This window comes from Antechinus flavipes, chromosome 5 (assembly GCF_016432865.1).
Source record: "Antechinus flavipes isolate AdamAnt ecotype Samford, QLD, Australia chromosome 5, AdamAnt_v2, whole genome shotgun sequence".
Classification (NCBI taxonomy): Eukaryota; Metazoa; Chordata; class Mammalia; order Dasyuromorphia; family Dasyuridae; genus Antechinus; species Antechinus flavipes.
Genome location: NC_067402.1, coordinates 212,268,869 through 212,413,047, shown reverse-complemented (window position 1 = coordinate 212,413,047; position 144,179 = coordinate 212,268,869). Strand labels below are relative to the sequence as shown.

General features: G+C 34.2%; 1 protein-coding gene across 1 annotated transcript; it reads right to left on the bottom strand.

The window, feature by feature from the left end:
• Positions 1-76,102: 76,102 nt before the first annotated feature.
• On the bottom strand, positions 76,103-143,961 carry LOC127538684 (uncharacterized). The gene is given in 6 exon segments (XM_051962445.1): positions 76,103-76,371; positions 76,374-77,059; positions 102,423-102,495; positions 110,006-110,431; positions 143,496-143,681; positions 143,805-143,961. Coding segments are annotated over 6 exon segments (1,713 nt in total). The 3' UTR covers positions 76,103-76,186.
• Positions 143,962-144,179: the final 218 nt, after the last annotated feature.

Genomic DNA, 144,179 nt, shown 5'->3' with positions numbered 1-144,179 from the left:
ATAAACAGGATTGAATAGTAAATAGAAAGATGGCCTTAGAGACAAGAAGACTGAGTTCAAATTACCCTTATGCATAAAACTGACTACATGACTATGAATAAGTCTTTTAACCTAGAAGTGCCTGAGTAATGCTCTAAGGTAATAAAATAATAACTATCTTTGTTAATAGTGATATAATATTAACAAAGGGGCCAATTTATAATGGTAGAGGCAAGGTCATGAACAGGAACTCCTCATTCAAATAAAATCAGAGTATCAACAAGGAGTAAACAAAAAAACAATATCCTATATTAAAATATTTAAAATATATCTATCCATAGCTATGGTATAGTCTTAAATTATATATTATTAGATCTCAGTGCTAAACATTTAGTTCTGAATTATCTTTGCAAAGGAGATTTGGACACTGTGGGGGAAAAACTTCTTCAAGGTTCAGTTAGAGACCTCAATGAGCTTTTTTCTTTTCCTTGGAGAGCTATTATGATTTGTGATTGTCCTGGGACAGATAGTGCCTTACATAGAAACCACAAAGAGAATCATGCACACAAGAAATGTGGGGTGGGCAAGAGATAAGGTATTGTACCCCAAGGAAGCATAATAGACAAGAGAGTCAGAGACAGAGAGACAAAGATAGATATGGACAAAGACAGAAACAGAAAGGCAGAAAAAGACAAGTATAAAGAGAGAGATACAGAAACAGACAGACACAGAGAGAGAGAGAGATGCAATTGTTTTCCTTCTTTTTTATATTCAGTTTAAATCTTTTTGATCATTTTTCAAGAGATTCAAGATAAATGCATTTTACCAGCTCAAATTACAATCCTATTGAAGAATCCATAATTAGACTTTAGACTATGGTCCAGAAATTAAATCAAAATCTTTATACAACTCTATCTCCCAAATCATTCTCTTTGGAAGTCTTTACTTTTAATTGACAAAAAGAATGGAAACCTCTCCTGTTCTCCCTAAGATCCTAGATTCCATATCTAGGACTCCATAATCCCAGTATTTTTTGACTTTTAATTTGCTAGATGATATCTCACTTTGGCAAACTTTAATTGGCAAATCCAATTATGGATTTCCATAATCATTGCTAGAAACTTATCAATATGCTATTTACTAAGAAGATCCAGTACACATTATGAAGAGAGGCTAAGAAAGATACATATCAAGAGATTTGTTGACCCTTTTCCTTCTAATTCTTCCCTGTATCACTTTATTTATTCCTACAATATTCTGACACAGATTAGGATTTTAATGTCTCCTAACATAACTCATAGTTTTCAGATTATATTTTCTCCTTTATTTCTCCTTTCAAGTGCTTTTTTTTTCATTCTCTAAAGGAAAACATAATCTCTGATAAACTGAAGATTAATATATTCCTCTAATCTTTTCAGTTCCTCCTGAGTGAGAACTTGTACAAAAAGTTTTGATTGGATCTTTTATTTTGAAATATTCCCATAATGTTTTATATGCATTGTAATTAGTATTTTCATTTTGCTGTCATTCATGTAACAAGCTTCTGTGACTGACACAGGAAACTATTTGTTGAACTTATTTGCTTTAAGAAAGAAAAATGGATTAAAAATGTTCATTATTTCCTAAGTTAGACCATACCTACCTGTGTCAGTCTTTCCTTTCTTTTTCTGTGACTTTCTCAACTTTGTTAAAAGAGAGTAAGATTTCTTACTGCCTTTGATCTGTGTTACTAGATTCTCACCAAATTCTAGATATAAACAAAAATTGCCCTCATTTTTTGTCTGTTAAGAATTCTGAAGAAGAAATCTAATACACAGCTATTTCCTCCTCCTTGTTTTTCTCTTTTCTCTATGCTGATCGAATATTACATACTTTTTCTTCTTTCTTTCAAATCTTTTGTGGTTTATTTAAAAGAAATAGCAGATCTCTGCTAATTTAGGAACATCACATTTATTTAAGATCAATTTAACAAACAGAATTAAATATTTAAAATATGCAAAGTCCTTTACATATGTTGAAGTAGGTCTGGTGTTAGAAAAAGACTTGCTACTGATACATTTCTTAGCTAATCAGTTAAATGCAAAATCATCATATTTGTTTCCTTTTCCCACAAATTTTAATTTTTATAAGAGTAGCAGTGATTATGTGTAACCTGGAAAAAATTTTCAAAATGCTTCTTTTTGGATGGAGACAAGATGGCAGAGAGGATACATGCTTCTTTCTGAACTCCCCTACTACCCTCAAAATATTTACAAAATTCAGCCTCTGAATTAGTGCTGGACTGTCAGAACCACGAATTTTGGAAGTACAACACATTACCAATAGAAGAAAATCTCGAAGATCACCAGAAAAGGTCTGTTTTGATTGCACAGGCACAGGAGGAGGCTGTACCAGGCACAGGCCTAAGCACAGGCAGGCAGAGCACAGAGACCAGCGTAGGCTGAGCAGACCAGGGGTGGGGTGTGGTCTCCATGGTTAGAAAATCTTCAGGGAGGGCTCTACCATTACTACTCTGATCTTCTTACAAGCCAGTAGATCTGCAGAGAAGTTATAAAACTTCCAATATAAACACAGTGTAAAGAGTGTACCCCAAAGCTCTGGAGTCTCACAGAACCTGGCCACACCCAACCAGTACAGGGATTTCAAACCCTGAGGAGACTAAAAGTAGATTGTCTCTAAATAAAGACACAAAAGGGGATATGACATGGTCGCCATCACACAAAGCTCTAATAGAAGAAATGAAATAAGATCTTAAAAGAGAGCTAGAAGAAGAATGGGGAAAGTGTAATGGGCCAGAACTCTGAAAGGATGTACTTGGATCTAAGACAGCAGAATGCTTGTAGTTAAGTAGCTCCTTGGTGGGAGATGGTGGTTCTCTAAGCACATGCTTGATGTAATGTAATGATGTGCTCAATCTATCTGGCTTATACTTAGAGTAATGTGGTGATGTGATGTTCTACAGCTGCACTTGCCCAGTGGTGATGTAGTCATCCTGGGGGATTTAAGGGAGGCTTAGAAACAGAGGGCTCTCTCACTGAGGTGATCTCAGCCACAGAGAAGACTTCAGGCTCTAGACTCCAGAGTCCAGACTCAATCTTTGACCAGTCACATGACGGCTGATCTCCTGTCCTCCTTCACTCACTCCCCCACTAAGCCCAAACCCTCAGGCTGATCCCAAGACCCACCAGAGAGCTAGCCCAGACATTACAGAAAGAAAAGGAAAACCTTGCAAGAGGGTCTAGATAAGGCATATAATTCATTAAAAGATAAATTGGGTAAAGAAAACAACTCCCTGAAAAACAGAATTTGCGAATTGTAAAAGATAAATTACTTCCAGGAAAACAGAATTTGTGGACTGGAAAAAGAAAATAATTCCTTTAAAAAATTTGGTGAAATGGGAAAAAAAATTCCATAGAACAACAACAAAAAAAAAAAAAAAAAAAACTTTTTTAAAAATTCAATTGGACAAATAAAAAAAGAAATAAAAAAATAAATGAAGAAAATAATTCATCAAAAATCAGAACTGAATAAATGGAAATGAATGACTCCAGGAGACATCAAGAATCAGTCAAGCAAAATCAAAAAAAATGAAAAAGATAGGAAAAATATCAAATACCTACTTGGGAAAACAACAGACCTGGAAAATAGATTTAGGAAAGATTATCTAAGGATTATTGGACTCCCTGAACATCATGATGAAAAAAAGAGCCTAGATACTATTTTTCAGGAAATCATCAGAGAACTGCCCAGATGTCATAGAATCAGAAGTTAAATTGGCCATTGAAAGAATTCATCAAACACCTGCTGAGATAGATCCCAAAATGAAAACTCCAAGGAACATTATAGCTAAAATTCAGAATTATCAAATCAAGGAGAAAATATTGCAAGAAACCAGAAGGAAACAATTCAAATATTGAGGATCCACAATCAGGATTACCCAGGACCTAGCAGCTTCCACTTTAAAAGACTGAAGAGCATGGAATATGGTATTCTGATAGGCAAAGGAACTTGGAATGCAGCCTTGAATCAATTATCCAGCAAAACTGAGCATTGTCTCTCAGAGGAAAAAGGTGGAAATTCAATGAAACAAGTGAATCTCATTTATTTCTGATGGAAAGACCAGAGCTGAATAGAAAAATGTGATCTTCAATTGCAGAACTTGAGAAAAGCATAAAAAGATAAAAATGAAAGAAAAAATATATTTTTTAAAAAGTTAAAAATCTTATATCCCTGTATGAGGAGGTGATGTGTTTTATTCTTTTATCTGTATTTCTATTATGGGTATACTTAGGGGGTGCAAGTATAATTTGATTTTATTGTGATGATATAAAAAAGAAGCTAGAGGAGGAACAATGATTCTACTAAAAACCAAGGAAGTCGTAGTTAAAATGGTACAAATTACATCTCTCTTTTTTTTTTTTTCCAGGAAATTATCTTTTTTTTTACAAATTACATCTCTCATAAAGAAGCAAAAAGACCTATTACAATTGAGGGGAAGGGGTGGGGAGGAGGATAGTGCAAATCTTATTTTCATCAGAGTTGGTTCAAAAGGAGAATATCAGACACATATAGCTTTATAAAGAAGTTTGTGTCACACTATAGGGAAGTAGGACAGGAAGGGGGAAATGAATGGGGAGGCTAATAGAAGGGAGCACAGAAATAGAAGGGGAAAGGTATAAGAATAAGGGACAGGCTGCCAAAAGGGCGGGCTATTTGAGAGAGTGGGTGAGCAATAAGAAAATACTGGAGAGAAGGGAAAGGGGGAAAGGAAAGTGAAAAGTATAACTGGGGGTAAACAAGATAGCAAGAAATGCAGAATTAGTCATTTTACCTATGAATGGGAAAGGGATGAACTCTCCCATAAAATGGAAGTGGATAGCAGACTTGATTAAAAGGCAAAATCCTACAATATGTTGTTTACAAAATACATATTTAAAGCAGCATGATACATACAGAATAAAGATAAGAGAATGGAGCAGAATCTATTGTGCTTTATATGAAGTAAAAAAGAAAAATCAGCAGGGTTAGTAATCCTGATCTCAGATCAAGCAAAAGCAAAAGTAGACCTAATTTAAGGAGATAATGAAAGAAATTACATCCTACTTAAAGGTACTATAGATAATGAAGTAATATTAATACTAAAGGTATATGCACTATGTGGTATAGCATCCAAATTACTAGAGGGGAAGTTAAGAGAGCTACAAGAACTAGAGAGCAAAACTATAATAGTGGGGATCTCAAACTTACTATCTCAGAACTAGATAAATCCAACCACAAAATAAATAAGAAAAAAAAGAAGTTAAGGAGGTAAATAGAATTCTAGAAAAGTTATGAATAATAGACCTTTGTAGAAAATTGAATGAAGACAGGAAGAAATATACTTTTTTCTCAGAAGTACATAGAACCTATCTAAAAATTGAATGTTGCAGGAAGGAGATGTGGGAAAACTGGGATGCTAACATATTGTTGGTGTAGTTCTAAACTGACCCAATCATTCTGGAGAGCAATTTGGAACTATGCTCAAAGGGCTATCAAACTGTGCATACCCTTTGATCCAGCAGTGTATACACTGGGGTTATACCACAAAGAGATATTTTTATAGCTTCTTATATAACAAAACATATGCATGGGTAATTTTTCAACATTGATCCTTGCAAAACCTTCTGTTCCAATGTTTGCCCTCATTCCCCCCACCCTTCCCCTAGATGGCAGGTAGTCCCATACATGTTAAATATGTTAAAGTATATGTTAAATAAAATATAAGTATACATATTTATACAGTAATCTTGTTGCACAGGAAAGATCAGATTTAGAAAGAAGGTAAAAATAACTTAAGGAAAAAATGCAAACAAGCATTAACAGAAAGAATGGAAATGTTATGTTGTGGTTCACACTCATTTCCAAAAGTTCTTCTTTGGATGTAGGTAGTTCTATTTATTAGAGATCAATTGAGACAGATTTGGATCCTCTCATTGTTGAAGAGAGGCACGTCCATCAGAATTGATCATCATGTAGTATTGTTGTTGAAGTGTATAATGATTTCCTGCTTCTGTGCATTTCACTTAGCATCAGTTCATGTATATCTCTCCAACCCTCTCTGTATTCATCTTGCTGATCATTTCTTATAGAACAATAATATTCCATAACATTCATAGACTGTGATGACCGTGTATTTAAAATCAGCCAGAGTCAGGAATTCAGGTTAAGGGAAAAATCTTCAATCTTTATTGAAGTGAAGAGGTGAAAAAGGATTGCGATAGCAATATGGGCAAGAAAGATTACAATAGCAATATGGGCAGCTGCGACAGGAAGCCAGCTAGCAGAAGGGGATTCGAGATGAAGGGCCGCCGTGATAGCAATGCAAACAGCTGGGACAAGACACCAGCCAGCAGTCTCTCCTTCCACTTCCCTTCCCACTCCCTTGCCTCCACCCACCAAAAATGTCATTTCCTATACAACACATCAGGACTTGCACAAAGAGTGGGTGGGGGCCATTCTTTTTTCCAAGTATTTATATAAATAGAGTATGGTCCAATTACTATTTAGCCTCACGTGCTAGGGACCTCAGTGCATCAACTCAAGCCTCAGCCCATTATAATAGACCACAATTTATTCAGCCATTCTCCAATTGGTGGGCATCCCTTCAATTTCCAGTTTCTAACCACTATAAAAAAAGGCTGCCACAAACATTTTTGCACATAAGGATCATTTTCCCTTTTTTAATATCTCTTTGGCATATAAGCGCAGGAGTAACACTGCTGGATCAAAACGTATGCCCAGTTTGATAACTTTTTTGAATATAGTTCCAAATTGCTCTCCAGAATGTTTGGATACATTCACAATTCCACCAACAATGCATCAGTGTCCCAGTTTTTCCACATTCCCTCCAACATTTATTATTATCTTTTCCTGTCATCTTAGCCAATCTGACAGATCTGTCAGATATCTAACTGATATTTCAGTTATTTCAGATAGTTCAGAGTTGTCTTAATTTGCATTTCTCTGATCAACAATGATTTGAAACTCCTTTTTATATGACTAGAAATAGTTTTAATTTCATCTGAAAATTGTCTGTTCATATCCTTTGACCATTTATCAACTGGAGAATGGTTTGATTTCTTATAGAGTCAATTCTGTATATATTTTGGAAATGAGGCCTTTATCAGAACCTTTAGGTGTAAAAATGTTTTCCCAGTTTATTGCTTCCTTCTAATCCTGTCTATATTAGTTTTATTCATACAAAAGTTTTTTAACTTAGTATAATCGAAAACGTTTTTTTTTTTAATTTTGTGATTAATAATGACCTCTAGTTCTTCTTTGGTCACAAATTCCTTCTTCCTCCACAAGTCTGAGACGTACAGGATCTTATGTTCATCTAATTTATTTATAATCTCATTATGCTTAGATCATGAACCCATTTTGATCTTATCTTGATGTGTGGTGTTAAGTATAAATCAATGCTTAGTTTCTGTCATACTAATTTCCAATTTTCCCAGCAATTTTTGTCAAATAATGAATTCTAATTACAAAGGCTGGGGTCTTTGGGTTTGTCAAACACTAGATTGCAATGGTTATTGACTATTTTGTCCTGTGAACTTAACCTATTTCACTGATCAACTAGGCTATTTCTTAGTCAATACCAAATGGTTTTGGTGACTGCTGCTTTATAATATACTTTTAGATCAGGTACAGCTAGGCCACCTACATTCCACAAAGAGGGAGGGAAAGGGATCCACATGTGCAAAAATGTTTGTGGCAGCCCTTTTTTGTAGTGTCAAGAAACTGGAAAGTGAGCGGATGCACATCAACTGGAGAATGATTGAATATGTTTTGATTGTTGAATGTTATGGAATATAATTGTTCTTTAAGAAACAATCACCAGCATTTAAAGAACAATTAGTCCCAATGTTATATAAACTATTAGAAAGAATAGGGAATGAAGGAGTCCTACCAAATTCCTTTTATGACACAGACATGGTACTGATACCTAAACCAAGTAGATTGAAAACAGAGAAAGAAAATTATAGACAAATCTCCTTAATGAATATTAATGCTAAAATCTTAAAAAAGATATTAGCAAAAAGACAACAGAAAACCATCCCCAGGATAATACACCAGGATCAAGTAAGATTTATACCAGTAATACAAGGCTGGTTCAATATTAAGAAAACTATTAGTATACTTGACCATATTAATACAAAATTAACAAAAACTATATTATCATCTCAATAGATGCAGAAAAATCATTTGATAAAATCCAACATTCATTCCTATTAAAAACACTTGAGAGTATAGGAATAAATGGACTTTTTCTTAAAATCATCAGTAGCATTCTATTTAAAACCATCAGTAAGCATCATATGTAATGGGGATTAAACTGGAACTATTCTCATTAAAATCAGGAGTGAAACAAGGTTGCCCACTATCACCATTACTATTTAATATTGTATTAGAATTATTAGCTTCAACAATAAGAGTTGAGAAAGAGATTAAAGGAATTAGAGTAGGTAATGGGGAAACCAAATTATGACTCTTTGCTGATGATAAGATGGTATACTTAGAGAGCCCCAGAGATTCTACTAAAAAGCTATTAGAAACAACCCACACTTTTAGCAAAGTTGAAGGATACAAAATAAATGCACATAAGTTATCAGCATTCTTATATATCACTAACAAAATCCAACACTTAGAGTTACAAAAAGAAAGTAACTATCACTAGTATAAAATATTTGGGAATCTATCTGCCAAGGGAAAACCAGGAACTATATGAGCAAAACTACAAAATACTTTCCCCACAAATAAAGTCAGATGTAACCAATTGGAAAAATATCAAATACTCTTGGATAGGGTGAGCAAATATAATAAAGATGACAATACTACCTAAACTAATCTATTTATTTAACCCTATACCAGACTCCCAAAAAATTATTTTAATGACCTAGAAAAAATAACAACAAAGTTCATATGGAAAAACAAAAGGTCAAGAATTTCAAGGGAATTAATGAAAAAAAAAAAAAAAAACTCAAATGAAAGTGGCCTAGCTGTACCTGATTTAAAATTATATTGCAAAGTAGCAGTTACCAAAAGATCATTACTGATCACAAAATAGAAAATTTTGCTTATATCAAACTGAAAAATTTTTGTACAAACAAAACTAATGCAGACAAGATTAGAAGGAAAGCAATAAATTGGGAAAAACATTTTTACAGTCAAAGGTTCGGGTAAAGGCCTCATTTCCAAAATATAGAGAGAATTGACTCTAATTTATATAAAATCAAGCCATTTTCCAATTGATAAATGGTCAAAGGATATGAAAGACAAGTCTCAGATGAAGAAATTGAAATTATTTCTAGCCATATGAAAAGATGCTCCAAGTCATTATTAATCAGAGAAATGCAAATTAAGACAACTCTGAGATACCTATGAGGTTGGCTAGAATGTCAGGGAAAGATAATGCTGAATGTTGGAGATGATGTGGGAAAACTGGGACATTGATACATTTTTGGTGGAATTGTGAATACATCCCGCCATTCTGGAGAGCGATTTGGAACTATGCTCAAAAAGTTATCAAATTGTGTATACCCTTTGATCCAGCAGTGTTACTACTGGGCTTATATCCCAAAGAGATTTTAAAGAAGGGAAAGGGACCTGCATGTGCAAGAATGTTTGTAGCAGCCCTCTTTGTAGTGGCCAGAAACTGGAAACTGAGTAGGTGCCCATCAATTGGAGAATGGCTGAAGAAATTGTGGTATATGAATATTATGAATATTATTGCTCTGTAAGAAATGACCAGCAGGATGATTTCAGAATGGCCTGGAGAGACTTACATGAACTGATCCTGAGTGAAATGAGCAGGACCAATAGATCATTACATACTTCAACAACAATACTATATGATGATCAATTCTGATGGACATGGCCCTCTTCAACAATGAGATGAACTAAATCAGTTCTATTAGAGCAGTAATGAATTGAACTAGCTACACCCAGCGAAAAAACTCTGGGAGATGATTATGAACCATTACATAGAATTCCCAATCCCTCTATTTTTGTCTGCCTGCATTTTTTATTTCCTTCACAGGCTAATTGTACACTATTTCAAAATTTGATTCTTTTTGTACAGCAAAATAAATGTATGGGCATATATACATATATTGTATTTAATTTATACTTTAACATATTTAACATGTATTGGTCAACCTGCCATCTGGGGGAGGGAATAGGAGGAAGAAGGGGAAAAGTTGGAATAAAAGGTTTTGTAACTGTCAATGCTGAAAAATTACCCATGAATATATCTTGTAAATAAAAAAGCTATAAAAATTTAAAAAAAAAAGAAAGAAACAATCACCAGAAAGATTTCAGAGAAGCCTTGAAAGACTTACATGAACTTATGCTAAGTGAAATGAGCAGAACCGAGAGATCATTATGCATGGAAACAACAAGATTATATGATGATCAATTCTGATGGATGCAGCCCTTTTCAACAATGAGATGATTCAGACTAGTTCCAATGATCTTGTGATGAAGTGAGCCATCTACATCCAGAGTGAGGACTATGAGAATTTAGTGTGGATCACAACATAGCATTTTCCCTCTTTATGTTGTTGTTTGCTTGCATTTTATTTTCTGTCTCTTTTTTCTGCTTTGATATGATTTTTCTTGTGCAGCAAGATAATTGTATACATATGCATGCACATACTGCATTTAACATATATTTTCTACTATGTTTAATATATATTGGATTACTTGTCATCTAGAGGTGAAGTGGAGGAATGAGGGGAAATTGGAAAACAAGGTTTTGCAAGGGTCAATGTTGAAAAATTGTCCATGCATATATTTTAAAAATAAAAAGCTTTAATAAAAAAGAAAGAAAAAAAAAAAAGGCCTGTCTCACTGGGGTGAGAAGGGTGTTCAGCCCAATCAGATAGACTCTGGCAAAGACAGCCTTAATCACAGCAAATCAGCAATTAAGACCCTCAACCCTGTTCAATAGAGAAGCAAATCAGTGGGACATATTATAATTCCAGCTCAGAAGGCAAATTCTGAGGAATCAGACTATTTCCTAAAAAGAGCAGACAAAAGATCTGAAAATACAAATGACCCCCATGCTCAAAGTCAAGGCTCAGAGCTTCACAGGAAGCTTGAGATAGTGCTACCTTTTCTCCAGGAGCAGAGCTCAACCATAAAAGTAAAAAAGAGGAAATACCATAAGGAAAGGAAAGAAAATGAGCAAGAAACAGAAAAGAACCTTGATCATGGAAAGCTACAATGGTGACAAAGCACACCAAAACACAAACTCAGATGAGGACAGAATGTCCACAGAGGGAATATTAAAGAGTTAGATAATTGGTTTCAAACCCAAAGAGGCTGCTTGGAAGTGCTCATAATAGACTTTAAAATGCAAGTAAAAGAAGTCAAAGAAAAAATGAGAGAAGAAATGAGAGGTACGCATGAGAGCTTGGAAAAGGAAGAAAAATAATTGACTGAAGACAACAGCTCCTTAAAAAATACAATCGACCAGATATAAGATACCAGAAATACAATGTTGTGTATTTAAATTCTGATATTTTATTGAGAATGTGAATGCCAAGAAATATGTGTGTACATATGTGTGTGTGTATGTATATATGTATAACACAAATATCTAATTATCCTTATGGTTAATATGATGAAGTGGTAGCTTCATGTCACAATATATAAAAAACTAAGTTTGAAATTAAGAAAACTTATCTTCATGAATTCAAATCTGGTCTTAGAAATGTATTTGCTGTATGTGAGCCTGGGCAAGTCATTTAATCCTGTTTGCCTCAGTTCTTCAATGTACTGTTTGAGCTAGCTTTCTGGAGGTGCTTCAGACAGGCTTGGGTCTCAGCAGGATAGACACCATGAGAATGGGCAAGAATAGAGTTTAGATTCTTTATTCTGGCCCAGTCTTGATCTTAATGGAAGAGTGCAGGAGGCAGGAGAGCCACCAGGAGGATGGTCAAAAATGGAATGTCTCATTTCCAGTCCTTCTTAGCTCTTATATACCTTATTGTAATTACATCATTATAGGATAGTGATATGTGTGAATTAGAGAACCATTACATCACCATGCTAAGTACTAAGTATATATGTGAACTAGAGAACCATTATCTCATCAATTCCACTGAGTTAACAAACACCTTGTTTCAAGCATACTTCTGCAGAATCCCGGCCCTCTACACTTCAACTGTAAATTGAGCTGGACAAATGAGTGGCAAATAATGCTAGTGTCTTTGTCAAAAAAAAACAATTTGAGTGACAAAGTATTGAACATTTCTGAAATGAATAAGCAGCTGAAAAGATTTTCAGCTTTTAAATTTTTTCAGGGGAGAAACATGATTTATACCATTAAAGAAAAGAAGAGAGAATAAATATTTAATTATGGACAAAGCTATGATAGCTAGCAAATGAATTTGTATAATTGATGTTTTGTTAAACGTTGACAATGTAGTCAACTCTAAATTGTCCAAAGTAATAGAAATCATTTGGTTAGAAAACTGTGAAGTAGTGATAAATAAAATAAACCCAAAAAGATCATCAGTATTTTTGTATATTACCAATAAAACCCAGTAAATGGAAATATGAAGAGAAATCAAAAAAAAATTATTTAACAGGTGTCTCAAAACTCATTTGTATAAGGCTTTCCTTATTGATGGAGATACTACATAACTTTTTGAATAGTGGCATTGGGAAGAATATAGAGAAGTTAGAAGTTAGTTCCTTTAAAAGAGAGAGAGAGAAGTTAAGTGGTTTTAGACTCTCCTCTCTTCCTCCAAGTGAAATGAAAAGCCAGTATATTACTATGGCTCTATCAGCAGTTTATCATAATACACATTTTGAAGAATATCTTCATGAATGACAAATAGCATCCTCCCTCTTATTTGAGTTAAGATTTCTAATTGCAAGTGGGAAAGTTCATTTTCTCTGTATATTTTCTGGTTTATGTTCTCATCTGTATGCTTTAATTTCTCTTTGTTATCAACCTGACTTCATATATATGCCTTCATGTGTTTATTTACCTATTACTATGTATGTTCATTTTGGAACTGGTATTTGGTAGAGAGATAAGAAAATATAGATAGATAGATAGATAGACAGACAGATAGATGTAGATGTAAATAGATACACACATATCTACACCTTTATCTATCTATCTATCTATCTATCTGTCTGTTTATATTTATGACTATTTCTATATCTATCTATTGATCTATCGACCTATATATACTTATAGAGAGATATAGATATATAGATTCCTTGGGGCATTTCTGGACTATTAATCAGGAGCTCAGCTGAACCTAAACATTATTTCCCCTAGTTTAATAATGTGTGTTGGGGGAGGAGGATTGTAGAGGCAACTCTAGATTATTATCCCCTCTTTCTGAGAAAACAAAATAAGCCTTTTTCCTCAACTTGCTGTTTTCCTACTGGAAAGAACCAATATTCCTTAGAGACGTTCCTTGCGCGCACACACACACACACACACACACACACACAAACTAATCATAACTAACATTTACATAGAATTCTAAGTTTCATTAAGCACTTTACAAGTATTGTCTCATTTTATCTCCATTATTGTCCTTTGAAATAGGTGCTATTACTGTCTTCATTTTACAGATGAGGAAACTGAGGTTTTACAGATGAGGAAACAGGTTATAGTCCAAATCACACAACTAGTAAATGTTTGAAGCTGGATTTGAACTCAGATTTTCTGATTCCAGGCCTGGCATTCTATCCACTACACCTCCTAGCTCAAATGTACATTTTTTAAATATTGTATCATATCCCTAAATGTACTATCCTTCCTGACCAAGACCTCAAGGCCTTCAATTTCTCACACCTCACCTTCACCAATTCCTGTTTTCACTATATTTCTCCACCTTAGTTAACAAACTCAGCTGCTCTAATTCTGACTTATTACCTGAAAGGTCACCCCATGTTCTTGATTTCCTGATGGATCTGCAAATCTGTGTCATCCCTAATAGTAATTTTATCCATTGATACTCTGAGGATACCAAGTAATATCAGAGGGAAAAATATAATTGCAGATTGTTCTGTCATATTTTTCAAGTTTATTCAGCTTCAATCTGTCCTGTTTGGCACTTTTGGGGCACTTTTATAATTAAAGTTTTGTGACCTTCCAGGTGATTTTCAGAAAACAGATAATTTTTTTTGCAATTATGAAACAATGAAGAATTCTTATTAAACAGAAATTAGAAATAATCATAAAGGATCAAGGGTAGAATTATGATTTTTTAATTGAAAAAAATTTTGTATAAGCAAGTTAAATGAAGAATTAGGAAGGCAATCATTAATTCAGGAAGAGGGGAAATCTTCATAATAAATTTCTCAGGTAAAAGTCATTAGACTTTAGATATTAATCTAAGTCATATAAAGAATTTATTAAAATAATAAGGATAATATAAATTGTTAAAAGATATGAATATCTAAAAAGCCAAAACTATAAGTGACTTATGAAAAAATGCTTCAAATAACTAATTATAAGATCAACCCAAAATAAAATAACTTCACAACCATCAGATTGACAAAGATGATAAAAAGGGAAAACAACAATTCTGGAAACTATCATTGTTTTATTTTTAAAAACCACTAAACTGTGCATATCTCCTAAACTGGCAAGTAACAAAAAAAATCTAAAAAGTAAATACATTTCAACTGGAACAAGACAGAACAAACTACACTACATCAATATACTGGAACATTATTGGGTCATCAGAATTGACAGAAGGAACTACTTCAACGAAAACAATGAAAATGGGATTCATCTGACACAGAATTAATTGAACAGGAGGAGGAGAATAATTTATTCAATAATTATAACAACAACATGAAGACAATTTAGGAAAAACCTCAGACTTCTGAAAAAAAAGCAGGAAACTAAGTTTTAGAGGACAGATGAGGAAATGATTCAAAAATTCTCCTACCCACTCACCACTCACCTTATATGTTGTTGGAAAAGTAAAGCACTTGATATGCAAAAAAATACACATGTATTTTTAGATACATATATATACATATATGTATGTGTGTGTGTGTGTGTGTGTGTGTATAAATAAACATGTGGATTTTTTTTCCTGGATATAAATGTTTGCTGCAAAAAAGGACTTATATTTGGGAAAAGGAAAGATAAAACTGATAAAGTAGATCATGATGATGAACACAACAAAAAAATCATTTTTAATGCATAGAAGGAAAATGCAGAGAAGAACAAGAATAATAAAATATTTAGTCAGTCAATGAACATTTACTAAGCTTATAATTATATGTCAATTACTGCCTTAAGTATTCAGGATAAAAAACAAATAAATAAACAAACAAATAAAGATTAAAGACACTTCCTAGTCTGAAGGTGCTCACAATCTTATGGTAAAGACAACCAAAAAATGTGCAAACAAGTCATAAATAAGAAAAATATGAAATAATTAGTAGGGGCAAGGCATTAGAATTAAGAGGCATTAGAAAAGGCTTCTGGTAGAAAACAGCATTTTAATTGTGACTTGAAGAAATCCAGGAAATCAGTAGGCAAAGATGAAGAGGAGTAGCATTACCGGCATGGGTAACAAACAGAGAAAATGCTCAGAGGAGAAAAGGCAACACATGTCAATGGAACAGACTTTTTTAAAAAATAAAATACAAGGATCTTTGTTGAGCAGTCTGGCAGAGAAAGAACTGTGGGAAGCTTGAAGAGAGATGACACGGTGTTTAAGAATTGCTATGGATAATGGGATAGTGAGTTGATAAGAAAAGTATAAGAGAAATGTCTAGCAAGAGTAAGGCCCAAATGGGGTTATGTAACATAAACTTGTAATAGACTCAGGGAAAACAGTTTCATGATTTCCCCCACTTTCATTCAGCAGCATATATATAGGCAGATGATATTTAAGTCTCTCTTTTACCTTACCTTTTACCAGAAATGCTGATGTATATTTAACTAGACCTCTTGATAACAATTTCACTCAATTTCCCTGTTTCAATAGTCTCTCCCATAGAGGTTATAGGTTATAGGTTGCTTTAAGAACCAAATGGAATATTGTAGAAATGGCAATTTTAACTATAAGAGCAAATAAAGAATATTGGGTTAGAGCTTGACAAAAAACTAAAGACTTTCTGTTGTTCCTGGAGAGAATTTGGAGAAGAGAAGAGGAAAGAGAATACACAGGTTTTCTTTCTTAATGAAACTAAAACTTGTTCTTACAAAAACATGAAGAGAATACTTGGGAAAAGACTATGAAACCAAATTATCACCCCAATTGAGATGTGATTTGAACTAATAAACTGAAGAGCATGAAACTGTTCTCAGAAGTGAAGTCATATAAAACTACAATGAGGGTTTGAGATGATCCTAGTTGTAAACATTTTCATAGCTAAATATTGTAAATAATTTTCTGTTTTCTTGATTTTGTTCTGAACAAATTGCATATTCAATAATTTTAATTCTGCAACTTGGAGATTTTTTTTATTTAAACCTTGAAAATTAAAAGATTTAACCTGATATAACTATATGTAATTATAAATAAATGTTATTTCTCCTTTTATAGAAGAAATCCTTTATGTACATACATATATATCTAGAGAGAGAGAGAGTAAAGAGAAAGAGAGAACGAACAATTTTCTACTTGATTAAATAAATAAGAGTTCACTAGTAATGGTTCTAAACAACCTGAACATAGTTAATTTCCAAATATATTGAATTTTTGGTAATTAATTAAGAAGTATATAAAAAAGGTCCTGCATTTCTCTAGAGCTTGGAATCAGATCAAATATGTAAACAAGTTAAATAGGAAGATGAGGAGGGATCTACTAATTATTTTAACATTCACTGCTTTATTATGCTAAGAAAGGAAATATTTCTTAATGAATTTTCTTCTCCTTTATTCCACACATATAAAATTCTTCTTTTGTCATTTTCCCATTTTGTCTCTTATTCCATTCTCTGAACACAATGTGGCCCTCTTCCCTTCCAATTCTAAATTCTTGACTTTGCTTTTAATCTCTTTGTTTCTCATTTCCTCCATAAATATGTTCATTCCTCTGGTTTTAGCATGTTCAACCTCTTCTTAGGTAAGAAATAAGACTTCTTACTTTTGAAAATCCTCATGATCTTGTCTAATCTATTCTTTAAAAATAAAACCAACCAATCAACCAACAACAAAAACCTTTTCATTGTACCTTATCATCCTCTTAAGCTTTCTTCCTGTTGTTTTTCTCCTTTCTATAGCCAAAACCTTTAAAAGGGTTGGCAATATCCATTGCTTTTAATTCCTTACTCTTACTCATTTATCAACTTCTAGCAATCTGGTTTCAAATCACCACTAGTTTTAAATTACTCTCAATGTCTCAGGACATTTACAGTTTAATAAATCTTATTTTCATTGGTCAGTTAATATCTCTATTCAGATGGTTCTAAAATCTAAACATATACCTGCAATTTCACTGGAACTATAATATTTCATCATTAATCTCTCAATGGACATCTTCACTTAAATAAACAGTAGGCATCTCAAATTCTATTTGTCCAAAAAGAATTTATTTTCTCATCATTACTTATCCTTCCCAAAAACTTCCCTTTGTAATTGAGGTAATGGTACAAGACCTATTAAACTGTAAATGTCCTGAATCATTCCATCATAGTTTGTGATTTCTAAAGCGTTAGTACAGTATTAAGCTATTCAATCAAAGCTATAGAAAACTTTCAGTAAACATTGTACTAGATAATACTTTCCCCCCTCTTCCCAATCATCATCCTTGAAAACAGGGGGCATTTATTATTTTTTTCTTTACATTATCAATATCTAGTGTTTGAAATGGATTTCTTATTCTATTGACTTAGGAAATCCATCTACATTTGAAGAGAAGTAAATTTTTTTTCAATTTAGAGACCAAAAGAATAGCTTTGGCTTAAAGAGGCTAAGTGACTAACTCAGCATCACATGGTCAGTATATATTAGGGATGAGATTTTAAAGTAAGTCATTTCAATCCCATGGTTGACACTCCATAAAGGCAGTCATCTAGAATTACATTAACCATTAAAGATTAAATAAATGTTTGTTGAATTCTTTGACATACAACATTCTAACTCTTATTAATTTATTTATTCACTCATCCATTCATTTATTTATTTATTATCATTCATTCATTTATTTACTTATTCATTCATTTATTTATCTATTTATTTACTTGTTTGTTTGTTTGTTTATTATGGCTTTTTATTTGCAAGATATAGGCATGGATAATTTTCAGCATTGACCCTTGCAAAACTTTCTGTTCCAACTTTTCCCCTCCTTCCCCCCCCCCACCTCCTCTCCTAGATTGGCAGGTAGACCAATATATGTTAAATATGTTAAAGTATATGTTAAACACAATATATGTATGAATATCCACACAGTTATTTTGCTGCACACGTAAAATCAGACTTAGAAATAAGGTAAAAATAACATAAGAAGGAAATCAAAAATGCAAGCAGACAAAAACAGAAGGAGAAATGCCATGTTGTAGTTCACATTCATTTCCCAGAGTTCTTTTGTTGGGTGTAGCTGGTTCTCTTCATTATTGAACAAATGGAACTAATTTGGTTCATCTCATAGTTGAATAGAGCCATGTCCATCAGAATTGATCATCATATAGTATTGTTGAAATGTATAATGATCTCTTTGTCCTGCTCATTTCACTCAGCATCAATTCATGTAAGTCTCCCCAGTTCTTTCTGAAATCATCCTGGTGGTCATTTCTTACAGAACAATAATATTCCTTAACATTCATATACCACAACTTATTCAGCCATTCTCCAATTGATGGGCATCCATTCAATTTCCAGTTTCTAGCCACTACAAAAAGGGCTGCCACAAACATTTTTGCACATACAGGTACCTTTCCCTTCTTTAAAATCTCTTTGGGATCTAAACCCAGTACTAACACTGCTGGATCAAGGGGTATGAACAGTTTGATAACTTTTTGAGCATAGTTCCAAATTGCTCTCCAGAATGACTGGATGCATTCACAATTCCACCAATAACATTCTAACTTTTGAAGGAGGCTTTTCCTATTATTCTCATCTATCATTACAAATATATTCCTGAGGGGCAGAACCAAGATGGCAGAGAAGACACACCTGTCATTCTAAGTCCTTTTCTACCCTCAGTATTAATTACCAAATTCAACCTCAGAAATAGTAATTAACTGGTAAAATCCACAAATACTGGGAGTACAACAAATTACCTGCCAAAGATAAACTGGAAGATTGCCAGAAAAGGTTTGCCATGATCAGCAGGAGCAGGCCACCACAGGAAGGGCAGTAGACTGCAGAGGCTAGCAAACTGAGCAGATGGGGAGAGCGGTGGTCTCTGCAGTTGGAGATTTTGTAGGAAGGACTCTACCACTGGTTGGCTGCTCTGCTTTGGTTGCAAAGCAGTAAATTAACAGAAAAGTTACAAAAAAAGGCCAAAGGTAGAGTCTACTCCAAAAAAATGCCACAATCTAAGAGGTTCTGGCTACACCCACTTAGCACCAGAAGTGACTCAGCACAGACCACAGTACAGCTGTACAGCCCCATTCTGTAGCTTGGGGATCTGCCCAGGGCAACCACAAATTTGCACAGCAAGGAGGCTCTGTCCCGGCAATAGAATTTCCCTAGCCTCACTGTGCTTTCCAGCACAGAGTCACTTCCACTGTGTGGGGCTCTTAACAGGGTATTTCCTCAGCTCAGCCACTCTTAGCAGCCCATTTGCAGGACAGCTTCTATTCATATATCTATACCTGCTCTGCAGAGGAAGCTGGTAACCTCCTTCCCTGAAGGCAGACCCTAATTGCTTTTTTTAAAAAATGAGTTAAAAAGCTGAGCATATGCTAACAATCAATAGGTTCTATATAGAAAGAGAGCAGTTTTTCATCCCCAAGGAGACTTATAGCAGATAGTTTCCAGACAAAACACCAAAGGGGAACATAATCCGGTTCCCATTACACAATGGTCTCCTAAAAGAAATTATAAGAGGTCTTAAAAGAGAGCTAGAAGAAAAATGGAGAAAGGAAAGAGAAACTGGGCAAGAGAGTACAGTGAAGGCATATAATTCACTTAAAGAAAAATGTAATAAAGTGGAAAAAGAAAACAACTTCCTGAAATGTGAATTGGAAAAGATAAAGAACTTCCAGGGAAACAGGATTTGTGAATTGGAAAAGATTAAAAAAAAAAAAAAAAAAACCTCCCAGGAAAGTAGGATTTGTGAATCAGTAAAAGAAAAAAAAAATCAGTGAAATAGAAAAAAAAAAAATCCATAGAGCAAAACAACTCATTTAAAAACTCAATTGGACACATACAAAAAGAAGTAAAAGAAGCTAATTAAGAAATTAACTCATTAAAAATCAGAACTAAACAAATAGAAATGAATGATTCATTGAGACATCAAGAATCAATCAAGCAAAACCAAAAAAAAAAAAAAAAAATAGGGAAAAAATGTTAAACATCTACTTGGAAAAGAACAGACCTGGAAAATAGATATAGTAGAGGACTATTGGACTTCATGAAAATTATGATGAAAAAAGAGCTTAAACATTTATTTTTTAGGAAATCATCAAAGAGAACTGCCAAAATGTAATAAAATCAGAAGGCAAAATAGGCATTGAAAAAAATTATCGAACACCTTCTGAAAAAAAGACCCTAAAATAAAAACCTCAAGGAATATTGTGGCTAGATTTCAGAACTATCAGACTAAGCAAAAAATATTACAAGAAACCAGAAAAAAAAATTCAAATAACAAGAATCCAAAATAAGGATCACTTAGGATCTAGCTGCTTCCATATTAAAGGATCAAAAGGCCTGGAATCTGATATTCAGAAAGGCAAAAGAACTTGGGATGCAGTAAAGAATAAACTACCCAGCTAAGCTGAGCATTTTCTTCCAGGGAAAAAGATGGACATTTAATAAAACAGGTGAATTCCATTTGTTTCCAATGAAAAAAACAGAAGTAAAGGAAAAATTTGACTTCCAACTACAGGATTCAAGAGAAGCAGAAAAAGGTAAAAATAATTCTTGAGAACTGTATTTCTGTTAAGGAAAGAGTGCATGTTTAATTTTTCTTTATTGATATAATATAAAAAAGAGAAGTAGAAAAGGAAATGGGATAGTATCAGAAAAAGGGAAAAGGAAAGATAAAAAGATTGAAACTACATCCTATGAAGAGGCAAAGGAAGCCTATCATATCTGAGGGAATTTAGGGAGGGGAAGAAACATTGTGTGAATTTCACTCTCATCAGATTTGGCTAAAAGAGAAAATAATTAACATATTTAGTCTACAGAGAAAATTCTCATACCTCATTAAAAAGTGGAAGAGGAAAAGGGAAAAGGAAAAGAGTAATAAAGGAAAGGGATAAGAAAGGGGAGGGAATTTAAAGGGGGTGGGAGGGACTTTAAAGAGGGAGAGGTACATGAAAAAAGTGGTGCCCATAAGTTTAACAATGGGGAGGGAAGTAAGGGAGGCAAGAAAAAGAAAAACATAATCTGGGGATAATAAGATGGCAGGAAATATAGATTTAGCAATTTTAACCATAAATGTAAATGGGAAAAACTCTTCCATACAGCGGAGTCGGATAGCAGACTGGATCAAAAGCCAGAACCCTACAATAAGTTATTTACAGGAAACACATTTAAAGCAGAGTGATACTACAGAGTAAAGTAAAAGGCTGGAGCAGAAACCATTATGCTTCAGGTGAAGTCAAAAAAGCAGGGGTAGCCATCCTTATTTCAGATCAAGCAAAAGCAAAAAAAAATGATCTAATTAAAATAAATAAGGAAGGAAATTATATCTTGCTAAAGGGTAGCATAGACAATGAAGCAATATCAATACTAAACATATATGTATCAAGTGATATAGCATCTAACTTCCTAAAGGAGAAGTTAATAAAGTTGCAAGAAGAAAATATAAATAAAATAAATATAAATAAAACTACAATAGTGGAAGATCTCAAACTTTCATGCTCAGAATTTGATAAATCAAACCACAAAATAAATAAGAAAGAAGTTAAAGAGATAAATAGAAAATTAGAAAAGTTAGGGTATGATAGATCTTTGGAGAAAACTGAATGAAGACAGAAAGGAGTACTTTCTTCTCAGCAGTTCATGAAACCTATACAAAAAATGATCACATATTAGGACATAAAACCTCAAAATTAAATGCAGGAAGGCAGAAATAGTAAATGCATTCTTTTCAGATCACAATGCAATAAAAACTATATTCAGCAAAAAATACTTGGGGTAAATAGACCAAAAAGTAACTAGAAACCAAATAATCTCATTCTAAAGAATGATTGGGTGAAATAGCAAATCATAGACACAATTAATAATTTCCACCAAGAAAATGACAACAATGAGACAACATATCAAAATTTGTGGGATGCAACCAAAGCAGTAATAGGGGGAAATTTTTTATCTTTAGGGGCTTACTTGAATAAAATGGAGAAAGAAAAGATCAATGAATTGGGCTTGCCACTTAGAAAGCTATAAAAAGATCAAATTAAAACCCCCCAATTATATTAATTGTGAAATTCTAAAATTAAAAGAAATTGATAAAATTGAAAGTAAAAAAAAAACTATTTAATTAATAAATAAAACTAAGAATTATTTTTATTTAAAAAATCAATAAAATAGATAAATCTTTGGTAAATCTGATTAGAAAAAGGAAAGAGAAAAATAAAATTGTTAGTCTTAAAAATGAAAAGGGAGAACTTTCCACCAATGAAGGGGAAATTAGAGCAATAATTTGAAGTTACTTTGCTCAACTTTATGCCGATAAATTTGATAACCTAAATGAAATGGATGACTATCTTTAAAAATATAGGTTTAGCAGATTAACAGAAAAGGAAGTAAATTGTTTAAATAGTCTTATTCTAGAAAAAGAAATAGAACAAGCTATTATTCAACTCCCTAAGGAAAAATCCCCAGGACCAGATGGAATTACATGTGAATTCTATGAAACATTTAAAGAACAATTGGCCCTAATGCTATATAAATTATTTGATAAAATAGGGAATGAAGGATTCCTATCAAATTCCTTTTATGACACAGACATGGTAGTAATACCTAAACCAGGTAGGCTGAAAACAGAGAAAGAAAGTTATAGATCAATCTCCCTAATGAATAGTTATGCTAAAATCTTAAATAAGATATTAGCAAAAAGACTACAGAAAATCATCCCCAGGATAATACACCACGATCAAGTAGGATTTATACCAGGCATGCAGGAATGGTTCAATATTAGGGAAACTATTAGCATAATTGGCTACATCAATAACCAAATTAACAAAAACAATATGATCTCAATAGATGCGGAAAAAGCATTTGATAAAATCCAACATCCATTCCTATTAAAAACACTGAAGAGTACAGGAATAAATGGACTTTTCCTTAAAATAATCAATAGCATATATTTAAAACCACCAGTAAGCATCATATGTAATGGGGATAAGCTGGAACCATTCCCAGTAAAATCAAAAGTGAAACAAGGTTGCCCACTATCACTGTTATTATTCAAGATTGTATTAGAAATCTTCTGCAATAAGAGTTGAGAAAGAGATTAAAGGAATTAGAGTAAGCAATGAGGAAAGCAAATTATCACTTTTTGCAGATGATATGATGGTATACTTAGAGAACCCCAGAGATTCTACTAAAAAGCAATTAGAAATAATCCACACCTTTAACAAAGTTGCAGGATACAAAATAAACCCACATATACCATCAACATTCTTATATTTTACTAACAAAATCCAACAGTTACAAAGAAAAATTCCACTTAAAGTTACTGCTGATAGTATAAAATATTTGGGAATCAATCTGCTTAGGGAAAGTCAGGAACTATATGAGCAAAACTGCAAAACACTTTCCACACAAATAAAGTTAGATCTAACCAACTGGAAAAATATTAAGTGCTCTTGGATAGGTTGAGCAAATATAATAAAGATGACAATACGACCTAAACTAATCCATTTATTTACTGGTATACCAATCAGACCCTGAAAAAAACCTTTTTAATGACCTAGAAAAAATAACAACAAAATTCATCTGGAAGAACAAAATGTCAAGACTTTCAAAGGAACTAATGAAAAAAAAAAATCAAATGAAGGTGGCCTAGCTGTACCAGATCTAAAACTATATTATAAAGCAGCAATTACCAAAACCATTTGGTATTGGCTAAGAAATAGACTAGTTGATAAATGGAATAGGTTAGATTCAAAGGACAAAATAGTCAATAACTTTAATAATCTAGTGTTTGACAAACCCAAAGACCCCAACTTTTGGAATAAGAACTCACTGTTTGAGAAAAATTTCTGGGAAATTTGGAAATCAGCATGGCAGAAACTAGGCATTGACCCACATTTAACACCGTACATCAAGAAAAAGTCAAAATGGGTTCATGATCTAGGCATAAATAATGATGTTATAAATAAATTAGAAGAACATAGGATAGTTTATCTCTCAGACCTGTGGAGGAGGAGGGAATTTGTGACGAGAGAAGAACTAGAGATCATTATTGATCACAAAATAGAAAATTATATCAAATTGAAAAGCTTTTGTACAAACAAAACTAATGCAGACAAGATTAGAAGGAAAACAATAAACTGGGGAAACATTTTTACAGTCAGAGGTTCTGATAAAGGACTCATTTCCAAAATATATAGAGAATTGACTTCAATTTATAAGAAATCAAGCCATTCTCCAATTGATAAATGGTCAAAGTGTAATGGGCTGAGGCTTGAGTTGATGCACTGAGGTCCCAAGCACATGAGGCAAAATAGTAATTGGACCATACTCTATTAATATATAAGCTTGGAGAAAGAATGGCCCCCACCCACTCTTTGTGCAAGTCCTGATGTGTTGTATAGGAAATGACGATTTTGGTGGGTGGAGGCAAGGGAGTGGAAAAGGAAGGGGAGGAGAGGCTTTTGGGATTGCCATTGCCACGGTTGGCTCGGCTCGCGTCGCTCTCTCTCTTAGCTGGCTTCCTGTCTCAACTGCCTATATTTGCTATCGCAATCTTTCTTGCCTATATTTGCTATTGCAATCTTTGTTCACCTCTTCACTAAAATAAATATTGAAAATTTTTCCCTTAACCTGAATTCCTGACTCCGGCTGATTTTAAATACGCGGTCATTACATCAAAGGATATGAACAATTTTCAGATGAAGAAATTGAAACTATTTTAGCCATATGAAAAGATGCTCCAAATCACTATTAATCAGAGAAATGCAAATTAAGACAACTCTGAGATACCACTACACACATGTCAGATTGGCTAGGATGACAGGAAAGGATAATGCTGAATGTTGGAGGGAATGTGGAAAAACTGGGACACTGATACATTGTCGGTGGAATTGTGAATACACCCAGCCATTCTGGAGAGCAATTTGGAACTATGCTCAAAAAGTTATCGAACTGTTCATACCCCTTGATCCAGTAGTGTTACTACTGGGCTTATATCCCAAAGAGCTCTTAAAGGAGGGAAAGGGACCCACATGTGCAAAAATATTTGTGGCAGCCCTTTTTGTAGTGGCCAGAAACTGGAAATTGAATGAATGCCCATCAACTGGAGAATGGCTGAATAAATTGTGCTGTATGAATGTTATGGAACATTATTGTTCTGTAAGAAATGACAGGCAGGATGATTTCAGAGAGACCTGGGGAAACTTACATGAACTGATGCTGAGTGAAATGAGCAGGACCAAGAAATCATTATATACTTTAATAACAATACTACATGATGATCAATTCTAATGGACATGGCTGTCTTCAACAATAAGATGAAACAAATCAGTTCCATTTGTTCAATAATGAATAGAACCAGCTACACCCAGTGAAAGAACTCTGGGAAATGAGTGTGAACCCCTACATAGTATGTCAAATCCCTCTATTTTTATCCACCTGCATTTTTGATTTCTTTTACAGGTTAATTGTATATTATTTCAAAGTCTGATTCTACCTGCCATCTTGGGGAGGGAGGAGGGAGAAGGAGGGGAAAAATTGAAACAAGTTTTGCAATTGTCAATGCTGAAAAATTACCCATGCATATATCTTGTAAATAAAAAGCTCTAATAAAAAAAAGAATATACCAAATAAAAAAAAATATCTTCCCTTTGAGATTTCATTCCATTTACTCTACATATCTCTTACATATATGTGATTTTTTGTATTCTGTCTCTCCTATTAAAATGTGAGATCCTTGAGTGTAAAGACTTTGCTTTTTTTTTTTTCTTTCTTTGTATCCTTAGAACTTATCTCAATACCTGGCATATGTAAGTAACCATTAAATGTTCATTCACCAATTGACCAATTAATCCCATAGCATGTGGCATCATAGATAATACCTCCATATCATTTGTTAATTAATCTTTAATAGATTGGGAAACATTTGAGTTTTCATTCCATTCAATCAATCATTATACTCAAATATTCCAAAGCAAATTTACTCAATATAAGTATTTTCATGCCCATTTTTCCACAACTAGAAGCAAATATAGCAGATGAGCATAATAGTGCTTATTAATTATTCAATGTTTGCTGTATACCAGGAATTGTCTTACATATTTTATAATAATCTCATTTGTTCCTCACAACAACCCAAGGAAATGAGTTATTAAATACCAATGAAAAAAACTAAGGTAAACATGATAAATAATTTCCCTATAATCATATAGCTAATAGATATCCAAGACAGATTTGAACTCAAGTCTTTCTGATTCCAGGCCCAGTGCTCAATTCGTATTAGCAACACCTTTTCCCCACAGCTGCACCATTCTGGAATACTACCACTACCATAAAAAGAGGGAGCATCTCTAACATTTTACATTTCGGAATTTTTCCTACATAAAAAGGGGGAGGAAAGAAAGTCACAACATCACCCCAAATGTGGCTGGATTAAAATAAACTATAGAAGAACAGTGACCACCCCAATTCTGAACATTATTGTTCTATTTATGCAGGCTAAGAATCTGTATTTTTTTTCTGCTCGTGTTAACTTTGCAGTACACTAAAAATATATTTGTTTGGTATCACATTGTAAATTGTCTTTTTAATAAAACACTCATTCAATAGAGAACTTACACTCTTGAAACATTTTTAAACAGTATCGTGACATTTTGCTTTTGGCAATTTACATATTGTTCCATTTTAAAGAACAGCATTTAAAATTATTCCCTCAATAGTCTTCAATTATAGTTTTTTAGAACACAGCAAGAGAAAATTCTGTGAAAAGAAATATTTAATTCTTCAATCATGTCCCATGCCCTTTGAAAGAAACATAGACTATTTTACAATGGAATACCACTCTAACAAATTCCTTTCTTGCAGAAAGAAATAGTATGGATCTATTATTTACCCCCAAACATAACAAAATAGGACAAGTTGCTCTTTTGCATGTTTCTCATAATTTTAGATTGAGGCTGGATGGCCACTTCTTGGGCATGCTGTAGATAAGGAATTAGAGTAGAAACAGCACTGAATTTGAAATCACAGGTATTGGGTTTCAATCTGATTCTTCTACTTACTCTCTTTTATGATCTTGGGTGAGTGGCTATTTTTTTTTTCTGTTTCTTCGTAAGTTAGTGAAAGGTTTGGATTAGATGATCTCTAAGGTCCGCTCACTTTGTATTCCATGTGCCAATCAAGAGTGCTGCTCAAGTATACTTATGCTGCTGGTCTCTGGCTTATAAAGAGGATGAAAATCTCCAAGATTATAAGCCAAGATGAAATCATTCCACAGAAGCTTACAGGTACCTTCATTGTCCATGACTCAAAAAGAAAAGGAAACAAGCCATTCCATGACAATCACAGAGGCATCTATCTCCTCAAGATTGCTGGCAAAATCCTTGCCAGAATCGTCCCTAAGGAACTTATTAATCATCTAGAAGATGGTCATCTGCTCAAGACTTAATGTGGCTATAGAAAGTACCACAGAACAGCTGACATGATGCTTGTTGCTCAACAACTCCAGAAGAAATTCCAGGAGCAGAATAGAGGCTTATACACAATTTGATACCCTCAATTGTGAAGGTTTTTGGGAAGATCATAGTAAAATTTCTTTACTCAAAAAAGTTTGTCTACATTATATACCAATGTCATAATGGCACACCCACATGGATTCTGGATGAGAAATCATGCTTTCATATTTTTCCAGTCACCAGAAGAGTGAAGCAGAACTGTGTGCTTGCTCCCAAGCGCTTCAGCATGGTATTTTTCCACAAGGTTATCAAATGCCTTTATTGAGGATGAAAATAGCATCTGATGGTAAACTATTTAATTTGAAAAGACTACAAACCAAGACCAAAGTGGAAAGACAGTTTTTGTTTCACCTGATTGTGTACTCAATGCAGCCTTTGATAGCAAGATGCAGCAGAGTATGCATTGAATCTCTTTTGCTTATACTAATTTTAGCCTAACAATCAATCCCAAGAAAACAGAAGTCCTCCACCAGCCAGTACCACATCATTCATATGTGGAACCATTAGTTACAGTAAATAGAGAAATTTTTAATGCTGTGGATAAGTACATTTTTCTTAACAGTACATTCTCCAGGCCTGTCCACATAGATGATGGGGTTGATGTATGTTATTTCCAGAGCTCACACAGTGTTTGGGAAGCTCTGAAAAAAGGGTAGGAGAGAAAAGGTATTAAGCTGCATACCACTCTCAAGGTCTACAAAGCCATCATGCTGATTACATTATTGTAACCTGAAAGCTAGAGAATCAATGAGTGCCATGTAAGAAAATGGAACTGCTAGCTAAGCCAAGATAGCAAAGAATACAGAGGTCTTTTTCTGAGCTCTTCCTGCCTTCCCTCAGATCAACACCAGATCAAGCCTCTTAATGGGCTTTGGAGTGACAGAACTCACAAATATTTGAAGTTTAACAAATTTCCAGCAGAAAATATTTTGGAAGAACTTCAGAAAAGATCCTTTTCAGATGGACGGGGGGAGGCAGCCAAGCAAAGGCACAATGCAGGGATACATGGGTAGTGTGCTGTCCTTGGATCAGAAGAAAATACCAAGAGGCTCTAATTCAAAAGTCAGCAATGTTGGCTATGCTGTCCTGGGTCAGAAACCAGTGGATCAGCAGACTAGTTGTGAAACCTCTAATGCAACTACAGAAGGCAAATAGTGAGCCCCTGAACCCCAGCATAACACAGGATTTGGCCATGCCCTCCAAACATGGGAAGGAAGTCAGCAGCACTAGTCCAAGGGTAGTATGACGTTGCTGTCACCTGTAGAGGAAGCTTCGGACAATCTCCCTTTTGCCCTAAGAGCAGACCTCAACTTTTAAAAATGAGCAAAATAGCAAAAAAGAAGTCTGATCATAGATAGTTTTTATGGAGATAGAGAAGAACACACCTCAAACCCTAAGGACACTAAAGACAAATCAACTCCAGATAAAGCCGCAAAGGGTGATATGAGTTGGTTCCCTTCTCACAAGGCTCTCTTGGAAGAATTCAAAAAAGATCTTAAGAAAAAGTTAGAAGAAAAGTGGAGGTAAGGAAATGAGAAATGCAGAAATGTTTAGAAAAGGAAACATAGAAATTATCTGTAGAAAACTCCTTAAAAATAGATTTAGGAAAATGGAAAAGGCATATAACTTCTTACAAAACAGATTTGACGAAATGGAAAAAGATCAGGAACTATATGACCACAATTAGAAAATTCTTTCCACACAAATAAAGTAAGATCTAATCATTTGGCAGTGTTTATTGGTAGGCCAAGCTAATATAATAAAAATGACAATACTTCTACTTATTCAGTGTTATAGCAATAAAACCCCTAAAATTATTTTATGTAACTAGAAAAAAATTAATAAAATTCATCTGGAAGATGAAAAGGTCAAGAATTTCAATGGAATTGATAAAACAAAATGCAATTTTGCCTAGCTGTACCAGACCTAAAACTATATTATAAAGCTATAGTCATCAAAATCATTTGATACTGGCTAAGAAATAGAGTAGTCAATCAATGGAATAAGTTAGGTTAGAAGATACAATAATCAATGATTATAGTAATCTAATGTTTTATAAACACAAAGACCCTAGCTTTGGGAGATAAGAATTAGTATTTCAGTAAAACTTCTGGAGAAAATGGAAATGAGTTTGGCAGAAAATAGGCAATGAATCACACCTCATACCCTCTACCAAGATAAGGTCAAAATGGGTTCATGATTTAGACATAGCAAATTAGAAGAATAAAAGATAGTATGCCTCTCATCTCTGTGGAGAAGAAAGGAATTTGTAGCCAAATAAAAATTTGAGTACATTATGGAATGCAAAGTGAATACTGTTGATAATATTAAGTTAAAAAGATTTTATACAAACAAAAACAATTTAGACAAGATTAGAAGGGAAACGATACACTGGAGAAAATTTTTATATCCCAGGGTTCTGATAAAGGTCTCATTTCTAAAATATAAAGAGAATTGATTCAAATTTATAAGAATTCAAGCCATTCTGCAATTGATAAATAGTCAAAGGATATGAACAGAGAATTTTCAGATGAAGAAATTGAAACCATTTCTAATCATATGAAAAAATTCTCTAAATCTCTGATCAGAAAAATGCAAATTAAGACAATTCTGAGGTACCATGGATACACAACCCAGATTGGCTAAGAAGATAGAAAAAGAAAAGGATGAATTTTGGAGGGGCCTTGGGAAAACTAGGACTCTTATAGTGTTGGTGGAGTTGTGAACTGATCCAAGTATTTTGGAGATCAATTTGGTACTATGTCCAAAGGGTATAAAACTCTGGATACCCTTTGATCCAGCAGTGTTTCTATTAGACCTGTATCCCAAAGAGATCATAAAAAAATAAAAGGACTCACATATGCAAACATGTTTGTAGCAGCCATTTTTATACTGACAATAAACTGGAAAATGAGTGGATGCCTATCACTTGGAGAATGGCTGAATAACTTATGGTATTTGAATGTCATGGAATATTATTTTTCTATAAGAAACAATCAGCAGGATGATTTCAGAGAGTCCTGGAGAGATTTAGATGAACTGAGTGAAGTGAGTAGAACTAAGAGAACAAAGCAATAACAAGATCATAGGATGATCCATTCTGATGGATGTGGTTCTTTTCTGAGGTGATTCAGGCAATAGACTTGTTGGAGAGAGTCATCTGCATCCAGAAAGAGGCTGTGGGTACTGAATATGGATCACAATATAGTATTTTCACATTTTTATTGTTCTTTGCTGGCATTTTGTTTCCTTTTTTCATTTTCTTCCTTTTTGATCTGTTTTGTGTGTGTGTGTGTGTGTGTGTGTGTGTGTGTGTGTGTGTAGCATGATAATTGTGGAAATAGGTATAGAAAAATTATACATGTTTAACATTGATTGCCATCTAGGGAAGGGGGTTGGGGAAAAGAGGGAAAAAATCTTGGAACACAAGGTTTTGCAAGGGTGAATGTTGAAAATCATATCATGAAATTATATCATGAAAATAAAGTTTTAATTAAAAAAGAATACTATGCTTTAATCCACATTTAGTCTCCATGATCCTCTCTCTAGATTATGATGTCTCTTTCCATCTCAAGTTTTATTGACTTGAATCACCTCATGTTGAAAAGAGTCAAGTCCATCATAATTGATCATCACAGAATATTTTTACAATGTTCTCTTAAACTCAGGTCTTCTGAATCCAAATCCAATAATATTTCATCAAAGCTCAATGCTTCTAAATGATAATTTGGTCTTGAATCCTATGGTCAGGGTATTATTCTAATCCTGTTCTTTCTACTTCATGTCATTCATTTTACCTATCGCATTGCAATACCTTTTTTAACATAAATATAAATGGAGAAAATATACTTCTTATGTAAGTAAAATTTGATATAGCCATGCTATTCTTCCCATTTTCTGAAATATTTTTTTATTCAAAATAATTTTGCCTTTTTTATTACAACCTTAGAATAAAGTTGTAGATACTATAGATATGAATATTATGCATTTTTTGTTTTTATGCATATGTAACAATGTATTATTGGCATATATACATATCAACATACCACACATGCATGTAAATATGTTTACATATATTATATTTGTATATACATAAACACACACATATACATATACATGTGTATATACGTATGTGTGTGTATCCATATTTGTATTCCAATCACATCATTAAAGCTAAATTGGTATTATCCAATTCATAATTAGAAGCCTTAGAAGAAAAAGTTGAAAATGTCTAAAGAAAAAAAAATTATCCTTTTAATTGCAACATATCCATTTTTAAGTCTCTTTAAAAGAGCCTTATAATCAACTGAGTCCTATTAAACACTTTGCAGGTGATTGGGGAATGTGTGTATTGCATATTTATGGCCTGATATGCAATAATCACCAGAACCAAATAGTCAGCAGGGTTTGTTTTATTCCCTGACCATATGAGAGTTCCCCCAATTGCAATATTTGCCTTCTGGAATAAAGTTCACCCTGAATTGAACCTGTTCTAAGCCGGAGATTTGACTATGGGTTAATCTTTCTTATTCAAGGTCGAGAATCCTGAACAAAATCTCCTCAGAGCTATAGCTTTCATGAAGCCTAATGACAGGAAGTCATTGGGAGACACCGTCAATTAAATCAGTGACCTGACCTGTCGGCTCATATTCAGATGATCAGCTATGCTGTGGGTAAATAACCATGTCATTTTCTAGTAATTTCATATAGTTGCTTTTGTTCTTGTTGGCGTTGGCATAAATTTGATATGATATGAATTTTATTATTAAAACATTTACTCCACTAAAATATATATATATTAGATTAGAAATTATAGCTTCAATTAAAGCATATTTAATAATATAAATTCATAAAGATTATTACCTTAAGTGAGTGCTAGTCTGAGATCAGTGTTTTCTCCTACTTTGGCAAATGTTCCGTAAATTCTCAAGTATTCATTACAGAGCCAACCTGCAAAAATGTTGCTCAAGCTTTGCAGAAGATTATAGACCACAATCTTTAAATAATGATTTCTTTGCATGATTGTGATAGAGCTTTATGCAATTCAAGAGCTATATATCCTGAAGAAACTACTTTTCATTAAAGCACAATAACAACAATATCAACAGAAGTCAGCATTTATATGATGCTTTAAGTTTTATAAAGTTCTCTCATTTGATCTTTACAAGAAGCTCATGAGCTTGATGTTCTAACTATACTCATTTTGCAGCGAGAGAACTGAAACTGGGAGATGTCCATGCAACTGATTTAAGTGTCCGAAGCAGGATTGTAACTTCGATCTTTCTGAGTACAAATCCAGTATTCTGTGCACCAGAATCTAAATCTAAATTATTTTAAATGAAGAAAGAAAAAAATAGAGTTTCAGGCACAGAACATAGCTATGAAATTAGAAGAAAACATTAGATAGCAGAAAAAGCACAGGTCTTTAAGGCAAAACACCTAGATTATAATCCTAGATTTGTCACTAAAATATCTGTGTGACCATAGGAAAATCATTTCATCTTTCCTGGTCTCCATTTCCTCAGTTTTAAAATAAGTCAATTTGACTTAAAATGCTAATCAAATTAATATCTCTCAGTTTTCTTCCAGTTCTGAAATTCTGTAGCTTAATCTATCATAAAATTAGAGCCTTGAAGTAGCTGTGCAATAAAGTCTCATAGTTCCTGCTAGAGAAATATTAGTATCTACCTATTTTGTAGGGTAAGTTCACTCACCAATTGTTTGTCAGGTATAAATTTTTAAATTCTCAGCCATTTTTATTGAAGTTGAGTGATTTTTCTTTGTGGGTTGCTTTCTCATTATTTTTCTAAGAAATGTCTTTTTTTTTTTTTTGGTCCTTTAAAAAACAATTTTTCTTAATATATTTTTCTTTAATTTCTTGCTATCTTCCTTTCCCTCCTCCCAGAAAGACATTGTAACAACAGTTAAAAAGAAAAAGAGGAAGAAGGGGGGCAAATCAGAAAAAAAACTTCACTAGGCTTACTATATTCATCCTAACTGGTATCAAGTCTCAGATGTCATCTACTGTCTCTTGTTTTTCTAGGTGTTGGTAAATGTTATTGAATGAATGGCTTCCTAGTACCGAGCTTCTTAGTTAGCATTACACAGCATGAATATTATAAATAAATTGCATTTATATAATGCTCTACAGTTACAAAGCCCTTTGAATCCATTATCTCATTTCAATCTCAAAAAAAAAAAACAAAAAAGCTGAGGTAGGTAACACAGGTATAATTATCCTCATCTGGGAGTTGAGGGAATTGAGGTTCCATAGCATCTAAGCAGCAGACTCCCAACTTCAATCCTATATTCAATCTCTTATTATCTCTTACATTAACTACTGCAATAGTCTCCTAATTGTTTGCTCTAATTCATCCTCCACATGCCTGCAAAAATCATTTTCATATTTTAAAAATGAGCCTAAAAATGTCACTCTCCTGCACAGAAATCTTCCATTTTTTCCTGTGTTTACTAAAAACAAACAAACAAAAAACCATGCTCTTCATCCTAGTATTTAAAAATCCTCTATGATCCAGGTCCAGATACATTTTCTGAGACATTTTTATAATTTCACTACACCTTCTCTATTCCATCCAGACTTGCCTATTTGATCTTTCTGAAACTGATACTCCCACTTGTGATGTTGTGATGCTGATTCTTGCTAATGTGCTTGTGTCTGTGCCCAGGCTGTCACTCTTGGCTAGAATGACTTCCCTCTCCTTTTCAAAATTCTTAGCTTCCTTCAGCCCTCAGGTGCTACCTTCTTCCCAAATCTTCACTAATCCTATTCCCTTCACTCAGTTCTTAATGTTCTCTCTTCCTTCAAAGAATGTGTTTACTTGACTATTTACACATTATATTTTTCAGTAGAATGGAAAATTCTAGAAGATAAGAATTGTTTTTTATTTCTTCTTTGCATATATTAGTGTTTAATCCAGTTCCATGTCAATAATATATACTTAAAAATTTTTTTTCATATTAAAGTCAGTTGAGTTTGAACTGCAATTCCTGTGTACTTCCCAAGAAAATCATTATTGTTATTACCATGCCAAGTTTGGAAAAAACATAAGCTACCATTTCAATTAACTTTTACCATTTTTTTTGTTTTTGGTTTGTTTTTCTTTTCCTATAATTTTGGAATGCTCTAAACAAAAGGGGTTCCATTGAAATATCTATAGGTTGACTTGTCTGGTTAGTGAAAATGCCAACAGTCAGTGAAAAAAGAAATCGAGAAATTCTTATACACAAAATTAAAGGTAATTTAGCAAAATAAAAACATATTAGTTATCAACAGAAAAAGTTGCTGCAAATTGTGGACATTTGCACCTGACTACATCCTTTTATGACTTACATGACTTTCAATATTAATGAGAACCAGATGAATCTTTCCCACTGAAGTCTTCCTAGTGTAAATGTAAATAACAATCTGGCTTCTCCATTGATGTCACCACTATCGTTAGGTGCCCTAAATTGTAACCTGTGATGGTAGCCATATAAAATAATTCAAATATTTTTCTTTCTAATTCACATAATTCTTCTGGCATGCTTAAGAATCACAAGAAAACAACACTTCTAGGAAGCATTCAGGCAATGTGAATGTTTGCTTTCATAATTATCTCTTAAATGCTCTTAGTATATCACCATTCTTTAAAGTTTGCTATATTCACTAGTTTCTCTAGTTCTCATAGCATCCTTGTGAGTTTGGTACTCCCATCATCCTATTTTTACAGAGGGAAAGAAAAACAACAAATTTGTCAAGATGCAGCTTGATGTATTCAGAATGATTACAGAAATAAGAAGACAAATACCAGTTTACAACTTGCTAGCTATGTGGCCTTGGCTAAGTCATTTAATTCTTGGAATAGTGTCCTTATTAGTTACAAGAGATCTTATCTAATGCAATTATAAAAGCTTTTATTAATTTCTTGTTATGTGTAAGGAACTGTGTTAGACTAATATGATATCAAAGCAGGTAGCACAGTATATAGAGCACTGGAAAAGTTCAAAAACTGTAATATTCTCTCTCAAATGTAATGTTCTCTGTTGAGATTTTCTTGGGGTCTCTGAGAGCAGCTTTTGTTTCAGTTCAGTAATTACCATGAGAGTAGCCAGGGGTTAAAGTCCAAATTCATTATTATCTCTTTTAAAGTCCCATCTTCTTCACTTGGGGGTCAGCTAGTTTTCTTAGAGGGTCTATCTCTCACCTTGGTTCTGAGAGCTTGAGCTCCTGCCTCCTTCTCTGCCTTCTGAATCTCTCCAGATCCAAAGGTTTGTGCTTCAGCTTCCAGACACCACAAAGGTAGATGATGGAATTGCGCTTGTCTTTTTGGCCGGGAGAGCTTCTTGCTTATATACTGTACACTGAATCACTAGGAAACCATTATTTATTGTAGGATTAAATCAATGATAAACTAGATTTAACCATTATCTCCTGAATTCCACGTAGTACCTTATTTCAAGTTCATATCAAACCATGCTAAATTAGATAACTATTGTCTCTATCAATTCCACTGACTTAGTACCTTGTAAGAATCCTTTGTTTCAAGTTCAGAGTTCTGATCCATAACAAAAAACAGCTGTAGACAATCAGTAGCTTGAACAAGTAACTTAGCTTCTGTCTGCCTCAGTTTCTTCATGTGTAAAATGGGTAAAATAATAGTATCTTCTCAGAGTTTTGTGAAAATAAATTAAAATAATGTTTGTAAAGTGATAGGCATTTAATATGTACTTAATACATGTTTCTTCCTGCCCCTTCCCTTTGAAGTGGATATTAATTATGTAATTATATCATGACTCTAATTCCAAGCCTCAATACAGATGCCATTATGTTATTGTTATTGTTGTATGGATATTGTTATGTATGTCCTAACATATACACATCTATGTTTCACAAAAAAGGCGTCTAGGTGATACAGTATCAAACTTGATGTCAGAAAGACTCATCCTGAGTTCAAATCTGGGTTTAGACACTTACTTGCCATGTGATCCTGGAGAAATCACTGAATCCTGTTTGTCTCAGTTTTTTTATCTTTAGAATCAGCTAGGGAAGAAAATAGCAAATCATTTTAGTATCGTGGACAAGAAAACATTAAATAGGGTCACAAATAGTGAGACACTACTAAAATGACTGAATAGCAACAACATATAAATATATCGTATATATCTTATATATACACACATACATAATACAAATATACAAAATGATTCAATGATTCTACCTGTTGGACTGAGAAAAATATGAATGAAGATGTTTCCTAGGATTTGAAGATGAGTTGAAGAATTCGGGGAACTAATAAAATCAATGAAATTACAATAAATCAATGAAATTACAATAAATCCAAAAAGAAGTGACAAAAGTCAATAATGGGTTTAGATACCATATTATGAAAAAAATTATACCATCCAAAAAGTGTAGAGATTCTAAAAGAGTACCTAACCAAAATTAGAAGAATTGCATAATAGGGGACTGAAAAATTAAGTAAAGACTATCACTGAGTTGTTTTCAGTGATGTCTGAATGATAATGAACTAACGAAGATGTCCAAAGAATCTAGGAAGGTAACATATTGAAATTGAGAATGTGAAAAGGGTAGATTTATAAAAATTATTTAAGAAAATTCTCCATGTATTCATTATAAACAAAATGAAAGATAAAAGTTAAATTATAATATAGTTAAATTGATTCATATATAAATGAAAAAAAACAAGAAGAGTTACTAGTGAATTAATGTCACTTTGGAAAGAAGTTCCTAATGGAGTGTTCCAGAAATCAGTCCTTGCTACATGATGTGATGAGATGTAAATTTATACATATATATAAATACATGTGTGTTACATTCACGAAAATATATACAAGTGCATATGTTATCATTATGTTGTATATATTAACATATATAATATGCTTATGCATGCATTCAAACATATATGTGTGTATACATATATATATATATATATCTGTATTGGTTCAGATATATATATATATATGAAATTGGGAAAGGGGAGAAGTCATAGACAGAGAGAGAAACATAAAAAGACAGAGACAGAGAAAGATGGAGGGAGCAAAGAAGAAAGGAAGGAAACATGGCTCTCAAATTTAAAGAGGGTACAAAGCTGAGGGGGCAAGCTAAACCCATTGTACATCTGAGTCAGAATCCAAAAAGGTCAAAGCAGACTAGGAAAATGAACTAAATGTAAAAAAATGTGAAATTGAACATAAATAAAGTTCTATACTTGTATAAGAAAACATTGTTTCAGTACAAGGGTGAAGGATGATTTAAAAACCAATTCATCTGTAAAATAAATGAGAGTGTTTATGAATCACCAGTATTACATTTTAACCAAAAAAAAATCTAAAATGATCTTACATTATTCTAAGACTTAGATAGTGTTCAGGGTAAGGAAGGCCATAGTTACATTGTTATTCTTGGCAAAAATCATATCTGAAATACTTTGCTTGGTATAGGGCACATTTTAGAGTAGAGATTGACAACTTGGAATACAACCAGTGAAAGGAGATAAGAATAGTGATACCCTAAGAGGATAGGTTGAAGGTGTGGAGATGTAGAGTCTGATGAAGAGTCTTAAGGGCATGGGAGAGTGGTGAAGAAGGGAACATGACATCTATAATATAATTCAAATATATGAAAGATGTCATGTGGAAAAGAAATTAGATTCCCTCCCCCTCCCTTGTTCCCAAAGGACAGGGAGTGTAACAATGAGAAAATGGGAGAGAAGAGAAACTGGGACCAATTAGGAAACTACTGCAATAGGACATTCAAGAACTAGTGAGGCCCTGAACTAGGCTAGTAATCATAGAGGGGAGAAAGGGGGATGACTACAAAAAAAATCACAATAGCAAAATCCTCTTCATAGACAAGAGGTAGGTAATTCGCTTTCAATTCTTAAATTTTTAGAAGGTCAAAGACCCATTTTAAAATCTGCTGAAGGCTATGAAACACTTTTTAGAGTAATGCTTTAAAATGAATATAATAAATACGATTGCAAAGGAAATGAATTATATTGAAATATAATTTAAATATATTTACAAATATATTACAAAAAATAAATTCATCAATTCCAGGTAAATAAACCCTACTTTGTATCCAAAGTAACTTTTAAAAATTATTTTGTATTTTAAGTCCCTGATATTGTTATCTCTATGTAGTATCTGCTTGTTGAGCTAGAAAAGATATTAAGAATAAGGCAGAACAGGTACTTCAATAGCTATGGCCCTCTTGACACTAATCAGAAAAATTTTGTCTGGAATCCTTCACATAATAAAATAGGACAAATTTGCTTTGTTGATATTTACTGAACAAAAGCATTGGTTACAATAAATAGTGAATCTATATATCTGGTATCTGTATTTATGCCTTCTCCATATGTTTTTGGATCTTTGGTATATAAGATTTTAGTCTGATATCCAAATAATGCTTATAATGGCCATAAAGATCTTGCCAACAATGTTCTCATTTAGACCCATCTTTCAGAGCATCACATCCACATTATGAATGAGATGTGCAGTAAACCCTAATGAATATGTCATTTGAAAAGATTGTTATTATCACTGAATTATACATTTTTCTGTTTACAATAGAAAACATTTTTAATTATAATACAAATTATATGGTACAGCCATGTAGCCATAAACAAAGAAGTAATTTGTGTTCTTTCTACACTTATCATTTGGTGACTAATTAGTTTTTCTCTGAGACACTAAGTGACTCTTATGAATAAAGAGCTCCTGAGGAAATAAAGGTTAATCTTGAAGTGATTACAAATCCTCTACTAACTTTATAATTAATAGTTACATTTAGGATGCAGAAGTCTTCTAACTTCACTAAGTAGCCTTTGTTAATTAGTCCTGAGTGCTGGCATCTTTTATCATGTTTTTACAGTGCATTCATCAATCAGTTGGGCTGTGTAAGTAAAGAGATTTTTTTTTAAGTATGAAAAAAATAAAAGGTTAAACTCTTTCTTCCAGAGCAATCACATTTTTAATATTTAGCATCTGGTGAACCCCCTCAGACCTCCATATCACTCTCTTTGTGTTGTAACAAGAGAAAAATATTAACTGTTTAAAATTTAATTGAACATTTATGGAGCTAAAAGTTCAAAAATTTATAAAAACAAACAAAAATCCTTCAATACATTCAAAGAAGAATAACAAGGTCAATAAAGGGTATTGAAATTGGGTTCTAGTAACAATTATGTATCCAACTTACAGTATAATTGTTGACAAGTTATTTGTGGAAAAGTGAATACATTATATGTCTGTTAATCATAAAGGTTTTCAACCAGTTCACAAAGATTATTCCTGTTAAGAAATTTTGAGATAAGGGAATATGTAACTTAGAATCACTTAAGAAACACTAGTATCTATATTAGTAGGCTAGACCCCAAAGATACAAGTACAAAGATACAAGTGCATTTTATGGGAAAAGTATGTCTACAAAAAATAAGTAAGGAGGAAGTAGATTTGGATATAAAGAATAGTCTGTGCAAATGTTTAGAGACAAAAGTTGGAGTGTCATGTGTGCGGTACAGAGAGATCAATCTGGGTGGATCAGGGAGTGCTAGAGTGAGAGTAATGTCCATTGAAGCTGGAACAATAGATTGGGGCCAAGTAGTATAACACTTCAGAAGAGTTGAGTTTTTTATCCTAGGGAAAATTAAAGGGCATTGCAAATAAGGTCAGTAGAAACCCTAAGCAGATCTCTTTTCAAGGAAAATAATTTGACATCAATGTGTAGAATGGATTATAATTGGAAGATACTCAAATCAGGAAGATCAATTAGGAGACTGTTGCAATAATCTAGAAGAGGAATAATTAAATCTTGAATTAAGAAGTTAAGTAGAGAAAAGATATCAGGCAGAAAGATTTTGTGAAGAAATAAGAAGATTTGGCAAGTGATGGTACACAAGATGAGGGAAAATATGTTCAGAACACTATTGAAATTAGGGACCTAAGAAAATGGAATAATAATAATGCTGAAATTTGGAAGAAGGGGGAGTTCAGAGGAAAAGATAATGAGTTCAATTTTGGACATGTTGAAATATCTCGTTTGAAATGCTAATGAACAATTAATGAACAGTGGAGACACTGGGGCTTGATAGGAGTAATCTGTATAGAGTTGATAGTCAAAGCTATGATTTGTGACCTAACCAAGAGTAGGAGTGAAGAAAAGTAAAAGAAGAATAAGACAAATAGTTGAGAAAGACTTATATTTAAAAGATATGATATGAATTACTAAAGGAAACTGAAAAAGAGCAATTAGATAAAGAGATAAACTACCAAAAAAAAAAAAAAAACAGAGAAAAGAAAATATCCAGAAGGCTAGTCGTGTGTCAAATGCTGCAGACACATTTGCAGGAGGACCATTTTTAAACGATCAAATTTGGCAATTAAGAGATTACTAGAAAATTTAGAAAGAAAAGTTTCTTTTGAGTTAAAAGCCAAATACAAAAGGTTGAGGAATCAATCAGAGGAAAGGGAACTGGGTATATTATCAGAAGAGATAATGTATATAAAGTGCTTCACAAACCTTAAAAACATTTTAGAAACCCATTCCATATAAAGTACTTGAAAACTTGGGTGACTTGCCAGGTTACAAAGTAACCTAGTTAAACTGAGTGGATGCCTATGAATTGGAGAATGGCTGAATAAACTGTGCTATATGAATGTTTTGGAATATTATTGTTCTGTAAGAAATGACCAGCAGGATAATTTCAGAGAGACCTGGAGAGACTTATATGAACTGATGTTGAGTGAAATTAGTAGGACAAGGAGATCATTAAATATTTCAACAACAATACTATATGATGAAATTCTGATGAATGTAGCCTTCTTCAACAATGAGATGAAACAAATCAGTTCCAATAGAACATATTGAATTGAACCAGCTACCAATGAAAGAACTTAGGGAAAAATAAGTGTGAATCACTACATACAATTCCCAATCCTTCTAGTCAAAACTAGACTGCATTTTTGCCTGCATTTTTGATTTCCTTCACAGGTTAATTGTACACTATTTCAAAGTCTGATTCTTCTTGTGCAGCAAAATAACTGTATGGACATGTATACATATATTGTATTTAACATATACTTTAACATATTTAACATGTATTGATCTACCTGACATCTGGGGGAAGTGGGGGGAAGGAGGGGAAAGAGTGGAACAAAAGATTTTGCAACTGTCAATGCTGAAAAATTACCATGCATATATCTTGTAAAAAAAAAGCTATAATTTAAAAAAAAAAACATAGTAACCTAGCTAAACAGTAGAGTCACTGCAAAGAAAATGTATCATGACCACCTATAACTCATTAGTGAGTTAGTTGCAAACCCTAATGAAGAGGCAAACAGTGGTGAATGATCTTGTCAAGTAAACTCTCCCCATTTACAGAGACTATTAGGGGAAAAATGTAGTAATAATGCAGAAAATAATGACTCTAAATTGAAAAGCAATGAGACAGTAGAAATAAATGTGAGATGTGAAGTCATACCTGGGTTCAAATTCTCCCTTTATAATTCCCTACTTCTTTCATGTTATTTCTCAGCCTCAGTTTTCTTATCTGTTAAATGTGGAGTTTGTATTAAATATTCTAGAGGCAACTGGATGGTGCAGTGGATAGAGCACCAACCCTGAAGTCAGGACAACCTGAGTTCGAATCAGATCTTAGACACTTAACATTTCCTAGATGTGGAACTCTGGGCAAGTCATTTAATCCCAATTTCCTTGCAAATAAATAAATAAACAGATATTAGTGAATCTGTAAAATCTCTTTCATCTATGAATCTATATCCCAATGATACCGGGTATTGATACAACCTAAGATCTGAGGTTCTTAATCTAAAGTCCATTAAGTTTTTTAAGTAACTTTTTTCAATATGATTGATTATTTTTGGACTTATAAAATTTATTTTATGCATTGAAGATATCATACTGAGAAGTCAAACAGGTTTTTCTTTATTAAATAGCATTTTATTTTTCCCATTTACATAACAAGAAAAATTTTAACAATTTTATCTTAGTTACAAACTTTTCTCCCTCCCTTCCCCTTTCCCAAAGATAGTAGGTAGTTTAATATACTTTGTACATATGCTATCATGTAAAACATATTTCTATATTACTCATAGTTATAAAGGAAGAAAAAAATCATAAAGGCAAAAACGAATAAGGCAAGTGAAAAAAAATGTTTCCATCTACATTCAGAGTCCATCACCTTTTTATCTGGATATGGATAGCCTTTTCCTTCAGGTGTCCTTTATACTTGTCTTGGGTTACTATATTTACGAAAAAAGCTAACATAGTTGATTATATGTTTGATTTTCAGGTTTCATACTCTGTTATTACATGATCACTTTTTGTTACATGTCATGTGCTGCTGGAAAGAAAATAATAATAATAATAATATATATATATATATGTATGTGTGTGTGTATATATATATATATATATATATATATATATATATATATATATATATATTCCTTGTGCTCCAATTCACTTTTCTCCAAAGAGCTGTCATATCTAACTTTTCTGAAATTTGATAGACCTTCTTAATTTCTTTCTTGTTTATTTTTGGGTGAGTATATTGAGTTCTGAGACAAGACAGTTGCTTCTGTTCCTTCCTGTAACTCATTTAACTTCTCCTTTAAGAATCTGGATGCTACAATGAATGCAAAAAAAAAATGTGTTTAAAGGATCGCATATGCTTAATCTATATCAAATTGCTTGCTGTCTTGGGGAGGAGGGAGAAAAAGGAGAAAAATTTGGAACAAAAAATTTTGCAAAGATGAATGTTTAGAGCTGTTTTTGTATGTATTTAGAAAAAGAAAACACTATTAAAATTTTTTTAAAAAAATATATAAAGTAAAATGGGGATGGGGGGAGAATGTGAATGCTAAACTTTGAGATATCACCTCACACTAATTAGATTGGCTAAGAGGATAGGAAAAGATAATGAGAAATGTCAGTGCATATTAAGAAAACTGGCACACTAATGCATTATTGGTATAGTTGTGGAAAGATCCAGACATTTTAGAGAGCTATTTGGAACTATGCCCAAATGGTAATAAAACGGTGCATATCCTTTGATCCCACAGTGTCACTACTGGATCTGTATATCAAAGAAATTGTAAGAGAAGGAAAATGACCTAAATTTACAAAAATGTTTCAGCAGCTCTTTTTGTAGTGGCAAGGAATTGGAAACTGGGCAGATCCTATCAAATGGGAAATGGCTAAATAAGTTATATTATATGAAGGTAATAGTATATAATTGTTTCATAAGGAATGATGAAAGGGGATGGAGCCAAGATAGAGGAGACTAAACAGGGCTTTGCCTGAGCTCTTCCTGGTTTACCTCAAAATCAACACTAGATCAAGCCTCTCAATGGATTTTGTAGTAACAGAACCTACAAATTTCCAGCAGAATATATATTGGAAGGACTTCAGGATAAGTTGGGCAGGGTGAGAGCCCAGTACAGACACGATGCAGAAAGTCCCAGATCAGAGAGGACCAGTGAAGGGAATCTAGTGGGAGGCTTTCAGCCAAAAATACGGCTGTGTTGGCTATTCTTACTATATTCAGAAGGCCAGTGGATCAGCAGACTAGCTTTGAGATCTCCAATGCAACTACAGAAGGCATATAGATAGCCCCTGAGTCCCAGCAAAACACGTGGCACTTGGCCAGGCCCACTCAGCCAAGACAGGAAGCCTGCAGCATCAATAGCACTACAACACTGAGAAACCCCCTTTTGCCCTGTAGAGAAAGCTTAGGAAAATTTCCTTTAGTCCTAGGAGCAAACCTCAACCTTTAAGAATGAGCATAAAAAGCAAAAAAGATCCCTGACCAGAGATAGCTATTATGAAGACATGGAGGAACAGAACTCAAACCCTGAAGACACTAAAGACAAAATGTCTCCAGATAAAGCTTCAAAGGGAGATATGAACTGGTCTCCAACTCAAAAGGCTTTCTTGGAAGAATTTTACAAGGATCTTTAAAGAGAATTAAAAGAAAAATGAAGAAAGGGAGGAAAAAAGAGTTTAACAAAAGATAATCATAGAAATTGATTAAAGAAAACAACTTAAAAGCATTGATGAAATGGGAAAAAATATCCTGAAGAAAACCACTTCTTAAAACTATATTTGGCAAAATGGAAAAAGAAAACAACTCCTTGAAAATAGAATTGGTGAAATGAAAAAAGAGAACAACTTCTTAGAAGTAGGTTTGGTGAAATGGGGGGGAAATTCCAACTAATAAAACAACTCTTTTAAAAATACGATTGGTCAAAGGCAAAAGGAAATAAAAAAAAAAGCTAACTGAAGAAAATAATTCACTAAAAGTTAGAATTGCACAAATGGAAGCGAATGGTTCAATGAGGCATCAAGAATCAGTCACATCAAGCCAAAAAAAGAAAAGAAGAAAATGTAAAATACTTCTCTGAAAAAAGAACTGACTGGGAAAACAGATCCAGAAGAAACAATTTAAGAATTATTGAATTACCTGAAAAAAAAAGACGTCTGAAAACCAAGATGTCTAGACAACATCTTTCAAGAAATAATCAAGGAAAACTGCCCTGATATCTTAGAACCATAGAGTAAAATAGCCACTAAAAGAATCCACCAATTACTTCCTGAAAGAAAGCACAAAATGAAAACTTTAAAGAATATTGTGGCTAAATTCCAAAGTTATCAGATCAAGAAGAAACTAGTGAACAATCAGGATTACCCAAAATCTAGCAGCCTTCATTTTAAAGGTTCAAAAGACCTGCGATATGATAAGCTGGAGGGCAAAGAAATGTGGATAGCAACCCAGAATCAAGTATGCAGCAAAACGTAATAGAAGATTTTCAATTATTTTTGATGAAAAGACCAAAGCTGAACAGAAAATTTGATCTTCAAATACAGAACTCAAGAGAAGTACAAGAAGGTAAAAAGGGGAGACAAAACTATTTTTTAAAGATTAAAATGTTTACATACGTACATGGGATGGTGATACATATAACTCTTGAGGTCTGTGTCTTTGTTAGGGATATACTTAGAGAGTGTAGGTATAAGTTGACTTTAATATATAAATATATAAATTATATAAAAATGAAATGGGTGAAAAAGAATTGTATTGGAAAAAGAGGAAAGGAGAAGTAATATAGGTAAATTACATCACACAAAGAAGCAAAAAAAAAACTTATTAGATTTGAGGGAAAGAAGGTAAGGGGGTGAGCATTGTTTGAATTTAATCTCATTAGATTTGTCTCAAAGAGGAAATATCAGACATACCTAGTTTGGTATAGTAATTTGTCTCACCCTCACAAAGTAGAAAGGGAAAGGGGAAAGGAAAGAGAGGTGATAGAAGGGAGAACAGAAGTAAAAATAGAAAGGAATAAGAAAGAGGAGGGACTGTAAAAGGGGAGGACAATTTGAGGGAAGTGATGGTCAGAAGCACAACATTGGTGAAAAGGGATGAGGGAAAGGAGAAAGTATAAGTTGGGGAAATTAGAATAGCAGATATACAGTTAGCAATTTTAACTGTGAATATGAATGGTACAAACCCTTCCACAAAATGGAAGCAGAAATTAGACTGGAATAAAAGCAAAAATACTATAATGTGTTGTTTACAAGAAACACATTTAAAGCAATGTTTTGATCAGTACTGAGTAATTTTAAAAGATTGGAGCAGAATTTATTATGCTTCAGCTGAAGTAAAAAAAAAAAAAAAAAAAAACAGAGGTAGCCACTCTGATCTCAGATCAAACAAAAGCAAAATTAGATCTAATTAAAAGAGGTACCACCAAATATTATACCACCCAATTCCTAGAGAAGAAATTAAAAGAGTTTCAAGGGGACATCTCAACCTCCCTCTGTCAGAACTAGATACATCAAATCACAAAATAAGCAGGAAAGAAGTTAAGGAAGTAAATAGAATTTTAGAATAGTTAGATATGACAGACCTTTGGAGAAAATTGAAAGGGGGCAGAAATGGATATACTCTCTTCTCATTGGTACATGGATCCTACACAAACATTGACCATGTATTAAGGTATAAATATTTCAAAATCAAATCTAGAAAGGCAGAAATAATAAATGCATCCTTTTCAGATCATGAGGTAATAAAAATTACATGTAATAAAAGCCTGGGAAAAAACAGAACAAAAATTAATCAGAAACGAATCTCATCCTAAAGAATGAGGGGGTGATAAAAACAATTCACAGGAACAATTGATAATTTCATCTAAGACAATAATAATAATGACACAACACTTATGGGATGCAAGATGCAGTCAAAGCAGTACTCAAAGGAAATTTTAGATCTCTATAAGTATACATGAATAAAATAGAGAAAGAGAAGTTCAATGTACTGGCCATGCAACTTTTAAAAAAGCTAGGAAAAAAAACTAAATAAAAACCTCCAATTAAATATCAAATATAAAATTCTGAAAATAAAAGGAGAAATTAATGCAATTGAAAATAAGAAAACTAGTGAACTAATAAACAAAACTAATTGTTATGAAAAAACAATTAAATAAAGCTTTATTAATTTGATTTAAAAAAAAGAAGAGGGAGTTGGAATCAAAAGGACAGAGAGGGGACACATCTTTTTCTAAGCTCTCCACATGTCCCTCAAATTTAGTTTCTGAATGAGCTTTGAATTGACTGAACCCACAAATATTTAAAGTATAACAAATTTCCAGGAGAAGATAATTTGGAAGATCTTCTGAAAAGGTTTGTTTCAATCAGGCAAGGGTCAGGGGCCACCTGAACACAGTCAGGCTGAGTACAGACAGTGCGCAGAATTAGGGTATTGTAGAGTCCAAGCTCTGGAGAAGGGAGGAATCTATGGCAATGTTGGCTATGCTGTTTTGCTTGCAAGCCAGTAGATCAGCAGATTAGCTATAAGACATTGCCAGAAGTTAGCACTGATGTAGTACAGCTACTATCATCTATAGAGGAAGCTTGGATAATGTCCCCTTTGCCCTAAAAGCAGACTTCAAACTTTTTTTAAAAAGAGCAAAAAAGTAAAAAAAAAAAAAAAAAAAAAAAAAAAACTTTGATATGGATAGCTTTTATGGAGTAAGAAAAGAATAGATTTCAAACTCTGAGGACACAAAAGCAGATCATATCCAGATGAAGCCCCAAAAGATGACATAAATTGGTCCCCATGTTATAAGGCTCTCTTGGACGAATTCAAAAAAGACCTTAAAAGAGAGTTAGAAATCTTTAAAATGAGGAAAGGAAATAAAAACTTTGCAAGAGGATTTGGAAAAGGAAACACAGAAAATATCTGAACAAAACTCCTTACAAAATAGATTAAGTGAAATGGAAAAAGCATATAACTCCTTACAAGATAGATTTGACAAAAGGAAAGAGAAAACAACACCCTGAAAAACAGAATTTGTGAAAGGGAAAAAGAAAACAACTCCTTGAAAAACAGAATTTATGAAATGGAAAAAAATCAATAGAACAAAACAACTCATTTAAAAATCCAATTGGGGACTTCCAGCCAAGGTGGCAGAGAGAAGGCGCATATTGTGTAAGCTTGGCGTTTTCTCTAAGAATTCATTTCATGACAAGCCTCTGAATTAATGCTTGACTGAAAAAAAACAAAAAACAAACCCACAAATAATTACCAAGAAAAGACATCATTGAAATTCGCCAGGAAAAGTCTGTTTTTGCTGGAGGGTGGGGATGATTATCCATTGGGAACGGGCTGAGGGCAGGCAGCAGCAGCGAGAGCTTGGCAGGCAGCTCACAGCTGAGCAGACCAGAGGGGGGTGGGGTGTGATCTCAGCTGTCTCTGCAGGAAGAGTTTTGCTATGGGATTGGCTACTTTGCCCTGGTAGCAAGTCAGTAGCCCAGCAGAGAAGCTAAAAGCACCATGGGTGAAGAATACAACTCAGAACAACAGTCTCTCGGGACCTGGTCACACCTCCCCCACAGTGTCTCAGCATGCTCTCAGAGTCTTAGAACATAGGCTCAGTACAGCCATCACTGTCCTGCTAGTGCCTCGCTACTGCCCCCTGCAGTATGTAGAGGAAGCTTGGTAATACCACCCAGCCCCTCCCCGCCAAAAAAAAGCAGACTCCATTTGGGTTTTTTTTCTTTTTTTCTTTGCTATTTTGTCTTTGATTCTTCTCTGACAAAATGACTAAAAAAGTTTAAGAGGACCTTAAACATTGACAGCTTCTATATGGATAGAGAGCAGACTCTAAATCCTGAGGAGACTAAAAACAGACAGTCCCCAGGTGAATCCCCAAAGGAGGAGATCATCTGTTCCTCAGCAGAGATGAACCTCATAGAAGTGATTAAAAAGGCTCTCACAAGGGAGCTAGAAGAAAAATGGGGAAAGCAGAGTGAGGTTTGGGAAAAGGAGAGGGAGGCTTGGCAAAAGAGCCTGGAGAAAGTTAAAGAGAGAGTGGATAAAGAAGTAAAATCCTTGAAAAATAGGATTAGTGAACTGGAAACAGAAAACAGCTCTCTAAAAAACAAAATTGGCAAAATGGAAAAAAATTCCACAGAACAAAAGAACTCAATTGGACAATTAGAAAAGGATTTTAAAAAAGTGAGTGAAGAAAATACTTCACTGAAAATTAGAATTGAACAAGTGGAATTGAATGACTCGAGGAGACAAGAAGAATCAGTCAAGCAAATCCAAAAAAATCAAACAATGGAGAAAAATGTGAAATACCTTCTGGGGAAGACAACAGACCTGGAAAACAGATCCAGGAGAGACAATCTGAGAATCATTGGACTTCCAGAAAAGTATGATGAAAAAAAGAGCCTGGACACTATTTTCCAGGAAATTATCAAAGAGAACTGCCCAGAAGTCAATAGGAACAGAGGAAAAAATAAACATTGAAAGGATTCATCGATCACCCACTGAAAGGGATCCTAAAATCAAAACACCAAGGAATATAGTGGCCAAATGCCAGAACCCTCAGATGAAGGAAAAAATATTGCAAGCGGCTAGAAAAACCCAATTCAAGTATCAAGGAGCCACAATAAGGATCACCCAGGATCTGGCAGCATCCACATTAAAAGATCGAAGGGCCTGGAATATGATATTCCGAAAGGCTAAGGAACTTGGTATGCAACCAAAAATAACTTACCCAGCGAGAATGAGCATCTTTTTCCAGGAAAGAAGATGGACATTCAACGAAGTAAGCGAATTTCATCTATTTCTGATGAAAAAACCAGAACTTAACAAAAAGTTTGATCTACAAATATAGAACTCAAGAGAAATCTAAAAAGGTAAAGATTAATCTTGGGAACTATATTTTGACTATATAGATGTATAAAGAATACATGTATATCTTGTTCTAGAAAGTGATGTGGAAAGGACATTGTATCAGAAAAAGGGTAAAGTGGGGGTAGTACATCTCATGAAGAGGCATAGGAAATCTATTATATCTGAGAGAAAGAATGGAGGGGGATGAATATAGTGGGTATCTTACTGCCTTCAGAATTGGCTTTAAGTGAAAAATCTTAAGACATATTCAATCTATGGTGAAACTTCTCCCACCTCATTGAAAAGTGAGAAGGGAAAAGTGAAAAGGGAAGGAATAAGCTAAGCGGAAGGGAATACGGGAACTGGGAGGGAAAGGGGTAAGATAGGGGGAGGAACTCTAAGGCGGGGGGAGGGATACTAAAAAGGGAGGGCTGTGAGAAGCAAGTGGTGCTCACAAGCTTAATACTGGGAAGGGGGGGAAAGGGGAAAGAAGGGAGAAAAGCATAAACCGGAGTTAACAAGATGGCAAGTAATACAGAATTGGTCATTCTAACCATAAACATGAACGGGGTAAACTCCCCCATAAAGAGGAAGCGGTTAGCAGAATGGATTAAAAGCCAGAATCCTACAATATGTTGTTTACAGGAAACACACCTGAAGCGGGGAGATACATGCAGGTTAAAGGTAAAAGGTTGGAGCAAAATCTACTATGCTTCAGGTGAAGTCAAAAAAGCAGGGGTAGCCATCCTGATCTCAGATCAAGGTAAAGCAAAAATTGATCTAATTAAAAGAGATAAGGAAGGGCACTATATCTTGCTACAGGGTAGCATGGATAATGAAGCACTATCTATATTAAACATATATGCACCAAGTGGGGTAGCATCTAAATTCTTAAAAGAGAAACTAAGAGAGCTGCAAGAAGAAATAGACAGTAAAACTATAATAGTGGGAGATCTTAACCTTGCACTCTCAGAATTAGATAAATCAAACCACAAAATAAATAAGAAAGAAGTCAAAGAGGTAAATAGAATACTAGAAAAGTTAGATATGATAGATCTCTGGAGAAAATGTAATGGAGACAGAAAGGAATACACTTTCTTTTCAGCAGTTCATGGAACCTATACAAAAATTGACCATATATTAGGACATAAAAACCTCAAACTCAAATGCAGTAAGGCAGAAATAGTTAATGCATCCTTTTCAGACCACGATGCAATGAAAATTACATTCAACAAAAAACCAGGGGGAAGTACACCAAAAAATAATTGGAAACTAAATAATCTCATACTAAAGAATGATTGGGTGAAACAGCAAATCATAGACATAATTAATAACTTCACCCAAGAAAACGATAATAATGAGACATCATACCAAAATGTATGGGATGCAACCAAAGTGGTAATAAGGGGAAATCTCATATCTCTAGAGGCCTATTTGTATAAAATAGAGAAAGACAAGGTCAATGAATTGGGTTTGCAACTAAAAATGCTAGAAAAGGAACAAATTAAAAACCCCCAGTCAAACACTAAACTTGAAATTCTAAAAATAAAAGGTGAGATCAATAAAATAGACAGTAAAACTATAATAGTGGGAGATCTTAACCTTGCACTCTCAGAATTAGATAAATCAAACCACAAAATAAATAAGAAAGAAGTCAAAGAGGTAAATAGAATACTAGAAAAGTTAGATATGATAGATCTCTGGAGAAAATGTAATGGAGACAGAAAGGAATACACTTTCTTTTCAGCAGTTCATGGAACCTATACAAAAATTGACCATATATTAGGACATAAAAACCTCAAACTCAAATGCAGTAAGGCAGAAATAGTTAATGCATCCTTTTCAGACCACGATGCAATGAAAATTACATTCAACAAAAAACCAGGGGGAAGTACACCAAAAAATAATTGGAAACTAAATAATCTCATACTAAAGAATGATTGGGTGAAACAGCAAATCATAGACATAATTAATAACTTCACCCAAGAAAACGATAATAATGAGACATCATACCAAAATGTATGGGATGCAACCAAAGTGGTAATAAGGGGAAATCTCATATCTCTAGAGGCCTATTTGTATAAAATAGAGAAAGACAAGGTCAATGAATTGGGTTTGCAACTAAAAATGCTAGAAAAGGAACAAATTAAAAACCCCCAGTCAAACACTAAACTTGAAATTCTAAAAATAAAAGGTGAGATCAATAAAATTGAAAGTAAAAAAAAACTATTGAATTGATTAATAAAACTAAGAGTTGGTTCTATGAAAAAACCAACAAAATAGACAAACCCTTAGTAAATCTGATTAAAAAAAGGAAAGAGGAAAATCAAATTGTTAGTCTTAAAAATGAAAAGGGAGAACTCACCACTAACGAAGAGGAAATTAGAGCAATAATTAGGAGTTACTTTGCCCAACTTTATGCCAATAAATTCGACAACTTAAATGAAATAGAAAAATACCTACAAAAATATAGCTTGCCCAAACTAACAGAGGAAGAAGTAAATATCCTAAACAGTCCCATCTCAGAAAAAGAAATAGAACAAACTATCAATCAACTCCCTAAGAAAAAATCCCCAGGACCAGATGGATTTATATGTGAATTCTACCAAACATTTAAAGAACAATTAACTCCAATGTTATATAAACTATTTGAAAAAATAGGGATTGAAGGAGTCCTACCAAACTCCTTTTATGACACAGATATGGTACTGATACCTAAACCATGTAGGCTGAAAACAGAGAAAGAAAATTATAGACCAATCTCCCTAATGAATATTGATGCTAAAATCTTAAATAAAATATTAGCAAAAAGATTACAGAAAATCGTCACCAGGATAATACACTATGACCAAGTAGGATTTATACCAGGAATGCAGGGCTGGTTCAATATTAGGAAAACTATTAGCATAATTGACTATATCAATAACCAAACAAACAAAAACCATATGATCATCTCAATAGATGCAGAAAAAGCATTTGATAAAATCCACCATCCATTCCTAATAAAAACACTTGAGAGCATAGGAATAAATGGACTTTTCCTTAAAATAGTCAGGAGCATATATTTAAAACCATCAGTAAGCATCATATGCAATGGGGAAAAACTGGAACCTTTCCCAGTAAGATCTGGAGTGAAGCAAGGTTGCCCACTATCACCATTATTATTTAATATCGTATTAGAAACACTAGCCTCGGCAATAAGAGTCGAGAAAGATATTAAAGGAATTAGAGTAGGCAATGAGGAAACCAAACTATCACTCTTTGCAGATGATATGATGGTATACCTAGAGAACCCCAGAGATTCTACTAAAAAGCTATTAGAAATAATTCATACTTTTAGCAAAGTAGCTGGCTACAAAATAAATCCCCATAAATCCTCAGCATTTTTATACATCTCCAACAAAACTCAACAGCAAGAGATACAAAGAGAAATTCCATTCAGAATAACTGTTGATACCATAAAATATTTGGGAATCTATCTACCAAAGGAAAGTCAGGAATTATATGAGCAAAATTATAAAAAAGTCTCCACACAAATAAAGTCAGACTTAAATAATTGGAAAAATATTAAGTGCTCTTGGATCAGCCGAGCGAACATAATAAAGATGACAATACTCCCTAAACTAATCTATTTATTTAGTGCTATACCAATCAGACTTCCAAGAAAATATTTTATTGATCTAGAAAAAATAACAACAAAATTCATATGGAACAATAAAAAGTCGAGAATCTCAAGGGAATTAATGAAAAAAAAAATCAAATGAAGGTGGCCTAGCTGTATCTGATCTAAAATTATATTATAAAGCAGCAGTCACCAAAACCATTTGGTATTGGCTAAGAAATAGATTAGTGGATCAGTGGAAAAGGCTAGGTTCACAAGACAGAATAGTCAACTATAGCAATCTAGTGTTTGACAAACCCAAAGCCCCTAACTTCTGGAAAAGAATTCATTATTTGATAAAAACTGCTGGGATAATTGGAAATTAGTATGGCAGAAATTAGGCATGGACCCACACTTAACACCATATACCAAGATAAGATCAAAATGGGTCTATGACCTAGGCATAAAGAACGAGATTATAAATAAATTAGAGGAACATAGAATAGTTTATCTCTCAGACTTGTGGAGGAGAAAGAAATTTGTGACCAAAGATGAACTAGAGACCATTACTGATCACAAAATAGAAAATTTTGATTACATCAAATTAAAAAGCCTTTGTACAAATAAAACTAATGCAAACAAGATTAGAAGGGAAGCAACAAACTGGGAAAACATTTTCACAGGTAAAGGTTCTGATAAAGGCCTCATTTCCAAAATATATAGAGAACTGACTCAAATTTATAAGAAATCAAGCCATTCACCAATTGATAAATGGTCAAAGGATATGAACAGACAATTTTCAGAGGATGAAATTGAAACTATTACCACTCATATGAAAGAGTGTTCCAAATCATTATTGATCAGAGAAATGCAAATTAAGACAACTCTGAGATACCACTACACACCTGTCAGATTGGCTAAGATGACAGGAAAAAATAATGATGAATGTTGGAGGGGATGCGGGAAAACTGGGACACTAATGCATTGTTGGTGGAGTTGTGAACGAATCCAACCATTCTGGAGAGCAATCTGGAATTATGCCCAAAAAATTATCAAATTGTACATACCCTTTGATCCAGCAGTGTTTCTATTGGGCTTATATCCCAAAGAAATACTAAAGAAGGGAAAGGGACCTGTATGTGCCAAAATGTTTGTAGCAGCCGTGTTTGTAGTGGCTAGAAACTGGAAAATGAATGGATGCCCATCAATTGGAGAATGGCTCGGTAAATTGTGGTATATGAATGTTATGGAATATTATTGTTCTGTAAGAAATGACCAGCAGGATGAATACAGAGAGGACTGGCGAGACTTACATGAACTGATGCTAAGTGAAATGAGCAGATCATTATACACTTCGACAACGATATTGTATGAGGACATATTTTGATGGAAGTGGATTTCTTTGACAAAGAGACCTGAGTTTCAATTGATAAATGACGGACAAAAGCAGCTACACCCAAAGAAAGAACACTGGGAAACGAATGTGAACTATCTGCATTTTTGTTTTTCTTCCCGGGTTATTTATACCTTCTGAATCCAATTCTCCCTATGCAACAAGAGAACTGTTTGGTTCTGCAAACATATATTGTATCTAGGATATACTGCAACATATCCAACATATAAAGGACTGCTTGCCATCTAAGGGGGGGGGGGTGGAGGGAGGAAGGGAAAAAAAATCAGAACAGAAATGAGTGTCAATATAAAGTAATTATTAAATAAAAATAAAAAAAAAATAAAAATAAAAATAAAAAAAAGCAAAAAAAAAAAAGGCTCTCACAAGAGAGCTAGAAGAAAATGGGAAGAGGAGAGGGAGGCTTGGCAAGAGAGTCTGGAGAAGTCATCCCACTCATTTAAAGACAGAGTGGATAAAGAAATCAAATCCTTGAAAAATAGGATTAGTGAAGTGGAAAGAGAAAATAGCTCTGTAAAAAAAAAAAAAAAATGGAAAAATGGAAAAAAATTCCATAGAACAAAACAACTCAATTGGACAATTAGAAAAAGATATAAAAAAAGTGAGTGAAGAAAATACTTCATTGAAAATCACAATCAAAGAAATGGAATTGAATGACTCAAGGAGACAAGAAGAATCAGTCAAACAAAACCAAAAAAAATCAAACAATGGAAAAAAATGTGAAATACCTTCTTGGGAAAACAACAGAACTGGAAAATAGATCCAGGAGAGACAATCTGACAATTATTAGACTTCCAGAAAAGTATGATGAAAAAAAGAGCCTGGACACTATTTTCCAGGAAATTATCAAAGAGAACTGCCCAGAAGTCATAGAAACAGAGAGTAAAATAAATATTGAAAGAATTCATTGATCATCTACTGAAAGGGATGCTAAAATCAAAAGACAAAGAAATATAGTGGCCAAATGCCAGAACCCTCAGATGAAGGAAAAAATACTGCAAGCGGCTAGAAAAACCCAATTCAAATATAGAGGAGCCACAATAAGGATTACCCAGGATCTAGCAGCATCCACATTAAAAGATCAAAGAGCCTGGAATATGGTATTTCAAAAGGCTAGGGAACTCAGTATGCAACCAAAAATAACTTACCAAGCCAGAATGAGCATCTTTTTCCAGGGAAGAAGATGGTCATTCAACGAAATAAGTGAATTTCACCTATTTTTGATGAAAAAAACAGAACTTAACAAAAGTTTGATCTACAAATATAGAACTCAAGAGAAACCTAAAAAATGTAAAAGGAAATCTTGGGAACTATATTTCTGCTGTAAAGATGTATAAAGAATACTTGTATACCTTGTTCTAGAAACTAGAGGTGGAAAGGACATTGTACCAGAAAAAGGGTAAAGTGGTACTACATCTCACCAAGAGGCAAAGTAAACCTATTATATCTCAAAGAAAGAATGGAGGGGGATGAATATAGTGGGTATCTTACCGCTATCAGAATTGGCTTTAAGAGAAAAATTTTAGACCTGTTCAATTTCCCCCTCATTGAAAAGTGAGAAGGGAAAAGTAAAAAGGGAAGAAATAAGCTAAGTGGAAGGGAATATGGAAACTGTGAGAGAAAGGAGTAAGATAAGGGGAGGAATTCTAAGGTGGGGGGAGGGATACTAAAAAGGGAGGGCTCTAAGAAGCAAGTGGTGTTCACAAGTTTAATAATGGAAAGGGGAGTAAGGGGGAAAGAAGGGAGAAAAGCATAAATAGGGATTAACAAGATGGCAGCTAATACAGAATTTGTCATTTTTAACCATAAATGTGAATGGGGTAAACTCCCCCAAAAGAGGAAGAGGTTAGCAGAATGGATTAAAAGCCAGAATCCTATAATATGTTGTTTACAGGAAATATGCCTGAGGCACGGAGATACATGCAGAGTAAAGGTAAAAGTTTGTAGCAAAATCTACTATGCTTTAGGTGAAGTCAAAAAAGCAGGGGTAGCCATCCTGATCACAGATCAAGCAAAAGAAAAATTGATCTAATTAAAAGAGATAAGGAAGGGCACTATATCTTGCTAAAGGGTAGCAATATCAATATTAAACCTATATGCACCAAGTGGTGTAGCATCTAAATTCTTAAAAGAGAAATTAAGAGAGCTGCAAGAAGAAATAGACAGCAAAACTCTAATACTGGGAGATCTAAACCTTGTACTCTCAGAATTAGATAAATCAAACCACAAAATAAATAAGAAAGAAGTCAAAGAGGTAAATAGAATACTAGAAAAGTTAGAAATGATAGATCTCTGGAGAAAATGTAATGGGGACAGAAAGGAATACACCTTCTTTTCAGGAGTTCATGGAACTTATACAAAAATTGACCATATATTAGGACATAAAAACCTCAAACTCAAATGCAGTAAGGCAGAAATAGTGAATGCATCCTTTTCAGACCACGATGCATTGAAAATTACATTCAATAAAAAGCCAGGGGAAAGTAGACCAAAAAATAATTGAAAACTGAATAATCTCACACTAAAGAATGATTGGGTGAAACAGCAAATCATAGACATAATTAATAACTTCACCCACGAAAATGACAATAATGAGACATCATACCAAAATGTGTGGGATGCAGCCAAAGCAGTAATAAGGGGAAATTTCATCTCTCGAGAGGCCTACTTGCATAAAATAGAGAAAGAGAAGGTCACTGAATTGGGCTTGCAACTAAAAATGCTAGAAAAGGAGCAAATTAAAAACCCCCAGTCAAACACTAAACTTGAAATTCTAAAAATAAAAGGAGAGATCAATAAAATTGAAAGTAAAAAAACTATTGAATTAATTAATAAAACTAAGAGTTGGTTCTATGAAAAAACCAACAAAATAGACAAACCCTTAGTAAATCTGATCAAAAAAAGGAAAGAGGGAGAACTTTTATTATTATTATTATTATTATTAGTCTTAAAAAATGAAAAGGGAGAACTTGCCACTAACAAAGAGGAAATTAGAGCAATAAATAGGAGTTACTTTGCCCAACTTTATGCCAATAAATTCGACAACTTAAATGAAATGGAAGAATGCCTTCAAAAATATAGCTTGCCCAGATTAATAGAGGAAGAATTCAATATCCTAAACAGTCCCATCTTACAAAAAGAAATAGAACAAGCTATTAACCAACTCCCTAAGAAAAAATCCCCAGGACCAGTATTAGATCCAACATCACCTATTTTTGATGAAAAAACCAGAACTTAACAAAAAGTTTGATCTACAAATATGGAACTCAAGAGAAACCTAAAAAAGGTAAAAAGAAATCTTGGGAACTATATTTCTGCTATAAGATGGATAAAGAATACATCCATTCCTAATAAAAACACTTGAGAGGATAGGAATAAATGGACTTTTCCTTAAAATAATCAGGAACATATATTTAAAACCGTCAGTAAGCATCATATGCAATAGGGAAAAACTGGAACCTTTCCCTGGAGTGAAGCAAGGTTGCCCACTATCACCATTCAATATTGTATTAGAAACACTAGCCTTGGCAATAAGTGTCGAGAAAGAGATTAAAGGAATTAGAGTAGGCAATGAGGAAACCAAATACTCACTCTTTGCAGATGATATGATTGTATACCTAGAGAACTCCTGAGATTCTACTAAAAAGCTATTAGAAATAATTCATAACTTTAGTAAATTTTCAGGATACAAAATAAATCCCTATAAATCCTCAGCATTTTTATACATCACCAACAAAATCCAACCGTAAGAGATACAAAGAGAAATTCCATTCAAAATAACTGTTGACAGCATAAAATATTTGGGAATCTATCTACCAAAAGAAAGTCAGGAATTATATGAGCAAAATTACAAAAAACTTTCCACACAAATAAAGTCAGATTTAAATAATTGGCAAAATCTTACGTACTCTTGGATGGGCCAAGCGACTATAATAAAGATGACAAGTGTTGATCTTCTTCTTTTAGAATAAGTAGAATAGTCCTCTCTGGGGGAGAGGTGCAGGTTTCTCGGGGGAGGTTTTCTGGGGGCAGCTTTAGTATCAGTTCGGATCAATAATTATCCCAAATGTAGCCAACTGGTAAAAATACAAACGTTTATTTTCTCTTTCCAAAATAGCCTGGTTAGTTGAGGCCTATCTCTCTGCTTGGTTCCAAGAGCTCCCTCTGAATGTCTCCAAATCCAAAGGTTTTGTCCTTCAGCCTCTACCTCTGCTTTCTTCAGCCTCCAGAGGCAGCACCAAGTTGAATCTGTCTTGCCTCTGAGAGAGCCTTCTCAATCTTCAGCCCAGCTCCAACTCATGGCTTCTTCTGACTTGACACTCTTCTCTTCATGTAATTTGGCGGAATTCTGTCTGAGAGCCTGTCTGTTTCTTTTATACGAGAGAGAGGAATTGTGGGATATGAGAGAGGGATTATGGGTTTTCTCCCATAGTGCTCTCTGGCCCTAAGAGCTTCAAGGGAGGTGTGAATTCACAAAGTTACACAGTTAACTTTGTGAATCTCTTATACTTGTGAACTCCAATGAATAAAGATGTGAACACAAGCATTGTATCAATTAGGTCTACTTAGTACCTTGTTTCAGGTTCTGGCCCAAAATATCTTCTTGTAAGATTAGATCAATAATCTATCAACTCTAATGAGTTAGCAGTTTGTAAAGATTCCAACACTCCCTAAACCAATCTATTTATTTAGTGCTATACCAATCAGACTTCCAAGAAAATATTTTAATGATCTAGAAAAAATATAACAACAAAATTCATATGGAAGACTAAAAGGTCGAGAATCTCAAGGGAATTAATGAAAAAAAAAATCAAATGAAGGTGGCCTCACTGAACCTAATCTAAAACTATATTATAAAACAGCAGTCACCAAAACCATTTGGTATTGGCTAAGAAATAGATTAGTTGATCAGTGGAATAGGTTAGGTTCACAAGACAGAATAGTCAACTATAGCCTTCTAGTGTTTGACAAACGCAAAGATCCTAACTTTTGGGATAAGAATTCATTATTTGATAAAAACTGCTGGGATAACTGGAAATTAGTATAGCAGAAATTAGGCATGGACCCACACTTAACACCATATACCAAGATAAGATCAAAATGGGTCCATGATTTAGGCATAAAGAACAAAATTATAAATAAATTAGAGGAATATAAATAAGGTAGTTTATCTCTCAGATTTGTGGAGGAGGAAGAAATTTGTGACCAAAGATGAACTAGAGACTATCACTGATCACAAAATAGAAAATTTTGGCTATATCAAATTAAAAAGCTTTTGTACAAACAAAACTAATGCAAACAAGATTAGAAGGGAAGCAACAAACTGGGAAAACATTTTCACAGGTAAAAGTTCTGATAAAGGCCTCATTTCCAAAATATATAGAGAATTGGCTCTAATTTATAAGAAATCAAGCCATTCTCCAATTGATAAATGGTCAAAGGATATGAACAGACAATTTTCAGATGATGAAATTGAAACTATTACCACTCATATGAAAGTGTTCCAAATCACTATTGATCAGAGAAATGCAAATTAAGACAACTCTGAGATACCACTACACACCTGTCAGATTGGCTAAGATGACAGGAAAAAATAATGATGAATGTTGGAGGGGATGCGGGAAAACTGGGACACTGATGGAGTTGTGAACGAATCCAACCATTCTGGAGAGCAATCTGGAATTATGCCCAAAAAGTTCTGTGCATACCCTTTGATCCAGCAGTGCTACTACTGGGCTTATACACCAAAGAGATACTAAAGAAGGAAAAGGGACCTGTATGTGCCAAAATGTTTGTGGCAGCCTTGTTTGTAGTGGCTAGAAACTGGAAAATGAATGGATGTCCATCAATTGGAGAATAGTTGGGTAAATTGTGGTATATAAATGTTATGGAATATTATTGTTCTGTAAGAAATGACCAGCAAGATGAATACAGAGAGGCTTGGAGAGACTTACAGGAACTGATGCTAAGTGAAATGAGCAGAACCAGGAGATAATTATATACTTCAACAACGATAATATATGAAGATGTATTCTGATGGAAGTGGATTTCTTTAACAAAGAGATGTAACTCAGTTTCAATTGATCAATGATGGACAGAAGTAGCTATACCCAAAGAAAGAACACTGGGAAATGAATGTAAACTGTTTGCATTTTTGTTTTTCTTCCTGGGTTATTTCTACCTTCTGAATCCAATTCTCCCTGTGTAACAAGAGAACTATTCAGTTCTGCACACATATATTGTATCTAGGATATACTGTGACATATTCAACATGCATAGGACTGCTTGCCATCTAGGGGAGGGATGAAGGGAGAGAGGGTAAAAATCAGAACAGAAGTGAATGCAAGGGATAATGTTGTAAAAAATTATCCTGGCATGGGTTCTGTCAATAAAAAGCTATAGTGGCTAAGATAAAAAATAAATAAATAAATAAAGATAAAAATCTAATTGGCCAAATACAAAAGGAACTAAAAAGGTAACTGAAGAACATAATTAAAACTGAAGAAATGAAATTGAATTACTCAATGAAACATCAAGAATCAGTCAAGCAAAACAAAAAAAAATGAAAAAAGGAAGATGTTAAATATCTCATTGAAAAACCAACTCTCCTGGAAAAATAGATCTAGGAAATAATTAAAGGATTATTAGACTTCTTGGAAACCATGATAAAAAAAAAAAAAGCTAGACATTATCTTCCAGGAAATCAAGGAAAACTATGCTGATGTCCTAGAATCAGAAGGTAAAATAGCCAATGAAAGAATTCACCCAACAACCCCTGAAAGAGATCCCAAAATGAAAATTCCAAGGAATACCATAGATAAATTTCAGAACTATAGAACCAAGGAAAAATATTGCAAAGCAGCTATAAAGAAACAATTCATCTATAAAGGAACCACAATCAGGATTACTCAGGATGTAGCAACTTCCACCTTAAATGATCAAAGAGCCTGGAATCTGATATTTTAAAAAGCAAAGGAACTTGGAATGCAGCCAAAAATAAGCTATCTTGTAAACTGAGCATTATCTTTCTTTTTTTTTTTTAATTTTATTTTATTTAATAATAACTTTGTATTGACAGAATCCATGCCAGGATAATTTTTACACGACATTATCCCTTGCAATCACTTATGTTTCGTTTTTTCCCCTCCCTCCTTCCTCCCCCCCCCAGGATGGCAAGTAGTCCTATATATGTTAAATATGTTGCAGTATATCCTAGATACAATACATATTTGCAGAACCGAACAGTTCTCTTGTTGCACAGGGAGAATTGGTGAGCATTATCTTTCAAAGAAGAAGATGGACCTATGATGATACAGGTGAATGTCTTTTATTTTTGATGAAAAAGATAGAAGAAAACCAAATTACTATTATCAGAAATGAAGAGGGTGAAGTTACCACCAATAAAAAGGAAATTAAAGCAATTATTAGGAGCTATATTGCCCAATTTTATGCCAATCAATCTTTGATGTAAGGAACATGGATGAATACTTACAAAAATATAGATTGCCCAGGTTAACAGAGCAGGAAAAAAATTATGTAGTCCTATTTTAGAAAAATAAATTGACAAGTTATTAATGAAGTTGCTTAAAAAAATGTCCATTTTCAGATGTATTTACAAGTGAATTCTAGTAAACATTTAAATAACAATTAATTCCAATACTATACAAACTATTTCGAAAAATAGAAGGTATCATACCAAATTCCTTTTATGACACAGATATGGTATTGATACCTAAACAAGCAAGGATAAAAACAGAGAAATAAAACTATAGACCAATTTCTTTAAAGAATATTGATACAAGCATATTAAATAAAATATTAGCAAAACGATTACACAAGTTATCACCAGTTTAATACATCTTGACCAAATTGGATTTATAGTTGGAATGCAAGGATGATTCAATATTAGAACTATTAGCATAATTGACTATATCAATAATAAAACTAAAAGAAATCATATGATTATCTCAATAGATGAGCGAAAACATTTGATAAAATCTAACACTCATTCCTATTAAAAACACTAGAAAGCATAGGAATAAATAGGTTTTATCTTAAAATGATCAGCGGCATCTATTTGAAACTATCAATAAGCATCATATATAATGGGGATAAACTTGAACCATTCTAAGTAGGATCAGGAGTGAAACAAGTTTGCCTACTGTTATCATTACCATTCAATATGGTGTTAAAATTTTAGCATTTGCATTGAGAGAAAAAAAAAAAGAATTGAAGAAATTAGAGTAGGTAATGAGAAAACAAAATTATTATGGAATTTAGTAGGAGTCCTTTGTTCCCTATTTTTTCTAATAGTTTATATAATATTGGAGTTAATTTGTAATGCTTTCTGGAGGTCCTTCAGATGGGCCTTGGTCTCAGCAGGATAGTCATCACTAGGATGGTTAGGAATAAAGTCTAAAGTCTTTATTGTCTCCTTCAGTCTGTTCACTCTGGCTGACTGACTGTGTCCCCAGTTCTCTCAACCCTAAAAATCCTATTACAATTACATCATTACAGCATACTGAGTATATGCCAACTAGAATGATTATATCATTATATCATATTAGATATATGTGAACTAGAGAACCATTATCTCAACAATTCCATTGAGTTAACACCTTGCTGTAAGTATCCTTGTTTCAAGTATACTTCTCCAGAATTCCAGCCCTCTAGATTAATTGTCCCTTAAATGTTTAGTAGAATTCACATGTAAATCTATCTAGTCCTGGGGATTTTTCTTAGGGAGGTGATTAATACTTTGCTCTATTTCATTTTCTAAAATGGGAATATGTAAGCCATTTATTTCCTCTTCTGTTGATCTAAAAAATCTATATTTTTGTAGGCATTCCTCCATTTCATTTAGGTTATCAAATTTTACTGGCATATTGTTGGCCAAAATAATTCCTAATTGTTGTTCTAATTTCTTCTTCATTGGTAGAAAGTTATCCCTTTTTATTTTTAAGATTAACAATTTGATTTTCCTTTTTCCTTTTTCTAATCAAATTAAGTAAAGGTTTATCTGTTTTGTTGGAGTTTTTCATAAAACCAACTCTTAGTTTTGTTTATTAATTCAATAGTTTCTTTAGTTTCCATTTTATTGTTCTCTACTTTTATTTTTAGAATTTCAAATTTAGTATTTGATTGGGGATTTTGTTCTTTATCTAGCTTTTTTAGTTGCAAGCCCAATTTATTGACCTTCTCTTCCTCTATTTTATGCAAGTAAGCCTCTAGAGATATAAAATTTTCCCTTATTACCATCTTGGCTGTATCCCACAAATTTTGCTATGTTGTCTTATTATTGTCATTCTCTTGGATGAAATCATTAATTATGTGTATGATTTGGTGTTTCACCCATTAATTCTTCAGAATTAAATTACATAGTTTCCAATTTCTTTTTGGTCTATGTTCCCTTGGCCTTTTATTGCGTGTGATTTTTATGATACCATGATCTGAAAAATGCATTTATTCTTTCTGCCTTTCTGCATTTGATTTTAAGTCTTTATGTCCTAATATATGGTCATTTTTTGAATAACTTCCATGAACTGCTGAGAAGAAAGTATACTCCTGTCTTCATTAAAATTTCTCCAAAATCTATCATATCTAGCTTTTCTAATATTCTATTTACCTCTTTAACTTCTTTCTTATTTATTTTGTGATTTGATTTATCTAGTTCTGAGAGAGTAAGGTTGAGATCTCCCACTATTATAGTTTTGCTGTCTGTTTCTTCTTGCAACTCTTTTAACTTCTTCTTTAGGAATTTAGATGCTATACTACTTGATGCATATGTGTATAATACTGATATTGCTTCATAATGTATGGTACCTTTTAGCAAGATATAGTTTCCTTCCTTATCTCTTTTAATTTAATCAATTTTTGCTTTTGCTTGATCTGAGATCAGGATGACTACTCCTACTTTTTTTTTTTACTTCATGAAGTATAATAGATTCTGCTCCAGCCTTTTACCTTTACTCTGTCTGTATCACTTTTTTAAAAAAATGTGTTTCTTGTAAACAACATATTGTAGGATTCTGACTTTTAATCTAGTCTGCTATTTATAAGGGAGTGGCCCAGAAGTAATCTCTGTAGGTATAGGACTGCCCCTTGGGGGGAATCCTGACCATATGGAGATAGCTTCTTAACAGGAGAAAGCTCTCTTTCTGATTGGCTGTGCATGTGACCTCACAGATCCTCTATAAACCCACTGTGGGCAGCAAGTTGCGCTCTTTATCCTGGGGTAGGCGAGCCAAGTGGATGGATAGCCAAGAGAGGTAAGGAGGTTAATAGTGAACACATGGGTCTTTGGACCAGGTGTTCACTAGGGAGTTAACAAGTCAGGGCATTATGTGAATAGGTATAATAAAGGCTTTAAGTTTGCACATGGCTGGCCGTTCTTAAGCACACTATTGCTTATTAAACTACTATTTAATAAATCATGGCCAGAGACTTCTGAAGGCCTCAGAGGAGGTGAGTTGGTAGAATTAGTTCACACTGTAAAGGTCAGTGGCCAGAGGTACTCTGAGGGCCTACGAATCAGGAGAGACTGATAATAATAACTACTATGAGAGCATGTTACAGCTATCCACTTACATTTTATGGAAGAGTTCATCCCATTCACATTCACAATTAAAACCACTAATTCTATATTTCCTGCCATCTTACTAACTCCAAATTATACTTTTCTCTTTTCTTTTCCATTTTCCCTCCTCCCCAGTATTTTACTTATGAGCACTACTTGCCTCAAGTAGTCCTCCCCCTTTAGAGACCCTCTTCCTTTCTTATACCTTTCCCTTACTATTTCTCTTTTCCTTTCTATTTAACATATCCCTTCCATTGTTGCCTTTCCCCTCCCACTTTTCTATTAGGTGAGAGAAGTTTCTTGGTGATAACAAATATATCTAATATTCTTTTTTTTTTTAGCCAAATCTGATGAAAGTAAAATTCACACAATATTCATCATACTCCCTTCTTTCCTTCAATTATAAGTTTTCTGTGGTTCTTCCTGAAATGTAATTTCCCTTATTTTACCTCTACTTTCTCCTTTTTTTCTGTTACAATCCCCTTTCCACCTCACTTCTTTTTTTGTATTACAACAGTAAAATTAGATTATACATGCATTCTCTATGTATACCCATAACATAAATAGTTCTCAAGAGTTTTTTTTTTCTTTTTGCCTTTTTTATGCTTCTCTTGAATTTTATATTTGGAGGTCAAATTTGTTTGTTTAGCTTTGGTCTTTTCATGAAAAATAAATGGAATACACCATTTCATTGAATGACCATCTTCTATCCTAAAAGAAAATGCTCAGTTTAGCAGGATAATTTTTCTTGACTGCATTCCAAATTCCTTTGCCTTTTGGAATATCAGGTTCTAGGCCCTTTGATCGATTGAAGTAGAAGCTGCTGGTTTTAAATAATACTTACTGTGGCTCCTCGATATTTAAATTGTTTCTTTATGGCTGATATTTTTTCCTTGGTCCAATAGTTATGAAATTTAGGCACTATATTCTTTAGGGTTTCACTTTTTGGGTCTCTTTCAGGAGGTGTTCAATGAATTTTTTCAGTGGTCATTTTACCTTCTGATTCTATGACATCTGGGCAGTTCTTTTTGATGATTTCCTGAAAAATAGTGTCTAGGCTCTTTTTTCATCATAGATTTCAAGGAGTCCAATAATCTTTAGATTGTCTCTCCTTGATCTATTTTCCAGATCAGTTGTTTTTCCAATTAGTTATTTTACATTTTTCTATTTTTTTTTTTTTTTTTACTTTTTTGGTTTTGCTTGACTGAGTCTTGTTGTCTCATTGAGTCACTCATTTCCATTTGTTCATCTCTGAATTTTAGTAAATTATTTCTTCATTTACTTTTTTTACTTCTTTTTGTAATTGTCCAATTGAATTTTTAAATGAGTTGTTTTGTCCTATTGAATTTTTCCCGATTTCACATATTCTGTTTTTTAAGGAGTCATTTTTTTCCATTTCATAAATTCTGTTTTTCTGGGACTTGTTTTCTTTTTCCATTTTATCAAATCTATCTTTTAATAAATTATATGTCTTTTCCAAACCTTCTTGCAAAGTTTTAATTTCCTTTCCCTATTGTTCTTTTAGTTCTCTTTTAAGATCCTTTTAAATTTCTTCAAGGAGAGCCTTGTGTGATGGGGATCAGGTTATCTCACCCTCTGGGGCTTCATCTGGAGACCATTTGCTTTTAGTGTCCCCAGGGTTTGAAATATATTCTTCTCTTTCACTATAAAAACTGTCTATGATCAGCATTCTCTGCTTTTATACTCATTTTTTTTTAAAGTTAAAATCTGATTTTAGGGCAGGGGAGGTTTTCCCTCCTTTCTCTTCAAGTAGCTGTGGCTGAGCTGTGTATGCTGACTCACTCCCAGTGCTGGGTGGCTGTGGCCAGGTTCTGTGAGATTCTGGCATTTAGGGGTTCACTATTTACCTTTTGTATTTGTGTTAGATGTTTTATAACTTCTTTGCTAATCTAGTTGCTTGCAGCCTGGGCAGTTTAGCCAACATTGCTACAGATTACTCCATATATATTTTCCACAGCTCCACCCTGGCCTGTGCTCTATTCACTGGCATCCATGCTCAAACTGCTTGTGCTTGGCCTACCTACCTCCATTTCCAATTAAAACAGACCTTTTCTGACAATCTTCAAAATTATCTTCTGCTGGTAATTTGTTGCACTCCCAATATTTGTGAATTCTGCCTTCCTGAACTAATTCAGAGGCTGAATATGCTAATTAGCCTGAGGGTTGTAGGAGAAGGTCAGAAAGAACTGTGTGTTCATTCCACCATCTTGGTTCCACCTCCCCTCATTGAAAAAAATTAACAGATAAAGATTGTAATATGAACTAATCAAAATAATTATTTATAATATAAACACATTATAAAAATGAATGCCAATACACAATATGGCAATTAATTGACAATTGCAAAGATCATGCATTTGAAGATAGAATACAGCACATTTAAATTAAACAGTGTTGATTTTTTAATTAAAAAATGATGGATCATAATGGTTGATGATGTTAAAGAATCATCATGGAATGGTGGAAAGAGTATTTGGGCTGATTCTTTGATCCATGCTACTAGGAAAAGCTAAGATGAGTACATTACTTGAACTCTGGAATTTTATGTTTCAATAGGGCTAAGGCTGATTTATAATAAGCCCTGAACCATTAAAGTAGAGCCCTGAAAGCAGGGAGTCACCATCCTGCTTAAGGAGTATTGAACTGTCCCATATAAGTAATAGAGCAGTTCAAAGCTTCCATGCCAATCAGAAGTGGCAAACTACACTTCTTGTTTGAAGGAGATAAAATCAATCTCAATCATTCCATCTCCATATGCATGGAGAGAAAAAGGGAGGGAGGAAGAGAGGAAGGGAGGGAGAGAGAGAGCAGAGACAGAGAAAGAGACAGAGAGACAGAAACAGATTTTTAAAAACATAAGACCATTTGCTATTGACTGAGAAAACAGGGGTTAAAATCCTGGCTCTTAGTATCTGTGAGCCCCTCTGTAAGTTATTTAAACTCTCTGAACCTAATCAATTTTTTTTGCTGTTTTATTTTGTTTTTAAAAGCTTTTAATAATAGCTTTTTATTTCCAAAATACATAAAAAGATAGTTTTCAACATTCACTCTTGCAAAACCTTCTCTTCCAGATTTTTCTCCCTTTTTTTCCCCCACTCATTCCCCCATATAACAAGTAATCGAATATAGGTGTAATGTGCAATTCTTCTAAACATATTTCCAAATTTATCATACTGCATAAGAAAAATCAGATCAAAAAGGGAAATAAAATGAGAAAGAAAAAAAAGCAAGTAAACAACAACAACAAAGGTTAAAACTATTACACTGTGATCCACATTCAGTCCCCATAGAACTCGGTTCTACTCACTTCACTTAGAATCAGTTTATATAACTGTCTCTGGGCCTTTCTGAAATCAGCCTGCTCATTATTTCTTATAGAACAATAATATTCCATTACCAAACATCATAAATTATTCAACTATTCCCCAACTTACGGGCATCTACTCAGTTTCCAGTTCTTTGCCACTACAAAAAGGGTACTACAAACATTTTGAACATATGGGTTCTTTTCCCTTTTTATTATCTCTTTGGGATACAGACCCAGTAGAGACACTCAATCTTTTGAGCATAGTTTTAAATTGTTATCCACAACGACAACTTTATCTTAAAAATAAGAAAGTTGCATTAGATTGCTTATATTCTTTGCATTTATAAACTTGAAGTACTAATAATATGAAAGTCTAAGTGATGAGGGGGGGGGGGAGAAACATAGAATAGGCTTCCTTCTGGATTAAATCCATAGGTTGGGAGTATAAATATTTGAGAAAGTAAGTATTCATGAAGTGGTGGAAATCATGCTAGTCTCTGGATATTAATCAAATGTCTATGTATATTACTCATATGTAACCTTACATCATTTCTTGGGTTTGAATTTAAAGTTGTCCAAAGTTATTGCTGGACCAAGAAGCCTACAAATCTATATATATATTGGAATATACATAGAATCAGATCCCTATGTCTTCCTTACTTGGACTCTCTCACTTCCTTTTTTGAGGAAGCCTCTCTTCCTTTCATAGGAAGTGGTCTGCAATACTAAAAGCTCTTGAAAAGTAATAGAGAATGAGGATTTAGAAGAAGTTATTGAATTTAGCTGGTAAGAGATTGTACTAAGGAAATAAATGGACTGCTTTCTATGTGCATTATAATATAAACATAGCTTAAGATTTTCTTCCATGGCCTGAGAGAGTTAATGGCCCTAATAGTTCACAAATTATTCCTGGTTTGCTAGAGAAATCAAATTCAATTTCTTTATAATAGCTGTAGTACAAGGAACCCATCTAGTTTCCAGCATATAAACATAGTTTCACCTTCACATTTAGCTTGCTTCATATTCTGTTTATGTTATTCTCTTATTTGACACCTCTAATTTATGCAGTTAAACTTGGAATGAAACCAGTCTCTGACATGAAATTTAAAGTATTTTTAATTTTATTTAGGAATATTTTCATAAATATCTTCTACACCTTAACTGGGTCACTGGAGAAGTTAATCAAAAATGTTGTAGATTAATTAAGTAAATCTTGATTCATTTTTTGAGTAATTTGTCCTCTATTTAAAAAAACAAAGCTGGAATATCTAGAATTATATTTTAAAATATCTAGTAATTCAACTAAGATTAATTTTTTCATGAAAGACTTTTTGGAAAATATATGAAAACAAAGCAAATGGCAACATGGAAAATATCTTTAAAAAACTAGCTAACTTATCCCCGAAAAAAAGGAAATGATAAAATCTCACACATTTCATCAATAAATATATATTCCTTGGAATTGAGACTATCCACCAAAGCAGATGTTATAAGCTTCAATGCATAATGTTCACAAACTGCTGCAAGGTTTCTGGGAAGTCAAAAGTTTTTGACTTGAATGGGTTTGAGTTTATTTTTTAGATTTTCTCCAGTTTGGGGGAGATTTTATTTTAAACTTTCCTGTATTTGATAGATTAGAAAAGTATATATATATATCCTACCATAAATCTCAATTAAATATCCAGGTAAAATTATAACTGATTGTTTTTTAAGCTTCATTAATAAGGAGTGAAAATGAATCATGTTAGGTTTATAGAGTGAGGATCAGGTATTCTCTTCTGCATCATACAAAATACTTTTCTTTTTTTCTTTTTTGTGCTGATATTATATTGATTATATATCTGCTCCATAGAAGTTTCTTATGTCTGCAGAACTGAATTGGATACAAAGCAAAAGAGATAATATATGAAAAATGCTTCACAAACTTTAGAACACTGTTTTGTGTGATATGTATTATATAATAACATATTGTGTTATAAAATTATGGTAGCAGTAATATAATATTGAAACATTTAGATCCTTTTTCAGACCAAGAGACAGAGATTTGCACACATATACATACACACTTAATATGACCTTACTTAGCAAAATTCATAATTCATAGTAAGATGGTATAGTATATACAAAGAGGTACAGATAGTAAGGGATATTGTTATATAATTATCCAATGAGCAAAATAAATGAAAAACTATAAGAAATAAAGTATAAAAAGTATAGCTTAATTTAAAAGGCTATGCCATATACAGACAAGAGCAGACTTTTTGTGGAATTATATCCACATACATTTCAGCAAAAAAAAAAAATCATATGTCAGTATGAAAAATACTTCCATAGATGTAATATTATATTTCACAGTATTCTTTCTGTACTCTTTAAGCCCTACATCTTTCCATCTCAATATCCCTTCAAATGTATCTAAAAATTTAATGTCATTGCATTTAAAAACCTTGGAATATGTCATATATTTTATTATCTCAAAGATTTGTTGTGTTAACAATGAATTCACATTTCCCTATGTAAATCATAAACTCTATGTGTTAGAGAGTGGCATTTATGAGTTTTTTTTTTTTTTGAAAGAGGAAAGCAAGAAAGGAAGGAAGGAAAGAGGGAAGGAAGGAAGGAAGGAAGGAAGGAAGGAAGGAAGGAAGGAAGGAAGGAAGGGAGGGAGGGAGGAAGGAAGGAAGGAAAGAGGGAAGGAAGGAAGGAAGGAAGGAAGGGAGGGAGGGAGGGAGGGAGGAAGGAAGGAAGGAAGGAAAAAAGAAAGGAGGAGAAAGGAAGGGGAAAAAGGAGAGAGGGAAGAATTATCATTTTTTGTCATTTTTCTGTAAAGAGTTTCTCTGTACTTAACCAAATTTTCCTCAGAAAACAGCTACATTGATCACATATAGACTTTTTTTTCCCTCTTAATTATCTCTCTCTTTTTTTAAAAATAACTTTTTATTGACAGAACCCATGCCAGGGTAATTTTTTACAGCATTATCCCTTGCACTCATTTCTGTTCCGATTTTTCCCCTCCCTCCCCTAGATGGCAAGCAGTCCTTTACATGTTAAATAGGTTACAGTATATCCTAGATACAATATATGGATCACATATAGATTTATATTAGAATCTTTTTAACTTGGAAAACCCTGTTTTCTGTGTTCTGCTTAAATCTAAAGACTTTGTACAATTTGAGTCATGTTCATACTATCCTGAAGCATCCAAACAGGTGAAATGGTGAAATCTCACATTGTATTCATGGTATATGGGCAACCACTGACAATTCATTTCTCTCTCATTTGCTTCCATGAAAATAATATTATTACCTCAATATGAAAATAGTTGAATAAAATGATTCCTTTCATTTCATGTCACAGAATTGACACTATTTTTTCCTTTCGAACATTTTATTTTTTACAAAGAAAACAAATCTACCTCATAATTCTACTCCTCATTTTCTTTTACACTCCTCCTCCTCTTCATCAGAAACATTTATATCTTGGAGATACTTCCCATCCCGAAATCCTGTTCTTCAGATTGATGATTAGCTTCTAGAATCATTATTTCAGAAAAGACTCTTTGCTTCATTTCATTCACAACTCATCTTTTTATATTTCTGCTCCTCCTCATCAGTCACCTCACCCTAAATGGAGTCTACTTACTGTTTTATTTTGAAGCTCTCTTTTCTGTCTTATTTTACACTATTGAAAGATAAGCTTTTTTGAAGGTAGAGAATGTTTTGCATCAGTGTGAAGCTGTTCTAAAAATAAAGTTTAAAAATTATTAGTTTACCTAAATGATATAATCAGAAAAAGAGCTTAGACAACATCTTTCAAAAAATTATCATAGAGCAGGGCAAAGCAAAGATGGTGAGGAGTAGACATGTCTTTTTCTGAGCTCCTAGTGTCACTCAGATCAACACCAGTTGAAATTTCTGAACTGGTTTTTGAGTGACAGAACCCAGAAATATGTAGAGCTTAACAAATTGCTAGCAGAAGATACTTTGGAAGAATTTCAAAAAGATCTATTTCAATCTGGCTGGGGTGAGGATGGGAGGGAGGCCACTGAGCACAGACACAGAGCAGGGAGCCACAACAGGTAACCAGGGCATGGCAACATCCACGCACTGGGGAATCTACTAATGAGGCTCTCAGGCTACTCTGTTCTGGTTTCAAGCCACTGGTAAAGCAGATTTGCTGTGAGACATCCAAAGAAAATAGAAAAGAAAAATAGTGAGTCTCTGAACCCGAGAAAAATGCAGAACCTGGCCATGCATAGCCAGCACCAGAAGTCAATCAGCAACACTGGCCCCAGTGCAAACTAAGGTAGCTGTCAACCCTTTGGCTTAAGAGCATACCTCAACTTTTTTAAAAATGAGCAAAAAAGTAAAAATAATTCCAACCATATGTAGCTTTTATGAAAAAAGGGAAGAACAGACCTCAAAATCTGAGCATCCTAAAGGCAAATCATCTCTAGATGAAGCCTCAATGGGTGATATGAATTGGTCCCCATTTCACAAAGCTCTCTTGGAGAAATTCAATAAGATCTTAAAAGATAGTTAGAAGAAAAATGGAGAAAGAGAATGAGATCTTTGCAATAGGGTAGGGGAAAGGAAAAACAGAAATTATCTAAAGAAAACTCCTTAAAAATAGATTTTATGAAATGGGAAAAGTGAACAACTCCATACAAAATAGAAAGAAGAAACCAATACATTAAAAAACAGAATTTCTGAAATGGAAAAAATGCAATGAACAAAACAACTCATTTAAAACTTTGATTGACCAAAAGCAAAAGGGGGGTGGGGGGAAAGCTATCTGAAGAAAATAATTCACTAAAAATTAAAATTGAACAAATGGAAATGAATGAACCTATGAGACTTCAATTATCAGTCAAATAAAACCAAAAAGGTGAAAAAATTAAAACTGTGAAATACATCATTGATAAAACAACTGATTTGGAAAACAATTTAGACACACAGTCTAAGAATTATTGGACTTTCTGAACACCATGATGAAAAAAAATAGCCTATACATTTTCTTTCAGGAAATCATCAAGGAAAACTGCCCTGGTGTCCTAGAACTAGAGGGTAAAATAACCATTGAATGAATTCACACAATTAATAATATTCACATTCCACAATTTATTCAGCCATTATCCAATTGATGGGCATCTACTCATTTTTCAATTTCTGGCCACTACAAAGAGGGCTGCCACAAACATTCGTGCACATAAAGATCTCTTTCCCTTCTTTATGATCTCATTAAAATATAAGCCCAGTAGTAGCACTGCTGAATCAAAAGGTATGCATAGTTTGATAACTTTTTGAGCATAGTTCCAAATTGCTCTCCAGAATGGTTGGATGTATTCACAATTCCACCAACAATGTATTAGTGTCCCTAATTGGAGATCTCCTCCAACATTCCAGATTATCTTTCCCTGTCATTCTAGCCAGGCTGACAGGTGTATAGTGGTATCTCACAGTTGTCTTAATTTGCATTTTTCTGATTAATAATGACTTGGAGCATCTTCTCATATGGTTAGAAATAGTTTCAATTTCTTTGTATGAGAATTGTCTGTTCATATCCTTTGACCATTTATCAATTGGAGAATGGCTTGATTTCTTATAAATTAGAGACAATTCTCTATATATTTTGGAAATGAGTCTTTTATCAGAACCTTTGACTGTAAAAATATTTTCCCAGTTTATTGCTTCCCTTCTTATCTTGTCTTCATTAGTTTTGTTTGTACAAAAATTTTTCAGTTTGATATAAGCAAAATTTTCTATTTTGTGATCAGTAATGATCTCTAGTTCTTCTTTGGTCATAAATTCCTTCCTCTTCTACAGGTCTGAGAGGTAAACTATCCTATATTCCTCTAATTTATTTATAATCTTATTCTTTATGTTTAGGTCATGAACCCATTTTGACCTTATTTTGGTGTATAGTGTTAAGTGTGGGTAAATGACTAGTTTCTGCCATACTATTTTCAAATTTTCCCAGCAATTTTTGCCAAACAGTAAGTTCTTATCCCAAAAGCTGGGGTCTCTGGGTTTGTCAAACACTAGATTGCAATAGTTATTGACTGTTTTGTCCTTTTTTGTCCTTTTTGTCCTTTGAACCTAACCTATTCCACTGATTCATCTCAGTCGGAGCCTCCTCGGCCCTTTTCTTGGGAAGATGTGGATCAGTTACTAAATCCAGCTAACTGAGCGCACATGTCCTTGGAAGAACAGCTAAAAGAATTACTGGACAAACTGGATCTGACCGTGCTCAATGAAATCCAGTGGGTCGAGAAGTAAACGAGCAAAATTATTAAAAAAAGAAATTGCTGTTATTCGAAACAAGCTAAGTCAGTCAAACAGCCAACCCCCTCCACTGGAGTCAGGTATTGGGAGCTTTGAAGAGGAAGGGGCGCCATTAGAACAGGAAGCAGATGAAGAAGGAGATAAATCTCCCCCTAAACTTGAACCATCAGATGCATTACCTCTTCCTTCAAACTCGGAGACTAATTCAGAACCACCAACCCTCAAACCAGTAGAACTCAATCCAGAGCAGAGTAAACTATTCAAAAGAGTAAAATTTGATAATGAATTATATAGCATGTCCATTCAGAAAGAAATGGTAAATGGACACACTCCAGAACATAAACCTGACAGTAATCTCAATGATTCGACAGTCTCTGCAGTAGCTGAGTCATCCACCGATGTAAACAGATGTACCTCTGTTCTCTTCTGCAAATCGAAAAGTCTTTTTCTCAGTAGCTAGAGAAGAGTGGCATGGTCATGTCACAGCCTTATCAGTTGCCCCAGAATTTCGACGCCTTGGTTTAGCTGCTAAACTAATGGAGCTATTGGAGGAAATTTCAGAAAGAAAGGGTGGGTTTTTTTGTTGATCTCTTTGTAAGAGTTTCAAATCAAGTAGCAGTCAACATGTATAAGCAACTGGGCTACAGTGTTTATAGAAGAGTAATAGAATACTACTCTGCGAGCAATGGAGAACCTGATGAGGATGCTTATGATATGAGGAAAGCACTCTCCAGGGACACAGAAAAGAAATCCATCATACCGTTACCTCATCCTGTGAGACCTGAAGATATCGAATAACTTTTTCCCAAGCCTCTTTAGAAACAAGCCGTCTCTCATTTTCTGATATACATAAATTACCGTGCGGGCACAGGATGTCTTCATTAAAATTTAACTCCTCTTCCTCATCTTTTTTCTCATCCTTGGAATCATCTTTATTAAGGTGTCACCATTCATTTTCCCATTACTTTGGTCTGTATCAATATCTTGCTCATCTAACTGCTCTAGGGCTAGCTGTCGCCAACTTCGTAAGGAATACTTCCCTACCCAGAAGCCTTCATTACCCTTCACTGTGGTTTTCAACAAATTTGTAACTATTTTATAATCTTCATTTAGTTGGTTCTTCGACTGCAATACACGACAGCGCTCTACCACACAGTCTTTGCAAAGAGCTTTACCATTAAGCTGGGGTCCCCCTCCATAGCGACTGTAGAAAATATCTGCTCCATATTCAGAAATTCTCTTCATGATGGAGATTTTGTCAGGATGCAGTTTGTCATGGGCACACAAGCAGGCATGATTATCAATGGGCTTTGTTGGGGTAGATTCATCTAACCATTTCTGCAGCCACTCAAGTGAGACAAATTCATACGGCTCAGCTCTAGCAGGTAACCTTTGGTAGAGTTCCTTCACCTCTTCGTGTTTGGCTTTGCCTTTGTCCACACTTTGTTTACGCATTTCAGCCAGTTTCATGCACCACTCCTCAAACTTGGAGTTATCCCGATCTACCAGCTCTTGAAGAAAAGCTGGTACTTGAACTGTCAGAGAAGATTTCTCTTGGGTCTGTAATCTATACACCAACATGTAGGCATTTCTAGAGCGGTGAGTTTTTTCTTCTTTAAATGTGTATCTATCCACAAAGAGAGACCTTTAGAATATGGTTTGTCCTCCTTTCAGTTGTTCACCGGAAGTGTATTGACTTTGGAGTGTTAGCAGATAAGACTTACTTCTCTTTGCCAATAACTGTTGGAATACTCTGTTAAGATATGCCCCATCCTTAGCAAGTAACCTCTAGGCAAATTGTTTAGCTACAAATTGTAAAGCCTGAGTTTGCGGTCAGCAGCTATCTTTTGACCTGTTTCAAGTGGACATCATCCAAATACCAGATAGCTTTTCATGAGGTTGATTCCTTTTATGGCCAGAAATGTTTGTCTGGATATCTTAAAGTATACCTTTCAGCAGGTTTGCATATGAGGAGAAATGGTTTTGGTAACTGCTGCTTTATAATATAATTTTAGATCTGATACAGCTAGGTCACCTTCATTTGATTTTTTTTTTTATTAATTCCCATGAAATTCTTGACTTTTTGTTTTTCCATATGAACTTTGTTGTTATTTTTTCTAGGTCTTTAAAATAGTTTTTTGGGAATCTGATTGGTATAGCATTAAACAAATAGATTAGTTTAGGTAGTATTGTCATCTTTGTTATATTTGGTTGCCCTAATCAAGAGCATCTAACATTTTTCCAATTGGTTAGATCACACTTAATTTGTATGAAAGGGTTTTGTAGTTTTGCTCGTAAAGTTTCTGATTTTTTCTTGGCAAACAGATTCCTAAGTATTTTATACTATCAGTAGTTACTTTAAATGGTATTTCTCTTTGTAACTCTGACTGTTGGATTTTGTTAGTGATATATAAGAATGCTAATGATTTATATAGGTTTGTTTTGTATCCTGCAACTTTGCTAAAGTTGTGGATTATTTCTAATAACTTTTTAGTAGAATCTGTCTGGTTCTCTAAGTATACCATCATATCATCAGCAAAGAGTGATAATTTGGTTTCCTCATTGCCTACTCTAATTCCTTTAATCTCTTTCTCAACTCTTATTGCCAAAGCTAACATTTCTAATACAATATTGAATAGTAACGGTGATAGTGGGCAACATTGTTTCACTCCTAATATTATAAGGAATGGTTGCAGTTTTTCCCCATTACATATGATGCTTACTGATGGTTTTAATAGATGCTATTGAGTATTGTAAGAAAAAGTCCATTTATTCCTATATTCCCAAGTGTTTTTTAATAAGAATGGATGTTGGATTTTATCAAATGCTTTTTCTGCATCTATTGAGATGACCATATGGTTTTTGTTAATTTGATTATTAATATGGCCAATTATACTGATAGTTTTCCTAATATTGAACCAGCCCTGCATTCCTGGTATAAATCCTACTAAATCATAGTGTATTTTCCTGGGGATGATTTTCTGTAGTCTTTTTGCTAATATCTTATTTAAGATTTTAGTATCACTATTCATTAGGGAGATTGGTCTATAATTTTCTTTCTCTGTTTTCAACCTACCTGGTTTAGGTATCAGTACCATGTCTGTGTCATAAAAGGAATTTGGTAGGACTCCTTCATTCCCTATTTTATCAAATAATTTATATAGCATTGGGGCCAATTGTTCTTTAAATGTTTGGTAGAATTCACATGTAAATCCATCTGGTCCTGGGGATTTTTTCTTAGGGAGTTGATTAATAGCTTATTCTGTTTCTTTTTCTGAAATGGAACTATTCAAGCAATTTACTTCCTCCTCTGTTAATCTGGGAAGCCTATATTTTTGGAGGTAGTCATCCATTTCACTTAGCTTATCAAATTTATTGGCATAAAGTTAGGCAAAGTAACTCCTTATTATTTCTCTAATTTCCTCTTCATTGGTGGAAAGTTCTCCCTTTTCATTTTTAAGACTAGTAATTTGATTTTCCTACCTCCTTTTTCTAATCAGATTTACCAAAGGCTCATCTATTTTATTGGTTTTTTCATAGAACCAACTCTTAGTTTTGTTTATTAGTACAATAGTTTTTTTTTTTTACTTTCAATATTATTAATTTCTCCTTTTAATTTTAGAATTTCAAATTTAGTATTTGATTGGGGGTTTTTAATTTGGTCTTTTTCTAGCTTTTTTAGTTGCAAGCCCAATTCATTGATCTTCTCTTTTTCTATTTTATTCAAGTAAGCCTCTAAGGATATAAAATTTCCTCTTATTACCTCTTTGGCTGCACCCCACAACTTTTGGTATGATGTCTCATCGTTATCATTATCTTGAGTGAAATTATTAATTGTGTCTATAATTTGCCATTTCACCCAATCATTCTTTAAGATGAGATTGTTTAGTTTCCAATTACTTTTTGGTCTATTTACCACTAACTGTTTGTTGAATGTAGTTTTTATTGCATCATGATCTGAAAAGAAAGCATTTACTATTTCTGCCTTCTTGCATCTAATTTTGAGGTCTTTATGTCATAATATATGGTCAATTTTTGAATAGGTTCCATGAACTGCTGAGAAGAAAGTATATTCCTTTCTGTCTCCATTCAGTTTTCTCCAAAGAGCTGTCATACCTAATTTTTCTAATATTATATTTACCTCTTTAATTTCTTTCTTATTTGTTCTGTGGTTTGATTTGTCTAATTCTGAGAGTGCAAGATTGAGATCTCCCACTATTACAGTTTTGCTGTCTATTTCTTCTTGCAACTCTCTTAACTTCTCCTTTAGGAAGTTAGATGCTATACTACTTGGTTTATGTTTAGTATTAGTATTGCTTCATTATCTATGCTACCCTTTAGCAAGATATAGTTTCCTTCTTCATCTCTTTTGATTAGATCAATTTTTGCATTTGCTTGATCTGAGATAAGGATGGCTACCCCTGCTTTTTTGACTTCACCCGAAGCATAATAGATTCTGCTCCAGCCTTTTACCTTTACTCTGTATGTATCTTTCTGCTTTAAATATGTTTCCTGTAAACAACATATTGTAGGGTTCTGACTTTTGATCCAGTCTGCTATCCGCCTCCACTTTATGGGAGAGTTCATCCTATTCACATTTATGGTTAAAATGAATAATTCTGTATTTCCTGACATTTTGTTAGCCCCAAATTATGTTTTTTTTTAACTTGCGCTCCCAACCTTCTTTCCCAGTTTTAGACTTATATGACCCACTTGTATCAAGCTGCTCACCTTCTTTAGAATCCCTCCCTCATCCCTTTTGAATCTTTTCCCTTTTCTTGTACCCTTTTCCCCTTATTACTCTTTTTCTTTTCCTCTCCCCCTTTTTAATGAGGCAAGAGAGGATTTTCTGTAATACAAGTATGTCAATTATTTTCTCTTTGAGCCAACTCTGATGAGAGAAAGATTCACACAATGTTCCTCCCCCTCTCTGAGTTCCCTCAGATATGATAAGTTTCCTTTGCCTCTTTGTGGGATGTAGTTTTCCTCTTCTTATCCTCCCCTTCTCCCTTTTCTGACATTATCCCTTTTTCCATTTCTACTTCCTTTTTTTTAATGTTATATCAGTAAAATCAAATTATACATGTCTTTTTGTATATCCACAACAGAAATACTCAAGAAATTCTCAAGAGTTCCTTTTACCTTTTCTGCATCCCTTGAGTCCTATGGTTGGAGATCAAATTTTTTGTTTAGTTCAGGTTTTTTCCTTAGAAACAAATGGAATTCATCTGTTTCATTTAATGTTTATCTTCTTCCCTGGAAGTAAATGCTCAGCTTAGCTGGGTAGTTTATCCTTTGCTGCATTCCAAGTTCTTTTGCCTTTTGGAATATCATATTCCAGGCCCTTGGATCCTTTAATGTGGAGGCAGCCAGATCTTAGGTGATCCTTATTGTGCCCCCTCAGTATTTAAATTGTTTTTTTTTTTCCTGGCTGCTTGTAATATTTTTTTCCTTAATCTGATAGTTCTGAAATTTGGCCACAATATTCCTTGGAGTTTTTGTTTTAGGGTATTTTTCAGAAGGTGTTCAATAAATTCTTTCAATGCCTATTTTACCTTCTGACTCTATTACCTCTGGACAATTCTCTTTGATGATTTCTTATAAAATACTATCTAGGCTCTTTTTTTCATCATAATTTTTGGAAAGTCCAATAATCCTCAAATTATCTCTCCTAGATCTATTTTCCAGGTCTGTCATTTTTCCAAGTAGATATTTCATGGGTTTTTTTTTTTCCAATTTGTCATTTTTTTTTTTGGTTTTGCTTGACTGATTCTTGCTATCTCAATGAATCATTCATTTCTATTTGTTCAGTTCTGATTTTTATGAATTATTTTCTTCATTAGCTTTTTTTTTTACTTCTTTTTGTGTGTATCCAATTGAGTTTTTAAATGAATTGTTTTGCTCTATGGATTTTTTTTCCATTTCACTAATTTTTTTTTTTAGTGAATTATTTTCTTTTTCCAATTCACAGATCCTACTTTCTTGCGAGTTCTTTGTCTTTTCCAATTCACAAATCTTACTTTTTTGTTCACAAATCTTATTTTCCAGAGATTTTTTTTACCTTTTCCAATTCATATTTCAAAGCTTCGCTTTCCTTTCCCCATTTTTCTTCTAACTCTCTTTTGAGACTTTTAATGGTCTCTTCTATGAGAGTGTTATGTAAAAGAGGACAGGTAACATGCCCCTTTGGGGTACTGTCTGGTGATTGTTTGCTATTAGTCTCTTTGGGGTTGCAGACCTACTCTTTTTCTGTATAGAAGCTATTGATCGTCCTTTTAATTTTTTTACTCATTTTTAAAACCTTTGGGTCTGTCTTCAGGACAAGGGGGTTACCAGCTTCCTCTGCAAAGCTGGGAGAGCTGTCAACCAGCTTTAGGCAACAAGGTATGGGAGTGCTCTGAGTGAAAGTTTCCCCCTCCCCCAGCTGGAGGTGATTTAGCACTGCCAGTGATTTAGCAACTGCCCTAAGGCAGTCACTTCCTCAGGCCAGAGCCCCTTGTGGGGCTATGGATATTAGCAGCTGACCAGTGAATAGCCCAGCTCGGACTGGAAGTCTCTGCCCGGAAGCAAATCGCCCTGGGAAAATTCTATTGCCCCAGGCCGAGCCCCCCACAGTGCAGATTAGAGGTTGCCTTGGGCTGTGCCCCCCTGCCGTGCAGGTTCACAACTGACCCAAGGAAAAGCTCTGTACTGCAGGTTGAGGCTGCGAGCTTGTGCTGTGCTCTGTGCTCTCACTTCTGGTTTGAAGTTCCACTCGGTCTGCCTCTAGTTCTCTCCTTGCCTGTGCTGATCTTCTCCCCGGGACCTGAAAACAAACCTTTTCTGGCGAGATTCCAGGTTATCTTCAGCTGGTGAGTTGTTGTACTCCTAATCTTTATGAGTTGTAGCAGTCAAGCGCTATTTTTGAGGCTGAATATAATATTGATAGCGAGGATAAGAGAGGAGCTTAGAAATTTGCATGTGCCTTCTCCGCCATCTTGACTCCGCTCCTCAATTTTCATTTTTTCAAATAGTTTATATAGCATTGGAGTTAATTGTTCTTTAAATGTTTGGTAGAATTCACATGTAAATCCATCTGGTCCTGGGGATTTTTTCTTAGGGAGTTGGTTAATAGCTTGTTCTATTTCTTTTTCTAAGATGGGACTGTTTGGGATATTTACTTCTTCCTCTGTTAATCTGGGCAAGCTATATTTTTGAAGGCATTCTTCCATTTCATTCAAGTTGTTGAATTTATTGGCATAAAGTTGGGCAAAGTAACTCCTATTTATTGCTCTAATTTCCTCTTCGTTACTGGTGAGTTCTCCCTTTTCATTTTTAAGACTAATAATTTGATTTCCTTCTTTCCTTTTTTTGATCAGATTTACTAAGGATTTGTCTATTTTGTTGCTTTTTTCATAGAACCAACTCTTAGTTTTATTAATTAATTCAGTAGTGTTTTTTTTTTAACTTTCAATTTTATTGATCTCTCCTTTTATTTTTAGAATTTCAAGTTTAATGTTTGACTAGGGGTGGTTTAATTTTTCCTTTTCTAGCATTTTTAGTTGCAAGCCCAATTCAGTGACCTTCTCTTTCTCTATTTTATGCAAGTAGGTCTCTAGAGATATAAAATTTCCCCTTATTACTGCTTTGGCTGCATCCCACATTTTGGTATGATATCTCATTATTGTCATTTTCTTGGGTGAAGTTATTAATTATGTCTATGATTTGCTGTTTCACCCAATCATTCTTTAGTATCAGATTATTTAGTTTCCAATTATTTTTGGTCTATTTACCCCTAGCTTTTTGTTGAATGTAATTTTTATTGCATCGTGATCTAAAAAGAATGCATTTACTATTTCTGCCTTTCTGCATTTAATTTTGAGGTCTTTATGTCCTAATATATAGTCAATTTTTGTACAGATTCCATGAACTGCTGAGAAGAAGATATACTCCTTTCTATCTCTATTCAGTTTTCTCCAAAGAGCTATCATATCTAACTTTTCTAGTATTCTATTTACTGCTTTGATTTTTTTTCTTATTTATTTTGTGGTTTGATTTATCTAATTACGAGAGTGCGAGGTTGAGATCTCCCACTATTATAGTTTTGCTCTCTATTTCTTCTTGCAGCTCTCTTAGTTTCTCTTTTAACAATGTAGATGCTACACCAGTTGGTGCATATATCTTCAATATTGATATTGCTTCATTATCTATGCTACCTTCAGCAAGATATAGTGCCCTTCCTTATCTCTTTTAATTAGATCAATTTTTGCTTTTGCTTGATCTGAGATCAGTATGGCTACCCCTGCTTTTCTGACTTCACCTGAAGCATAATAGATTCTGCTCCAACCTTTTACCTTTATTCTGTATGTATCTTTCTGCTTTAAATGTGTTTTCTGTAAACAACATGTTGTAGGATTCTGGCTTTAAATCCATTCTGCCAACCACTTCCTCTTTATGGGAGAGTTTACCACATTCACATTTTTGGTTACAATTACTAATTCTGTATTACTTGTCATCTTGTTAACCCCTTCTTATACTTTTCTCCTTTCCTTCCCTTTACCTCCCTCCCATAGTATTAAACTTGTGAGCACCACTTGCTTCTCACAGCCTCCCTTTTCAGTATTCCTTCCCCCCCGCTTAGAGTTTCTCCTCCTTTCTTACCCCCTTTTCATACAATTTCTGTATTCCCTTCCACTTAGCTTACTCCTTCTCTTTTCACTTTTCCCCTCCCAATTTTCAATGAGGTGGAAGAAGTTTCATTATAAATTGAATATGTCTAATATTTTTCTCTTTAAGCCAGTTCTGATGAGAGTATGATACATACGTTCATCCTCCTCCATTCTTTCTCTCAGATATAATAGGTTTCCTTTGCCTTTTCGTGAGATATAGTACTCCCACTTTACCCTTTTTCTGGTACAATTTCCTTTCCACATCTAGTTTCTAGAACAAATTATATATATATATATATATATATAATATATATATATATATATATATATATATATATATATATATGTTCTTTATATATCTTTATAATAGAAATATAGTTCCCAAGATTATATTTTTACCTTTTTAGGTTTTTCTTCAGTCCTATATTTGGAGATCAAACTTTTTGTTTAGTTCCATTTTTTTCATCAGAAATAGATGAAATTCACTTATTTCATTAAATGTCCATCTTCTTCCCTGGGGGAAAAAAAATGCTCATTTTGGCTGGGTAAGTTATTTTTGGCTGCATACCCAATTCCTTAGCCTTTCAGAATATCAGATTCCAGACTCTTTAATCCTTTAATGTGGACGCTGCTGTAATCCTTCTTATGGCTCCTCTATATTTGAATTGATTTTTTCTAGTAGCTTGTAATATTTTTTTTCCTTTGTCTGATGGTTCTGGAATTTAGCCACTATATTTCTTGGAGTTTTGATTTTAGGGTCCTTTTCAGTAGGAGATCAATGAATTCTTTTAATTTCTATTTTACTCTGTTTCTATAACATTTGGACAGTTCTCTTTGATAATTTCCTGGAAAATAGTGTCCAAGCTCTTTTTTTCATCATATTTTTCAGTAAGTCCAATAGTTCTCAGATTATCTCTCCTAAATCTATTTTCCAGGTCTATTGTTTTCCCAAGAAGGTATTTGATATTTTTTCCATTGTTTCATTTTTTGGTTTTGCTTGACTGATTTTTGGTGTCTCCTCAAGTCATTCAATTCCATTTGTTCAATTCTGATTTTAATGAATTATTTTCTTCACTCACTTTTTTATAACTGTCCAATTGAGTTTTTAAGTGAGTTGTTTTGTTCCATGGAATTTTTTTTCCATTTCACCAATTTTATTTTTAGAAAGCTCTTTTCTTTTTCCAATTCACTAATTCTGTTTTTCAAGGATTTGATTTCTTTATCCACTCTATCTTTAAATGAGTGCGATGACTTATCCAGACTCTCTTACCAAGCTTCCTTTTCCTTTTCCCATTTTGGGATGGTATTACTGAGCTTCCTCTACAGGCTGCAGGGGGTAGCAATGAGGCATTACCAGGACAGCAATGGCTTTGCTGCATCTGCGCTCTGAGAATGTGCTGAGACACTGTGGGTGAGCATTGCCAGGTCCCGAGAGACCCTAGCTTTCTGGGGTTATAGTCTTTACCTCCTGTGTTTTTAGCTTTTCTGCTTGTCTACTGGCTTGCTGCCAGGGCAAAGTAGCCACACTGTGGTAAAGTTCACCCCGAAGAAATGGCTGAGATCAGACCACTTTCCCCTCAGATCTGCTCAGTGTGAGCTGCCTTCATTATTTGCTGTGCTGTCACTGCCTGCCTTCAGTCTGCACTGGATCTAACCATCCCTACCTGAGAGCAAAAACAGACCTTTTCTGGCAAATTTCGAGGATATCTTCTGTTGGTAATTATTTGTGTTTTTGTTTTTGTTTTTTTCAGTCAAGCACTAATTCTGAGGTGTTGTCATGAAAGTATTCTGAGAGCAAAGACGAGCTTAAATAGATGTGTGTATCCCAGAAGTCCCAATATTACCCTACATTAGTCTACTTATTCAGTACCATAGCAGTCAAACTCCCAAATAATTATGTCACAGATCTAGAAAAAATAACAACAAAATTTATCTGGAAGGACAAAAGGTTAAGAATTTCAAGAGAATTAATGAATATAATGCAAATATAGGTGGCACACCTAAAATAACATTATAAAGCATTGGTCAGCAAAACCATTGGTACTAGCTAATAGAGTAGTTGAACAATGTAATAGATTAGGCTCACAGGACAAAATAGTAATCTTGGTAAAGTAATGTTTGACAAGCTTTTAGGATAACAACTCACTAACAAAAACTGCTGAGAAATTTGACAATTACTACAGTAGAAACTAGTCATTTACTCACCCTTAACACCATATACCAAGTTAAGGTTGAAAAGGATTCATGATTTAGACATAAACAGTGATATTATAAGCAAATTAGAAGAACAAAAGATAGTTTACTGCTCAGATCTGTGGAGAAGGAAGAAATTTGTGGCAAGAACTAGAGTACATTATTGAACACAGAATAGATAATTTTGATTATATTAAGTTAAAATATTTTTGCACAAACAAAACCAATGCAGGCAAGATTAGAAGAGAAGAAATAAATTGCGGAAAATTTAAAATCCAAGAGTTCTGATAAAGTCCTTTTCTAAAATGTCTAGAAAATTGACTCAAATTTATAAGACTTCAAGACATTCTCCAACTGATAAAAAGTCAAAGGAAATGAGCAGATAGTTTTCAGATGAAGACATTGAAAGCATTTCTAGTCATATGAAAAAAGTGCTCTAAATCACTATTTATCAGAAAAAATGCAAATTAACACAACTCTGAGGTCCCACTATATACCTCTCAGATTGGATAAAATGACAGGAAAAGATGATAATAAATGTTGGAGGAGATGTGGAAAAACTGGGACAACTAATACATTGTTGGTGGAGTTGTGAACTGATTTAAACATTCTGGAGTGGAATTTGGAATTATGACCAAAGGGCTATTAAACTGTGCATATTCTTTGATCCATCAATGTTTCTACTGGATTTATATTCCAAAGAGATCATAAAAAAGGGAAAGAAACCAACATGTGCTAAAATGTTTGTGGCAGTCCTTTTTTAGTGGCAAGAAACCATTATTGTTCTTATAATAGAAGTTTAATATATGCTTGTTAATGAGATGTCTCCAGATGCTAATATTTCCTGACTTGTCAAATTACTTTTTTTTTTACTTTTGTTTGTACATGTTTTGCCAACAGAATATTAGTTCCTTGATGACAGAGAAGATACTATTTTTAGTTTTGTATTAAAACATCTAGCACAATACTTTGCATACTATATGTGCTTAATAAATTTTAATTCATTTGAATAATGAACTTATGAAGGTCATCCTAAGTATTTTCTGAAAGATTGGCAGATACCATCTTTTCAAACTCCCTTTTCTTATCATCACAAAAATGCTATTCCATTAAAAAACCATTTTATTCCTCCATATCTGTGGCCCATCTCTTTAGTTTTTAGTAAATGGAGATTAAAGTGAAGATGTCAAGTATATTAAACATATTAAAATCTTCCCTTTTTGTTCCTTTAGTAATGTAAATGAATAAATGTTTCTCTACTCTTAAAAAACACTTTCTAGATTTGTCTCTTGTGGTGAATTAGATGGAAAAAATGCATCTTTCTTAGTGAAATGGATTACTGGTAAGAAAGAGAGAAAAAGAAAGAAAGAGAGAGAGAGAGAGAATTTTATAGAGAATCTTCTATCTTGTTAAAACCATTGGCTTCCCTTTCCAGAAAATAATTATCCTGCTCTCCATAAAAAAGAAAACAATCCATTTAAGAATCAAAATAGTGATTATTGGAAGAAAATCCTGTTAGTCCTTAATGGGTTTGGTCAAGGAAGGAATGCAAATAGTTTTAGTAAATTAAGCATTCTTGAACTTGTTGACATGTTGAAGATTATTAACTCAAAATTGCATAATATATCATGTATAACTTATCCTTTGCTCAAGATTCCTAAAAATTCTACTTAAAAAAAATCTTGGATTACATACATGTTTGAGATCATGAGAGACCTATGTATATTTGGATTCTTCTTTCTCTATACCAGGAAATGCTTTGATTTAGTATATAATATTAGATTAAATCAAATTGTTTCTGGTAGATTTAGCTAAAATATAGAATACAATATTAATATTTTTTTCTTTGACATACTCCAAACAGATCTTTGCTATTCAACTACACACTATGGTAGCACAATATTTGTAGTCAATGATAACAGAAATAGAGTTGTAACTTTAAGGGATACAAATACAGGTATGCATTTTATTCAAATGGTTTCATGATGTAACACTTGGGTCTTAGAACAAAGAAATATGGCTTTAAATATCAAGTCATTTTTCAGAAAGGTCTGGAGAGGCTTACATGAACTGATGCTAGTTGAAGTGAGTAGAATCAAGAGAACATTGTACACAGCTACAACAATATTACGTGAAAATCAAAGACTTGGCTCTTTTCAACAATGAGGTGATTGAGATCAATTCCAATAGTCTTGTGATAGAGAGAGCCATCTGTATCCAAAGAGTAGACGATAGGCAATGAATCTGGATCACAAAATAGTATTTTTACCTTTTTATTGTTGTTGATCTTTGCTTGCTTGTTTTTTCTCTCATTTTTCCCCTTGTGATCTGATTTTTCTCATGCAGCATGATCAATGTGAAAATAAGTTTAGAAGAACTGCACTTGTTTAATCAATATTGTATTACTTGCTGTCTGGGTAAGGAGGGAGGGAGAAAAAAAATTGGAACACAAGGTTCTGAAAGAACGAATTTTGAAAACTATCTGTATTTATTTTGAAAAATAAAAACCTATTATTATAAAAATAAATATCTTATCATTTTTAAACAGGAGATTTTCCTTTTTTTTTTTTTTTTTTTTTTTTTACTATAACCAAAAGAAAAAGAATTTGGTGTTTTGGAGAGAAAACAAATTCAGGAACAGTCTTCCAAAGTAAATTCCCTTAACACCCTGAAAATAAAAACTATCCATCTGTTTGTCATGTTTTGGTATAGTTTTACCTAAAGGTATAGAGATGGGTTCATGTTTTTTTATAACATATATATTTCTTTTTATTTTAGTTTTAGAGTTGGACCCATGATTTCATTGATACAGGGAGCTCCTGCTGAGGAATAGTCTCAAGCAATAAACATCAGGACCTTAATTTCAAGAGGTTCTCCTGGTGCACTGAGAACTAATATGGCTTACTCAGGGTCATATAGCCATGTGTGTCAGAAGAAGTATTCAACATATCTTTGCCAATAATAAGAACAATGTGTTGCTTACTTAAAATGGTAAGACAGTGGAATTTGAATTGTTATAAAATTTAAAAGTCATGAAAAATTAATTCTTCATTTATCAATTCATTTACCAACTTTTCAACTACTGTTGCAATCATACATTGGGTTAGATACTAGGGAGCAAAACAGAAATATGTGATATATGATTGCTGCCCTCAAAGATTTATTATGAGTCAAAATATTCTTAATTCAATTAATATGGAATTTTAGAGGAGGATGAAATTAGTTCAATTTGTTGTGGATTTAGAAGGCATTTGGGAGATGTGGAATTTGATATGAAGAATTATGCGTTAAAGACAGACTAAGAAAAAACATACTTGGAGTATGAGGGAAAGAGCACTATGCTTAAAATCAGAAAGCATGGATTAAGATGCTCATCCCATTGTTATCAACCTATTTTATGCAAGCCTCAGTTTCCTCATCTGTGAAATGAAATGATTATAATAACCTGCTCTACATAACTCTAAAATTTCTTGTGATAATCAAAAACTACTGTATATGTCAAAATGTTTCTTAAATAACAAAGCACTATAAAAATGTAAGGCATATCTAGAATTTCATGAATAGTGAGAGGATGAGATAATATGAAGAAAGCAAAAGAGGACATCTGAAGACCTGTTTGTGACATTTTGTATGGTTACTTTATCTAGACCCAGAAGTTTCATTTATAGGTTTACTGAGAGTTCATCTTGAAAAAGTAAGTTGAGGTAGGATTGTCAAGGGCATGAAGTTCAGAGTAGGGTGTTTGGATCTTATTCTGCAGCAAAGCAGAACTATTTAAGGTTTTTGAATAGGAGAGTTATATGACAAAACTGGTATTTCAGGTTAATTAAAATGGCAGCAATAGGTAGAGTGCATTGAGCAAGACTGAGAGTAGAACTATAGACAGGAATACTTAGTAAATGACTAAGGAATACTTTTTGCATTCCAAGTAGTTAGCACAGTATCTGACACATAGCAGATGTGTTTCTTGATTGACTGATTGAAGGCCATTGCAATTAAATACACATGATGATAGAATTATAACAATGAATATTTTATACAAATGCACTATCTTTTTATACACTTTGCATGAACTGACTTATTTGAGTCACAAAGAATTTTTCAAAGAAAATAACACAGTTGTTAACTCCATTTTACAAATGAGAAAACTGAAATTGAAAACTATTAATTTAATTTCCTCTAATCACAAAGCCAGTATCAGAGAGAAGATTTAAATATTCAAATACAAGACTCTCCTAACTTCAAGTTTAGTATTGTTTACATTGTACCCTAATGTCTAACATACAAGTCCCCTTGATTCCTTATTCAGTACTTCATCTCCAAATGACTTTGCCACTTTACAAGTTTAGACTACATCTGTAATATTGCTAAGTTTTTTCTAACTGAATTTTTTGTGTAGGATATTTATAAAACAGAATCAGTTTGGAATAGAATGACCCAAGCAGAGAAAGAATTGAAAACACAGCTGTTTAGCATTTGGTTGTAGCCTGGAAAATAAAAGATCCAGGAAAAATTGTTGTCTCTGAAGCAAGATCATGTGCAAGAGTGATTAGAAGAAATGAATGAAAGTTAAAGAAGGGTACATTTTGTCTCAGTGTAGGGAAAATCTTTCTAAAAATTAGACCTAGCCATATATAGTTTCTATACTCCTCAGTTAGCAATCTGCATGTTTATTATTAAAAGGTGCCAGTCCCTGTTAGGTTCTATGAATACAAATACAAAAAATGGAAATAAAAATCTCTAAGAATCAACAATTTAATAGTAGAGATGACCTGCACTATCATCTATCTATCTATCTACTCTCTGTATCTGTCTCTATCTATGTCTCTTTCTCTTTCACTACTCTTTCTCTCTCACTCTTTCTCTCTCTCTTTCTCTCTCGCATTCTCTTTCTCTCTCTCTCTGTCTCATGCACATACACATGTGCATGTGCCATTTGCATTTCCTTCTCCAGCTCATTTTACAATTGAGAAACTGAGGCAAACAGGGTTAAGTGACTTGCCCAGAGTTACACAGCTGGACATGTTCAGGGTTGTATGGTCATAGATACCCAGGTCAAAATTCAGAAAGATGAGGTTTTCTGATTTCAGATCCACTGTGCCATCAAACTACCCCATAAACAAACAAATGTACATATATGTTTACATAAATATAACTGATAACATATATACATATCTCATAAACATAAAATTAATTAATAAAAGTATATACAAAGTAGTAAAAATAGAATTTCTGGAAAGGAGGGCAGAGAAAGTAAGGGGAAATCAGAAAAGGCTTCCAACAAAAAAATGATGAATATTCAATCAATATTATTTATTATTAAACTTCTACTATATTCCAGGCACTGTACTAAGTGTTGGGCCTTAAAAATATATATATAAATTTTAAGGAGCCAGTTCATGCTAAGAACGTGAAATAGCCTCAGCAAAAGAAATGGGATATGGAGGTTTATGTGAGAAGAACAGAGAGATCATTTTGACTGGATTGCAGAGTGCAGGAGATGAAGGAATGTCCATAGTGATGGAAAGATAAGTTATTCCAAAGGCAATGAATTCTTCATTTCTGAAGGTCTTCAATACTGGATGGTTATAAAGGGAACTTTTGACTATGCTGGATTAAATGCCTTCTGACTTCTCATTCATCTCTGAGATTGAGCCTGAATGGGAAAGAAGCAAGTCAACTAGAATGGAATTAGTAGAATTTATCAATCAATTTGATTTTCAGTGTAAAAAAGAAGGAAAAATTTAAGGTGATTATGAGTTTATGAATTCAGGTATCTGGGAGGAAATTATCACCATCAATAAATATATATAAATTGGGAGAAAGAGCAGATTCCATGAGGAAGATGAATTCAGACCTCGAAAAGTTGATTTTAAAATATCACCAAGATAGCTGAATGGAGAAATTCAGTAGGAAGCCAGGAACATAGAACTTGAATAGTGAGGATAGGGGAATGCCTACATGTCAACAATATATTTTAAAAACTTTTATAAATTCCTGCTATAACAAGTATAAAAGTAAGTCTTAAGTACTACATACAATGAAATAAAAAAAAAAAAAAATTAGTCCCGAGTTTTTATGATCTTAAATTCTCTGAAGTAAGGGGTAGATAAACATATGAAAAGGGAAATAAAGAGATGAATGCAAGTTAGTTTGAGTTAATTAAAGTTAATTCTTTTCTGAAAGAGTTGACCAAAGCACTGACAGATGACAAGAAGAAAAATAGGTTGTTTAATCAAATTAGTTATTTTTTCAAAAATTATTTGATAAATCATTAAAGCTTAAAAAAAAAAGCAAAAATGAATTATGCATTCTTCGATCAGATCTCAACTTCTGTTTTCTGTAATCAAATAACACTTTTTGAAAAAAATGAGAACAAGGCATTAGGTTGAGTACTAGGGGGACATAACAACTGCATAATATAATCCTTATCCTCAAGTAAGTAAAAATATAGTTAGATCAAATAAATGGATTAATAGATACATAAATAGATATGCATATACATGTATTTATCTCTCCATCTATCCAAATATGCATGTATCTATGCATGCATACATTATGCCTTGCACATACAATGGGAAGATTCAGGAATGGCTTTGTATAGGAGAGGACACCTGAAAGAGAATGAAAAAAAAGTAAGAGTTCTTAAGGGAAAAAAGAAAGGGAGGAGAGAGAGCATTCCATTCATGGGCAGCATTGAGAAGGGAGATAGAATGCTACATTCAGGGCAAATAGCAGGGTGCTTGTAGTTATCATTTGCATAGTGTGCTGTGATAATGTAATACTACTATAGTTAGCACTTGCTTAGTGTGATGTGATGATATAATGATTCTCTAGTTCACACATACATAGTGTGCTATAATGATGTAATCATACCAAGGTATTTAAGGGCTGAGAGGACTTGAAATAAAGATTCCATCTTTGACCATCCTCCTGAGTCTCCTGCCTTCTTCACTGCTCCACTAAGACCAATGACTCAGGCTGGTCCTGAGATCCTCTAGAGAGCTAGACCAGATGGCATATTTTATCACCCCAGCATGGGGGGTCTAAAAAGCATAGCATATTTTGGCACCTTAATTTGGGGGCTCTAGAAAGTACACTACATTTTGGCACCCGAACAGGGAAGTCCAGAAGGACACCACAACTTTGTCTCTTTCTCAGTTATTGGTTCAAACCTGCATTAGTCATGGACCCTCCATATTAAGGAGCTAGTAACTAACATCTCAATTCTATTTAGTCAATCAATAGCAAAATAGCTTTTACATGGCTGTCTATACACATAGGAGGATCCATTACCAATTAAAAAATAAAACTGGAAGTCTAATCAAGACTCAGATTGTGAAGGGTTTTTAAAGCAATTTATGTTTCTTATGGACCAATACGAGTGATTTTAAGCAGGAGAGGCACCCTGTTAGAGCTCTGTTTTAGGAAGATAACTTTGTCATCAGAATAGGAATTAGCTATTCTGAGAGTAATGCTAGAAGCAAAGATAGAGCAGGAAAAGAAAGCTGTAGTGAAAAAAAGAAGAAAGCTGCAGTGAAGTGAAAGGAAAAATTAGAGAAGTAATAGTTAAAAATAATGAATATTAAGCATCATGAGTGTCAATCAGAGAGATAGTTTTAAAGAAAAAGATTCTAGAGATCTATACTTAGAGTGAAAAGGGAATTCAGGGAATGATCTAACCAAACACTTTCATTTTAGAGATGTGGAAACTGAGGTCCAGTTGCTTAAATGAATAGTTCAAGATCACAAAAACCATAAGTAGAAGAGCTATCACTTTTATCTAAACTTTTTGACTCCAAAGTCAGTGGTTTTTCCACTATGTTACATTATTGTCTATATCAACTGCTGCAAAGGAGACTGGAAATATAAAAACTGAAAAAATGGTAGTTGGATTTGGTATTATGGAGGTCATTTGTGACCTTGGAGAGAGCAATTTCAGAGGAGTGGTGAGGATGGTAGCCAGATTGCAAGATAAGCTTGATAGAAGTCATGTTTGCAATAAATTGATCTATCTCAGGCTCAGTGTACCATTTAAAAATCATTTTCTATGTTTTTAGAATTGGTGTCATTATGATATTCTTCTGTCCAAAATATAATATATTCCAGTGTTATTCCAATTTTTAATTAAAGCAATTTTAAACAAGGGAAAATCACCAATAAGGGAAAGCTGGGGGGGGGGGGGGGGGAAGGGAGGGCGGCCTAAGTAAAAGTATAAACAGCTTATTAGAAGCAAGTATCTGTGGATAGACTGCATGATCCCATCTTGTTAGAATACATGTATTTATTACTCAAAGGAACTTTGCAGTCCTTTAGAGAAATGTATTCTCTGGCAAAAGTGTTAGAAGCCTCTGTGGCATTAAAAATCAATGGGGGGAAAAGTGAGAGGAATGAGTGGCAAATGCTCATTTATAAACTGTACACTAGGCAGAAAGCCTCTTTACAACTTTCCAGCAAGAGAAGACCTCTCTCATTTGTGATGCAACGGTCACTGCCTTCATATTTTTAAGCAAGACTGACAGAGAGGTCATAGCAACTCACATTGCTTTGTTGTAGGATCATTTGCATGTTAGCCTAGCAAGCGCTTAGATTATTGTGGAATTGATAGAGATGGAAGAAAGGGTGATACAAATAAGACCTTGTATGTTTATCCTTTTTTTTTCCTCTTCAAAGGCATAGAATCAGAAAGTCAGAGAATCATAAAAATAAATTGTGGTTAAGAAAAACCACTGAATGCATAAATGCTTTTCTCTGCTAATGATTATGGTATTTTCTCCCTGGACAGGTTCAAATTACTTCATAAGTGACTTTGTGTCATTTCCTAAATAGCCCTGCTTTGCAGGAAAGTCCAAATATATACAAACATCTGAATAAACACATTTACCAGGAAGACATCTGTTTTGAGGATTAGGTTTGTATCTTTAAAACACACACACACACACACACACACACACACACACACACACACACATTCATTAACTATATTCCAATTCATGCTCCTTATTTATGTTAGGTGATAGAAAAAAAGGAATAATTTTAGAATATTTTTTGAGGATTTAACTATGTTCAAGGCATTGAGGGATACAAATTTAAGGTACTATATTAAGGAGTTTATGATCTAATTTGGGTTATAATTGTGAACAATAAAGTGGCAAAATATGTATTTAAATCAAGAAAACAGTAATCAATACATGCCTTACTTCCCAAAGAGTAACATAGACAGTGTATGTATTAGCATTTCAGAAAGGAAAAAAACCATAATATCTGAGAGATCAGAGAAAATGTATGGGGAAGAGGGGTTTTATCTGTAACACTGAATATTATTTCGGTAGGAGAAAATGATGAGGTGAAAGCATGAATAAATGTCCAGAGCTATGCTAAAGAAAGAGGGAAGGAAGCCAGTTTGCGTAGAGCCAAAGATGAATATTGAGAAATAGAGAAAAGGTGATAATGATGAGCTTTGTCCAGACTGAAGATAACTATCAATACCAGTTGGCTGGGATGGAGGAAAGGAGGGCCTATAAGGCAGCTTATTAATATTTGGTCATCCTTTGAGGCGTCTTTCTTGATGAAAATAAAGAAGATAAAGTTTGTCTTCCTTTACTTCCTTCACAATACCTTTTTATATTATCTCCCAGCTGTAAGCAATTCTTCTCCAATCTCTCATTAATCTCCTATAAGCTTATTATTTCTAAATAGTATAAACTTATTTGGTTAGTACCTTGTAGCTTTACATAATTTTAAAGACTTTGGCTTCCGGTTAAGATGGCGGAGAGGAGGCTCACAGTTGCATAAGCTCCGCGCTTTCTCTCACTATCCACTTCATTACAAGCCTCTGAATCAATGCTTGACTGAAAAAAACCCACAAATAGTTACCAAGAGAAGCCATCCTTGAGATCCGCCAAGAAAGGTCTGTCTTTACTGGAGGGCTGGGGCGGTTTTAGATCGGGCGCAGGCGGCGGGCAGCGGCAGTGAGAGCACGGGAGCAGACTGGAGAGGGGGTGGGGAGTGATCGCAGCTGTCTCTGCGGGGAGAGCTTCGCTACAGGTTTGGAACCTGCAGCAAGTCAACAGCCCAGCAGAGAAGCTAAAAACACCGGGGCTGAAGAACACAACCGCAAACAGCTGGAGTCTCTCAGGACCTGGCCGCCCCCCCCTTCCCCCCCTCAGTGACTCAGCACGCTTTGGGATCTTAGAGCGCAGGCGCAGCACAGTCCTGCTAGTGCCTCACTGCTGCCACCTGCAGTCTGTAGAGGAAGCTCGATAACACACCCAGCCCCCCCCCCCCCAAAGAAAGACTCCAGTTTTTTCTGTTTTTCTTTGGTAGTTTGTCTCTGATTAATAGACAGAATGAGCAAGAAGCTGAAGAGGACTTTAACCCTAGACAGCTTCTACACAGATAGAGAGCAGACTCTAAATCCTGAGGAGACTAAAAACAGGCAGTCCCCAGGTGATTCCCCAAAGGAGGAGATCGTCTGTTCCTCAGCACAGATGAACCTCATAGAAGTGATTAAAAAGGCTCTCACAAGGGAGCTAGAAGAAAAATGGGGAAAGCAGAGTGAGGCTTGGCAAAAGGAGAAGGAAGCTTGGGAAAAGGAGAGGGAGGCTTGGCAAAAGAGCCTGGAGAAGTCAGTTAAAGAGAGAGTGGATAAAGAAGTAAAATCCTTGAAAAATAGGATTAGTGAACTGGAAAACAAAATTGGCGAAATGGAAAAAAATTCCACAGAACAAAAGAACTCAATTGGACAATTAGAGAAAGATTTTAAAAAAGTGAGTGAAGAGAATACTTCACTGAAAATCAGAATTGAACAAGTGGAATTGAATGACTCGAGGAGACAAGAAGAATCAGTCAAGCAAATCCAAAAAAATCAAACAATGGAGAAAAATGTGAAATACCTTCTGGGAAAGACAACAGACCTGGAAAACAGATCCAGGAGAGACAATCTGAGAATCATTGGACTCCCAGAAAAACATGATGAAAAAAAGAGCCTGGACACTGTCTTCCAGGAAATTATCAAAGAGAACTGCCCAGAAGTCATAGGAACAGAGGAAAAAATAAACATTGAAAGGATTCATCGATCACCCACTGAAAGGGATCCTAAAATCAAAACACCAAGGAATATAGTGGCCAAATGCCAGAACCCTCAGATGAAAGAAAAAATATTGCAAGCGGCTAGAAAAACCCAATTCAAGTATCAAGGAGCCACAATAAGGATCACCCAGGATCTGGCAGCATCCACATTAAAAGATCGAAGGGCCTGGAATATGATATTCCGAAAGGCTAAGGAACTTGGTATGCAACCAAAAATAACTTACCCAGCGAGAATGAGCATCTCTTTCCAGGGAAGAAGATGGACATTCAACGAAGTAAGCGAATTTCATCTATTTCTGATGAAAAAACCAGAACTTAACAAAAAGTTTGATCTACAAATATAGAACTCAAGAGAAATCTAAAAAGGTAAAGATTAATCTTGGGAACTATATTTTGACTATATAGATGCATAAAGAATACATGTATACCTTGTTCTAGAAATTGATGTGGAAAGGACATTGTACCAGAAAAAGGGTAAAGTGGGGGTAGTACATCTCATGAAGAGGCATAGGAAACCTATAATATCTGAGAGAAAGAATGGAGGGGGATGAATATAGTGGGTATCTTACTGCCTTCAGAATTGGCTTTAAGTGAAAAATCTTAAGACATATTCAATCTATGGTGAAACTTCTCCCATCTCATTGAAAAGTGAGAAGGGAAAAGTGGAAAGGGAAGGAATAAGCTAAGCGGAAGGGAATACGGGAACTGGGAGGGAAAGGGTAAGATAGGGGGAGGAACTCTAAGGCGGGGGAGGGACACTAAAAAGGGAGGGCTGTGAGAAACAAGGGGTGCTCACAAGCTTAATAATTGGAAGGGGGGGAAAGGGGAAAGAAGGGAGGAAAGCATAAACCGGGGTTAACAAGATGGCAAGTAATACAGAATTGGTCATTCTAACCATAAATGTGAACGGGGTAAACTCCCCCATAAAGAGGAAGCGGTTAGCAGAATGGATTAAAAGCCAGAATCCTACAATATGTTGTTTACAGGAAACACACCTGAAGCGGGGAGATACATGCAGGTTAAAGGTAAAAGGTTGGAGCAAAATCTACTATGCTTCAGGTGAAGTCAAAAAAGCAGGGGTAGCCATCCTGATCTCAGATCAAGCTAAAGCAAAAATTGACCTAATTAAAAGAGATAAGGAAGGACACTATATCTTGCTAAAGGGTAGCATGGATAATGAAGCACTATCTATATTAAACATATATGCACCAAGTGGGGTAGCATCTAAATTCTTAAAAGAGAAACTAAGAGAGCTGCAAGAAGAAATAGACAGTAAAACTATAATAGTGGGAGATCTTAACCTTGCACTCTCAGAATTAGATAAATCAAACCAGAAAATAAATAAGAAAGAAGTCAAAGAGGTAAACAGAATACTAGAAAAGCTAGATATGATAGATCTCTGGAGAAAATGTAATGGAGACAGAAAGGAATACACTTTCTTTTCAGCAGTTCATGGAACCTATACAAAAATTGACCATATATTAGGACATAAAAACCTCAAACTCAAATGTAGTAAGGCAGAAATAGTAAATGCATCCTTTTCAGACCACGATGCAATGAAAATTACATTCAACAAAAAAGCAGGGGGAAGTAGACCAAAAAATAATTGGAAACTAAATAATCTCATACTAAAGAATGATTGGGTAAAACAGCAAATCATAGACATAATTAATAACTTCACCCAAGAAAACGATAATAATGAGACATCATACCAAAATGTATGGGATGCAGCCAAAGCGGTAATAAGGGGAAATTTCATATCTCTAGAGGCCTATTTGTATAAAATAGAGAAAGAGAAGGTCAATGAATTGGGTTTGCAATTAAAAATGCTAGAAAAGGAACAAATTAAAAACCCCCAGTCAAACACTAAACTTGAAATTCTAAAAGTAAAAGGTGAGATCAATAAAATTGAAAGTAAAAAAACTATTGAATTGATTAATAAAACTAAGAGTTGGTTCTATGAAAAAACCAACAAAATAGACAAACCCTTAGTAAATCTGATTAAAAAAAGGAAAGAGGAAAATCAAATTGTTAGTCTTAAAAATGAAAAGGGAGAACTCACCACTAACGAAGAGGAAATTAGAGCAATAATTAGGAGTTACTTTGCCCAACTTTATGCCAATAAATTCGACAACTTAAATGAAATAGAAAAATACCTCCAAAAATACAGCTTGCCCAAACTAACAGAGGAAGAAGTAAATATCCTAAACAGTCCCATCTCAGAAAAAGAAATAGAACAAACTATCAATCAACTCCCTAAGAAAAAATCCCCAGGACCAGATGGATTTACATGTGAATTCTACCAAACATTTAAAGAACAATTAACTCCAATGTTATATAAACTATTTGAAAAAATAGGGATTGAAGGAGTCCCACCAAACTCCTTTTATGACACAGATATGGTACTGATACCTAAACCAGGTAGGCTGAAAACAGAGAAAGAAAATTATAGACCAATCTCCCTAATGAATATTGATGCTAAAATCTTAAATAAAATATTAGCAAAAAGATTACAGAAAATTGTCACCAGGATAATACACTATGACCAAGTAGGATTTATACCAGGAATGCAGGGCTGGTTCAATATTAGGAAAACTATTAGCATAATTGACTATATCAATAACCAAACAAACAAAAACCACATGATCATCTCAATAGATGCAGAAAAAGCATTTGATAAAATCCAACATCCATTCCTAATAAAAACACTTGAGAGCATAGGAATAAATGGACTTTTCCTTAAAATAGTCAGGAGCATATATTTAAAACCATCAGTAAGCATCATATGCAATGGGGAAAAACTGGAACCCTTCCCAGTAAGATCTGGAGTGAAGCAAGGTTGCCCACTATCACCATTATTATTTAATATCGTATTAGAAACACTAGCCTCGGCAATAAGAGTCGAGAAAGATATAAAAGGAATTAGAGTAGGCAATGAGGAAACCAAACTATCACTCTTTGCAGATGATATGATGGTATACCTAGAGAACCCCAGAGATTCTACCAAAAAGCTATTGGAAATAATTCATAATTTTAGCAAAGTAGCTGGCTACAAAATAAATCCCCATAAATCCTCAGCATTTTTATACATCACCAACAAAACCCAACAGCAAGAGATACAAAGAGAAATTCCATTCAGAATAACTGTTGATACCATAAAATATTTGGGAATCTATCTACCAAAGGAAAGTCAGGAATTATATGAGCAAAATTATAAAAAAGTCTCCACACAAATAAAGTCAGACTTAAATAATTGGAAAAATATTAAGTGCTCTTGGATTGGCCGAGCGAACATAATAAAGATGACAATACTCCCTAAACTAATCTATTTATTTAGTGCTATACCAATCAGACTTCCAAGAAAATATTTTATTGATCTAGAAAAAATAACAACAAAATTCATATGGAACAATAAAAAGTCGAGAATCTCAAGGGAACTAATGAAAAAAAAATCAAATGAAGGTGGCCTAGCTGTACCTGATCTAAAATTATATTATAAAGCAGCAGTCACCAAAACCATTTGGTATTGGCTAAGAAATAGATTAGTGGATCAGTGGAAAAGGCTAGGCTCACAAGACAGAATAGTCAATTATAGCAATCTAGTGTTTGACAAACCCAAAGCCCCTAACTTCTGGGAAAAGAATTCAATATTTGATAAAAACTGCTGGGATAATTGGAAATTAGTATGGCAGAAATTAGGCATGGACCCACACTTAACACCATATACCAAGATAAGATCAAAATGGGTCTATGACCTAGGCATAAAGAACGAGACTATAAATAAATTAGAGGAACATAGAATAGTTTATCTCTCAGACTTGTGGAGGAGAAAGAAATTTGTGACCAAAGATGAACTAGAGACCATTACTGATCACAGAATAGAAAATTTCGATTACATCAAATTAAAAAGCCTTTGTACAAATAAAACTAATGCAAACAAGATTAGAAGGGAAGCAACAAACTGGGAAAACATTTTCACAGTTAAAGGTTCTGATAAAGGCCTCATTTCCAAAATATATAGAGAACTGACTCAAATTTATAAGAAATCAAGCCATTCTCCAATTGATAAATGGTCAAAGGATATGAACAGACAATTTTCAGAGGATGAGATTGAAACTATTACCACTCATATGAAAGAGTGTTCCAAATCATTATTGATCAGAGAAATGCAAATTAAGACAACTCTGAGATACCACTACACACCTGTCAGATTGGCTAAGATGACAGGAAAAAATAATGATGAATGTTGGAGGGGATGCGGGAAAACTGGGACACTAATGCATTGTTGGTGGAGTTGTGAACGAATCCAACCATTCTGGAGAGCAATCTGGAATTATGCCCAAAAAATTATCAAAATGTGCATATCCTTTGATCCAGCAGTGTTTCTATTGGGCTTATATCCCAAAGAAATACTAAAGAAGGGAAAGGGACCTGTATGTGCCAAAATGTTTGTAGCAGCCCTGTTTGTAGTGGCTAGAAACTGGAAAATGAATGGATGCCCATCAATTGGAGAATGGCTGGGTAAATTGTGGTATATGAATGTTATGGAATATTATTGTTCTGTAAGAAATGACCAGCAGGATGAATACAGAGAGGCTTGGAGAGACCTTCATGAACTGATGCTAAGTGAAATGAGCAGAACCAGGAGATCATTATACACTTCGACAACGATATTGTATGAGGACATATTTTGATGGAAGTGGATTTCTTTGACAAAGAGACCTGAGTTTCAATTGATAAATGACGGACAAAAGCAGCTACACCCAAAGAAAGAACACTGGGAAACGAATGTGAACTATCTGCATTTTTGTTTTTCTTCCCGGATTATTTATACTTTCTGAATCCAATTCTCCCTACGCAACAAGAGAACTGTTCGGTTCTGCAAACATATATTGTATCTAGGATATACTGCAACATATCCAACATATAAAGGACTGCTTGCCATCTAGGGGAGGGGGTGGAGGGAGGGAGGGGAAAAAAATCGGAACAGAAATGAGTGTCAATATAATGTAATTATTAAATAAAAAATTAAAAAAAAAAAAAAAAAGACTTTGATACTGGAGGTACACATCATCATTATTCACCTTCATATTCCCAGTGCCTAGAACAGAATCCTGAACATAATAGACACCTAAAAGAAATCAAGTTGAATTGAGAATTTTCTATTTCCTTTTTCCTTCCTTCCCATGTTTCCTCCTTTTGTTAATAAAATAATCAATCAATAATTAATTAATAAATACCAATATTTATACAAAATCAGAAGTGAAACAGTATACCTGCCTCAAGGAGAGAAGCTGAACATAAATAGATATAAGCAGAACACATGCAAAATGGAGTCAAAATAGTTTCAAGTTGGATGGTGGAGTCAAAAGGTTAGCAGAATCAGGAAAATCTTTATATAGTGGCTCTTGAATCTTGTTAGAGATTAAGGATTCTAATATGTGAAGGGAGGGAGGGAATACATACATTGAAACAGGAAATGGAATTTTACATAAGAAACAATAAGGAGAGATGAACTAGATTGCAGGAAGTATAAAACAGGAGTAATATGTAAAATACTGGAAACATACACTGGAGCTGAGTCATTAAGTTCTAGAAATGGCAAAGAAAGAGGCTCACTTTTAATCCTAGAGGTAATAGTGAGCAACTAAATTTTGTTGATAAGACAGTAATATGGTCAGTTCTATTTTTGAGGGAAACTATTCTGGCATCCAGGTAGAAGATGGATTGAAATGAGAAGCTCTATGGCAAGGGGACAGGGGGACAGAGAGTGGGAGAGAGAGATGAGATTATTGCAACAGTTCAAGGATAGGCTGATAAGCACCCAAATTGACTCATACCCACCTGAGTAGAAAGAGATAGATTTTAAAGAGGATGTGGAAGTAGAAAGCACAAGATTCAGAAATAGAAGGAAAACATTTCAAATTATCTATCTTGCTGGATAATAGGGTTCAATGGATTTAGAGCTAGAAAGGTCTTTGAGAGCATTTGTGGAGAGTTACACCACTGTAGATCAGTAGTATAGATTTTATAAAGTAAACAATACACTCAGATCCTTTCTGACTAGGCAGGAATCATAAATGTGTAAGTAGAAGATGGGACATTATTTTGTAACCAATTATGCCATAAAAGAACCTACTCATGAATATGAAGATTCTGCTTTGGATATGTTAAATGAATGTCAATATATATTACTACTAATTCATAGCTGCTATAATACTGAATTATTTCAAGCAAATATATTACAGTTTAAGTTAGATCATGAATATATCCAACCACATAAAACTTCTTTAAACTCTTTGTACATACCATTATTCCAGGTACAGAGAGAATCATGACTATGAATATGCCATATACAAATAATAAAACAAGAAATACATGATTGTTATATTAATGAGGCTAATCCAATTAATTTAGGAGCCCCCTGGACAGATGGCTCAATTTTCAAAAGACATTAGGAAGAAATCTATGTTAAAGGAACCCCCTTCACAAATACTAAAAATGCAGTTCAGAAGCACAGACAAACCTTTATTTCAGGATGAAAACTGAAGTTAAAGATTGGAAAAAAATCAGAAGAACTTGAACTGGGATATACAGGATATCAATAATAAAAAGAGCATCAGCAGCTTATGTAAGGAGGCAGCTGGCTGTATAGCAGATAGAGCGCTAAATCCATTTGACTCTAAGAAAACCATTTAATTCTGTTTGCCCCACTTTCTTCAATGGTAAAATGAAGAAGATAATAGCACCTATCTCATTAGGTTGTATAGCTATAATTTAAGTGTTTATTCCATCTTTATTTCTTACAAAATAAGAGTAACAATGTCCAAAATATAATACTTGACATTTACGAAAAATGTTTGTGTTGTACACAATCCCTATTACTCATGAACCTTGAGCATTTATGTAACTCTGCATTTGACTCCATGAAACCAGAGCATAGTATTAGTTTCCCATTTTTGCATTTTTTTTATCCATATACTTCTAAGGGCATTTGGGATATGGATACACTTTTATATTTTGTTTTATATATTAGCCTCACTTCTGTCCTATGCTTTAAGTGTGAAATAATAGATTGTTCTTATAAATAACTCATTTATGTGAGGAAGAGTTTTTAATCATGGGAAAGTAATATTTTAAATGATCATAATATTATTAATGATAAAAAAATTCATTTATATTTCCTTTCCAACTTTGTAAACATAAAAGAGAAGAATGAAATTTATTTTGTTTTAATTAATATTTTAAATGCAAGTTTTATTTCTGAGGCATAAAAGCAATGACTTCCTACACCATCTTATCCCATTTACTTTTGTAATGTGGAAATGACACTGGATTCACAAAGACTATGTGCAAAGAGTGGAAGTTCTGGTAGGTTTGAGCATAATTCTGGCAAAAGATCACATGTGCTTTCTGAGAATGATCCTAGCTAAGTATAGAGAGAATCATCATAATTAGGCTGAACATTTGGTGAAGAATAGTTGATTGGTCATTGATAAACCATGAAAAAGAAAAGTATATATGTTGGAGTTCTTGTTCTTCTTTAAAATAATATAAAAGATGGTTTTCTCTGGGAGAAAGCAGGTTTCTCGCGGAGGTTTTCTGGAGGCAGCCTTAGTATCAGTTCAAATCAATAATTACCCCAAATGCAGCGAGGTGATAAAAGTACAGATCTCTTATTGTCTCTAATATAGCCCAGTTAGCTTAGAGGCCTATCTCTCTGCTTGGTTCCAAAAGCTCTTGCAGCTTTGTCCTTTGCTTCTGCCTCTGCTTTCTTCAGCCTCTAGAGCCAGCACCAAGTTGAATCTGTCTTGCCTCTGAGAGAGGGCTTCTGGCTCTCAGTCTCCCAGAGCGCTCTTCTCTGACCCAGTCAATGTTCCGAAGTAAAACTCCTCCCTCGGAGAGGGCTTCTGGCTGAACTCACTTGACCCTCCCCTCTCGATCTAAATTTAGCTGAACTCTCTTGACTGGGCTCACTGAAGCTCTATTTATGCTCCTTCGAGAGAGGGGGATTGTGGGATGCGAGAGAGATTATGGATTTCTTCCCAGAGTGCTCTCTGGCCCTAAGAGCTTCAAGGGAAATGTAAATTCACAAAGTTACACAGTTAACTTTGTAAATCTCCCATACTTGTGAACTCCAATGAGTACTTAAATACTTCTTGCTTATATGAGCTCTCGAAAGGTGTGAACACAAGCATTACTGTCTATCAGTTCTGCTTAGTACCTTGTTTCTTCTAGCCCATAATATCTCCTTATAGCATCAGATCAATGATACTGAACCATGCTAAATTAGATAATTATTATCTCTATCAACTCTAATGACTTAACAATTTGTAAAGATTCCAACATCTCCCACTTTCTTTTGTTTTAGAACATAGAGTGGTCAAGACCTCCCTGACTTCTCAAGGAGGTGAGAACCTCCCAAAAAAGGTGATCATGCCTTCCCTGACATCTCAGGAAGGGAGATGAAAACACCAAAGGAAACAGGAAGTCAAATCAAATTAGTGGGTTTCTGAAGGGGCTCACTTGAAACAGCTACACATAAATCCATCAATATGGGAGGCATTACACGTAATTTACTTAAGCACATAGCAATATAACACAGGCTAGTAGTAATGTAACAAATAACATGAATCAACATGAAAATTTACACATGTCCATAAGTCCTAGAAATAATCCAAAAGGAATCCATTGTCCATTAGCTCATGTGCTAGTAATCCAATAGTTTCTGTAAGCTCTGAAATACTGCAATAGTCTCATCAACAATTTTTCATCTCAGGGAATCCAATGATTCTTACTGGTTTTTCAAGAACTAAAACAGTCTCATCTTGTGTTAGGAAATCCAATGAGTCCTGAAGATTTTTAAAAGTTCTTTTAACAGTCTCATTGTCAGCCATGCTCTTTCAGTGTTAGACGTTTCTTAAATCTCCTTTGTTTTGAAGTTTTTCTCTTTTTCTATTTCATCTCAGGGAATCCAATGATTGTTGCTGGTTTTTCAGGAACTGAAAGCTGATGATTTTAAAGTTCTTTTAATAGTCTCATTGTCAGCCATGCTCTTTCAGTGTCAGATGTTTCTTAAATCTTTTCCTTTGTTTTGAGGTTTTTCTCTTTTTTCTGTTTCTTTCTGATGGACAAGGCGAATGCGGCTCACTGGCACCCATCTGATTCCTTCTCTACCTGTAGAGATACAAGCAAACCCTCTTCCCCAAGCAGTTAATCTATCTAATTCCCTTCTATTTACCACTTTGGGTATTTCTCATCATGATCTGGTAATTACATTGGAGCTGTTTGCACTGGATACTGCCTTGTTGGGTTAAAAAATCTATATTCTCCCCAACTGTAATCCTGATTGCTTTTCTGTTGGTTGATGACATCAGTCCTGAATTTCTAAAGTCTCTCTGGGTGTAACCTCAGCTGCTATCATGTTCCACCTATCTTTTGATTGATACCTTGGATCTGGGCCCTGCCTCTCACTTCTCTGGGTCAATCTACATTCAGAGGCCCAGTGAAAGCCGCGGTTGCATTTTGGACGTGGGGTTTTGGGTTTTCTCTCACCCTGTCTTCTCATTTTATTGCTATATCTACAATGAGCTCTCAAATGTCCAACTTTTCCACACAGAAAACATTTGCGAGTTTCTCTATAAGTCCCTTGCCACGAGGAACCCTGTCTTTCCATGTTCATCGTAGTTTGGGCATAATAAGCATTTGTGCCCACTGTGGCACAGCGTCTTATGATCTCCTCTAAAGGAACATCTTTGTCTAGTCCTCATATAATTCTTTTGCAAACCTCATTGGCATTTTCCTTAGCCAAATGTCTAGTCATTATTTCTATGGCAGCATTATCTCCAATGGTTCTTATTACAGCTGTTTGCAGACATCCCACAAAATCTGCAGAAGGTTCATCGAGACTTTGCTCTATTTTTGTAAAAGCTTTATTTCCACCTTTCTGTCCAGGGGAGAGAATTCCAACCTTTTATTGCAGCCTTAGAAATTTGCTCATACACTGTTATGGGATAATAAATCTGTTTTGAACTCTCTGCATACTGACCTTCACCAGTTAGTTGGTCAAAAGTTATTTGTCCAACCTGTTTGCCTATTGCGTTGGACTTGAATCCTACATAATTCATGATACTCTGAAAGTCACAATAAATTTTGTCCCAGTTCTAGACATGTTCTAGTTATGGATTTCCAGTCATTCGGGGTTAAGATTTCATAAGACAAAATATCTAGTAACATCTTCACAGAAGATGATGTAGCCCCATAAAGAGTGCAACCCTTTTTCAAATCTTTAATTTTTTCCAAATTAAAAGGAGTGTATTTTCTCTCTTTTTGACTTGAAAGTCAAGCTTTTCAATCACGGGATGCAGTTATAAAATCAGATATATCTTCTCCTTCATTTTTTGCTTTAATTAATGCCTCTTCTAATCTTGTCATATTCTGCTTTACAGGAGAAGCTGACTGTGTTTCTGCCTCTCTTCCTAACCCTTCTTCCTCCACCTATGAAGGGTTAATTGAGGGGGGAGGGTCATGAGATGTTGAATGATCTAATTCCTCCTACTGTTTAAAATCACACTCAGAATTGTAATTAACTCCATTCTTTTCACCTAGTTTAGTTGGCACTTCTCCTTCCTGCTGTTTCTTCTTTTTCCTTATTTTAATACTTATAAAATTTCCTAAAGCCAATTGTATTAAATTATATGTATTAAGTATGTCTTTGAAAATTGCATTTTTATTGCAGAATTGACAAAGATCCTCTCCTTCTAATTTCCACTCCATTGAATTAAGATTAGATCTGTAGTATTCACTCAGTTTTTCTCCCATTAATTTCCACGCGTCTAAATCCAATTCTTTTTCCAGAGAGAAACAAGGATATATGTGTTTTACAGTTTGTAAAAGTTCAGTGATCTGCTCCAAAATTATAATCAAACCTTGGCTTTCCATAACTTTGACAATGCTCTCTAAACATTTTCCTTGAACAGAAACAGAAGGCTATTTTCTAAACATGTGTCCCATCTTAGATGAAATTCTACTTTAACTCTTTTAACAAAATTTCTTTGTTGTACTCACCCTAATTTCTGGGTTGAAGAGTCTTTTCCACTGGAACAGGATCACAGACTTTTCCACTGGATCAGGATCAGAGGCTTTTCCACAGAAATCCACTGAGGGGTCTGTCAGCCCCACATTGGGCTGACAAAATGTTGGTGCATATATATATATACATATACATATGTATATATATATGATTATAAAGCAGAACTTGCTCTTGGTATTACAAATGTGAGATTATTATCCATTGATCAATGAGGGAAGAGATAAATGGCACAGTCATTAGAATGACCAGTTGGAAGGACTGGTGTCAAATCTTACCTCAAGCATTTATTACCTGTGTGACCTAGGGGGAAATATTTCACTTCTGCCTGCCTCAGTCTCCTCATTTTAAAAACATGGATAATAACAGTACCTATGGACCATAGTCATGTTGACGATAAAATAAGGATAATATAGGGGGTGGAATAAGTCAGAAAGCTCCTTAACTCTCCCAGTTTCCTTGAAAACCACATGAAATCTAATCTCTCAACAGACTCTAATGAAATAAAACCACTTTCCAGCCTAAAGACAGACTGAAAAAACTTCAAAAAAGGTCAGGCTCACTGGAGTGAAAATGGTGTTCAGCCCAAGACAGACTCTGAGAAAGCTGGTGAGAGGATCTTCCTCATAGCAAATTAGAAACTAAAACCCTCAGTTCTGGCTTAGTAGACCAGCAGATCAGTGGGAAAACCACAATAAAATAAAAACTAATAAAATTGTTGAATTAATAAATAAAACTAAGAGTTGGTTTTATAAAAAAAGCTAACAAATAGATAAACGTTTGGTTAATTTGATCAGAAAAAGAAAGAAAAAAACCAACTCACCAGACTTAAAAATGAAAAGGGTGAACTTAACACCAATGAAAAGGAAATTAAAGCAATAATTATGACCCATTTAGCACAAATCTATGGAAGCAAGTCTGACAACCTAAAACAAATGGATGAATATTTACAAAAATATAAATTGCTCAGGTTAACAGAAGAGGAAATAAAATACTTAAGTAGTCCCAATTTAGAAAAAGAAATTGAACAAGTCAATAATGAATTACCTAAAAAAAAATCTCCAGGGCCAGATGGAATCACAGATGAATTCTACCAAATATTTAAAGAACAATTAATAGCAATACTATGTAAACTATTTGGAAAAATAGGTAAAGAAAAGAGTTGTGACAAATTCCTTCTATGACACATATATGGAACTAATACCTAATCCAGGAAGAGCCAAAACAGAGAAAGAAAATTATAGACCCAGGGGGTGGAGCCAAGATGATGGAGAGGACACATGCTTCATTTTAAGCTTCCTTCTACCCTCACTTACTAATTACCTAATAAAGCCTCAGAAATAGTGCTTTATTGGTAAAATACACAAATATTGGAGTACAATAAATTACCAGCCAAAGATAAATTGGAAGATTGCCAGAAAAGGTCTGTGTTGATAAGGCGGGAGGAGGCCAGGGCAGGCAGGGAGGCAGAACATAGAAGCTAGTCCACGCAGAGCAGACCAGGGGTGGGGTGCGGACTCTGTGGTGGAGAACTTGCAGGGAGAACTCTTACCACAGGGTGGCTGCTCTGCTTTGGTTGCAAAGGAGCAGATCAGCAAAGAAGTTACACAAAAGCCAAAGGTAGACTGTACCCCAAAATGCCAGAGTTTAACAGGACCTGGCCACATCCATCGGCACCAAAAGTGATTCAGCACATTCACAGCACAGCAGTACAGCTGTGCAGCCACAGTTCGCCACAAAGGGCTGTGCCCAGGGCAGTGACACTTCTGCTGCTCAGCCACTAGTCCCAGAGCAGCTGCTGTTCGGCACAGAGGGTTCTGCCCAGGGCAATAGCACTTCAGCTGTGTGGGGCTCTTCCCAGGACAGTAGCACTTCCCAGCAGTGTCACTGCTCTTTGCAGGCCATTCCCAGGACAGGTACTTTTCATGTATCCCTGTTTTGTAGAGGAAGCTGTTAAACTCCTTGCTCTGAAGGCAGACTTTAAGGGATTTTTTAAAAATGAGTAAAAATCCAAGAAAGCTCCTACTATAGATAGCTTCTATACAGAAAGAGAGCAGATTTCCAACGCTGAGGAGACTAATAGCAGACAGTCTCCAGACAAAACACCAAAGGGAGATATAACCTGATCCTCATGACACAAAGCTCTCCTAGAAGAAATTATAAAAGATCTTAAAAGAGAGCTAGAAGAAAAATGGGGAAAGGAAAGAGAAGCTCTACAAGAAAGTATGGAAATGGCAAATAACTTTTTTTTTTTGCCTTTTTTCACATGAGTTTAATGTTCAATTGTCACCATATACAGTACACTTGTGTGCATGTGTGTGCATATGTATATATACATATACACACATATACATATATATACACATATATTCCTATATCACATAAAGTGTTAATGAAGACAAACATGAGTAAAGGGAAATAACAGAATTGCTACTTTAAGTATAAAAAGCCAGCATTAGAGAACAACACATAAGTCAGTAAATTCTGCAATGATATCTATTGGCTATGTGCTTCTCAACAAATCAATTTACTCCTCAGTGCCCTAAGAACTCGCTTAGCTTCCAGCTTCTGAAAAGTGGCATATTGTATTGGGAGAAGAAATTTCTTCATGCATTCTCATGAGACCTTTTTCTACTTCTCTTGATTCCTGTCGTTGGAGATCAAATTTTTTGTTTAAGTCTGGTTTTTTCCTTAGAAACAGATGGAATTCCTCTATTTTATTAAATGTCCATCTTCTTCCGTGGAAAAAAATACTCAGCTTAGCTGGGTAGTTTATTCTTGGCTGCATTCCAAGTTCTTTTGCCTTTCGGAATATCGGATTCCAGGCCCTTCGATCCTTTAATGTTGAGGCAGCCAGATCTTGCGTGATCCTTATTGTGGCATCTCAGTATTTGAACTGTTTTTTCCTGGCTGCTTGTAAAATTTTTTCTTTAGTCTGAAAATTCTGAAGTTTGGCCACAATATTCCTCGGAATCTTTATTTTAGGGTCTTTTTCAGAAGGTGTTTGATGAATTCTTTTAATGCCTATTTTCCCTTCCAGTTCTATTACTTCTGGGCAGTTCTCTTTGATGATTTCCTATAAAATAGTATCTAGGCTCTTTGTTTCATCATAATTTTCTGGTAGTAGGATGATCCTCAGGTTATCTCTCCTAGATCTATTTTCCAGATCTGTTGTTTTTCCAAGTAAATATTTGACATTTTTTTTTCCAATCTTTCATTTTTTTGGTTTTTCTTGACTGATTCTTGATGTCTCAATGAATCAATCATTTCTATTTGTTCAGTTCTGATTTTTAGTGAGTTATTTTCTTCATTAGCTTTTATTTCTTTTTGTATATGTCCAATTGAGTTGTTTTGCTCTATGGAATTTTTTTCCATTTAACTAATTTTTTTTTTTAGTGAGTTATTTTCTTTAGTTAATAAACCTACATAAATCATCAGCATTCTTATATATCACTGACAAAATCCAACAGTTAGAAATACAAAGAGAAATTCCACTTAAAGTAACTGCTGATAGTATAAAATATTTGGGAATCCATCTGCCAAAGGAAAGTAAGTAACTATATGAGCAAAACTACAAAACACTTTCCACACAAATAAAGTCAGATCTAATCAATTGGAAAAATATTAAGGGCTCTTGGATAGGCTGAGTGAACATAATAAAGATGACAATACTACCTAAACTAACCTATTTATTTAGTGCTATACCAATCAAACTCCCCAAAAAACTATTTTACTGACCTAGAAAAAATAACAACAAAATTCATTGGAAGAACAAAAGGTCAAGACTTTCAAGGGAACTAATGAAAAAAAATCAAATGAAGGTGTGGACCAGATCTAAAACTATATTATAAAGCAGAGGTCATCAAAAGCATTTGGTATTGGCTAAGAAATAGACTAGTTTATTGTGAAATAGGTTAGGTCAAAATAATCAATAACTTAAATAATCTAGTGTTTGACAAACCCAAAGACCCCACCTTTTGGGATAAAAATTCACTGTTTGACAAAAACTGCTGGGAAAATTGGCAATCAGTATGGCAGAAACCAGGCATTGACCCACACTTAACACCGTACAACAAGATAAGGTCAAAATGGGTTCATGATCTAGGCATAAAAGTGAGATTATAAATAAATTAGGAGATCATAGGATAGTTTACCTCTGAGAGGTGGAAGGAGGAAGGAATTTGTGACCAAAGAAAAACTAGAGATCATTATTGATCACAAAGTAGAAAACTTTGAATATATCAAATTAAAAAGCTTTTGTACAAATGAAAAGAATGCCGACAAGATTAAAAGGGAAACAATAAACTGGGAAAACATTTTTACAGTCAAAGGTTCTGATAAAGGCCTCATCATTCCAAAATATATAAAGAATTGACTCTAATTTATAAGAAATCAAGCTATTCTCCAATTGATAAATGGTTGAAGCATATGAATGGACAATTTTCAGATTAAGAAATATAAACTATTTCTAGTCATATGAAAAGATGCTCCAAATCATTATTAATTAGAGAAATGCAAATTAAGGCAACTCTGAGATACCACTACATACCTGTCAGATTGGCTAAGATGACAGGAAAAGATAATGCTGAATGTTGGAGGGGATGTGGGAAAACTGGAACACATGCATTATTGGTGGAATTATGAATGAATCCAACCATTCTGGAAAGCAATTTGGAACTATGCTCAAAAAATTATGAAACTGTACATACCCTTTGATCCAGCAGTGTTATTACTGGGGCTTATATCCCAAAGAGATTAATGAAGGAAAAGGGATCTATATGTGCAAAAATGTTTGTGGCAGCCCTTTTTGTAGTGAGTAGAAACTGGAAATTGAATGGATGACCATCAATTGGAAAATGGCTGAATAAATTGTGGTATATGAATTTTATGGAATATTATTGTTCTGTAAGAAATGACCAGCAGGATGATTTCAGAAACGCCTGGAGAGACTTACATGAACTGATGCTGAGTAAAATGAGCAGGACCAGGAGGTCATTATATACTTCAACAACAATAATAACAATACTATACAATACTATATGATGATCAATTGTGATGGACATGGCTGTCTTCAACAATGAGATGAACCAAATCAGTTCCATTTGTTCAACAATGAAGAGAACCAGCTATACCCAGGGAAAGAACTATGGGAAATGAGTATGAACTACAACATAGCATTTCTACTTCCTCTGTTTTTGCCTGCTCTCATTTTTTATTTCCTTCTCAGGATATTTTTACATCATGTCTAAATCTAATTTTTCTTATGCAGCAAAATAACTATGGATATGTAAACATATATTGTGTTTAACATACCTTATTATATTATATTAATTCTGCCTACCCATGAGCAATTAATATTTTCCCAATTGTTTGGATCTGACTTTATTTGTGTGAGGAAGTCTTTTGTAATTATCTTCATATACTTCAAGACAAATTTTGGCAGATAGAACCTCAAATATTTTATTTTGATTATAGTAAGTTTAAATGTTATTTCTCTTTCTATCTCTTGCTGATGGACTCTGTCAGTAATATATACAAATCCTGATGATTTGTGTGGGTTTATTTAATTTAATAAAAATAACAATTCTGCCTAAATTGGTCTACTTGTTCAGTGCCATATTAACCAAACTTCCAAAAATCATTTTATAGTACTTGAAGAAATAATAAAAAAAAATTCATCAGGGAGAACAAAGGGTCAATTGTATTAAGATAATTAATTAAAAATACAAAGGATGGGGACTTAGCTTTATCAAACCTAAAATTATATTATAAAGCAGGAGTCATCAAAATCATTTGGTACTGTCTAAGAAATAGAGTGGTGGATCAGTGGAATAGATTAGATACACATAACATAATAATCAAAGCTTATTATGTAGTATTTGATAAACCCCCAATTTCCAACTTTTAGAAGAACTCACTATTTGATTAAAAAAAAAACTGCTGGGAAAACTTGAAAATAATATGTGAGAAATTTGACATAGACCTAGACCTCATACCCCATACCAAAATAAGTTCTAAGGGATACATGATTTGGGCATAAATGATGATATCATAAACAAATTAGGAGAACAAGGGATGTTTATCTAAGATTTTATCTTAGAAAAGGGAGGAACTTATGACCAAAAAAGAACTATGAAAGGTGAAATGGGCAAGTTTGATTACATTAAATTAAAAAGGTTTTGCACAAACAAAATAAACAGAAACAATATTAAAAGAGAAGTATAAAGCTGGGAAATAATCTTTACAGCCAATATTTCTGATAATGGTCTCATTTCTAAAATATATAAAGAATTGTGTCAAATTTACTAAGAATATAAATCATTCCCCAATTGATACTCAAAGGACATGAACAATTTTCAGATGATGAAATTAAAGCCATTTATAGTTGTATGAAAAAAGGCTTTAAATTACTATTGATTAGAGAAAGGCAAATTAAAACAACTATGAGGTACCACCTCACACCTCTCAGATTGGCTAATATGACGGGAAAAGATATTGATAAATGTTGGAGGGAATGTGGGAAAACTGGGATATTAATTCATTGTTGGTAGAGTTATGAAATGAATTAGAAATTGAAGGGATCCCATCAAATGGGTAAAAGCTGAACAAATTGTGGTATGTTTTGGAAATATAAATCTAACAGTGGTATTGCAGGATCAAAAGGTATGCACAGTTTTATAGCACTTCAGATCTAGTTTCATATTGTTCTCCAGAATAGTTGAATTATTTCACAACTCCAACAATAATAATCCATTGTCTCATTTTTTTCATCTCTACAATATCTATCATTTTCCTTTTCTGTCCTTGTAGTAAATTTAATAGGTATGAAGTAGTATCTTAGAATTGCTTTAAGTTGCATTTCTCCAATGAAAAGTGAATTAGAGCATTTTTTACAGACTATAGATAGCTATGATTATTTCATCTGAAAATTGTTTAAATATTTTGATTATTTATTGATTGTGCAATGTCTCCTGTTTTTATAAATTTGATGCTGTTTTCTACATGTTTGAGAAATGAGGACTTTATCAGAGAAACTTGCTTTGAATTTTTTTCAGTTATTATTTCTAGCTAGTCTCCTCCATCCTGTTTCCCTGCCCTCCTCATTTATTCTATTCTCTCTCTTCTTTCACCCTTTCACTCCTCAGCAGCTTTGTCTGTGGCTACCGTTGTTCCAATCTGTACACTCTTCTATCATTCTCTCACTTTTTTTCTAATCCCATTCCCCTCCTACCTATAGATAGGTTTCTATAATCAATTGATTGAGCAAGTTAGTTCTTCTTTGAACTAATATTGATGAGAGTAAGGTTTACTCACTTTCCTTTACTACTACTATCTTCACCTACACTGTAAAATCTTTTTCTTCTCTTTTACGTGAGATAATTAATTCCATTTTACTTTCCCTTTTCCTTTCTCCCAGGACAATCTTCTCTCATCCTTTAATTTTATTTTTCATATATCTTCATATCCATTTCATACTGGATTTTCAGAACTCTGTCTATATGTATTCTTTCTAACAACCCTAATAATGAGAAAGTTCTTATGAGTTACAAGTATAATCTTCCCACAGAAAAATGTAAATAGTTTAATCTTATTAAATCACTTTATGATTTCCCTTTCCTGTTTACCTTTTTATTTTTCTCTTAAGTTTTCTATTTGAAAATCAAATTTTCTCTTCAGATCTGTTTATTTTTCATCTAGAATGCTAAAAAAATCTTCTATTTTATTGAGTATTCACTTTTTCACCTGGATTATACTTTTTTTTTTTTTTGCTGGGTAGGTAATTCATTGACCCAAGAGCTCTAGAATTTGGATATGAGATTCCTGGGAGTTTTAATTTGGAATCTCTTTCAAGAGGTTATCAATGGATTTTTTTGATCACTATCTTACATTCTGGTTGCAGAATATCAGGGCAGTTTTTCTTGATAATATCTTGGAAGATGATATTTAGCATTCTTTTTTATCATAACTTTCAGTTAGTCCACTAATTTTTAAAAATCCCTTTTCAATCTATTCAGGTCAGTTATTTTATCAATGTGATATTTCATGGTATTCTATATTTTTTTCATTCTTTTGGTTTTATTTGATTGTTTCTTGATTTTTCATAGTTATTAGCTTCCATTTGCTCTATTCACATTTTTATTAGCAAAAGGACCCCCGTAATCTCCTTCTGATCAATTGTTCAACCATTTTCCCATTTGTAGGCTGAGAGTTCTGGCTGCAACCACTACTAATTCATTGGCTCCCAATGCCTGTTCCTGCTTGCTGGGACAGGGGCTGCACTGATGCACCCTGACGACAACTGTGCTCTGCCCTCACTCTGATGTAACATATCTTTCCTGATGCACTTCTAGGTTGTCTTTGACAGGAAATTGTTTCATTCCATGTTTTTTGTGGATTCTGTCACTGTAGAATTTGTTTAGAGTTATTTAAAGATATCTGAAAAATTTGAGGGCTCAGGCAAGTCCTTGCTTTTACTCTGCCCTTCTTGGTTCCATCTCTCTCCACAAAGAATTATGCATAAAATCAGCATTGAAACAAATGACCATGAAATTTTAGAGTAATTAAATTCTTTTATTCCCCCATGGAAAAGAGAAACTAAACAATTTTTCAAAAGATAAGTATTGGAAATGCATGTCTGTATTCTTCTGGGAAAGTACAAGAGTGAAAGTAAAACCAGTATGCATATACTTCTTTTGTTTGTGGCAACAAAAACATCCACAGGCATTGCAACTGCCTTGTAGTTAACTTATATTCCTTTTTATCGTTGTGTTCCAATACTGTCTTATGAGCAACAACAATAGCGTCCAGTAATCTTTTATCATTTTGGCTCCTCTTGTGTCATCCCCATTCCCTTTCTTTCTGATAGCATCTCCTCTAACAAACTACCTTCTTCTTCCCCCTTCTTTAAGACTGGGAAAGACTTGAGGTCTTCTCAGCTCTGAAGGTAAATGTGGGAAACCACTTTCCAATGACCCAATAAATAAACATTGTCAAAGAGGAGACAGAATTATTATTGTTTTCAATTGATATGATAGTATCTTGGAATATTTCAGAAAACTGGGAGAGAAACTGAGACAATTGATAGCTTCAGCAAGGTAGCACAATATAGAATAAATACACTAAATGATTACCATTTCTATAGAATACTAACAAAAAAGAACAGGAAAAACACTACAAGATATATTTCATTTAAACTAAGTACACGATGTGTAAAATATTTTATAGTTAATTTATCAATACATATTCAAGATTTACATAATAAAATTATAAAGCATTCTTCATTGAAAGTAAAGGAAATAGCTACTGAAGATATAATCTATATTTAGTTTATATATATATATGTGAAAATATTGTTGATTTGTAAATGTAGTGTCCCTCTATCAATAAATCTTTGAGAAGACAGATGTAAAACTATACAAAATTATCATTCATTTGGGAAGAAAATTATTTCAAATGAAATAAGAAAAAGTATCAAATTATATTTTAAATTAGTGGTCATCAAAATTATTTGAAACTGATTTTAAAAAGAAACCAGAAAGTTAGATTAGTAGAACAACCAAAATAAGCAAAAAAAAAAAAAAAAAAATTAAAACAATTGGAAATAATAGCCCAGTATTGGATCAATATAAAAACATAAATCACTAAGAAAAACACTCCCTTTTGAACAAGAATTGCTAGTGGGAAAAACAGCATATATTGTGTTAAAAATTACGTTTAGCTCAACATCTTCGACTATGTATCATAATAAGGCAAAAAAAAAAAAAAATCTACCCATAATCAGAATATAAAAGCTCCTAGGATTAAAAGGGAAGAAAATCACACTCCTTTCACCATAGGCTAAAAGAATATTTCTTACCCAAATAATAAAAGAAGAAATCATAAAAATAGACTATAATTTATGTATTCATCACAAATAAAACTAAAGAAAATAAAATTAGCCAAGGAATACAATATAGAAATATTTGCAGTAAATATCACACATAGTAAATTTGATATTCCAAATACATAGGAAATTGGCATAAATGTATACTGCTCATAGTACTCAAGGGATAAGTGACTGAAGGATGAAATTTATGTATGTTCAGAGATGACTAGCACTTCTGAAGTGAGGGCTTGCTGAATTCTTTTCAGAGCCATTCATCCATCTTTAGTTTCCACCTTTCACCCAACTCTCACCTGTGGCTCCAAGAAGCTGTAACATTCAGTGACCACTACTCAGTAAATCATTTTGGAAGATAGACTAAACTAGCTTGAGGGTAACTGACAAGCTCCAAAACTATTGGTGAAATAGGGCATATCATCCCCAAGTATGTGAATATTTCCTTTGATAGAATGGATAGTGAAGAACAATTTGTTTCAAAGCCATGAAAGCAACGGAAACAAATGTTGTGGAGTACTTAGAGCTTGGTCTCTCTTGGAAAATGCCAGTGTCATTCACTGCATCCTTGACTTTTGTGCTGCCACTGGACCATTATGACATTAAAATAGAGTGAGAATAATGACTTTGTGCACCTCTGCCTCACTTAAATCCAACTCACATGCAAGTCAAAACATTACCTTGTGTGTGATACAATTTGATCCTCTTTGTAAATGAAGAACAAACAACCATAACAATATTGATGATAGAGTATAAAAAAATTTTAAAGGAGGATTAAAATGTATAAACTACAGTAAAATTACTTTGCAAATAACTCATAATAAGAAAAATTAAAGTTAAAACAACATGAAGAATCATCACAAACGATTTAATTTGGAAAAGTTGGCAAAATATTGAAAGTCATAGTTTGAGGAGATGTAGGAAGACACACAATGTATCTCTATGGGCAGAACTGTCAGTTGACCCAAACATGCTGTAAAGTAATTTAGAATTATAATTAGAAAAAAAATAGAGAGGGAGAATTTTTGACCACATAATTCCCACTACTAGGCACATACATCAAATCAATGACAGACATAGGTATTGCAAATATATTCACGACAACACTCTTTGTAATGATAAAGATGTAGGAACCAAATAGTTATTCATTGATTGAGAAATGTCAGAGGGAAAAGTGATACTACATGAATATAATGGAATATTATGAAGCCAAAAAAATGATAAAACTGAAGAATTCAGGAAAAAAAAAAAACATGGAAAAGTTTGCATGAAGTGAATTGGAATGAAATAATCAAACCAAACCAAAGGGTACAACACTGAAAATTAAAAGATCACTAAAGAGAAATCAAATGTTAAGTATAGGTATGCTTCATTTTATTTAACTTCACTTTATTACACTTTGCAGAAACTGCATTTTTCCCCCAAAATGAAGATCTGTAGCAACCCTGCATCAAGCAAGACTTTTGATGATACTTTCTAATAGAATGTGCTTACATCATGGCACTGTGTCACAATTTGGTAATTCTCACAATATTTCTAACTTTTACATTATTATTATAAATATAATGGTGATCTATTGTCAGTAATTTTTAATGTTACTATTGCAATTGTTTGGGGGTACTACAAAAAATCCTATATAAGATGACAGGCTTAATTGACAAATGTCGTGTGTGTTCTAACTACTTTACCAACTGGCCATCCCCCGCCCCCCCATCTTTCTAGCTTTTTTCCAGAATTCCCTATTTTCTGCCACACAATAATATTAAAATTAGGTCAACTAATAATCCATAATGGATTCTAAGTGCTCAAATAAAAGGAAGAGTCAATTGATATGGCAAACTTTATTGTTCTATTTTAAGAAATTGTCACAGCCACCCCAACTTTAAGCAAACACTACCTTGATTAGTCAGCAGTCATCAACATCAAGATAAGACCCTTCATCAACAAAAAGACTATGACTCACTAAAGGCTCGAATGATGGTTAGCAATTTTTAAACAATAGAATATTTTTTAAATTAATGCAGATACCTTGTTTTATTTTAAGACATGATACTATTACACATTTAGTAGAATACAGAGGTAGAAATATGAAGATGGAAATAAAATAATAAAAAAGCAAGTGGTGGAGGCTGGGAGAAGAATGGAGAGGAAGAAAGGCATAGAGAATCCCTCACATAATCATGTATTATATTTAGGACCATCAACAACATGGACCAAACAATGATGGAAGAATATTGGGAACTAAGAGTATGTAATCTCAGAAATGCAAATTAAGACAACTCTGAGATACCATTACATACCTGTGAGACTGACTAGAATGACAGGGAAAGATAATGCTGAATGTTGGAGGGGATGTGGGAAAACAGGGACACTGATACATTGTTGGTGGAATTGTGAATATATCCAAACATTCTGGAGAGCAATTTGGAACTATGCTCAAAAAGTTATCAAACTGTGCATACCCTTTGACCCAGCAGTGTTACTACTATGACCAAAGAGATCATAAAGAAGGGAAAGGGATCTGTATGTGCATGAATGTTTGTGGCAGCCCTCTTTGTAGTGGCTAGAAACTGGAAACTGAGTGGATGCCCATCAATTGGAGAAGACTGAGTAAATTGCGGTTTATGAATATTATGGAATATTATTGTTGGGTAAGAAATGACCAACAGGATGATTTCAGAAAGGCCTGGAGAGACTTACATGAACTGATGCTGAGTGAAACAAGCAGGGCTCAGGAGATCATTATATACTTCAACAACAATATTATATGATGATCAATTCTGATGGACGTGGCCCTCTTTAACAATGAGATGAACCAAATCAGCAATAATGAACCAAACCAGCTACACCCAGCGAAAGAACTCTGGGAGATGACTAAGAATCATTACATTGAATTCTCAATCCCTATATTTTTGCCTGCCTGCATTTTGGATTCCCTTCATAGGCTAACTGTACAATATTTCAGAGTCCAATTCTTTTTGTACAGCAAAATAATGGTTTGATCATGTATACTTATTGTGTATCTAATTTATATTTTAATATATTTAACATCTACTGGTCATCCTTCCATCCTAGGGGAGGGGGTGGGGGGAAGGAGGGGAAAAATTGGAACAAAAGGTTTGGCAATTGTCAATGCTGTAAAATTACCCACACATATAACTTGCAAATAAAAAGCTATTTAAAAAAAGATTGAAAAAAATAAAATAAAATTATAGCTCATTAGATGGGAAAGAATTAACATAACAATAATAATTATATTTTTATCCTCAATGTGAAGTTTAATAAAAACCATACCTATATTTTCTTTCAAAAGAAAAAAAAAAGAGTATATAGTCTCCTTTTTATAGTATTTTGGTGGAAGACATACTAATTCTAATCCAGGAAACCTTGGAGTTACTTCATTAACATATACAGATTATCTCAAAGTTGTCAGTAAAACTTAAAAGTGAACATATCCTAGTTCTCTCAAAGTTATCAGTAACATTTGATGTCCTGTTGGTCTTATGCAAATGTCTAGCTCTTATCTAAGGTTTACATGTTCTAGGGCTAAAATACCTATGCAGTCTAAATGGCTTCCTCTGTTTTAGCACATATCACCTGAATGTGATTATTCCAAAAAATAAGTTAAAAAAGAAAAATAAAGTGAAAAATATACTTTAATATAAACTCAGATTCATTAGTTTCTGTTTCTCTGTGTGTGTATGTGTTTGTGTGTGTGTGTCTCTGTCTCTCTAAGTGAACACCATTTTTCATCATAATCCTTTGTGACTATCTAGGATCTTTGTTTTGATCAGAGTAGCTGAATCTTTCACAACTGATCATTGCTAAAATATTGCTATTACTTCATGTAATGTTCTCCTGATTCATCTCACTTCCCTTCACGTCAATTCATATAAACTTTACAGATTTTTTCTGAAAGCATACCTTTCATCATTTGTGTAGCATAATAATATTCTAAAACAATTATATGCTACAACTTCTTCCACAATTCTCCAATTGTCATCCAAATTTGAAAAGTGAAATAACAGGAAAATTAATAAATCTATGAATTTAAAGTTCTTAAATATTTTTGTGTCATACACCCCTTTAGCTATCTGATGATACCTAATGAACCTTTTTCTAAATAACGTTTTTAAATTAAAAAGTATAGAATTACAAAGAAAATGAATATTATCAAAACACAACTATCATTTATTTTTAATTTTCACAGATCCCAGATTAATAAATTTTATTTTAGGAAAAAGAAAAATATAAGAGATCTGAAACTCATTCATCCTTGCTTATCCTGTGAGACTCACTCTCTACCATGTAAAGTGAAAAGGGAGGAGTGGAAATCTTTCTTATTGGAATCCTTACAAACTGCTAACTAATTAGAGTTGATCTAATCTTACAAGAAGATTTTGGCCAGAACCTGAAACAAGGTACTAAGTAGAACTAATCAGTACAATGCTTGTGTTTACACCTTTGTGTTCACACCTCCCATAGTGCTCTCTGGCCCAACAGTTTAATTCTTCAGGTCAAGAAAGTAGAAGATATTTACCTTTTGATATAGAAATCCTCAAAGACCTGAAAAAAGCTTGCACTCTTTATGGGGCTACATCAGCTTATGTTAAGATGCTATTACAAAATTTGTCTTTTGAAATCTTGACCCCTAATGACTGGAAATCTATAGCAAGAATATGCCTAGAACCTGGACAGAACTACTTGTGGCTTTCTGAATATAGTGAGCTCTGTAGGATACAAGCCCAACAAAATAGTCAAAGTGGAGTTCATACTGCAATCACCTGTGACCTACTAACAGGTGTAGGTCCTTATGCAGATGCCGCAGCACAAATTAGTTATTCTGTAGCAGCATATCAGCAAATTGCTGATAATGCTATCAAAGCGTGGGCTTCTCTTCACAATAAAGACGACAAGGGGCGGGGGGGGGGGGGGGGGGGGCCTTCACAAAAATAACACAAGGGCCAAATGAACCCTTTGCTGACTTTGTGGGACGCTTGCAGACAGCTATCACAAGAACAAATGGAGAAAATGCAATAACAGACATTTTGATAAGGCAACTTGCTAAGGAAAATGCTAATGAAGTTTGCAGAAGAATTATACTAAGACTGCACAAGGATGCTCCTTTAGAGGAGCTCATAAGACGCTGTGCCACAGTGGGCACAGGTGCCTTTTATAGCCAGGCTATGATGCAGACTTCCCAAAATCCAAACATGAGAAGACAGAGTCCCTCCTGGCAAGGGACTTCCAGAGAGACTCGTAGATGCTTTCAGTGTGGAAAAGTAGGGCATCTGAAAGCTCAATGTTGGTATAGAGATAGAATGGGAAAACAGGGCGGGAGAACAAGATCCAATACCCCATGTCCAAAATGTAACAGACGCTTCCATTGGGCCTCAGAATGCAGACAGATTCAGGGAAACAGGATGAGGGGCCCAACCCCAGGGCCCAAGGCAAAAAACACTTGGGGCATGATGGTAGCCAATGGTGCACCCAGAGAGTGCCTAGAAGTCCAGTACCCAGACATGACCAATCAGCCATAAAGCCATATGATGGGAGAAGGGGATTACACAGTCAACCAGCCAGGAAGCAACCTGATGGCAGAAGGGAATTACAATTGGGGAGAATAGAGCTGTATGCAGCTGGGACAACTGAGATACCCCCGGGAGAGGTGAAATCTGTTCCTCTCCAGCCTATGGATCCCTTACCTCCAGGCACAGTAGGCTTGACCATTTCACCTCCTTTTTATACGTACAAAACAGTGTCCATCCACACACTGATGTGGGAAACTGGGGAATGTGTAGATAATATCCCAGTCACTAATACAGGTAGACAATGTGTGACTTATCACCCAGGAGAAGTAGTAGCATCAGGTTTACTCATACAGAATCCTAATAAGCAGCCTGGTGATAGTCGCCCAGATTCTGGCTCCAAACCACAAAATCCAGAAATATACTGGACAGCAGCTGTAACAGCTGACCGACCTATGCTCATGATCTATATAAATGGCCTACCATTGGAAGGAGTGGTAGACACAGGTGCAGATTGTACAGTCATTAGAGGTGCCAATTGGCCCAGTCACTGGCCAAAGATTAAAGCAGACACCTATATGTCTGGAGTAGGAGGATCAATAGCAGCTGAAGTTAGTGCTGCCCCGATGAGATGGACTTTTGAAGGCAAAACAGGAGTTTTTACTCCTTTTATAGTTGAAAAACTCCCCATCAATCTGTGGAGAAGAGACGTTTTACAACAATTAGGGTTAAAAATGAGTACTTCGGTTTTTTAAGCAGGGCTGCTGTTGAAGGCCTGCCAACACTTTCACCTGTTCCTATCCAATGGAAAACTGTTACACTAGTGTGGATAGAACAGTGGCCCTTAAGTAGCGATAAAATTCAGGCCTTATTAGATATAGTACAGGAGCAGCTTGAACAAGGGCACTTACAACCTTCTCTAAGTCCTTGGAATTCCCCAGTGTTCGTTGTAAAAAAGAAATCGGGAAAATGGAGGATGCTCACTGATTTAAGAAAAGTGAATGAACAGATGGAAACTATGGGAACTCTTCAGCCTGGACTTCCATTCCCTACTCAATTGCCTAGAGAGTAGCCTCTTTGGGTCATTGATATTAAGGATTGTTTCTATTCTATCCCTCTGGATAAGGAGGATATGAAAAGATTTGCCTTTTCAGTGCCCAGCTTTAACTTAGCTGAGCCTTATAAAAGATATGAATGGACAGTTTTGCCACAGGGAATGAAGAACAGACCCACTATGTGTCAAATGTATGTTGCTACTGCTCTTGCTCCAATAAGAAAAGCATTTCCAAAAGTTATGCTATTACATTATATGGATGATATATTGGGATGTGCACCTGGGGAACAAATGCTAGAAGCATGTCTACCAAAGACCATAGAAACACTAAGATACTACAAACTTCATATCGCTACAGAAAAAGTTCAAAGGCATGCTCCTTTTCAATATTTAGGATATGAAATACATCCTAAGGCACTTACACTACAAAAACTGTCTTTAAGAACAAAGAGGTTGAACACCTTAAATGATTTCCAAAAATTAATAGGAGATATCCAATGGATGCGTCCAGTATTAGGTTTAACTACCAATCAATTGCAACCCCTATATGACATTTTAAGGGGAGACACTGCTTTAAATTCACCACGCTGGCTTACAAAAGAAGCTCAAGAGGCTTTGAGAGAAGTTGAACTGGCTTTATCCAATGTAGTTGAAAGAGTAACTCAAAAATCCTTGGAAATATCAGTTTTTGCTATGAAAGAAGTACCCACAGCAGTCCTTCATCAAGGAGACAGTGTGATAGAGTGGGTGAACCTCCCAGCACAACCAGAACAAAGCCTTACGCCTTACCCAGTGCTTGTGGCTAGAATTTTATTAAAGGCCATTAAGCGAGCAGTACAATTATCTGGGACAAGACCTGACAAGATATACACCTTTTATACAAATGCACAAATTAATGTATGCTGTGAAACCATCCCAGAGTGGCAAATTTTTTTGGCCATGGCTCCAAATTTTGCACATGGATCTCCATTAAAGATAACCAGACTACTGCATAATTGGCAATGGATTTTTGAGGAGAAGGTTTCTAAGGTTCCTCTTGAAGGACCAACTATTTTAACAGACGCAGCCAAACAAAATATTTGTGCTGTATACTCTCATGATCTAAGTGTAAAAAGAGTAGTCAGAACTCCTTTTCAGTCCACTCAGCAGAATGAATTATATGCGATCATGCTAGCTCTCACTTATTACCCAGGCGACATAAATATAATATCTGATTCAGCCTATTCAGTAGGTGTGGTACAAAGAATTGCCACAGCCCAAATAAAATTTGCAGCTTCTAATATATATCAGCTCTTTAAGGAACTTCAAGAGCAAGTGAGAAAGCATCCAGGAAAGATTTATATCTTGCATGTCCACTCACATAATGGACTTCCAGGTCCTATTTTTGATGGAAATTCAAAGGCAGATAGCCTTTTAACTATGTTGGCCAGTACGCCTTTATTTCAGGAGGCCCAGGAATCCCATTCTAAATACCATCAGGCTGCTCAAGCTTTGCATTTACAATTTGGGACTACAAAAGAAGAAGCTAGGAGCATAGTAAAAAGCTGTACAGCTTGCCTTCCCTTCCACGCTCCTACACTGCCTCCAGGGAAGAACCCTCGTGGTTTGAGACCCAATGAAATCTGGCAAATGGATGTGACCCATTATAAATCTTTTGGTCGTCTGTCTTTTATCCACGTTGTGGTAGACACCTTTTCAAGATTCACTTTTGCCATACCAGCAGCAAAAGAGATAGCCCGAATGGTCACTGAATTCCTCATTCAAGCATTCGCAATTATGGGTGTGCCACAAGAAATAAAAACAGATAATGGACCGGCATATACTTCCAAACATTTTGAACATTTTTGTGCACAATATAAGATTTTACACACTACTGGCATACCCTTTAATCCTCAAGGTCAAGCAATAGTAGAAAGAAGAAACAGGGACATTAAGACACTCCTCCAAAAACAAAAGAAAGGGGGAGCCACGGGTAACCCTAGAGAACTTCTAAATTTAGTTCTCTATACCATTAATTTTTTAATCTTTGATAAAGATGCACTGGCTCCAGCAGACAGGTTTTATAATCCACCAGAAGAGCAGTGTCCAGTGCGAGCAGCTCCACTATCTTTAGATAATCGCCAGGTGATGTGGAGAGATCCAGAAAGGGACCAGATAGGCTAACTACTTGGGGAAGAGGATTTGCTTGCATCTCTACATATGGAGAAGGAATCAGATGGGTGCCAATGAGCCGCATTCGCCTTGTCCATCGCAGAGAGATGGAACAGACCCTTGAAACAAAGGAGAAGACCCAAGAAATATCGGGTGAATACTTTTTCCACTTGGCTGGCTGGTCACAGAGGAGAGTTCAGCTGGACTGGAGAGGAGCGACTCTGGTGCAGACAGAGAGCACTTTGCGGAATTACGCCAGAAGCCCTCTCTCCGAGGCAAGGCAGAATATATTCCACTTGGCTGGCTGGTGGCAGATGAAGAGTTTTCAAAGGATAAAGCTACGAGTGAGAGTTCAGTGGACAACCAGATTCATCTTCATCTCACACCACTGTGGTAGGTTGCTGGGCTCCTGCACGCCCCCCACTGAGACCAAGCTGGTCTGAAAGACTCACCAGAAAGCTAGCCGAGCCCCAAGAGAAGGAAACAAGAGATTCATTCCATCTCTGTGCTGGTTGGAGGCTAACGGACAGAACCTTTGGATTTGGAGATATTCGGAGGACTCTAAGCTAAACCAGCTGTGTTTTGAGAACAAGAACTCCAACATTTGAACTCACTACACTTTCTCACCATGTATTACTTCCCTTTGGGAAGCACCTGCCAAGAAGTATTTTAAGAGAGCATGGAGTGAATATGATGAAAGCAAGGAAGATTTTCAAAATGGCACACATACAACTATTACTGTGACTGCTTGTGTAGCAGATATAGTAGATAATTCTCTAAAAAGCAGGTGCTTGATTCATAAGTAGAGTAGCTTTTGAATCTACAAAGCAGTAGCAAATGGTGGAATGAGAGTTTGGGGGAATAAAGATAGATGTAGCTGTTTTGAAGACAAATTTCCATTTGGTTGATAAATATCCTCTGAGTCATTCTATCATCCCCTTAAGATTATACAATAATATTTCCAATCAACCATGATCCTTCTTTTGATCTGCACTAATGCAAACTATACAGTTCTTTCTGAGGTTCAAATTTGAAGATTCCCTTGAAAGTATAGTCAAAAAAAAAATTCCAGGGACCTTATATCCTAACATATTTTAAGGTATAACAAAGTCAACAATTAGTAGGAATTATTCAAAACAAAACTGCTCAAAAAAAATGGGCCATTAATTTGGATTTAGGTGAGAAAAGTTTGATAATTATTTAGTCCTCCTCTCTAAATAAGTGTAATATGAGACTCTGAATTAACAAAACAAATTAATTAGAGAACAATTATAAATTTAAATGACCCTTTATTATATGATAGGATTAAACTAATCCTATCCTAGGATTTAAAACATAATTTCATTTATAAAACTTTAACTTCCATCCAGAATTTCAAGAATCTAGTTGCTAAATTAATTGTTTGTCTTCAGAGGTTTTCACTGAAATGAAATTTGACCTCTAAAAGTGGCACAGTGTAGTTACTACCCCAACCCAGTCCACAGTCATCTTATGTAGTACATATCAATCTCCTAATATTCATATTCATTGTCATATTCGTTGGCAAGGTAGTGAGATAGTTCTTTGACATTTTTTATGAAAATCAACTAAGAAAGAAGTTATATCTGGGGATTTTCCCACATTTTCTTTCAAGAGCCTTTTACATATAACCAAAAAACTTCAGCATAACAACATTACAAGAATGTTAATGAAGATGGCATTTTTTAAAAGTATTGTTTCATGAACATTTTGAAAATCAAAATGAGCACATGTATTGAAATATCCATTATGAGATAATGCATTACTGAATCAAGAAGTAAATTCAATTTTTAAAAATTAGAATATGCACCAACAATATAGTAAATAATCTTAACTAGATGAAAATAATTCATGTTGCTCAAATGTTCTATAAAACCAACTTAAAATAAGATATTTGTTAAAAGCCAGTCTTTTCCCCACAGAAAAAAAGAAATAAGCATAAATAAATCAATTAAAGAATTATTCTCTTTAAGCAAATCTCATTGAACTTAAACAAATGTACCAAAAAAAAAAAAAAAAAAAACAAAAAAAAAACCTCTGAATCTTCTGTGATTGTCTTTATAGGATTTTAGTTTGCAAAATATTTTGCTTAGAGTGCCTCAATTCTTAAGAACAAGACTCCTTATGAGTTCTTACTACATCATACACAACTATATAATTTCTATTAAGAACTGTATGATTAAAAACGATTGTGCTCCAAGGCACACTGAATATTTCACTGTCATTGTAATGCTTCCATTAAACACAGATTAAATTCCTTATTTGTTCTCTAATACATTTGAACAAATGAGCCCACTGACATTGCTTCACAATCAACCCATTTGACAAACCAGAAAAAAATTTCCATTCTCTAATTGAGAGGGCAATGCCTTCTGAGATAGTCTAGAGTAATATAATCTGTTTCATTAGTTGAGAAATTCTAAATTGAAAATGTATATCAATACATCATGAAGGTCACAGTTTGTCTTTTGCAATACCTCTTCCTTCCTTCTTTCCTTATTTTGTTATGCATGACACTTTAGTAAGGAGGAAGATAAAGCATTTCAATACTTGAATTTGTGACAATAACTCCTTTGATTTCCCTAGAGATTTTTGTTAAAAAAAAAAAAGAAAAAAAAAGATCAGAGTGCATTCCTATAGACATTTTCATTTATCTTGTAGAAAACCTTCAAAAGCAAACAACCTAAGGTCAAAATGAATAGATGATTTGAACATAAAGGGTGAAATCATGAGTAAACCAGAGGAGCATGGAATATTTTACCTGTCAGATTTGTGGATAATGAAAGACATCACAACTAAAGAGGCAGGGCATGTTACAGAATGTAAAATTGATCACTTTGATTGCATGAAATTTAAAAAATTATTTTCCCAAGCAAAACTAATGCATACAAGATAGAATTAAAAGCAAGATGTTAAGGAATTTTTATAGTACAATTCATTCCTCAATTGATAAATAATCAAAGAAAATCAAAAGGCAATTGCTAGAAAAAAGAATCAAAGCTATTTATAGTTATATGAAACAAATGCTCTAAATCATTATTGATTAGAGAAAGGCAAATTAATGCAGTTCTGAAGTGCCATCTCATATCTGTTAAAATGGCTAATATGACAGAAAAATAAAAAAAATGTTGGAGGGGATATGGAAAAGTAAGAATGTTAATATACTGTTAGAAGAGTTGTGAAATGATAGAATCATTATAGAAAACAATTTGGAACTCCAACTAAAAGACCAGCAATGCCACCACTAACTCTATATCCCAAAGAGATCAAAGAAAAAGTATAAGGACACATATGTACCAAAATATTTATGGCAACTCTTTTTGTGAGGGTGAAGAATTGGATACTGAAACCAGGAAAAGTTAAAAACAGAGAAATAAAATTATAGACTAATATCATTAAAAATATGGATGTAAAAATCCTAAATAAAATACTAGCTAAAAAATTACAACAACATATTACAAAGATTATGCATTATAACCAAATGGAATTTATTGCCAGACTTTCAAGGAGGGTTTAGCATAAGGAAAACTTAGCATATTGATTATATCAATAATAAAAGTAAAAATATTGTGTGATTATATCCATAGATGATTATGCCAATAGACTCAGGAAATTAAAGGGATAATCAGCACTTGGGGAATGGCTAAACAAATTATATTATATGATTGTCATAGAATACTATTGTACTATAAGAAATGATGAGTAGAATGCTTTAGGAGAAACCTAGAAAGACTTACATGAAATGACACAAAGTAAAATGGGCAGAACCAGAAGAACATTGTAGAGAATAAACAATATTTTATAATGATAAACTGTGAATGGCTTAATTATTTTCAGCAATACAAGAAACCAAGACAATTCCAAAGGACTTATGATTAAAAATGCTCTCCACCTCCAGAGAAATTTGGATGGAATCCAAATACAGGTTGAAGCAAATCGTTTTTATTCTTTTTTTGGTCTGCATTTTCTTTTGCAACATTGCTAATATGGAAATATTTTGCACAACTGCCTCAGAAAGGCATAGGGAATGAGAGAAAGGGAAACAATATGGAACTCAAAATTTAAATAAAAGAATGTTAAAATTTTGATTTACATGTAATTCGGGGGGAATGTAAATGTGAGGGGGAAGTAAGCAAGCAGTAGAAGATAGAGTATGTTCCATTACTTTCCAGAACAATAACTTCTGTAAAACACAAGTTATTAAGAAAGTAACATAAATTCTGTTCCCTGGAAACTAGCTAAATACTGACAAGGCAATATTTCATAGTATAGTGCTAGATTCACTAATGAAGGTCATTTCATAGAGATCAAGTCCACTTGTGCTTCCATTCAGTAGATGTGCTAACCCAGGGATAGCTGCTGACATATAGGTCAAATGATACTGCAACTTCCAGATGTGTCCAAATCCATTAGTAGTTACTGTGTGCCTCTCTATTTTTGAGATGCAAATACTTTACCACTTTCTATGATAAATAGACATGTCCTATAGCAAAACTAAGTGAAAGAGGAAAAAGAAATATATTATAATTGACTGAATAAAACTCCTCTTGATAATCCTCAACTCTGACTCTCATTTCACTGGACAATTTCTGCACATTGGTGGACAAATAAATATAAATATTGAAATTAATTATAGGTCAAACATTGTTGTCACTGAAAGTTTGAATACCCTTGACATTTCCTCTCACATCTTCAAAGTTTGCTATAACCAATAATGTCTTCTACATTCCAGAGCAATGCAAATACTAGTCAATATACTCAAACTCCAACCAGTCATATCTAATTAACTCTATTGACACAGAGCACGGTGACCTAAATGATGTGCAAATCATTTCATCCTGTAGCATACTTTAATGCTGGATAAACTTTGCCATAACCCAGTCAAATTGTCATTGTCCTTGCAAAATTCTATTTACAATCTAAACTCTGTGTCATTGTTAAGGTCAATAAAACAGCTCATATGAAGCTTTCTGAGTACACTGACATTCATGCACAGCATTACGTTATGACTATCCAAATAAGGCAGAAGTACAATATGCTCCAAGTTATCCAGTAAATGATTAATCAAGCTTATGGATTTTTTTAGCTTTCTAGTATTCATGAAAGGTCAACCAGGATGATGAAGGGATTTGAAATATTGTAACAAATGAATTAATGAAAAGAGCTGGTGTTACTAAATGTGGAGAAGACTTGGTATCTTCAAGTATTTGAAGGGTTGTCAAATAGAAAAGGAATTAGCCTTGGACTTAATAGCCTCTGAGGATAGAATTAGGACCAATAAATATAAGTTGCCAGGGCAGAGTCTGATTGTTGGAAGGAAAACATTTCCTTCCACTTTCCAAAATTCAGTTGTTGTTTAATGACAGTGAGCTATCCCTCACTAGATATCTTGTTGGAGACTTAGTATAGGGGATTCTTAGTACATGTTGAATGTGGTGACCTCTGAGGTTCCTTCCAACTCTGAAGTCTTGGGATTCTTTCTCCAGCTTCTATACTTTATTATTTTACTTTTGACAGTAATATTATCCTATATGCTGTGATCACTTTTAACTTTTCTTTTTAAAAATGTTTTTATTATGAACTTAGTCATTAATAGAGACAGCCATTTCAAGATAAAAAAAGAGATTTATACTAGCAACTACAAATTATTTACTTATTATATATATATATATATATGTATATATATATACACACATATATTTTGTTTTGTATCAATTATATTAAAAAATTTTCTTTTTAATTCCAAATTCTATCTCTCCCTCTCTCATTCCCCTTACCCTGCCCTAAGATGGTAAGCAATTCACGCTGTCATATAAAACATTTCTATCTTATTCATTTCGTACAAAACGATTCCAATTTGTAAAAAATGAAAGAAAGAAAGAAAGTGAAAATAGCATGCTTTGTTCTGTCTCCAAACACTATCAATTCTTTCTCTAGAGGCAGATAGAATGCTTTATCATGAGTCCTTGGGGATTGTTTTGAGTAATTATATTGCTAAGAAAAGCTAAGTCATTCATAATTCATTATACAATATTGCTTTTACAGTGTAACTGTGCTCTTGGTTCTCCTCACTTCACTTTGCATCAATTCATATAAATCTTTTCAGATTTTTTTCTGACATCATCCTGCTTATCATTTCTTATAGCACAATAGTATTCTACCACAAGCGTATACTATATCTTGTCTATCTATTTCTCAATTAATGGATACCCTCTAATTTCTAATTCTTAGTCACAACAAAAAAAAGATGCTATAAATATTTTTGTACAAAGACGTTCTCTCCCCTACCACTTTTTTATGTCTTTAGGATATAGAACTATCCGTGGTATTGCTGGATCAAAGGACAGGCACAGTTTTATAGTCATTTGGGCATAGTTCCAATTTGCTCTCTTGAATGGTTGGATTACTACACAACTCCATTAATAGTGTATTAGTGTTGCTTGTAATTTTTGACCATTTTTTCCTCTAAATTAATTTTGCTCATATTTTTTGTAGTTTTGTAAAATATCTCCTTAGTTGGAATGACAGTATAGCTATTTAATTTAAATAACATCATTATTTTTATTATATTGACATGGCCTACCCATGAACAATTAATATATTTTTTACTTCTTTCCTTAATTTCTTTTCTTAGCTTATTGTTAAAATTAGTATTTCAAAAATAATTTTGAATGATAGTGACCACATTAGATATCCTTGCCTTAATATTAGAAAAACTTCTGCTATTACTTTATGTCAGATAATGCTAGTGTACATTATTTCCTTAATATTGAAAAACATTTATATACACACATATTCATGTATAAATATATATATAATATTCATCATATTATCATGTTTTATTTATTCATGTTTATCTGCTTTAATTATTTCTATTTTTGGTGTTTTAATAGAAATAGCTATTGTATTTTAAGAATATTGTTTCCTGCATTTATTGATATAGTTGTGTAATTTTATTATTTTATTAATGATACATTATATTTAAGCTTTGTTTAATAGTAAATGAATGACACTCCTGTTATAAATCCAATCTAATATTAGCTAATAATCATTTGAATATATTATGAATAATTTATTCAACATTTTACATCGGTATCATTGCATATTTGGCTTGTAGTTTGCTTTCTCTTTGTTATATCTTTTCAGTTCAATTATTATGATCATTTATTTTGTAAATAGAATTTTATTAGTTTTCTTGTTCGTTTTTGAGGACAATTGATGCAAAATCATTTTTTTAAATATTTGATATAATTCACTTGCTTTCATTCAATAAACTCTTATTAAGCATTTACTATATGGCAGAAACTAGGCATTGACCCACACTTAACACCGTACATCAAGATAAGGTCAAAATGGGTTCATGACCTAGGCATAAAGAATGAGATTATAAATAATTTGGAAGAGCATAAGATAGTTTACCTCTCAGACCTGTGGAAGAGGGAGGAATTTATGACCAAAGAAGAACTAGAGATCACTATTGACCACAAAATAGAAAATTTTGATTATATCAAATTGAAAAGTTTTTGTACAAACAAAACAAATGCAGACAAGATTAGAAGGGAAACAATAAACTGGGAAAACATTTTTACAGTCAAAGGTTCTGATAAAGGCCTCATTTCCAAAATATATAGAGAATTGACTCTAATTTATAAGAAATCAAACCATTCTCCAATTGATAAATGGTCAAAGGATATGAATAGACAATTCTCGGATGAAGAAATTGAAACTATTTATAGATACATGAAAATATGCTCCAAATCATTATTAATCAGAGAAATGCAAATTAAGACAACTCTGAGATACCACTACACACCTGTCAGATTGGCTAGAATGACAGGGAAAGATAATGCGGAATGTTGGAGGGGATGTGGGAAAACAGGGACACTGATACATTGTTGGTGGAATTGTGAACACATCCAGCCATTCTGGAGAGCAATTTGGAACTATGCTCAAAAAGTTATCAAACTGTGCATACCCTTTGATCCAGCAGTGTTTCTACTGGGCTTATAACCCAAAGAGATACTAAAGGAGGGAAAGGGACCTGTATGTGCCAAAATGTTTGTGGCAGCCCTATTTGTAGTGGCCAGAAGCTGGAAAATGAAAGGATGTCCATCAATTGGAGAATGGTTGAGTAAATTGTGGTATATGAATGTTATAGAATATTATTGTTCTGTAAGGAATGACCAGCAAGATGAATACAGAGAGGACTGGCGAGACTTACATGAACTGATGCTAAGTGAACCAAGCAGAACCAGGAGATCATTATATATCTCAACAACGAGAGTGTTTGAGGATGTATTCTGATGGAAGTGGATCTCTTCGATAAAGAGAGCTAATTCAGTTCCAATTGATCAAGGATGGACAGAAGCAGCTACACCCAAAGAAAGAACACTGGGAAATAAATATAAATTGCTTACATTTTTGTTTTTCTTCCTGGGTTATTTATACCTTCTGAATCCAATTCTCCCTATGCAACAAGAAAACTGTTTGGTTCTGCCCACATATATTGTATCTAGGATATACTGTAACCTACTCAACATGTAAAGGACTGCTTGCCATTTGGGGGAGGGGGTGGAGGGAGGGAGGGGAAAAATTGGAACAGAAGTGAGTGCAAGGGATAATGCTATAAAAAATTACCCTGGCATGGTTCTGTCAATAAAAAGTTATTAAAAAAAAAAAAAAGAATTAATTGAAAAGGATATTAAGTCAAAAAAAAAAAAAAAAAGCATTTACTATGTGCCAGGTATTGTGCTGAGTACAGGATATACAAAAAAAGAATACCTGCTCTGAATGAGCTTTCGATTTAATCTGGTACTTTTGGTTTGTAATTTTCTTTTTCTGATATTGGCTTGCAGAAATTCTTTACTTTTGGCTTTGTTAATTTCTATATTTTATATTTTGTAATTATTTTTCTAATTCTCTTAGCAGTTTTTTTAAAGCTTATAGTTAGGTAATATAGTCTCCAATTATTTTATTTCTCTTTAATTTGCTGTAATTTTTTCTTTTTATTCTTAATTTTGGCACTTTAGCTTTCTTCCCTTTTTCCAATCAAATTTATTAAAGGTCTACCTATTTTTATAGCATTTTTAAAATTCATTATTTTATTTATTAACTTAGAGGAATTGTTTTTAATTTTCTCTCTTTTGTGATTATCAAAACTTGTTTTTGTTATTGTTGCAGGACCAATTAATTGATCTATTGTTCTCTGTCCCACAAATTTAGACATATCATTTCATGTTAACATCTTCTTTGATAATCTGTTTCTATAATTCTTTGTCCACACTTTTATTTAGATTTTTCTTTTAGATTCTTAGTCTCCTTATTCAGTATAAGTTTCAATATTGTAGCCAATAGAGAATGTTTAATATTTATTTGCACTGTGAATAATATTGAAATAATATTTATTTGCATATGAATTTGTTTATAGTTTTTGTATGCCTTAGTACATGGTCAACTTTGATAAAGGTGCCATGCAAAGTTGAGAAATAGGAATACTGTTTATTATTCCTATTAATTAGTCAACAGGATATTAAATCTATTTTTCTCAAATTTTATTTAGATCTTTAACTTCTTTCAATATTTAACTTTTTTTGTTAGGTTTGTATAAAAGAGGTACATTTTTTTTTTGTCTTCTATTTCTCCTACTAGTTCAGTGATATTTTCTTTCAGATATTTTGTTGATTTGCCATTTGGCATATGTGTATAATACTTTATTTCTGTTGGTGCTTTTGACTTGTTTGATACCAGAACCCTCATCCCTGAAGTATCCTTCATACAAAGCATATTTTACTCTATTTTTTCCTAATTTTTTACCCTAAATTTTAAATTACTCTAAATTTTAAAATTACTCTAAAATAAAATCATATTTTACTCTAAACCCTTATAATATTATATTTCTTTTAAAAAACAGTATGCTTTATTATACTTTCTGATTTATTCCAACAATTTCCTCCATTTTTGAGGTGTTTGATCTCATTAACAAAGTTTTGATTATTGGGTATGTGTTTTTACTGCATCTGATTCTATATGATGTCCTGTTTTTGATCACCACCCTCTCTGCTGTCATGAATGTAACAAATACTGTAGCATAAACATAGCGTGAAGATGTCACTGTGCGACTCAAAGAGAGACAAAATAGACATCTTTAGTGCTTTCTCCCCCTACCCTTCACCAATGGGGACTTTAATTCCTGACAGGAGAAGCAAGGGGTTGGAGTCAGAAGTATAGTTCTTCTGCTCTAGAAAAAGGACTGGATTTATAAAATTATACTTCCCAATATCTTTACATGCCATTAAAATAAGGAGTGTAGTTTTCAGGTTCAAGATAAACTTATAATGACTATTTTTAAGAGGAAAAGAAAGTTTGAAGCTTTCTTTCCAAGACGTTGTTTGCAACCAGTTCCACAATGAACACACATATACCAAATAAATCCATTTATTCAAATAAATAACAAAACCAAAATCAGAGAAAGATTATATGGCAGACAATACAGAGTAAAGGAGTTATTCCAATTCGGAAGGCGGTAACCCAATCAAGAGAGGGAATCCCAGATGTTACTCAAAGGGAAATTTGCTGAAGTCCCTAGCATAGTCAACTTGGAATAAGAACATAATGGAGACTGCCAGATCCTTTCATGATGGCTTCTTTTAAGAGTTTTATTCTCCATTCATCAAATACAAGTGGGGTTGGTATCATCCACCTCTCTAAAAGCTGTAAATTAGAAGTACATGAAGAAACTACCAACCCCCAAATGACTGATGAGACTTGAGGAAAATTGAAGAGATTGAAAAGATCACAAGAGACTCAAAAGTGCAAAGTTCAGAGATTTTCTTTCTAATTCCACACCTCCTCTCACACTGGCACCAGGCATTAATTTCCACCAATGAGTAGAGCCTTATCCCAAGAGACTTTGGTTACACAAGAAATAAGGTAGTGAAAGGCAATGAGATAATCACTGGTAATCTGTAACTGAAGTGATTTAATTCCACTCTTTTGCCCTTCCTTTCTTTACCTGGCCTGGATCTAAGTTGTTGATTTTTATCCTCTCTCTTCTTTTAAAACTTCTTCCACTTATATTGCATCTTCTATATTTAAAGTTGGTTTTGCTAGGGACAATTTTCTCCTTAATTCTACCTTCTGTGGAATGCCATTCTCTTTCCTTTCTCTGTCCCTACCTATTTCACCCTTGATTCTAATTTATTTCTACAATAAATTCTTGGTATGTATGTCTGTTCAAATCTCTTTTTAATGTTTCACATTAATTATATGCTGCTCCCCTCTATCTCCAATTTATATATTCTTCTGATATATTTCAATTATGAGAAACAGTTAATTCTTAACTCTTTTTCCTCATTTCTTCTGTAATATATTCCTTTTCCCTTCCTTTTTTTTATAATTCTCCTACGTTAAAAAAGCAAAAAAAACACAACAAATAAACACAAATCTCTACCTATACTCCTATTGTGTAATTTTTGGTTGTTATTTCCTCTTTGGCACTTAGAGCCAGTGATATTTTAAAAGTCCCTTCAAATAACTTTTTTAGTTTCCCTTTTTTCCAATGTTGGCATTTCAAAGATTTGATCCCAGCTCTGTTTTTCTTTCTTTCTCAATAGAACATTCTATACTTTGTTAAAGATGACTTTTTATTCAACTGAAAACTCTGGGTTTTGTCTACAACTAATTTGCTTAATTTATGTACTTATTTATATGCTTAATTTGATTTTTTTCATGAGATCAATGAAGAATTTTTTTCTATAATCCCTTTGTCCCCTAGTTCTCATAGTTCTGAGCAATTTTCATTTAAGATTTCTTGAAGTATTTTATCTAAGGTTTTTTGGTAGAGGTCTGGAATTCTGGAGAGTATACAAGAAACAAGATGTTAATTCAGTGGAATTGATGAGATAATGATTCTCTAGTTTGCACATAATCAGTATGCTGTAATGATGTAATTACAAAAGGCATATAAGGGCTAAGAAGGACTGCAAGATAGTCTATCTTTGACCAGGCTCTTGATGGCTGTCCTGCCTTCATCACTTCTCCACCTAAAGACCAAGGCCCATCTCAAGTACCTCCAGAAAGCTAACCGAACATTACTTTTTTAAAAAATTTTCTAATTTTGCCTTGGTGCTAATGTTCAGAGAGTTATCTGCTACTATACATTTGATACTATGGTGACCAGGAAGTAGGAAGGAATCAAAATATTACTTTGATCTCAATCTAGTTAAGGATAGAATCTGTCACATTCCTATTTTAGCTAAAAGTTTCCACTTATAACTGTTCAAAGTATTTTTCATATCTGTCATTTGATGTCTATAATCACTATATGAAACATTTTACACAAAGGGTTTACTTCGTAGGGGGAAGAGTCTGCTGGGGCCACATGCTAAACCCTGGAAATTGAAGCAAAGACTCCAAAGAGCTAGAGCAAGCCCTTTCTAAGTAGTCTATGTCTATGGATTTGGATTGGGTTTCAAAAAAAACTGGCATTTATGCAGGGAATTTCCTCTAGAGTTGTTTCCTTAATCTATAAACAGGTTTTCCTTTTCCACTCTCCTTCCATATCATAGAGCTCCCCAAACCCTAGGGTTCCATTCAGAGTAATTATTCTCCCAGGCCTCAACTCCAAGTGACCATAATTTTACCCAGCAAGTGATCCTGCACAAAAATCCCCTCCCCAAATAAGCCCCCCAAACCATGCCCAAACTAATATCCTCCAACTTCTATCTAGATTTGAGGATCCTTAGTGGGGAGTGAAAGCAAGGAAAGGAATTTGAGTGAGTCTTGGGGAGTTTATCCCCTTTATTTTCAACTCTTCCCATACTAAAAGGATAACTATAGCATCTGTCAGCCATTATGGTACAGGATGGGATAGGGCAATCCTGGAGAGATGTAGCAGTTTTTTTCCAACTCCCAGCCAGGAGGGAGAGAGGGTTTGGGATGTTGAATGAACAGTCTGGAAAAAATGGATAAAGTGATAGTGATCCTCTAATGCATTATATTATGAATCTTTCCTCTTAGACTGATATTTTCTCCCACAGATATTTTTATGTAACTTAGCAACTCCAATATTGGGTCCCTGGCCCCATGAAGGTGGTGTTCTGTTTAGGCTGCTCTGCCAGCCTTTCCAACACTAGAAGAGATAATGAGGCTCTGTGTACATCTCTTGTCTGCAAGATTCATTTAGCCACAGCTGACACTTTTGTGATTTCTTTCTCTTCTTGCTTAATCATCAGCCTCTTTTTCCACCTCCCTCCTATAAATGCTTTGAACTGCTAACAAAGCCAAGCTGTCCCATGCCCACATATTTTTCTTCCTTTTAGTCTTCATCAGTTGTGAAAGGAACATGATCCAGGAATCCTAAAACAATCTTACCACCTCAGATTAGCTATAAATGAGATTCAGTACATGGAATCTCACTGATTCTAATGAGCTCCCCTCCCTGGCTGGGATCTGATTCTTTAACATCACTAGGGAAAGAATCTTTGCCTTTAGAAGAAACCATAGGACATGTTCTAGCTGCCAAAATGAATAGGATGTATCTCGATATTTGGAACTATGTAAAGCATTTGGTAAAGGAAAAAAAAAAAAGAACAGGAAAAAAGGAGGGGAAAGGGAAGCAGAGGGGAGAGAGGAAAAGTGGAAGGAAGATAGATATCTTAGATTGTATTGTAAAGCACTAGTTATCAAAACTATCTAGTTTTGGCTAAGAAATACAAATGGAGATTAGTGGAACAGAGTAGATCTACAATAATTTTGCATTTGGTAAGTATTAATGCTTATGTTTGGGGAATAAGTATTCAATACTTGGTTTGAAAAATTGTGGGGAAATCTGGGAAACAAGCTGGCAAAATTGTACATAGACCAAAATCTTACATCATTTACCAAGATAGAATGGAAACATGGCCTAAATATAAAGGGAGATATTATAAAAAAAAATTTGAAGAACATATTAGTTATCAGACTTGACTAATTCATAAATAAACAAGACAAATAGTAAAATGAATGTTATATGCATTATTTTGATTACTTTGAATTAAAAAGGGCTTGTACAAATAAAATTAAGTAGCCAATATCAGACAGAAAAGCAGAAAATTGGGGGAGTTTCTCAGATAAAGGTTAAAAATCTCAAATATATAAAGTTTTTTTCCAGATTCATTATTATATGATTCATTGCCCAACTGATAAATGGTAAAAGTTTATGAACAGATAGTTGTTCTTTGAAAAAAATCCAAATAATTTATAGCCATACCCCCCCGCAAAAAAATGCTCTAAATCATTATCGATTAAAGAAATGCAAATCAAAACAACCTTGTGATATTTTAGTACATGGTGGAGGAGGGGTGAAAGAAATGAAATAAAATCCAATCCTTCTAGGTAAAACTGTGAAAAACAAGCAGCTTACCCCACTCTATTACACTTGTTGCCTTCTTCTGGCATATTGAACTCTATCTGTTGTCTTATTCTCAGCTAGCAATAACGGAATCCTGCTAAAGTGTTAAGTTTATAAATAAGCTGATAGCAGACACTGACTCAAAGTGTAACTCTCACAGGGATCTTTCTGTTTTAATAAGGTTTTAAGAACCAAAAGCTTTCAAAATACAATGGAATGAATCTCAAATGGTTAACATTTCTTAGAAATATGCCTCTTCCACTAATAGCTGATGTTTGGAATTCTCTTGTTCCTCATATTGTAATGCTGGAGAAACTGATGCAAGATAGAGATTAGAGAGTTTTTAATATTTTATTAATTGGAGAGTATAAATAACTTGACAGGACTCTCATCTTAAAGTATCCAGTGGTGAATGTGAGTTCTCAATGACATATATAGCCACATGACTCAGCTACAGGGGTAGACCAACCCAGGGGCAAAGTCAGAACATTGAGAGCGGGAAATTTCAGGGCCGGTTCTAGGAGGATAAGGGGAAGCTGTAAGCCAGAATCAGGATATACAATTCAGGGAAACTCAGTCAGGACAATAAGGGAAATTAGTGCAGGGAAACTAAGGTAGAACAGTTCAAAGAGACTGTGACATAACAATATCAGCCTCCTGGGTTCCCTCAAGTTCCAGCTAAAAATCTCATCTTCTACAGAAGCCTTTCCTTGTTCGCCTTAGTGCCAATGTTGAGGTCTAACTTTGGGGTACCTAAATGAAATTAGGGTTAAGGTCTAGTGGCAGGTTTGGGGTACAGATTTAGCGCAAGGGGGTCTAGTAGCGGTGCGAGTTCCCAATAAAAGCATTTATTGGCCCGGAGAGCTAGATTGATAAAAGAGGTTTATTATTAGGTGAAGATAGAGAGAAGGAGGGCACTGGACAAAGGGTCCAGTGGACAGAGGGTCCTCACATGGTAGCCATGTTTGGAATCTCTGCAAAGAGGGGTTCCCAGAGTGGACTTTTTATAATAGGAGACTTAGCTCGAGGGGCTTTTGGGTGTAGCCCCAAAGTTGGCTCATATCCGGGTGGGGCTGGGAACAGGTCAGATCTTCTATTGGAATTCAAAGGGACCAGGATTTGTGAGTTAAAGGGCAATTTACATTATTAACTTAGGAGAGGGTGGGAATCTAGAAAGGAATCTTTCCAGTATCATTCCCGCCTCAAGCAGTTGGAACTTAAATTCATTTAAGGAAAAAGAAATAGGGCAAAGTCTCTTATTGAGACAGAATTGAAGATTTTCTCCTTCCAGGATTTTCCAAGTTCAGGGGTCCCCTCTTCATCCCCCCCTCAAGCAGTCACCTCCAAAGGCATGTGGGAAAAGGGGCACCGATCTCCTCTTAACTGCTTCGAGCTGGCAAGGGTCGTAGAGACTTGGGGTTTCATGCCAGGAGGTGAGGCATGAGGTGTGGGGTTTGGGGATGGTAGCAGTGCATCTAAGGGGTGTGTGTCCCGGTCAGTTATTCCCAGTCAGTTGTCCCATGTTCTCCAGGCTGAAGGGCGGTTGAGAGTCCAAAGGTTGAAGCCCAGATCTCGGGAGCAGGTTAAAACCAGGGTGTCATCCAGAGTGGAGATGACGACAGCAGGTCCCTTCTGTGGGCTGCCTGTAAAATACTGATGGCCCATCTAACAAGGAGAAGTAGGAGAAAAGGCTGGGAGCAAAAGATTATTTGTCTATAGTAAAAAGTGTTAAGTAGCCTCGAATTTAGCCCTTTCACTCTTAATTTCCAGGAAAGCTAATTTCTCCTGGTGTTGGTCCTGACTAAAACGTCAGGGGAAAACTGGAGGACTATATATCTAATCAAGATAAGAATTCAATTTAAGCGCTTAGAAATCTTTTAACTGTGCTGCCTTTCTTTTAAAAGGAGTTGATTCCTCAATAAGCAAAGATCCTAAGCCTTCCCCCCACTTTCCCCACTCTTATGGGGGAGGGGTGGAAGAGGTAGAGGGAGTGCAAAGTATCTCAGCACTGCCAACCCAGCTTACAAAGCCCTGAGGTATTGGTACTGTCCTGGGATAAAAAGGGAAACAGGGCCAGACCCCAATTCTCTACCGGGGAGCAGGACGCCGGGGGCCAATTCAGCCTCTGTGGTGTGACGCAGTTTCTCCGTTGTTCCTCCTGCTCGAACTCAGGACAGAGACTAGGGTCTCCTTGGACAGTTTCCAGGGCACCTATAGGACTAAGTCTGGGAGAGATTTGTATTAAACGGTGCTTCCGCTCCAAATATTTTTTCAGGAGGCAGAAGTTGCCCTGAGAAAAGAGCTCAGTGTCTCAGGTTAGAGTTAAAGGGAAACCAACAGCTATTAGCAGCAGAGTGGAAGAAACATTGAGGTTTCGGGACTCCGGAAAAAGTTGAGGTGGTGGGTGGGTCCTAGGTTTCACTAGGTTGAGTCTTTCAGCTTTTAAAGAGACAATGGTGTGTTTTGGCTCTCCGCTTTTGCCTGAGGGCATAAGTGTTAATCAGTCCCAGGATTAGAAAGAAAAAAGCACTTTAAAGGATGGACTTGTCCAGAGAGATTGGGAATTCAGCTAATCTACTCAGAGTTCAGGTGTTGAGAATGAGGCATTTTTCTCAAGCCCAGTGTTTGTCTCTGCATTAAGAGACAGCTTAAAATCTCCATAGGGATGGGGTGTGGACAGGTAAAAACTTTTATTCTTCCAAATCCTTG